The 138,299-nt window shown below is 47.5% G+C and overlaps 15 protein-coding genes and 3 pseudogenes across 30 annotated transcripts in view; 11 read left to right on the top strand and 7 right to left on the bottom strand.

The window, feature by feature from the left end:
* LOC120659390 (probable carboxylesterase 15) overlaps positions 1-789 on the top strand; it is a 1,561-nt gene extending 772 nt beyond the window's left edge. Inside the window, exon 1 of the mRNA XM_039937518.1 lies at positions 1-789. This exon is cut by the window's left edge and continues 772 nt beyond it. Within this exon, the coding sequence (XP_039793452.1) occupies positions 1-496 (496 nt within the window). The 3' untranslated portion in view covers positions 497-789.
* Positions 790-1,785: 996 nt separating this feature from the next.
* Positions 1,786-2,898, bottom strand: LOC120659388 (annotated as a pseudogene).
* A 14,981-nt stretch (positions 2,899-17,879) lies between these two features.
* On the top strand, positions 17,880-19,371 carry LOC120659387 (probable carboxylesterase 15). Its single transcript, XM_039937517.1, has one exon. It carries the CDS (start codon positions 18,024-18,026, stop codon positions 19,050-19,052), a length of 1,029 nt encoding a protein of 342 aa, XP_039793451.1. The 5' UTR covers positions 17,880-18,023; the 3' UTR covers positions 19,053-19,371.
* Positions 19,372-24,525: 5,154 nt separating this feature from the next.
* On the top strand, positions 24,526-26,650 carry LOC120659386. The gene is made up of 3 exons (XM_039937516.1): positions 24,526-25,676; positions 26,096-26,149; positions 26,250-26,650. Exons 1-3 carry the CDS (start codon positions 25,521-25,523, stop codon positions 26,373-26,375), a joined length of 336 nt encoding a protein of 111 aa, XP_039793450.1. The 5' UTR covers positions 24,526-25,520; the 3' UTR covers positions 26,376-26,650.
* Positions 26,651-32,228: 5,578 nt separating this feature from the next.
* On the top strand, positions 32,229-33,940 carry LOC120659385 (3-oxo-5-alpha-steroid 4-dehydrogenase 1-like). The gene is made up of 3 exons (XM_039937515.1): positions 32,229-32,733; positions 32,827-33,478; positions 33,836-33,940. The coding sequence occupies exons 1-2, from the start codon at positions 32,371-32,373 to the stop codon at positions 33,304-33,306; spliced, it is 843 nt and encodes a 280-aa protein (XP_039793449.1). The 5' UTR covers positions 32,229-32,370; the 3' UTR covers positions 33,307-33,478; positions 33,836-33,940.
* A 26,648-nt stretch (positions 33,941-60,588) lies between these two features.
* LOC120659383 (calcium-dependent protein kinase 17-like) lies at positions 60,589-65,452 on the top strand. The gene is made up of 8 exons (XM_039937513.1): positions 60,589-61,486; positions 63,182-63,325; positions 63,426-63,578; positions 63,746-63,861; positions 63,947-64,114; positions 64,416-64,640; positions 64,716-64,837; positions 64,988-65,452. The coding sequence occupies exons 1-7, from the start codon at positions 60,709-60,711 to the stop codon at positions 64,833-64,835; spliced, it is 1,704 nt and encodes a 567-aa protein (XP_039793447.1). The 5' UTR covers positions 60,589-60,708; the 3' UTR covers positions 64,836-64,837; positions 64,988-65,452.
* Positions 65,453-68,022: 2,570 nt separating this feature from the next.
* On the top strand, positions 68,023-72,357 carry LOC120659384 (outer envelope protein 61-like). The gene is made up of 9 exons (XM_039937514.1): positions 68,023-68,253; positions 68,801-69,031; positions 69,674-69,730; positions 69,821-69,949; positions 70,491-70,568; positions 70,676-70,746; positions 70,849-71,539; positions 71,665-71,808; positions 71,924-72,357. The coding sequence occupies exons 1-9, from the start codon at positions 68,170-68,172 to the stop codon at positions 72,068-72,070; spliced, it is 1,632 nt and encodes a 543-aa protein (XP_039793448.1). The 5' UTR covers positions 68,023-68,169; the 3' UTR covers positions 72,071-72,357.
* A 1,506-nt stretch (positions 72,358-73,863) lies between these two features.
* On the top strand, positions 73,864-77,410 carry LOC120659382 (E3 ubiquitin-protein ligase RHF2A-like). The gene is made up of 9 exons (XM_039937512.1): positions 73,864-74,145; positions 74,300-74,499; positions 74,618-74,664; positions 74,993-75,055; positions 75,143-75,242; positions 75,361-75,704; positions 75,809-75,916; positions 76,017-76,347; positions 77,029-77,410. The coding sequence occupies exons 2-8, from the start codon at positions 74,389-74,391 to the stop codon at positions 76,291-76,293; spliced, it is 1,050 nt and encodes a 349-aa protein (XP_039793446.1). The 5' UTR covers positions 73,864-74,145; positions 74,300-74,388; the 3' UTR covers positions 76,294-76,347; positions 77,029-77,410.
* A 1,556-nt stretch (positions 77,411-78,966) lies between these two features.
* On the top strand, positions 78,967-80,890 carry LOC120659381 (trimethyltridecatetraene synthase-like). The gene has a single exon (XM_039937510.1). It carries the CDS (start codon positions 79,177-79,179, stop codon positions 80,731-80,733), a length of 1,557 nt encoding a protein of 518 aa, XP_039793444.1. The 5' UTR covers positions 78,967-79,176; the 3' UTR covers positions 80,734-80,890.
* A 2,099-nt stretch (positions 80,891-82,989) lies between these two features.
* LOC120662279 lies at positions 82,990-100,717 on the bottom strand (annotated as a pseudogene).
* On the bottom strand, positions 94,756-98,391 carry LOC120659380. Its single transcript, XM_039937509.1, has 2 exons — positions 98,303-98,391; positions 94,756-98,193 (listed from the first exon to the last, which is right to left on the bottom strand). The coding sequence occupies exon 2, from the start codon at positions 96,143-96,145 to the stop codon at positions 94,829-94,831; it is 1,317 nt and encodes a 438-aa protein (XP_039793443.1). The 5' UTR covers positions 96,146-98,193; positions 98,303-98,391; the 3' UTR covers positions 94,756-94,828.
* Positions 100,718-104,407: 3,690 nt separating the features above from the next.
* LOC120659378 (putative F-box/FBD/LRR-repeat protein At3g49030) lies at positions 104,408-107,930 on the bottom strand. 9 transcript variants are annotated; one of them, XM_039937500.1, is made up of 4 exons: positions 107,026-107,889; positions 106,849-106,937; positions 106,053-106,232; positions 104,411-104,912 (listed from the first exon to the last, which is right to left on the bottom strand). In XM_039937500.1, exons 1-4 carry the CDS (start codon positions 107,288-107,290, stop codon positions 104,595-104,597), a joined length of 852 nt encoding a protein of 283 aa, XP_039793434.1. In that variant the 5' UTR covers positions 107,291-107,889; the 3' UTR covers positions 104,411-104,594. The 9 variants fall into 9 exon arrangements, with proteins under 9 accessions (XP_039793436.1, XP_039793437.1, XP_039793434.1 ...); XM_039937506.1 differs by lacking the exon at positions 104,411-104,912 and adding an exon at positions 105,123-105,440 and having other exon boundaries at positions 106,053-106,155; positions 107,026-107,930; XM_039937502.1 differs by having other exon boundaries at positions 104,408-105,440; positions 106,849-107,929.
* Positions 107,931-109,024: 1,094 nt separating this feature from the next.
* On the bottom strand, positions 109,025-111,068 carry LOC120658685 (ABC transporter C family member 3-like). Its single transcript, XM_039936926.1, has 2 exons — positions 111,018-111,068; positions 109,025-110,171 (listed from the first exon to the last, which is right to left on the bottom strand). The coding sequence occupies exon 2, from the start codon at positions 110,153-110,155 to the stop codon at positions 109,340-109,342; it is 816 nt and encodes a 271-aa protein (XP_039792860.1). The 5' UTR covers positions 110,156-110,171; positions 111,018-111,068; the 3' UTR covers positions 109,025-109,339.
* A 2,651-nt stretch (positions 111,069-113,719) lies between these two features.
* On the top strand, positions 113,720-116,367 carry LOC120659377. Its single transcript, XM_039937499.1, has 2 exons — positions 113,720-115,594; positions 116,041-116,367. Exon 1 carries the CDS (start codon positions 113,784-113,786, stop codon positions 115,581-115,583), a length of 1,800 nt encoding a protein of 599 aa, XP_039793433.1. The 5' UTR covers positions 113,720-113,783; the 3' UTR covers positions 115,584-115,594; positions 116,041-116,367.
* A 3,764-nt stretch (positions 116,368-120,131) lies between these two features.
* Positions 120,132-120,644, top strand: LOC120662278 (cell number regulator 13-like). The gene has a single exon (XM_039941461.1). The coding sequence runs from the start codon at positions 120,132-120,134 to the stop codon at positions 120,642-120,644; it is 513 nt and encodes a 170-aa protein (XP_039797395.1).
* Positions 120,645-123,733: 3,089 nt separating this feature from the next.
* LOC120659376 lies at positions 123,734-126,687 on the top strand (annotated as a pseudogene).
* A 474-nt stretch (positions 126,688-127,161) lies between these two features.
* On the bottom strand, positions 127,162-130,464 carry LOC120659374 (CST complex subunit TEN1-like). Of its 8 annotated transcripts, none has more exons than XM_039937495.1 (5): positions 130,190-130,464; positions 128,470-128,530; positions 127,796-127,935; positions 127,568-127,721; positions 127,162-127,486 (listed from the first exon to the last, which is right to left on the bottom strand). In XM_039937495.1, exons 3-5 carry the CDS (start codon positions 127,897-127,899, stop codon positions 127,361-127,363), a joined length of 384 nt encoding a protein of 127 aa, XP_039793429.1. In that variant the 5' UTR covers positions 127,900-127,935; positions 128,470-128,530; positions 130,190-130,464; the 3' UTR covers positions 127,162-127,360. The 8 variants fall into 8 exon arrangements, with proteins under 8 accessions (XP_039793429.1, XP_039793431.1, XP_039793425.1 ...); XM_039937497.1 differs by having other exon boundaries at positions 128,470-128,527; XM_039937491.1 differs by having other exon boundaries at positions 127,796-127,912; positions 130,190-130,463.
* Positions 129,142-130,182, bottom strand: LOC120659373. Its single transcript, XM_039937490.1, has one exon. The coding sequence runs from the start codon at positions 129,897-129,899 to the stop codon at positions 129,306-129,308; it is 594 nt and encodes a 197-aa protein (XP_039793424.1). The 5' UTR covers positions 129,900-130,182; the 3' UTR covers positions 129,142-129,305.
* Positions 130,465-138,299: the final 7,835 nt, after the last annotated feature.

Raw genomic sequence — 138,299 nt, 5'->3', positions numbered from 1 at the left:
CAGCATCGCGCACCACGTGGCCGTGCGCGTCGGGTCGGGGAGCCTCGCCACCGGCGCGGTGCGCGTCGCCGGGTGCGCCCTGCTCTACCCGTACTTCGGCGGCGAGCGGAGGACGACGTCGGAGGCGGCCTGCCCGGCCGACAAAATCCTGACGCTGCCCGTGTCCGACCAGATGTGGCGCCTCGCGCTGCCGGCGGGGGCGAGCAGGGACCACCCGCTGGCAAACCCGTTCGGGCCGAACAGCCCCGCGCTGGACTCCGTCGCCCTCCCGCCGGTGCTCGTCGCGGCCGGCGACCGCGACATGCTGGTCGACCGGATCAGGGAGTACGCGGCGCGGCTGAACGCCACGGGGAACAAGCGCGCCGAGCTCGCCGTGTTCCCGGGGCAGGGCCACGGGTTCTTCACCTTGGAGCCCGACGGCGAAGCCGCCGGCGAACTGCTCCGCGTCGTGCTGCGGCGGTTTGTACACGGCGGCACGGCGGCGCCCGCCAGTTGACCGAGCTCACGGCCGCCATGGGGACCACTCTGGAGTCTGGACGCGTCCCGTGAGGTAGGCCGTGACGCGTAAGGTTCTTGTCGCTTTCATGCGTCGCCTGATTGCTTCACTGCATTGTCTTTGTCTGGAATTGAACACGAAATAAAGCTACTGTGGTACCTGTAGGCTTGGTTGATAAAATTTCTGCTGTTACTGTTCAAGTTTGGTTGCTTTTGTTTGGTTTGGATGAATTTTCCGCCAATCCGCCTAGATTTTGATATTCGCCAGAAATGAGTTTTTTACCTTATGTTTTCTGCGGCTGTGTTTAGTTATAAAATTTATCTCTCCAAACTTCACCGTTCACCTATCGTATCAAATCTTTTATCTCATGTATGGAGCATTAAATATAAGTAAATAAAAAACTAATTATATAGTTTTGATGCTCACGACGAGACGAATCTTTTGAGGCTAGTTAGATCATGGTATGACAACAATTACCACAAACAAACGAAAAGTGCTACAGTGTGTCTGATGTGACCATTTTTACCACCATTATTTTACGGATCTAAACACTAACCCTGCAAGTTGTAGCTCCTGACATCCAAAATTGTCGCTGAAGAAGCCATGGCGAAGGCGGGTACAGAGCAGCCTGTATGCAGTTTGCTGACCTGGCTGTTCCATCACAGCGTAAAGTACTAATCATTATGGACAGAGCAACTCTTTGGGTAGCCCAAGCCTGATCATTGGCCGCATCGCATCAGGTCAAAGACATCGGATTAAGCAACTAACCAAACGTAACATGGACGATCCATTCATATACTTCAAGGTGTTCAACTAATGTGGAGCATGTGGGAGTCTGGGCTGTCTAACAGATGAAATGGGAGGCAATGGCAAAACTGCATCGGCTATCAGGATTCAGGACTCAAAACAATCTGTATGTAATGCCATCGGTTTTCCCATGCATGGAGTCTCTGGAAAGTGCTGACGAAGAATGACTGAACCTGCTTGGGATTTGGACTGTCACTTGTCTGTAGAAATTGGAATACCGGATCCGGTGTCAGGTAGTTCACGGTTGAGGCCCTGTTTGGTTTCAAAAAAAATTATACAGTATCCGTCACATCGAATTTTCAAATACATACATAGAGCATTAAATATAGTTGAAAAAAATAAATAATTATACAATCTAACTGATTTGCACGAGCTGAATCTTTTAAGACTAATTAGTCCATTTGTTAAATAACAACAAAATATGCTATAGTATTAAAATCCAAACTTTTTCACCAACTAAACACACCCTCAACTTGTCATGGACCAGCAACATCAAAAATTTCATATTTTATTCAATCCAAATCAACACATCCAAATCATCTTGACCCTCTGGTAATCTAAACAATAGAGTACACACACCCTCTCGCTACCAGACATACGGCACAAGAGCTTTGACCCTCGCCGGGAACTCCTCGAACTTGGACGCGTACCACTTCCTGGTGGCGGAGCTCCGGCCGGCGAGGTAGGCCGCCGAGCCGACGGCCACGACGAGCGCGAACACCGTCTGCGAGATCATGGCGAACCCGAAGAAGGCGACGATCTCGAAGAGGTAGTGCGGGCAGGCGACGAGCTCGAAAAGGCCGCCCCGAGGGATCTTGTATCCCTTGTCCCCGCCGCCGGCTCGCAGCCTCGAGAGAAGGAGGTGGTGGTAGAAGTTGCCGGCGGCGCCGACGGCGAAGACGAGCACGCCGGGGTAGAGCAGGTCGACGGCGGGCTCCGGGAGGCCGCGGCTGAGGTGCTGGACGTAGATCATGGCGACGCCGCTGAACAGGTAGCAGGAGGAGATGAGCAGCGCCGTGCCGAGCGGCATGCTCCCGCTGTACCGGTGCACGAAGAGCACCTCGAGCACCCGTTTGAGGAAGTGGGCGGCGACGGCGGCGCAGAGGAGCCCCGCGCGCACGCCCCGACGGCGCCCGGCACGGCGAAGGACGCGAGCGCGGCGGCGAGCGCCGGGGCGTAGAGCACGAGCATCCCGGCGCGGCTCGGAAGCAGGAGCCGCGCGCCGGCGCCGGTGCCGGTGCGGACGAACTTGGAGTAGGCCAGGTTCCCGCCGCGGAACTCGGCGAGTGCCAGGACGGCCAGCGCGGCGGCGCACGCCGCGGTCAGGGCAGCCACGAGCGGCGACGGCGCGTACAGGAACGGCGGCCACATCTCCGCCCGCCGCGCTCCCTCCAAGCTAAGCTGCGTACCGGTTTGCGACGAGGCGGCGGCGCTCGGGGATGGACCAGACACCAGAGGCGTGTGCTCGAGGAAGGCGGAGAGGCTGGAGCGGCGGGCGGCGACCGGCGAGCCAGGTGAGGCGGGGGATCAGAGTAGAGCTGGGACTTGGGCCGTGACATTTTTGGGCGGGCCGCGGCAAGATGGTTTGGCCACATACAAAGGACGGCACGGCACGAAATATTTTCGGACGTGCCGATATGACAATTACACGAGGGCGTGCCGTGTCTAAAATTTCAGCACGACGGGCTATATGGCATGAACCGCATTTTGGGCCGGCACGGCACGAAAACAGCCCATCGGCCATTACGTAGTCCCTTGTTCTATTATGACAGTTAATCTTCCTTTCTAATTAACAATAATCATGAAAGAAAATATTATTTATTCAAAAAAATCATGTAATTTTCATACCATGAATAGTTTATGTGCTTTCTAATTATAATAATAATATTTCTATATCGATGCATATAAATCCAATTGCCGGCGTGCCATGAAACTTATTTGAGCTTTATAATAGATTTATCCTGACAGAACGACATGGCACATTGTGCCGATGGTGCCTAGAAATCTAAATCCGACACGATACGAGGCACGAGAAGTCCGGGCCGGCACGGCGAAGTCCCATCTCTAGATCAGAGTCAGGAGACCCACGAGGCGGATTATTTTATAGTTTTCCGGCCACAAGCTGACGAGCTGCTGAGTCAGAGGGGTCGGCGTTGTTCGATCTCTACGGTGATTTTTACGCGCATGTTTTCCGAGAATCTAATGATATATTAAATATAGTTTATTTGTAAAACTTTTTCAGAGATGGATATAACTTTTCGAGACGAATCTAATGACGATAATTAATTAATCATTTGCTACAGTATGCTACAGTAATCATTATCTAATCTAATCACGTGGTCAAAGATCTCATTAGATTCGTCTCGCGATTTACAAGGGGTTGTGGAGATGGTTTTGTAATTAGACCTTATTTAATACTGTAAATTAGTGGTCAAAGGACAAAAAAAATATTTAATACTCTAAATTAGTTTATTTAATACTCGCCGCTGACAGCCAGATTTCATGATAAAGATACGATTCATGAGATAAGGACCTGAACATATTTTAAAGTTGTCATTTCGAAATTACCTTGAGTCGCCGCTAATTTGAAGTATTAAATGAAATTTATTTATTAAACCTTTTACACACATAAGTTGTAAATCGCGAGACGTAATTAATCTATGATTAATCCATAATTAGCGAATGGCTACTGCAGCATCACTGTTGCAAATTATGGATTAAGTAGGCTCATTAGATTCGTCTCGTGATTTACAGTCCATTCGTGCAAAAAAATTTATAAATAAATTTTATTTAGTACTCCATACATGTGCTTAAATATTCGACGTGATGTTTCTTTAAAAAAATTTGGATCTACACACACCCATAAGTGGAATGTTGTGGAATCTAGCGTGACGACATAGAGACCCAAGTACGGCCCTATAATCAGGCCCGTGCTGCTCTAAGCCCAAAAGTTCTGGTTCTAGGGTCGTGTTTGGGCTGGGCCTCATGCCTCATGAGCTTCAGGCCTTTTGGCCAACTACACATACTGCTAGAAACTAGAAACTCCATGTTATGACTTGCCAGTTTGCCACAATAATTATAGATGGTCAAATGGGACATCCAGGGTTAAAAAATCGTTGGGAATCGGTCCGATTTGACCGGTCCGGGCCGGTTACGGTTTCGGCCGGTACCCAACCGGCCCAAATTCAAAATTCAAAATTAAATTAAAAAATGAAAAATCCCTAAAAATTTCTAAAAAATACTTCAAGGTGCGACAAATCTAATGGTATCAAATTTTCTCAAAAATTCGTTCATTTAGTATAGTTTGGGAGATTTGAAGTTAAATTAAAAAATAAAAAGAAAAAAAGGGCCGGCCCATTAAGGCCCACCGCATATGGCGACTTTCATAGCATCCACAACTGAGCGCTGGGGGGTCACGCGACCCCAGAACCCTACCCACCCCCATCCCGCGCCCTGTCCGTCGCCCCCAGTTGGCGACCGGCGCCCGCAGCCACCAAGCCACTGGGTGCGCGCGGCTAGCCGGCCGGTAGGTCCGGTAAGCCGGCCCGGTCGCGGATCTGGTGCTCCGCACCGCGCAACCGCCGCGCAGGGCCGGCCAGCCGGCCGGCTCAAGCGGCTAGCCGGGCGTAGGAGCCGGTAAGCTGGTCCGACCGAAAGCAAAGGTATGAACTCTGATTTTTTTTATTAGAATGATTTGTTAGGTGTATGATTTAGAATATTAGATGATTTGTTTTAGGATTTAGGTAAGAGTTAGGTGTATGACTGATATGTTTTAGGTTTTAGGTAAGATTTAGGTGTAGGATTTAGGATTTTATTTATGTGATTGATATGTTTTTGTTGTCTATTTATGCAGATAGACAATGGCAGGCAGAGATAGAGATGTTGTATGGGAACATGGTGAAAATCTTTATCCCGGATGGCGATGCAACTATTGTCGTACGCAGAAAGGAGGAGGTGGTGCGACTAGATTGAAACAACATTTGGTTGTGTGCGGGGCGGAAGTGGTCCATTGCAGGAATGTGCCACCAGATGTGCGTGAGTTCTTTCAGCGTGACATTGAGAGGGCAAAGAAGGCAGCTGCTGACCGGGCTCAAGAGAGGTTGAGACGGAAGAAGTCTGCAGCGCAGGGAAACTATCCCGGTGATGAAGAAGATGAGGAGGCACAGCTGCAGCGTGCCATGGATCTATCGAGAGTGGAAGCAGAGTTCCGACGGGGGGTGGAACAGAGAGGAGGTGCATACGAGCATAGAGGGAGTAGTGGTTCGACGAGGGGGAATGCTATGTAGAGGATGTTTCGAAGGGCAACTTCGCAGAGGGAGAGTCCTGTGGTGGAGGACTATAACTTGGCAGCCGGTGGGAGAAGAGGAATGACGCAACTAAGGATTGATATAGGCTCCTGGACGCAGAAGGGTAGAAATGCAAAGGAAGTTATTGGTAAAGCTTAGTCAAAGTTTTTCCATATTGCAGGAGTACCTGGAAGACAGGCTGACAGTCCATACTTTGTCAGCGCGGTCAGGGAGATACAGAAGTGGGGTAAGTTTGCTTTCATTGGAATGACACCTATAAGCTTACATTCTTGTATCTCATGATTTTCATATGGTTGTAGGTGAAGGTATTGCATCACCCACTGGACGGAATATTGATGGCAAGTATCTTGATTAGAACGAGCAAGACTTGAAGACGAGGTACATAAAGTTTCAGAAAGACTGGCCCTTATTTGGCGTCACGTTGATGTGTGATTCATGGACTGGCCCGACGAGGATGAGTGTTATCAACTTTTTGATATATTGCAATGGGGTCATGTGGTTCCATTGTAGGAATATGGGGTAGCAAAAACAAAAATTTTCTACCGCATAAACCGGGATTACTGCAGTTATAGATCACGGGATTACCACTAGATGCGCGGATGCGGAACTTCTGAAGCGCGTCGGTGTCGTGCAGATGGAAGCCGGCAGTGCAGTTGCGTGAACCTCCTCATAAACGGCTCATCCTTGTGCAGCAAGCGCATCACCTCTACGAAGTCCACACGTACGGGAAGAAGCTTCGCTCTCCGATTGCTAGATCTGCGAAAACGAACTAGAGCTTGATGCGCGGGAGAGATGGCGGCGGCTAGCCAAGGGGGCTAGGGTTGAGGGCGCCCCTCCCCTTCCCCTTGCTTATATAGGCCTGGGGGCGCCCCTTAGGTGGGCCTTAATGGCCCCACCTTGGGCTCCAAGCCCCCACCATGATTCCAATCCTATGGGCCTCTCTAGGCCCATTAGTGCATCAAAGCCCAGTCTAATTTGGATCGCATCCTCATTAGGCTTCTGGCCCTTAAGTGTGTGACCCTATGGGCTCATGCATGAATAGACATGACCCAGTACTCTTACTGGCCAATAATTGATAGCGGTCTCTAGCAAGATGTGTCAACTCCTATGCACGCGCGAATCATATCTGTCGAGCCGTCACAATCTCATACATGTTGTTCCCTTTGCCTCACGATATTTGGTCTAGCTTAAAGCCGACCACTCTTTCTCGATCTTGTGATTCGGAATACTTGGTTAACTCTTAACCCTAGCATGGCCATGCATTTCCTGATCTGAATCACTCGAGGGGCCCAGAGATATCTCTCTCTTGTAGAGAGGGGCAAATCCCATCTTGACCGACTATGTCTCACAGCATGCTTCTTGACAGACCCGAAAGCTACCTTTATGACTACCCTGTTACGGTGCAGCGTTTGATGGCTCCTAAGTAAGTCGGTTCACATCTTGAGTACATACGACAATCTCAGGTCTTAGGACACAGCGTACATATTGTGTAATGAGAAGTCATCATCTCGTGTTGGGTCAGTTCAGTCTCATGTCTCACATGAGCCCACATTATTAGTTTGACATCCCCATGTCCATGACTTGTGAAACGTAGTTAATCAACTAATACATGTGCTAGTCTAATATTCATGTGTGTCCTCACATGAACTCCGACTAGGAACATTTTAGAATATTCATACAAGTATAGAGTTTCACAAATACTTCACATAAGCATTAATCAATACAAGTTGTCATCCATGAATATTCAAGGTACACTTTATTAACCATGAATACAAGGAAATATGATTGCCTCTGGGACATATTTCCAACATCCATAAGTCTATTGATGCGAGTGGAAGAACTCAAGATGCCGCATATTTGCTCAAGGTAGCCCCTAAACATGTTCCATTCACATTGAGTATATTTTGACATGTTACTAAACAATCTGTCTTTGTTTGCAGGAGATTCGAAAGGTGGTGGACGAGATTGGACTGGAGAATGTCGTGCACGTAGTCACCGACAACGGCTCGAACTATAAAAAAGTATGCAAGGGACTAAGAGAGGTGTATGAATACATTGCTTGGATACCTTGTCTAGCACACACCATCAATTTGATGTTGAAGGATATAGCTCGAAGGCCTGAACATGCTATTACGATCAAGCAGTGCAAGCGAATTTCAAATTGGTTACACAATCATGGTCAGTTGAATACAATGATGAGGAACGCAATCGGTGGTGAGTTGGTCAAGTGGAATGCCACTCGATTTGGAACCAACTACATGTTCCTAGAGAGCATCTATCGGAAATGTGATCGTTTTATGCAGTGGATGGCATCTACTGAGTTCCAACACAGCAAATGGGAAGATACCGAAGATGGTAGATTTACTCATGTCAGGTTTTCAAGTATGGAGTGGTGGGATGGATTGAAATATATCATCGACATGGTTCACCCAATATACAAGTTTCTTCGCTTCGCTGATCAGGACAAGAGGCCCAACATGTGCGAAGTCGTGATGGCCTACCAGACTATGAAACGAGAGCTGTAGTCTGTCTTTGGAACAAATATTTTCACACTGAAGGAGTATGTTGAAGTGGTGGACGAGAGGTTGGGTGACGTGTTCATAGACACGTATGTGGGTCCAAGTAAGACTATAGGAGTCATCTATTTTTAAGCTCTATTGACCTTATGCTTATTTGAAGTGATTTATATTTTGTAGCTGCTGTCCTAAATTCGAGGTATGCATATACGATGGATCCAACTCAAGAAATGTTTCGTGGACTCAGATACATTTCAGCGCATGACGGATCTCCAGAGCGCTGTGCAGGCATTGCAGGAGCTTGACCTATTTCGGCAGAAGGTTGGCGAGTTTGGCGGTGAAATGGCAATGAAAATGGTGATGGACCACAGGACATCCCCATGTAAGAAATTATTCCGTACGACATTGTTTTGTGCTCTATTCGAATATATTGCTTACATACTCGGTTGTACATGCAGCGTCCTGGTGGATGATGTTCGAATTAAGCACTCCAAAGCTGCAGTACCTTGCCATGCGGCTTGTTTCACAATGTTGTTCGTCCAGTGGATGCGAGCGGAACTGGAGTACTTTTGCCTTGCTGCATACAAAGGTTCGCAATCGGTTGTCGCACAAGAAATTTAACAAGCTTGTCTATGTCAACTACAACCTTCGTCTCTTGTCTATGTCAACTACAATCTTCGCCTCCGACTTGAGGAGATTTCCGGCCCACCGATGCGTGAAGAAGGTGATTTTATTGACCAGATGTCCCATCTTTCTTTCTATGATGAGAATAATCCGGTGCGGAAATGGATGGAATATGGTAGATCTAACCGGCCTCCAGTTCGGGACGAGGATGATGATGAGGGCGACGTCCCTCTCCCGTCACATATTGTCAGAGATCAAATAAACCTCTCATATCTACGTGAGGCTACGGGGGATGATTCCATCAGTGATTGGGCACGTAAAAATGTGGGTGACACTCACCTAGGGAAGAGGAAGTTCCAGAAGGGACCTACGAAGGGTGACCTAAAGCGTCGAAAAGGCAAAGCAACAGCAAAACCAGTGAGCAGCAACACCGAGACTGATGATGGCGAAGGTGAGCGTAGTCCACCGTATCAGGAGTCCAAGGATAGCAGCTCGGCCGATGATGGTGATGATAGTGACGGTGCTGATGCTGATGCTGGTGGTTATGGTGGTGGTAGTTGTGACATCCCAGATTTTTAAAATACTAAGCAAGAAATATTAAATATGATTTCATGCATAATCAACCAAGAAAAATGGAATTGAATACATTTATGTGTGCATGCATGTGTATGTGTGTATGTATGTGCCCATGTATATGCACTTTGGCAATCAATCACTCACAAACCAATAAAGGTATACATATGAAATTGAATTGGCATGTCACTAACGTCATGAAAAACCAAAGTCTAGTTGAAGTTAAAGTGAGAAAATGAAATTTTGCACATAAAATGACAGGTCAAATGAACCGTAGTATTCGAGGTTTTAAACAATCTTTCAAATTTTAAACAAATATGCTTTGAAAATAATTTCTAAACTATAGCTCAAACGAACTTTTGCCCAAAACCAAAGTTATAGGTTTTCAAAAGACGAACAACTTTTGTGTTCAAAGTTTTTCGAGTTGGCACACAAAAATGGGAGAAAAATTTGAATTTCGAAGCATATAGTACCTTTTCAAACGTACTCAAGTTTTAAATTTTATTTTTCAAACGAAGCCTCAAATGAACTTTTGCCTAAAACAAAAGTTGTAGATCTCGAAATTTTGAGCAAGTTTGGTATTCAAAAGTTTTTCATTTGAGGTCTTGTAGAAGGAGAAAAATTGAGTTTACCAACTGGAGTTTTGAACTTTGCTTTAATTACGAAATTGCCCCACCACCATCTCCCTTCTCTGTTTCACGTTCGCGGCGTTGCCGTCTCGCCGCCGGCACGGCCACGCGCCGCGTCCTCGCCGCTTCCCCGTCCTGGGTTCTCCTGAAGCCTCTCGGCCTCTCCACGCGGCGCCATCTCCCTGCGCGCACGCTGAGGATGGCCGCTCGATGCGCCGAGCCGTGCCGTGCGCCACTTTCTCCGTTCGCATGCGCCCTCGCCCGTTTCCTCCCCTTTGGCCCGTGCAGCAGACGTGCTCGACCCCCTCTCCACCCCTTTCCCTTTCTCTAGAGCCGAGCCGAGTTTTTCCCTGCGCCAGGGAGCTCGCCGTCGCGTCCATGGCGCCGCCGCCCACGGCCTCCACGCCGAGCACCCCTTCCGACCCTCCTCCACCCAAGCTGAGCACAGGAACGTGTTTCCCTAGCCGCCCGGCACCTCCATGGCTGGCCACCGCCGCTCCCCTACTCAGGAACGGCGCCACCGCTGCGCCGTCGCCGCCACCGCCTAGCTCACGTGGAGCCCTCCCCTCCGTCCCATCCCGACCCGAGCAAACCCTCTCAGAAGCTTCACCTCGTTTCCAGGAAGCTCCCCGGCCCACTCACCGCGGCTCACGGTCGCCGGAGCGCCGCCACCGCAGAGCAGAGCTCCCGCCGCCGCCCCCTTCCACGGCGAGCCCGCCTCCGGCCGTCCTGCGCTCAATCGAAACCACCCCGAGGTAGCTCCCGGCCACCTCTAGCTCCTCCACCCCCTAGCCCTCGCCGCCGCCGAGCCTGGTCGCCGGGAAACGGCGGCACCGCCGTCCCTGCGCGCGCCCTTCTCTGTTTCCTCCGGCCAGGGGCATATTTGCAAGATCCCAAAACATTCCAGGGGCCTAGATGCAAGAGTTCGTTTTCCTTTTCTTTTGTTTTCAAAAACAGGAAACTTGTAAATTCCATATAAAATCGTAGAAAAATCATAAAAATGCAAGCTAAAATGTTTTGGAATCCTTAGATCAAAACCTACAACTTTTGTTACATCCACTTTTGCATTTGTCCAATAGTTTTATCTCTATATTAAATATTAGTTTTATCCATATTTGTATGTATCTCAAGTTCTATCCATGATCTTTAGTTTATTTTTGGACAGTGTGCTATACCCTAGATGAATAGCTTACTGTAAAAAGTTGAGGACATTTTCACAACTCTAGATATATGTTTCATTAGATCTTGATTTATGCCTATGTTAAATAGAATTAAATCCACAGGGTTCTATTTTAGTTTTCCTGAGCTGAAACTTTTACAGAAGCCTTACTTTAGTTTCTAGATGCTATAGAAAAATTTTGGGAATTGTTTTTAGTAATGTATAACTAGTCCTTTTGATTTATTCATGAATAAACTTTGTAAACCTAAAGCCCTAGTTTCCTTCATTAGAAAAATCTCATATTTTTATTAGAGCTTGGTTTCCCGTACATGAACATGCCTGTAAAATTTTAGCCATTTAAACTATGCTTGCTGTATAGCTCAATAAATTATGAAAACTTTACCACAAGCTCATCTTAAGGAATCTGATCTACTGGTCAAATTTCATTACCAGCACTTACATTTCCTAGCCCAGAGAATTATTTTTGGGTGGAAATGCTTTTTCTGTACTAATATAAAAGAAAAACAACACACCCAGCTCTTTTATGAGTTAGTATAGATAAAATTTCTACTCTATAAATGACTGCCCAGGAGATGTTAATTAAGAAGTTTCACATCCAAACTCACATCATGTCGGACTACAACTTTATCGTGACGGAAAAATAATAACATCTACATTGTTGAGCAACTCGAAACTGTGCATTCATACATGTGTATTGTCGCATTTCATTTAGGTACGCTAGAAGAACCGCGGGAATGACGTGATAATGGAGCCGAGCCAGAAGACGATGAATGGTGGACACGTCTAGAAGATGGACGGATGGATCCAGACGTGCACGACCGAAGGAAGATACTCGCCAAGCACTTATGCTCTAACTAACACTAACCTAGTGTTAATTCCAGGCAAGCCCCGGAGCATGTCCTATCTATTTTAAATTTATGCAACTTATTATTCCTATCTACTTGCGCATTTAAGTTTAAAGGAGTTGCTTGGAACCTTAGCTGCATGATTCCTAGGTACCTATGCTTGAACACTAGTATGTGTAGGTCGCTAGATGGCTAGGCTAATGGTTCGGTAGAAGTCGAGTGATTTCCTGTCACTCGCGAGAACTATAGGAGTTGAATGTCTACTACATACTGCAACTATAAGGCTCACGGGCGGGGCTGTGGGACTTGTGATGCCCCGTCTGTTTAGTAAAAATGGATAAGGCCGCAGTGTGTGGTAGTGGTGGTTAAGCGTTTGAACGTACTAACCACATGCCGAGAAATATGGTAATCGGTAAGCTTAAGTACCTGATCGGCCCGGCGAGTGGACTTCTCACTCACCCTCTTTGAACGTTGTTCTCATGCGGCCACATGCGGGTGCAAGGAGGCTCATGACCCGGCGCCGTACCGTGGCGTGGATCCTTGTACTCGAAGTGGGTGACCCTGATCCACAACCCGGAAAGAAAGGAGAAAAGTCGTGTGGGTGACTTGGTTCCCATACGTGTGTGTTAGGTCTGCCTGGCCAGGTTAACAAATTCGATTCGAATCATCCGCTTCTCACGGTTTGGGACTGCTTAACCCTTCTACCACATAGAGTAAGAAGTGGAAGATGATGATGATGATGATGAATTTGGCTGGTTGGATGATGAAAGATAATTGTTTTCACCATGTATGCTATTGGATAGATGCTCACCTAGAATGATTAATTGAACTAGAATTTGGAAGCTAAAACCTGAAATTAAGGATCTACTCTTTACTGATTTTCGGCAAAACAAACCCCTCAAGCCAAAAGCCTTGCATGTCTAGATAAAGGGTTAAGTATACCCTTAGTCGGGTAAGCCTTGCTGAGTATTAGTATACTCAGCCTTCCTTGTGGCTTTGTTTTTCAGGTGGTACATTTGAGGATGGATGACGTCATGTACGGGCTTCATCATGACGTCTTGTTTCGTCGCTAGACTATCGTGTATTTTTCTGCTGCACTTGAAATCTGTTGTCTTTTATGAATTCAAAACTTGGTTTGTAATAATAAATCAATTTCATACTCTGTGCTGTAAAATTTGTGGAATGTTGCACGCTCTGAACTGCTTTGTCGATCCTGTTTCAAGTGGTTTAATCGGGATTTTACCCGACAGCACTGCCGGATTACTCTGTTTTAAGTGCGTGTTAATCGTGATTGTCGTTTTGATGATGGTTAGCGCACTTAAGCCGGATTAATTTAGGCGGGGCTGCCACAGTAGTAGTAGTAGTAGTTGTGGTGGTGGTGGTGGTTGTGGTAGTGGTGGTGCTTGTGGTGTTAGTTTCACAGGTATACATTGCACCTACATATGCACATATGTTTCTGACTATGACTACTAATTATGCTATATGGTTGATTGCAGGGGAGACTCAGTTCACACATGCAACTCAGGACACCGACCATGGAGCACCGCAATCGCAGAGGAGAACGGTTGGACCGACGGACTATGATACTCCACAGTACTCTTCTTCCTCCTACAGCGATTCCTCTCAGTCTTTTCACTACCCCATATCTGACATCAGCATGCAGCCACCGACGAGATGGGTGTACGAATGGGAAGACCCCCATTTTTATACTATGTTAGTTCAGGAATGGGAGACAACATTGGCGTGGACGGGCCAAACTTGGCAACACTACAAGGTTGAACTGCTTAGAGTGTGAGGTATCGCTGCGATGTCCACCGCCGACTACCAAACCGCATCCCAAATGGGGGTCTTCTCATTCCTACGTTGAACTTTTGTTGATGTGTATAAGTGTATGCACGCTTATGACTCGGTATTTGTATGCACGCTTATTACTATTGTATTTGTATGCATGATTATAAATTGTTGCTTTGGTGTTGTCTTTTACATTAATATGTGCATAGCTCTTGCCAAAATTTCTTTTTATTTCGCACCGGGGAACCACTTTTAAACCATCGAAATTTTTGGTTAAAACACCGGTTATCGGTTAGACCGGACCGGCAAACTGGTCAAACCAGCCGGTAAACCGGTCGGAACCGGTTGAACGGGGGCTTTTGAATTTGGTTTTGAATTCCACCGGTTTCAACCGGTTTCTGGTCAAACTGGTCAGGTAAACCGCTACCGGAGGGCGGCGGTTTGACCGGACCGGTCGGGAAAAAAAACCTTGGGGACATCACGGCAAGACCCGACCCCAACCCTATTTGTCACAGCACGATCCGAACCTAACCCTATCAGGCATGATTGGTTATCGTGCCATGCCGGCACTGCGTGCTTGGCCGCGGACCCAAAGACGGCACGACTAAGGATTATTCGTGTTGTGCCAACCCGACTAGCCCACGAGCACGCCAGCCCAGCGAGCCCATCGAGCACGTCAGAGTGTTGCGGCGTCGCTGCGTCTCGCTGGCCGACCCTATTGGCGCCGCCACGGCTCGCCACACGCGCGTTCTGCCGCCGCTCGCCGACCATCCCCGCCTGCACACGTGCGCTGCCACCACTCGCCAGCAGCCCCATGCGCGTGCCGCCGCCACTCACGCGCGCCGCTCGCTTGGCCGGAAGGGGCGGCGTGGAGAGAGAGAGAGAGAGAGAGAGAGAGAGAGAGAGAGAGAGAGAGAGGAAGCATGGAAGGAAGGGAGCAGATAAGACTGGGAGAGGAGGAGCGTGGGAGTAGAACGGTGGAAGGGAGAGAACTCAGTGAGAGAGAGAGATGATCAGATGGGATAGGAATTTTAGGGTTGGGTAGGGAAGTATGGACCATTAATGGGTCAAATTGTGCTAGGAACAAAATTAGTTGTGCCTGATCGGGTCAGATCTATTAGTCGTGTCAGGTCAGGATCGGCACTATGGGTCGGAGTCCAAGCCCAGGCACGACCCTATGCATTGAATCAGGTTGGCACTGACCCTATTGGTTATGAGTTGAGCTGAGTTAGGATAGAGTTTTTTCATGTTGTGCGTAGTGCAGTCTATTTGACCCAATCCATTTGGCCATCTACAACGAAAGCAAACAAACATCAGTCCACAACAGTATCTTGTGCTTCTGCATTAATAAGCATAAGAGATGAGCACAAACCTCCTAGGTCACTCCACATAGGGCACAAGAGCTCTGATTCTGGCCGAGAACTCCTCGCCTCGAACCTCGACACGTACACTCCTTGGTGGGTGGTGGTCAGCTCTGGTCGGTGAGGCAGGCCGCCATGCCGGCTGCCAGAGCGAAGGAGACCACTATGTGCGGGATCATGGAGAGCTCGAAGAACACGATGATCTCGTAGAGGTATGTAGTAGTGCGGGCACAGGCAACGAGCTCGAAGAGGCCGCCCCGGAGGATCTTGTACCCCGGGTCGCCGCTGTTGGGATAAAGGCACTAAAAATGCACAATTTAATCCCTCATATTGTGATGACCATTAAGGAAAACACCTACCAATAGATATACAGCGGAAGAATAAGAATCACATGCACAAGAGACACAACGATTTACGTGGGAAAACATCCTCAGGAGCAAAAACCCACGGGACCAATCGGTCCACTCTAAGCTTCCACTATAATCAACAAATAGTTACAATGAGTCTTCTTTAGGACCTCTAATGGATTACACCAGCAACAACACATTCACCATGATACACTTGGCATCAACAATAACAACAACCACAACTATATATCAAGAGGTATGACAACTGTCAACAGAGAAGTCACAGGTTCTGTCCCCTTCGGTAATCAGTTCATATCTCACAAACCACAGTTCCCCTGTGCACAAATTTTGGTAAGCAAGTAGATCTACGAGTCCTCTGACTACTGACAAAATTTAAACTCAATCGGACATTGTTTGACCACCCAAACAAATCTTCTACCGAAACTGCTTTGTGCTGAAACTGCAGTCACCCGAACTGACAAAACTCCTATCAAATCTGATGCTTTGCTCATCGAATGCTCAAATCAACTAACCAGATCGAAGTACTCTAAGTGCAGAACGAGCTCACCAAGTTTGGCGCAAATCCAATCACGTTTGAGTCTCCAATCACTGGCTTGAAACAGATCGGTTCACAGCCACCAAATCTAGACAGACCTCCTTTTCCTTCTTCCTCTTTTCTCTCTAGTTGTGTTTTGTGTGTTCTGCTCCTCTACCCACTCAAAGTGACGGCCAGCACCTAGTAAAGATGAGGGTAGGGTTTTCTTACTTGCCACTTCCTCTAAAAGAGCAATCTCAACCATTGATTCAAGCACTAGATCAATGGTGCACAAACACTTGGGTTTGTGGGCTGTCTTCATGAGTTTGCTGGGTTCCAAATCATCTTTCATGTGGAGGGATAGCCCAACAAAACTCACCCTCTCGATATCATGGAGGATCTCAGCCATGCCAACAAGCTGGCAACAAATATTGAGTCTCTCCTTAGTTACCACTTTAGCCAACATATCAATGTGCGTTATCATTGGATTCGAGATGTATTGAATTCTAAATAAATGCAGCTTGAAAAAATCCACCCAACAGCCGCCTCCGCCACCGGTTCGCAGCCTCGAGAGGAGGTGGTGGTAGTACAAGTAACCGGCGGCGAAGACGAGCACGCCGGGGCAGAGCGTAAGCGTGTCGACCGGGATCTCCGGGAGACCGGGAGACCACGGCTGAGGCGCTGCGCGTAGATTAGCATTGACGATGTAGAACAGGTAACTGGAGGCGGTTTGCAGAACCGTGCCCAGCTACTGTAACAGTGGACGAAAAGCACCTGAGGAAGAACAGGGGAATTGCTTAGCGTGTCTTTTTTATATAAAAAATTCGAGTGTCCCAAATGAAAAATGGAGCATAAGCTGGTGTGTGAACTCTGAACTGAACGTTCGTTCAGAGATGGAAAATTTTGAATAAGGAGAACAATAGTTCAGAGATGGACATCTTGATCGCGGGACTGGAGCAGCTTGGGCCCAGGACGCCGAGGATTGCTTGGACGGACAGATCAGAGTGGCTAGCATCTTACCTGCTCAGTTCCATGATCCATCAGGGCTCTAGCGGCGACTAGCGCTGTAGCTCAGGGGGAGCATGAGCTTCGTCTGCCGCGAGTTGGGGCTCATCTCTGTTTTAACCCTCTGTTAGCATTAGTAGTGCTCCTGCTGAACCTGCTTGAGCGGGCACGGTTAAAATGCTGCACTGTCACGCTTTAAAACTACTGTGTACACTTTATTATTGCAATAAAGATGGGAAAACTCTTCTGTTAAAAAAAAATCTGAGTGTGACCTTTTTTCCCACGGGGTTTAAAACAGGCCCACTCGCAAGAGCTTCCTCTCCAACTTTGCAAGAGCTTCCCCGTTTGGTGGAGCTTCGTTGCGTTTCGAGACGAATCATCCGTTCCATTTCCGATCTTTCACTAGACATACGTTTCACTTGGGATGGGAGAAGATCCGATGCATAGTTCTTTTTTCTTGAAAAAAAAAACTTGGGTATACAGAATCTATATACACGTGCTGGATAAATCTATATACAGATATACGTCTCACTTGAGATAACATGGGCTGGGCCTGTGCTACACGGGCCGTGGCTCCAATAGACGATGGAAATAAAAAAATGTTTTTTATTTTCAAGAACAAAAAAGCATTACCAATACCAAAGGCCCAAGCACGTCTGTCAAGTTCACTTTGACTAAAGTTCCCAAATGCAATTTTAGCACAACAAATAAATCACTCACGCAAGATTGTGGTCTTGTGGACGCAGCTGCACCAGTGCACCACCTATCATTTTCATGGACAATTTTATTTTATTTTTAGATTAAGAATGGACAATTTTATTTATAGCACACAAAGAGAGAAAAGATCAGCTTGACGGCTTCACTCGACTTCAAGCGAAAATCCACAGTTGTTTCAAAAAAAAAGGGGGTGAAAATCCACAGCTCTCCCATCCTATATAAGCTCTCGAGGTTGCTCTCGCCCTCGGTTCTCGACCTCACCGTAGCTCCGTCAACCGTGTTAGCCGACCATGTCGCCGCCGTCGTCAGAGCCGCACGTGGTGGAAGACATCCGCGGCCTGGTGCAGCTGATGAGCGACGGCACGGTGCGCCGCAGCGCCGACCCGGCGTCGTTCCCCCTGGTGGACGCCGACGACGCGGACGGCGACGGCGACGACGGCAGCGGCGTGGAGTGGAAGGACGTGACGTGGTCACGCGAGCACGACCTCAACGCGCGCCTCTACCGACCGCGACACCTCGGCGCGGCGAACGACGCGCGGATCCCCGTCGTCGCCTACTTACACGGCGGCGGCGCGGGCGGCGGGTTCTTCTGCCTGGGCTCGGGGCGCTGCCCGGGGCCCCACGGGTGGTGCCTCCGCCTCGCCGCGGAGCTCCCCGCCGTCGTGCTCTCCTTCGACTACCGCCTCGCTCCCGAGCACCGCCTCCCCGCCGCGCAGGAGGACGGCGCCGAGGCCATGGCCTGGCTCGGCGCGCACGCCGCCCACGACCCCTGGCTCGCCGACGCCGCGGACTTCGCGCGCGTCTTCGTCGCCGGCGCCTCGGCCGGCTCCAACATCGCGCACCATGTCGTGGCCAGGTTCGGCAAGACCGGCCTCGGCCCGCCGGTCCGGATCCGCGGGTCCGTCCTCCTGACGCCGGCCATGGCCGGCGCGGCCCGGACGCGCGCCGAGGCGGCGGCGCCCGACCCGAACGCGGCCCTCACCACCGACATGATCGACCGGTACGCGCGCCTCTTCCTGCCGCCCGGCGCGACGAGGGACCACCCGGCGATCAACCTGTCCGGGCCGGAGGCGCCGACGCTGGGGGCCGTGGCGACGCCTCCCCTGCTCGTGGTCGCGGCGGGGCGCGACGTGCTCCGGGACCGGCACGCGCAGTACGCGCAGCGGATCAAGGGGGAGTGGGGCAAGGAGGTGGAGTACGCGGAGCTCGCCGGGGTCGGGCACGGGTTCTCGGAAGCCGACGACCCGTGGACGCCGCGCGCCGACGAGCTCGTCCGCCTCGTCCGGCGGTTCGTCGTCGCGCACATGGACGCGGAGTAGGTCCGTGCCACGGATGGTGCTAGCTAGCTTTAGTTGTTGCTAGCTGGATCAGTAATGGCGAGCGTACGTGGCACGGCATGGATGGATGGATCTGCTGCTTCTTGGTGAAAGAATTCTGGTGGGTCATCAAGTTCTTGATTAGGACCGGTGGATTGTAGATTGCTTTGTTTGGTTTCTTCTTCATCTTTGCTTTGTTCCAAGTTCTCCCAGAGATTTGAGCTTCGTTTTTTCCTCCTGATGCCCATTATCGATGAAAGCGATCGAACTGGTCGAACTGTTCTCAAGGCTCGGTTCCTTCTTATCGTTTAACTTTTTTCCCCTTCTTTCTCCACGTTTTTCCGAGTAAGAATCATTGTGTCGATAGAGTGGTGAGATCCGATCCAAGGCACTCACCTGATCGTGCTTAGTGGACCTGCAGGACCGACTACAGTGTTGTTGGGGCATCGTTATCATCGCTTCAACATTCCCACAAGGCCACGAGCCTGGCAGCGCAGAAACAAAAGGGCGTGTTCAGTTGGGGGTGGTAAAATTTTGCATGAAAATTTTTAGGTCATTTGACCAGTAATTAGGGATATTAAATGAAGTCAAATTATAAAATCAACTCCACAACTATGATACTGTAGCTAATGAGACCTTTGACCGTATGATTAGGTAATGATTAGACGTGGTTACTATAGCATCACTGTAGCCAATTATGGTGGAACTTGTCTCATTAGATTCATTTCGAAAAGTTACACCTATCCATGAAAAAATTTCGCAAATAAACTTCGTTTAGTACTCCATACATGCATTCGTCTTTTTGTGTAAAATTTTATCTGAACACAGTGAAAGTTTAATCAGCGAGAGGCGCTGTCAAACCATAAAGTTAAAGTCCATGGCACCAAACATGCCTGACAGATACTCCATCCGTTCCAAATTATAAGTCATTCCAAGAATTTTGGAGAATCAACCTATCTCAAAGTTTGACTAAAATTATTGAGAGAAATACAAAGATTTATGAAATCAAATAAATATACTATGAAAATATAGCTAACAAAGAGTGTAATGATACTTAATTGATATCATAAATGTTATTATCTTGTTATATATATTTAGTCAAATTTGAAAAACTTTGACTCTCCAAGATTCTTGGAATGATTTATAATTTGGAATGGAGGGAGTACTAATCTAGCTCGCTTGGAGATCTGAATGATGATAATTGATCTAGTATAGGCACATGCCGCTGCTACTCCCACCATTCTAGGTGTTTTTTTTTGCGACTACCATTCTAGGTGTTAATACAGTTAATTACAGCAGTTTGATTTATGATTAAAAAACACCTTACAATTTGCAATAGTTTGATTAAAAAATACATCTGTGCTAGTTGGAAAACCGGCCCTACCGACGGATAAATCGAAAAGGGTTTAGGGCAAAAAGTATTGGAGTAAAAACAATCTCTTCATCCAAAATAATTTATTTTAATCCACTCACATCTGCCTGTCTATGGGCCAACTGGGAAATATAAGCCCAGGTAGCACTCAGATTTTCAGACCATCCCTTCCGATGGCCTGATCCAAACGGCACGCACGCATCGAGTTTTTTTATTTTTTTATTATTTATTTTTTGATTTTTTAAAAATATATACCGCAAAAACTTTTTTGCAGATCTGGCCTCCTGTCGCTAGTTCAACTGGCGGTAAGGGCATACCGCGCCGGTTCATCCGGCGGAATTTGTTTTGACCTGGCCAGCTCATTTTTAAAAAATCATAACTAAGTTATATGAACTTAGATGGAGATAAATTTTATATAAAAATTGTAGATCTCGTCTTGTAGTTCAAATTTTTTTCATTTGGAGCCATCTTGATGCTCAAATAATCGATAAATGCTCCAGATCTAAAATTTATTTTTGGATCTGAAGCTTGTGACAATTATTTGAGCACCAAGATGGCTTCGAATGAAATAATTTTGAACTACAAAGTTTTAGATCTTGTTGAGTTCTATAATTTCTATATAAAATTTATCTCCATACGAGTTCATATAAATTAATTATGATTTTTTGAAGGTGTGTTGTCTAGTATTCAGACCAAAATTTAAATTTTAAATCTGAAATTTGTGTCGATTATTTGAGCACAAAGATGACACCAAATGAAAAAAATTGAATTACAAAGTTGTAAATCTTGTTGAGATCTACAATTTTCATATAAAGTTTAGCTCCATATGAGTTCATATAAATTAGTTATGATTTTTTGAAAGTAAACTGTTCAAGTCAAAAAAACATTTCGCCGGATGAACCGGCGATAACATCGCTACAGTAGCCCTATCGTCGGTTCACCCCGGCAGTATGCCCTTACCGCCAGTTGAACTGGCGACAGGAGGTCAGATCTGTAAAAAAAATTTGCGGTATATATTTTTGAAAAATCGAAAAATAAATAATAATAATAATAAATAAACTCCGCACGTATCACACCCAGGGTTAAAAAAACCGCTGGGAACCGGACCGGTTACCGCGGTTACCGGTCTAACCGGCCCGGACCGGTTCCGGTTCCGGTTCCGGCCGGTTCAAACCGAGCCCAAATTCAAATTTTAAATTTGAATTCTAAAAAATGGAAAAATCCCCAAAAAATCTTAAAAATACTTCAAGTTGTGACGAATTTAATGATGTCAAATTTTTTCAAATATTCATTCATTTAGTATACTCTGCGAGCATTTGAAATTAAACAAAAAAAACGTGCATACAAAAGTATACAAATACAATGTAAAAGTAGTACAAAAAAGAGTTGGAGGGTTCATTTAGAATAAAACATGTTATACAAACATTCATTTAGTATACTTTGCGGATATTTGAATTTAAACAAAAAAAGAAAAAAAATTGAATTTAACGGGTTACCAGTCAAACCGACCGGTAACCGGTCAAACCGACCGGTAACCGGTCAAACCGGACCGGTAAACCGGTCTAACCGGCCGGTTAGCCGTTCGAAACCGGTATAACTGCGGGTTTTGAATTCAAATTTGAGTTTGACCGGTTTTTACCGGTAACCGGTCAAACCGGACCGGTTAGCCGGAACCGGGCGCCGGCGGTTCGGTCCGGTCGGTCGGATAAAAAAACCCTGATCACACCACATCGGCGAGCCCCAGGGGCGCGATTGCTTCTCGTTGGGGGAGAGCCTGGCCGGTACCTGCGACCCAGGCTCCCGCTGCCCAGGCTCGAAGCATGTAACACCACGCTGATTGGATCACTCATTTAACTAGTCTAGCTGCTGGCGGATGCTGATTGGCTACCTATCTTTGCACGCGCACAAGCTTTTTCACCTCGCACCATGCAGAACGCGCCTGCAACAATGATCGAGAAACGCCGATCCCATGAGCCAGGCTGACAGGCGCGTTTTGCATCTACCGAGCCAGACCCAGCTATCGGCGCAGGCAACCAATAAGAGCAAGTATTATAAAAGGCTAGAAGGAGGCTAAATCTTACGTGGATGAGAGAGAGTAGAAAAGAGAGAAGAAAACGAGTGCTTCACACACTGCCGGCTGAAACGGGCGAATTGCTCTCTGTTCGTGGGTCCAGATGGAGGGAAAAGCTGGCTCCCAGCTTGCCGCGAGCGCAGAGCTACGCCATGCAGCCGACCGACCGGCTGGGTTATAAAATTTGCTCTAAGGCGCTGTTCCCACCCCATAAACCCCGTAAATACAAAAAAAACCATCACATCGAATATTTTGACACATACATGGAGTACTAAATGAAGTCTATTTACAAAACTTTTTGCATAGATGAGTTGTAAATCGCGAGACGAATTTAATGAGCCTACTTAATTCATGATTTACAATAGTGATGCTACAGTAACCATCCGCTAATTATTGATTAATCATGAATTAATTAGCATCATTAGATTCGTCTCGCGATTTACAACCCATCTATGCAAAAACTTTTATAAATAGACTTCATTTAATACTTCAAATTAGTAAAATTCTAAAAAAAAATTTTGCGCCGGAAGTAAACAGACCAAGTGGATTTTGCATCGGGTGAGCCGGAACATGGCAAAAACAGCTACTCAATCACGCCCCCAAAACAGCTACTCAATCACGCCCCCAAACAGGCAAACACCTTCCTCCGTCCTCCACATCTCTTTCTTTTACCGGAATTCGTAATCATCACTCGAGTGAAATCTGTTTTTTTTCCCCCCTATCAGTCGATTTTTTCTGTTGAAGGCCGGCCCATGAGGCGATACGACCCATCATCATCGGTCGATTTTATATTGCACGGCCCTTGGTGCAGCACTGCAGGAGCGTCCGCCAGCAGCTGTTGAGCAGACCGAGCACGAGTTATTTGGGCCAGTCAACGCACATGGGCCTATGGCTGGTGGACTAACGAAGATTTTTAGAAGCAGTAAAACTAGATTGACATTTTGTGCGGTGCAACATTTTGAGCACGAGTATTTTTAGGAGCAGTAAAAAATACATAATATTTCTAAGATGAGATTTCTAACGAAAATTATTTTGTCCTATATGTTACTTACAGAATGTGGAAGTTCGTTAACAACAACAAATTTAAACTTTCTTTCAAAAAATAAATTTATCAGTCCAAATTCTGCAAGTAACATATGACACAAAATATTTTTATAAATTAATAAATCTCATATTATAGATATTAGTTAATTTTAATCAATTTTTAGATAATAGTTTTATGCCATAAAAATCCAGACAATCATAAAAAGTAGCCTAATTTGGTGAAATTTAGTTTTACGATCATAAATGCTACATATTATTTTTTTGCAACACCTCCATCATTGGTATAACCGTAAAAAGTTTTATAAATTTTGGAGTTGATTTGAAGGTCGTTTTAGTCAAGAATGGAGGGGTGAAAACCACATGTTACTGTTCATGTGAGTTAACTGACAAACTTTGACGGTAGGATCATAGAAGAGATATAAGTTAAGAGTAGGGCTAAATAAGGGAGATTCAACTTTTGAGGGCCATGGAAGGGAGTGCTATTATTTCTAGGGCTATAGAGGGAATTTCCTTTTTTTACTTCAATGACCATCTCCTCACCCCTACCCTGCTGTGCTCTCCCTCCTCATCTCCTACGGCACACGGATCCATCCCCTCTCACCACCGCAGAATGACCGTCCCCTGCTGGGATGGGGACAACCTCGATGCGGGAGGTGCATCGGCATTTCCTTAACCAATTTCAGGTTTGGGTGAGAGAGAGAGACCGGCCTAAATCCGGATGCTAGTCACAGTTGCTACGCTGAATTTAATTTAATTTCCTTGTGTTTGTTTTCAATCTACTTTTTGAGATCCGTGTACGAGTATGGATTAGCAAGGAAATAGATCGTGGCAATATTTTCTGTTTCTACTGAATTTGATTTCATCTCTACTTATGTTTGTTTCCTTGCTACTTTTTGTGATACCACTACGAGTATCCATCAGACCATCGCGGTATCCTTTTTGAGCCGACGTGGCAGTCTCTATGCTACACCACACGCCAGCAAATCCACTTGTTGCCCATCGTTGCCGGCACGGATATCTTGCTATCCACGGCGCAGCCGCGCACGCGCAGGCAGGCCACCCTGCCGCTCCTCCCGTTCACCGTCGCAACCGCTCTAACGGTCGGGCGCCATTCCCCAGGCAAACCCCAGGGCACCGTGCTCTCCAATGGACCCCTGCACCGCCCCGGCGGCGTCCTCCACCACGTGGCGCCGCTCGCTGGACGGGGCCGGGGTGCCGGAGGGCCGAGGAGCTCGAGGAGGCGGTGTGGCGGCTGCGGGCGGAGAAGGACGCCGCGGAGCGCGCGGCGGCGGCGCTGCGGGCGGAGCTGGACGCGGAGCGCGGGGCCGCGGGGACCGCGGCGAGCGAGACGATGCTGATGATCACGCGGCTGCAGCTGGAGAAGGCCGCGGCCATGATGGAGGCGCGCGAGTTCCGGGACCTCGCCGAGGGCCGAAACCAATGTATATAGCTTTCATTACTTGCTTGATTGAGAGAACCTTCAAAAAAGAGGGAAAGAAAGAAGAGCGGAAACTCCGTAGCCTGAACTATCCAACTGGACTCCGGCTATGCGGCCGGGCGCGCCAGCGAGCTGCAGGACCGCCTCGCCGCGGTCTCCGCGCTCGCCGCGTCCTACGCCGCCCTGCTCCGCGCCCACGGCGTCGACCCCGAGGACGCGGAGGACGGCGGGAGCTACGAGGATGAGGACGACGATCATTCCGTCGAATACCTCGAGGCGGATGCGGACGCGGACGGCGACGGCGACGGGGAGAGACACGGTGGAGAGGCGGAGGCGACGGGACTGGCCGCCGAGGAGCCGCAGCCGCCGACGCCGCCGACGGCCTAGGAGGAGTCCGAGTACACCGCGGACGTGCAGTGCGTGCCGTGCGCGGCCACGACGCAAGCCGTGGCCCCGCCGGCGCCGCGGGAGGCGAGCGTTGTCCGTGTCGCCGAGGACCCCAGTCTCTGCGGGAGGGTAGCGGTGCTGGAGGCGGAGAGCGCGGCGATGCGGAGGGAGGTGGCGGCGCTGCGGGCGGAGCGCGCACAGGTGGTGCTGGCGCGGGAGTTGGCGCGGCGGCTGTGCCGGCAGGCGGCGGCCGACGAGAGGGCCGCCGTCGTGGCGCCGGAGAGGCCGCACTTCTCGGCGCTCGCCATTTGCAGAGTACGATCTCCTACTGTTCTGAGATAAGTTGGTGTTTGCCATGCGGGATACTGTCATGGTTACTACAGTAGTAAGCATGTAAAAATATGCTAAATTTGCCAAAAAAAAAAGAGAAAATGCTAATGATGCAGATTATTAGTTTGCATGAGAGAATTTAGAGCCTTGAATCTGAAAGAAGTTGAAATCTGGAGTGCAAGAAAGGTAAAGTAATTCTGATCAATCCTGCAGCCCTCTCCAGCAGTGAAGTGTAAAGTGTTTGGGCTGTGAGCTATTCTTCTGCAGAATTTAGCATAGCATCAATCCGGACCACCACTAGTTTGTTTAGTGATTTCATCTCTCTAATGACTCTGATGATCTCAGTTGATCACACCATTGGGTAATAACTTGATACTGATGATGAACTCATCTAATTTCTGCAGTGGCTTTTCTCTGCAATCATTTGGGGAAAAAACACATTCTGCATCTGCAGCCAGGTAATGCTCCTCCATACGCTGGTGTCTAGCTTGGGGTTGCTGCCTGAATGCCCCTGATCAGGAACCGACAATACTGAACCGGCGCTTCTCACTTTTCCAGCTCCTCGTCCGGCTCGTCGGCGTCGTAGCTCGTCCGCCAGATTCTACTCCTGCAGAGATCCAAAGGCGATCGTCCGATCCAAATCAGCCGGTCTCCACCGCGCAACCAAATGCCTGTGAAGTGTGAACGGAGAGAACAGACTGGGCGAGAAGCCGTGGAGTTCCCCGTTGTGATGAACTGATGGCGCTTGCAAGTTTTGGCTAAAGTATCCGGTCAGAAGTTTCATACAAAAGCAAGTGTTCAGTTCTTATAGGAATCCCAGTGTTCCAAACAAGGCTTTTAATTTCAAGGAAATTCAATGAATGCCATCCAAATATATAGCCGTCCCTTGTATGCCATTAATAATTGAGTCATTCTTTCATCGTTATTGGATTTGATATCTTATATGCCATTCCGTTAAATTGTGCCGTTATCTTGATGAATAGCGTTGTGGACCCGTGCGTAAGTGAAAGGAATGAATAAAAACTTCTGTTTCCCCTCCCCTTAATCCCTTACTATCCATGCCGTCGCCTCCCCAGAGTGCGCCGGCGCGCCGCACCCACCACAATCTACTCAGCGGAGGCGAGCGGGACGGCGGGCAGCCTGTGGGGGACAAGGTGCAACCGGGGGGGCACGTGACGTGAATAAGACTGGACGAAAAACTCGTGGCTCGTAGTTCGCTTGGCTCGGCTCGTTACAATTTTCTAACAAGGTGAGCCGAAGGTTTAGCTCGTTTGTTATAGCAAGCAGCTCGAGCTGCTCGTGAGCCAGCTCGCAAGCTCAACGAGCCAGCACAACTGTAGGCCACCGTTAGACAGCCCAGCAATCCAGATGGCCCAATAGGCCTACCCTAGGCAGCAACCCTTTAACCCCTGGAACCTAACCGCCGCCACGAGACTCCCCTGGACCTGCTCCGTGCTCACGCATGCCATTGCCATCCCCACTACCACCAAATGCAAGCAAATCCAGGCTCAGGATGATTACTCTTGAATCCAGCGAGGATTAGCTCCAGAATCTGACGAAGCAGGCCAGCGGACAAGCAGATCCTAGCGGAGGATGTCGTCCAGCGACGTCTCAGCTGGATCTTGTGATGCGGCGGTGGTGGCGTCCTCTACGGAGAAATCATAAAGATCTGACAAGGCAGGCGAGCCGGTGCTTGTCGACGTCGGCGTGAGGTACTGAGGAGGAGTGAGAGCAGGGTTAACAATTTCTGCGAAATTTCGCCGAAATTTCGGAAATTTTTTCGTTTCCGCTAGTTACCGGGATTCGAAATTTCGGTATTTTTCGGTATATTTCGTTTTCAAATTCAAAATTCAACAAATTTCGACCGAAATTCAACAAAATTCGCCGAAATTTACCGAAATTTCGGAACAGAATTCCGTTTCCGCTAAACACCGGGATTTGACCGGAAAACGAAATGGTTAACCCTGGTGAGGAGCGCGACGACGACACTCGACGGCTAGCCGCTGCCCATTGTCCTGCGTCTATTCCTCCCCAATCTTCGCTGCAATACGCAACTCACGAGCCGCTCGAGCTTTTGAACGAGCCGAGCCGAGCTACATTTTCAGCTCGTTTTGTTAACAAGCCGAGCTGGGCTCGTTAACTTAACAAGCCAGAGCGAGCCTGAGCCGATCCGAGCCGGCTCGATATCCACCCCTAATCGCATGAGGCTAGAGATGGCAATGGGTACCCGATACCCGAGTACCCGACGGGTTTTACCCGATACAATCGCGGATATGGGATGATTTCTCTACCCGTGGGTACGTTAATGGGTAAAATTTTATACCCGACGGGTAGACGGGTACGAGTACGGGTATACCCATAGACCCGTGGGTAATTTTTACCCGCATCGCACCCGCATTATCCATACTAGGTCATATTCAATTAAACCTACATAAATATATATTTACACGAAATAATACTAAGATTTGTTGTTAGTATATTATTTTTATTGTCTTTCTTTTACTTAATTATATTTGAGGTAATTTGTGATTTTATTATGTCATATACTCAATAATTAGTGCTTTAAAGAGAGTGTTATATCGGGTGCGGGTTACCCGATGAGTTTTTTTTACCCGCGCGGGTACGGGTATGGGTAGAATTTCATACCCGTGAGCGGGTATGGGTATTTTCGTGGGTACAAATAATTTTCGCGGGTACGGGTATGGAATAGAACTACCCGACGGGTTTTTACCCATTGCCATCCCTACATGAGGCACACGTAGTCAGCGGCGAGGGTGGCAAGCTGGACGACTGGGGGTGGTGATATCATCATATTACGTGCAACAGTGGCGGGTGGGGCCCGGCACACAGCACCCTGCACCTGAGCCTGGAGGCACGACTGTTCGCGAGCAAGTAGTTGACGCACTCTGCGAGCCCCTTTGCATTGGCAGGACGGCTCCAAAATAGGCTCTAGCTCCAGCTTCACGTGGAACTATGACAAATAGGATGCGCCGATGCGGGGAGGCAGCTCCACCGAAGGAGCCTCTAAAAACCCGCTCTCTAAAGTTCAGCGATAGAGGAGCCCCAAAACGTGGCTCCACACAACTCCTGTTCGTTGATCTTGTTCTCATGAGGGGCAGCAAGACGCGGATGGAGACCACACCACAGCCGCAGGGAGGAGGACGCGCGCATCGCCGCTGGGGGAGGAGGCGGCGCGTGCCGCCTCCGCTTTGATGAGGAGGCGCTCGTGGAAGGAGGCGTGGATGGTGGGTAGGAGGATAAGGAGAGTGAATGAAAGAAAGTAAATAGAAATAAAAAAATGGGAGGAAAAAATTACTAAAGGTATATTGGCATTTTAACCTCTTCAATTTATTTATAAAATAGCGTGAAATTATTTTGCTAAACATTTTACTAAATAGTTTCAGCTTTATAAAGAAACCACTTCATCATGGAAGCCAGAGCGGATCTGTGCTCTGCCAAGCAGCCCTGCGAGCAGCCTATCGGTGGGTGCCCGATCTGCCGATCGACTCGAAGGGTAGAACTTTGCTAGTGTGCTAGTGGCACGTGTGGCTCGTCGCGAGGAGCACGGCCATGTGGGCGCCTCCGGATGGTCGACCCAACACTCCGCGACGAGGCCAACAGCTAGGGATGACGCTCTAATGGCGTGCTTCAGAGCAAGTATTATGGGCCACGGAGAGCCGGTGAAAACCAATGCGGAAGAGAGAAAGCAAGAGCGAGAAGATAGCAGATGTTTCGCGAGACGCCGGCACAAGCAGACGGATGCGTGCGGGGAAGCCTCCTATTCGCTGCGGTCCTGCGACGCTCGCTGCCCATTCGCCGCTGGCTCGCGGCAGCTGCAGCAGCAGCATTAAAAGCACGCCAGGGTGGCTTATTTTCGCCGAGTGCCTGCGCCTCCATTGCCTTTGCTCTCAGCCGTTCGTGAGAGACGAGCAGACATTGAAGTAGCGCTTCCTTTTGTTTACTAATCGCAATAAATTTTACTGCAAGGATGGCTGCAGCTTGTAATCATTGGTGGTAAGTTTAAACTTCTGTTTGTTAGGGCTGCAACTTAAAGTTTAAACTAAAATTTTGAGTAATTTTTTAGAACCGTACCGAGGCACCATCGGTCGGGACTCGGGAGGTAAGCTAAAAAGAAAAAATTTACTCCTCCCACGTGTGTAGTCTAGAGCCCATCATACATAGAAGGGGTCAAAAATTAGAATTCAGTGGCAGCTAGGGGATGCTCAAATTTTCAGTAACATATAGGAAGATGAGTATAATTTTTTATGGTATATACGGAATTATATATGTCTTTAATTTCTAGCAGCACGTGTATGTGCAGACCAATTAGTGTACGCAGCTCTTCTAAATACAAGAGTTACCTGACGAATGCATTCTGCACGTTATGTGTTGTTGCAAATGTTTGCTTAACACTATACGATATTCGTTGGATGAATTTGACTTGCGCATGCTGGAAAATAGGCCCATGAAGAGGTTCATTTCAGAAATCCCAAAGCAAGAGTGTATGGTATTCTTTTGTCTCACATTGCTAGTTTAAGTTGCTGCAAGTCAATTCAAATAGAAGAGCTCTTCCTTGTGTTTGAACACACAACGAATTGAAGGGGAAGACTGAGACTGGTTTACACAACGCACACGCGGGTGTATTCGCGTATGCTTTTGCGAGAGGAACCACGTGACTTGTGACTTATGACTTGCGACACAGCCAAGCCAAGTTGGTGTAAATCATTTGCCATTTGCGTATTAATCTATTGACAACAATCATAAGACGCGATTAGTATGCAATCAGTGCTATAATCTCAAGTCAAATGAGCTGTATTAACCGAATTAATTGGGTGATTACTACTGCCATCAAGTGGTGCTTTTATAGCGAAACGGTCAGTTGTAAGCTGCTCTCTCGCCTATAAGAAGATCTGGAGACATCCAGAAAGCAAACACAAGAACAACCTTCAGATCCTCTTCTTTTTTTTTCCTGCTGGTAAGCTGTGCTGTGGTTCTGAGCTGCTAGTTCTCGCCGTCTCTTCTCCTTGGCGTGCATTGAGGAGAAGGGTGAAAGGTGTATCTCCGAACAGTTGCCGTCGTGAAGCCTGTATGAGGGACGGCAATAAGATTTCTGGACAGCGCAATTGCTCGACCACTTGAGACCGATCAACTACGTTCTGCACTGTTACGATCTGCACTGCATCGTCTCTTCACGAGAACGGAGCATTGATCGGTAAGAATAATTGAATTTAACATGAGTATGTTTCAGCTCATTTTACTCTATCAATTTTCAGTTTTGTTTGAGATAGCAGTAGCGTTGTTATGTCTATTTTGTCTCAAATTAAAATTTGGTACCTTTAAACACATATTTCCAACAACGCATGCATGAGGAATCTAACTTACACGATAATGCGGAGAAACTCGCTCTCATTGACGTGTGGGTCAACTGCTCTAAGATTCACACATCAGTAGCACGAGTCACGGGAGGCTCGTCCACTAGGGGGCTGGCTATTTACTAGGGGCGAGGTCGCTACGGTCGATATTCCGACATCTCATTTTTTTTCCATTTTTAGTAATTTTTTATCATTTTTTGAGAGAAATTTTTTTTTGAAGAGATAGATAATTTTTCAAGTGAAAATTTGGTGAGGTAGAAAAAAATTTCAAGAAAAATGTTGGTGAAATAAAAAAGTTTTACGAGAAAAAATTTAACAGAGAGAAATTTATGAAAATAAACTAAAAAATTGAAGAAAAAAATTGTACATCCAAAAATAAAAAAAACTCGGGTACATTTTTTATCTAAAATTTTTTGTATGAAAAGAAGGAAAAAGAGAAAAAGTGAAAAAAAAACTTACCGACTGCCCACCGGCGGCGGCGCCGCCCCCGACCCGTCGCACCGCCTCCCCAGCCGGAGCTTGCGGATCCCATCGCCTCCGGCCCGCCGAGCCGCCCCTCCCCGCCTCGCCTCCGCTCCCCTCCGCCGCCGCCGCGCCACGCCCCAGCTGCCGGCGCACCGCGCCTTTCCTCCTCGTAGCCGGCGCGCTGCGCTGCTCGGCTGCCGTGGAGCGAGAGGAAGGGTGGGGGGATGGGGAGGGGGAGAGGAAGAAAAAGAAAAAGGGAACGGGATTGGGAGAGGAAGTTACGGGCGTGGCGTGGTGGTCCGTGGAGCACGAGGAAGGAGTGGGGGGTGGGGTCGAGCGTGTGAATCGACTGTGAGATCCAGAAGTTACGGGCGACTGCAATTTCATCATTGGGGTCCACTAGACCACTACATAACATCTCGTTATTGATGACGTACTTATCATTATAAAAATAAGAACACCTTACTTATTATACTGAGCATGAAACGTGAACCCAAACAGCTTTTGTTCCGTAAAGACTAAAGAGCATACCTTCGTTGTCCCAGCATTTGCATGACTGCGGTCCGCACGCGAAACGCCCTCCGGTGGTTGCGACTTCGCCACGTCTCGCCCCGCGCAGCTACCTGCGGATGTGGTGTGGCCGTGGGCCGTGGCTCTCCTCTTCTCCGACGAGCGGCGGCTGCACGGACACGTCCGCACAGTAGGTTACCTCGTTCCAATGCAGCATGCGAAACGCAGGGCTCTAAACGCGCCCGTCCTCACACGCTTCGCGCCGTCCCCGTGGCGAGCAGCAACGCCGCTCACGCTGTCGAGCCACCGATCGCAAGGTTCAGGCCGGAGAGATGTGGCCGTCGACGTGGCTCCCGTTCCTGTACCCGCCGCCGGCGTCGGTGTACGTGGCGGCGATGTCGGCGGTGTCGCTCCTGTCGATGGCCAACGCGGGCCTCGCCGAGCTCCGCGGCAACCACATGGCCTACTCCAAGTTCTGGCACGTCGTGGCCGCGGGCGCCGGGGGCGGCAAGCAGCGGCAGCGGGGCGGTGGCGGCGGTGCGCTCCTGAAGAGCCGAGACGGGATGCTGGTCGCCTACGCCCCCGCGCTCGCCGCCGCCGCGGCGTCCTTCGCCGTGCCCGGCGCCGTCGAAGGCGCGCGCGCGCAGATCCTCAGCGCCGCGCTCGCCGTCCACTTCCTCAAACGCGTTCTCGAGGTAACAATCAACAGAGCCTACCCTGGTTTTCAAAAAAATGTATAACCGTAGGTAGATGACTGAACATTGTGTCTGTTCTTGTTCTCTCATCAGGTGCTGTTCGTCCACCGGTACAGCGGGAGCATGCCGCTCGACACGGCGGTGACCATCGGCACCAGCTACCTGCTCAGCACGGTCACCATGATCTACGCGCAGCACCTCAGCCACGGCCTCCCGGACCCTCCCGTCGACCTGCTCTACCCCGGCGTGGTCGTCTTCGCCGTCGGCATCGCCGGCAACTTCTACCACCACTACCTCCTCTCCAGGCTGCGAGCCGACGGCGGAGGCGGCGATAAGGGGTACAAGATACCCAGGGGCGGCCTGTTCGAGCTCGTCACCTGCCCGCACTACCTCTTCGAGATCACGGGGTTCTTCGGGTTCGCCATGATCGGGCAGACGGTGTACGCGCTCGCCGTGGCCACCGGAACGGCGGCCTACCTCGCCGGCCGGAGCTGCGCCACCAGGAGGTGGTACGAGTCCAAATTCGAGGAGTTCCCGGCGAGGATCAAAGCGTTGGTGCCATTTTTGTTGTAGTGAGCTAGGAGACTGCGCTACTATGGTTTCACATGTACCAAGAGATTACAGTGGTCAGCTGATATTCATTTGTTGCAGTCAGTGTAAAGTTTTTACAGCTGACACTCAGACTGACAGAGTCAGTGTAAAGAATGAGAGAAAAACAGGCAAGTTTTCTTTGTCAGACACTCAGGGTGTGTTTAGTTTATTTTGCAAAAACTTGTAAAGATGTAAACATGGCATTTGAAGTATTAAATGAAGTCTATTTGCAAAACTTTTTGCATAGATGGGTTGTAAATCGCGAGATGAATCTAATGATGCTAATTAATCCATATTTAATCAATAATTAGCGGATGGTACTGTAGCATCACTGTTGCAAATCATGGATTAAGTAGGCTCATTAGATTCGTCTCGCGATTTACAATCCATCCATGCAAAAAATTTTGTAAATAGACTTCATTTAGTGCTTCAAATTAGCAAGATTCTGTTTCACTTTAATGCGTTTACGGTTTTTTTGCGTTTACGTGTAAAGATCTAAACAGGGCATCAGACTGACAGAGGCGATGGGAATTGGTCTAGGGTCTTGGCCTCTTGGGGTTTCAATTCAATTCAGCAGATGATGCTAGTATATGCTACTCCCAGTCTCCCACAGTTATTTTCTCTTCTGTTCGCTACAGATATACTATGCCAATCGTTCTTCAACCTGAAATAGTGTTAGCGACTACGGAGTACTTCGTCGTCAGGTTAATGGGTTTCCTCAAATCTGACCGAATTTTGAGATTCAGAAGTCAGGATTGCAAGAAAACTGATGACCTTGGGTGTGTTTAGTTCCCACAAAATTTCCAAATTTTCCATCACATCCATCACATCTCCTATCACATCGAAACATTAAATATAGCAAATAACTCATGCATGGAGTACTAAATGTAATTAAATAAAAAAACTAATTGCATAGTTTTGATGTACGTTGCGAGACGAATCTTTTGAGTCTAGTTAGGTCATGGTAGGACAATATTTACCACAAACAAACGAAAAGTGCTACAGTGTGCTACAGTGACTGATGCGACTTTTTCTCCCCCTTTTCCCCTCATCTAAACACAACCCTTATTGACTGGTCGTCGTGTCAGAGCTTCTAGTAACAATAGTGTGTCATCTTATTAGCACTGTGATTAAAAGATTTTGTCAAGGTGTGCTGAAATCAATTGATTGACAAGGTCTGATTGATGCAGCAAATGGATTTTGGTTTTCAATCTGCCATACTTCAACGTGCTCCGGCGGGAGGATTCTGACGAGGAATCGTACTCCCCCCATCGGGCCCGCCCGTCTTCAACCTGGAGGAACTGATCGAGGCCTCACGCAGAAGGAAGGAGCCCAGGAAGAGGGTGGTGCGCGGCCCAGGGCATAGACTTCCACCCTTCATTCCCCCACAGAGGAGAAGGAGGGAGAGTGAGGCGAAGCTTGATCCACCACCTTCTACTCTACTACTCTGTGATGAGGAGCCCGCGGGTTCATTGATCAGGAGAGCTGCTGGAGACAGTGGGAATGAGCGGGCATTGGCAGAACAGAGACCTGTTCAAACAAGGAGATGGAAGCGGTCAAAAGCTGACAACCAGGACCCGGTGGAGTTGGTAGGGGAGATTGAGGAATTTTTCGGCCAATTATGGGAAATTCCCACTCAGCCACCTCCGAGGTCTAGGGTTTGGGGTTCCCCATCCACTTCCACCCAGCCGCCGCCCGCGACATTAGTTTGGATCCGGAGAGACCTGGTCGAGGGGAGGTGCTTCACAGAGGAGGATTGCTTCCCAGTCGGGGCGGGGGATCAGCTGAAACAACCCATCCATGTCAATCTGAATCAGTGTGCGTGGAAGGGCCGAGGGAAACCTAGACTCCATCAGATTAGAGTGCGTGCGCATATGGCGGATTGGGGGCATGGGAGGGGGAGAGGGAGAGGCTGGGGGCCTCCGAAGTGGACTCCGTTCTCCGACTATCCGCCACCGCAGTACTACTACCAGGAGGGGCCATTTAACAAGAATTTCAGACCCAGGCCCCGACCCCCTGGATCGTTCGGCAACAACAACAACAACAACTTCCTGAGGAATCGCCAACAACAGCAGAACCAGGTACCTCCTACCAACCCAAAATCCTCTGCTGGTTCAGCTGGAAATCGCAAGGTACCTGATGCAAGTAAGAAGAAAGATGATAATACAGGAGCTTCTGCTAGTGGTGTGAAAGCTGGAGGATCAGATCAAGAGGTGCTCTATGCTGATGTTATCTGCTACAACTTGGGGTCCCCGGTCACCACAAAGCAAGTTGTGTGAAACCTAAAATCTGCTTCATCTGCAAGGGAATGGACCATATAGTGGAGGCCTGCCCGGTGAGGAAACAAAATCACTTATGTGCCACCTTTGTTGGAAGTGCTGCTAGTGGTTTGGGCTTTTATCATGTAGAGGTGTCTGATGTCCAAGAACAGCTAATGGTTGATGTGAGCAACTGTGGTAAAGTGTATGTGGATACTGGGGAGATCACCAAGGAGGAGTTGGTTAAGGAATTGGCAACCAGCTTCAACTCTTCTTGGCCATGGCAAGTGAGACAGCTTGATGAGTGGTGCTACCTAGTGAGATTCCCCCCTGATAAAAAAGTGAAGGATCTAGCAGACCTATACTCCATAAATTTGCACAAGGAAGGTGTGTCCATAAAAGTAGTGGTCTGGAATGGTGAGTTGGAACCCTATGCTGATCTGCAAGAACTTTGGATACAGATGAGAGGTATCCCCCCAAAATGGTGCACTTGGAAAGTATTTGACCAGCTTGTATCTAGCTATGGCCTGCTGATTGATGTGGACTGGCAGGGCCTTTTCCAAAGTTTCTATGAAGTGGTCAGGCTGAAAATTAAGTGCAGAGACTTTACCAAAATCCCTAAGCAGAGACTGTTTGGCTTGGATGGCAAATTATACATGATTGCTCTAACTGCTGAGCATCCTGTGGACATGCTTGCTCCCAATGGTGGAGATGGAGGGGATGGAGATAATGGTGATGAGGATCTGGTTGACCCTGACTTGGATGTAGATCTAGATGGAGGGCTTGATGGAGATGAACATGTCCTACCTGACAATAATGGTGGAGCACCAACCCCAGAACAACAACCCCCTGATTCCTCTAAAAAGGCAAATTCTGGGACTGGAGGTAATAGCAAAACTGGGGGGGTGGATCTGGGAAAAAACTGGCAGAGATGTGTAAAGAAATCCCCATGGAAGCTGTGGAGGCAATCAGGAAGGAGGGGATGAATGAACAGCAGATCTTCCAGCTCCTAAGGGAGATGGAAATGGTTAATGAAGAAGGAGAGTTTGTATGGGATGATGGTTCAGATGATCCAGAGCTTGCTGATGCAGATCTGGTGGCTGATACAGATATGTCAGAACTAAATGAGGGAAACATGTATGAACTGCTAGAGGAAAAAGATGAAGAGAGTCTAAGTAGGGTAGGGGCTGAATCTTACAACCTGCCCGATGACATACTGCCAAATTTTGAGAAGATTCAAATTGACAAGTTGCCAACCTTGGGAGGATGCTCAAAAAGTAACAAAGAAGAAGGATCTGGCCTGGAAGGGTCTGGTACTACCCTAGAGGGAACATGACAGAAAGTACCCAAGACCAGGAGGGATAAGAAATGGGGTCCAGTGGTTGCGGAGCGTAGGAGCACAAGACTGAAACAAGACCCAAGAACCTCTAAAGAAAAAAGCTGAAGCTTCCAAGAAGGCAAAGAACTTGGAGCACAACTACATATACAGGAAAGGTAAGAACACCCATCCTAATGGTATCATTCCTGCAATTTCTACTGATTTAGCTAACTCTCTTGACATAGTAGTTGGAACTAATACTTGCTCCACCTGTGAGAGTGGGAATAGCCTTCAGGTTATAGTCATTGAGGGTTTGGAGAGTTTGGAGGGAGATGGAAACAAATTAAAAGGGGTTAAGGGTGAATCTGCAGTTCAAAGGTCTAACCCTGGAGAGGGGGTTAGGGGGAGAGATAATGATGATGCACAGGGCAAGCACCCTGAAAAGATAGTTTCTCCATGAAAGGCATTTTTTGGAACATTAGGGGCTTGGGGATGAAAGGTAGAAAACAGAGAGTAGCTGAGTTGTGTGTGCAGAACAACTTGGACTTCATTGGGATCCAAGAGTCAAAAAAGGAGAGTTTCCATGAGAATTATCTAAGTAGCCTAGCTGGTGGTAGAAACTTCTGTTGGAAGTGGCTACCATCAATAGGGGCTTCTGGTGGCATTTTGATGGGGGTTAATGCTGACCTCCTAGAAGTTCTAAATTGGGAGGTGAAAACTTTTTTTTTGTAAGTTGTACAGTTAAGAATATGATGGATGACAATACTTTTACTATCACAACTGTCTATGGCCCTACCCAGGATGAGAGAAAAGAAGATTTCATTGCTGAATTATCTGAACTAGGGAGTAGAAATGGGCCTGTAATCATAGGTGGAGATTTTAATCTAGTGAGAGGTCTTATGGATAAGAGCAATGGTATTGTGAACTTCAACTGGTGTGATAAGTTTAATAACTGGATTGATAATTGTGGTCTGTTAGAACTGCATCTGCTAGGTAGGAAGTATACTTAGACCAACAATCAAGAGAATTTGATCATGTCCCTGATTGATAGGGTCTTCTGTTCCACTGAAGCTGAGATCCTTTTTCCTTTAGCTGGGTGTAAGGCTCTTCCTAGGAATCCAAGTGATCACACACCGATTCTGTGGGAATCTGGGGGGGGGGGATTTTAACCCCAAAAAGAAATTTCGTTTTGAGAATTGGTGGCTCCAGCATGAAGATTTTAGGGAGCTAGTGGAAAAGATTTCGAACAGTGCTGCCCCTCGGAATAGTGCTATAGATAGATGGCAAAATAAAGTTAGAGCCTTTTGAAAGAAAGTAAAAGGCTGGAGTACTAATGTAGAAGCAGCCAACAGAAAGCTGAAAATGACCTAATTAGAGAATTTGACCACTTGGATAGGTTGACTGAAAGCTGCCCCCCTGCTGAGGGCCAGCTTCTCAGAATGAATGAGATTATGAAATCCTTAAATACCATCTGGGCCCTGGAAGAAACTAAAGCTAGGCAAAGATCCAGGGAGAGAGATATTAAGGAGGGCGATAAAAACACAAGATACTTCCACATGGTAGCTAACCAGAGAAGGAAGAAAACTACCATCCAAGTTTTAGAAGGCCCTGAAGGGGATGTCCATGACCAGGAGGAGATCCACAAGGTGGCCACATCCTTTTACAAAGATCTATTTAAATATGAAGACCGGCCTGATATTAGAATTGGGACTCATTTTTTTCTCTGAGGAAGAAATGGTTTCAGAACTAGAGAATAGTTCCCTAGAAGCACCTTTCACTGAGCTGGAAGTAAAGAAAGCGGTGTTCGAGTGTAATTCGGATGGGGCCCCTGGCCCTGATGGATTATCTTTCAAGTTTTACCAAGCCTTCTGGGAGCTGGTAAAGAATGATCTGATGGATCTCTTTACACAGTTCCATGATGGTTCTTTAGATATCTTTAGACTTAACTTTGCTTCTATTACCCTGGTCCCAAAGGAACCTGGAGCTAGAACCATGAGCAAGTTTAGACCTATCAGTCTGATTAATTGTAGTTATAAAATCTTCACTAAAGTTTTAACAAGTAGGATCAACGGCGTGGCAGATAAATTGATTAGCAATAACCAGAGTGCCTTTATCAAAGGAAGATACATCCTAGAGAGTGTTGTTACTACCCATGAAGTGATCCATAGTATTAAATAGTCTGGCTCTAGTGGGCTGGTGTTGAAACTTGATTACGAAAAAGCCTATGATAAAGTTAACTGGGACTTTCTGATCGAAATCCTCCAAAGAAGAGGCTTTGGTGGAAAGTGGATCACTTGGATAGAGGGGATCCTTCACCATGGCTCTGTTGGGGTTATGGTTAATGGAGTTGAGGGAGAGTTCTTTGAAACTGGTAAGGGGCTGAGACAGGGTGACCCTTTGTCTCCGATCCTGTTCAATTTAGTGGTGGACGTTTTGACCAAAATATTAGCAAAAGCTGCAAATCACAATCTGATAAAAGGTCTGGGGGTCGATTTCCAACAGAATGGTGTGATTTGCTTACAATATGCTGACGACATGATCTTATTCTTAGAGAATGATTTGGTTAAAGCTGAAAACCTTAGAATGGTGCTCACCTGTTTTGAGCTCATGTCAGGGATGAGGATCAACTTCCACAAAAGTTCTATCATTCCCCTGAACTTGGAAGAGAATGAGGCTAATAGCTTTGCTGCTATCTTTGGTTGCCCTGTTGGGGCTTTCCCAATTACATATCTTGGCATTCCTCTCCACTATAATAAACTTAGAAGAGAGGATTTACAACCCCTAGTTGATAAGATCCTCAAGAGAATAGCTGGCTGGAGAGGTAAGATGCTTTCTCATGCAGGCAGAATGGTCCTGATAAGAACATGCCTCTCCAATATCCCTATTTATTTGCTGTCTTTTTTTTTTCAAATTCCCTAGCTGGGCTATAGATTTGATAAACACCCATTTAGCCAACTGCATGTGGAATGACTACGAGGGGCATGGGAAAATTCACTTGGCCAACTGGCATCTAGTGAGCATGAAGAAAGAGTATGGGGGGCTTGGTATCCCCAATGCTAGAGATCCTAATCTTGCCTTGTTGGGGTCGTGGGTTAAAAGATTTGTCAAAGAAGAAGGAAAAATCTGGCAGAAAATTGTGCACAATAAGTACCTGCGTAATGTTCCTAATATTTTCTGCTCATCAAGTACTCAAGCCTCTACATTTTGGAAGGGAGTCCTCTGGGCTGCAAAAGCCTTGAAATTTGGGTACAAATGGCATGTAGGGAACGGGAAAAAAGGTTAGGTTTTGGGAGGATAATTGGTTTGGCAATGCTCCTCTAACAGTACAGTTCTGGGATCTATTTTGCATCTGTGACCAAAAAGGGGTGACCCTCTCTGAGGTATGGGATGGCTCAGGAGTTAGACTAACCTTTAGGAGAACCTTCACTGAAGAGATGATTACTAGATGGTTCGAGTTAATTGGTATTGTTGAAGGAGTTTGTTTGTCCGAGGAGGGGGACTCCCTAGTGTGGCAATATGAAAGTAATGGTATTACTCGGCGCAATCTCTGTATGCGGTTATTAATTTTAGAGGAGTTCAACCTGTTTTTGTTCCTGCTGTGTGGAACATTAAGGTACCTCCAAAAATCCAAGTCTTTCTCTGGTTACTTTCAAATAATAAGCTGATGACTGTTGATAACCTAGCAAAACGAGGGGTGGATAAACTGAAAAACTGCAGGTTTTGTGATGAGATTGAGACTATTAATCACCTCTTCTTCCAGTGTGGTGGCCAAAAAAATTTGGGCTTATTTTGAACAGTTCATTAGCATTCATGCAGGCTCTTATACTGATATGGCTACTAAGTGGTTGAATTCCAAAAAAATTTGCACGGCCAACAACCTCTCTGCAGGGGTGTGCTGGGGGTTATGGCTGGCTCAAAATAATATGGTTTTTCGTGATCAGCAGTGGCAGGATATAAAACAAGTGTTGAAGATAATATGGAGCTGTACAAGGATGTGGGAGCCGATCTTCCGGGAGCCGGACCACCTGAAGGTCTCAACAGATGCATGGTGCGCTTTTCTGGAGGGGGTCCTCGCGGCCCCTTTGGAGATTGGCCATACCTAAAGAAAATGAAGACCGGCGCATTCAAGCTGGAATGATGCCTACCTTTTGCTGAAGTTTCATTCTTTTGCTCGGGTTAAGATGTAATAAGTATTCTCTAAGCTCTTTGTACTGCGCTGCTTGGCTCTGCCTATCTTCTGTGGGATAGTAGGTTCTCCTAGCAGCTGCGTGTGTCGCTGAACTGAGCTAAAAACCGCTGTAACTGGTGCCTTGTTTTCGTAATGAAAATGGGGCAGGGCAATTCTTCTGCCTGTCTTTCTAAAAAATACTTCAACACTGTCCACTTCGACAATGTCAGCGATTCTGCAATCTGCACTGATTGTGCCAACGCCTCTTGACTATGTGAAGAGAAACAGAATTGCAGATTAGCTAGACTTTTACTTACATTCAGGAGGAAGGTTGATGAAAGTGTAGTTAAACTGTTATCATAGAGTTTTGAAAAAAAAATCAGTACGAGTTTCTTTTACAGTATGATTATTGGCCGGTCAAGGATGAAATTCTACGCCACTTTGGACACTGAGAGCGACAAGTTTACTTGAGAGCCATATTTTATTAGAGGAGCAAGTAGATACCAAATGTTTTCAGATGTATTATACATGAAGGTGGTTAACCTACTCTAATGTCTTCAAGAGAAATTAATACAGGCCCTGTTTATTCCCACCCCGTAAACGCAAAAACGCAAAATTTTGCGTAGGAATCTTGCTAATTTGAAGTACTAAATGAAGTCTATTTACAAAATTTTTTGTATAGATGGGTTGTAAATCGCGAGACGAATCTAATGAGCCTACTTAATCTATGATTTGCAACAGTGATGCTACAGTAACCATCTGCTAATTATTGATTAATCATAGATTAATTAGCATCATTAGATTCGTCTCGCGATTTACAACACATCTGTGCAAAAAATTTGTAAATAAACTTCATTTAGTACTTTAAAATAGCAAGATTCCGTCGCAAAAATTTTTTGCGTTTACACGCCAGGTACCTAAACATGGCCACAGTCAAGAAGCGAACCTTCTGGGATCAGTAAAATATAGTCTTTGAGATTGTCAATCACGCAATGAAAAAATAACTATATTTTCCCTTCAGAATAAATCCACTGGATTCTCTGAGGAAGGATATCTAGCAAGGATTAGAAACGAATAATGTACTTCACTAACAGTTTGCTTGAAACGCCACTGCGTTACAAAAAGAAATCATCATTTACATCGCTGCATTTGCTGACTAAAGTGGCGAATGCAGATTAGCATTACAATGCGAGAATGGTAATCTCCCCAACAGTTTCTATTTTGAAATAGCCAAAAAACTTCTAGCCTTGTGCCCGCCGGGGTAAGACCTCCCCAAAGGTATTGTGATTAAGGTAGAAGACAACCTCTCAGCCTTAGACCTGTGCTTTAAAATGGAGCTAGCGAGATGATTTTTTTTTAACGTGTAGATAAACTGCACCACCTCTGTCCAACAAATCCGCCCCGGTGGGAATCGAACTCTGGCCAGCAGGGTGCCAAGCGCAAAGCTAGACTAACTGGGCTAGCGTTCGCTGGTTTTTTTTAGATTAAGGTTGATCATTTGTGGAAAATACATTGTTGGAAATGTGTTAAAGCTGTTGGGAAAGACAAAGATATATTTCAAAACTGTCAACCACTCGAAAAAGATGCTAAAGGCTACTAAAATTGCTGGTCACTGGTAGATAAACTGTCAGGAAAGATTATTTGAACCCTTGTAGCGCAGGGTATATATGACAGTTCAGATTACTTAGATGAGATATAAATTGATGGACCATATCATGTCGGATGTGAAGACATGTTTGACCATTGGAACAAATAACAAATGTCAAATGCAAAATGCTGGGACAAGTCAAATTGACCTTATGACCGTCAGGTGAAAGATTTGTCCTAATTATACGATGCAGACAGGTTGAATTCTCACTTGCGCTGTCGTCACAAAACTTATTTCAATGAAGTCACTGCTTGATGGATCATCATAACAGTAATATTTGAAAGGAAATTAAAGATCGTATATATCACAATAATCTGCAACAGCAATTCTGATAGCTTGAGACAGATGGGGAAAAACATTTGGAAACAGTAATATTCTTTGTTGTACTGAATAAATAAATAAATAAAATGAATCAAAGAACAAGTTACACGTCAGGTAGCAGCTGCTGCGCGTGCTGGATTTGCGTGAACAGTCTGCGTTCGCATGTTTCTGAATCGACTAGATCGAGCAAGGCGGTCATGAGCTGATGAGCTCCTGTATGGCCTGCATGGTGGCAAGCGAGAAGAGCAAGCTGCCCGGGGAGAGAAGGAAGCCGGCGCCCGGCGAAAGCAGCCCCGCCGACGTACGGTCATCGAGCGGCGGCGGCGCCTGCTGCCCGAGCGTGAGCACCAGAGTGTCACCAGCAGCTGTCCTTTCCTCCTCCTGCGACGACGACGACGACGGCGCCGGTTCTGCTGCCGGAAGCAGCAGCACGGGCTCCTGATCGCCGGTCGCCCTTTGCTGGCCGGTGAGCCTCTGCACGAGGGCCTTGAACTCGTCCGGCCGCGCGTGGACGACCCTGGGCGTGTGCTCGTACACGATGACGGGCCCCGCCGGGGCCCTGACAGCGTCGCCGTCGCCGCCGCTGGCGCGGGGTCTCTTGGAGGGCAGGGCCGCCGGCAGGCTCAGCGGCTGCGGCCTCGGGCCGACGACCCCTGATCGCTTCATCACCTTCGCCGCCGCCGACATGGCGCTGATGGTGCCGCGTGCTTGCTGATCAAGAGAGAGATCGACCGAAGGAAGCCTGCTACACCTCGCGATCGAGCTCCGTAATGGCGATGGGTCGTCGTCGATCGAGGATTCTGCTGCGGGAGAACCTTCCGAGGCGACAGGTTGTATATATAGCATCTACGAGCTAGAAAGGGACGCGCCGGCGCCGGCAGCGGCAATGACCGAACCGTCAAGAAATGTACGCAGCGTTGAATACCCTTTGGCTTCTGCAGCATGCGTGGGCGCCGGAAGAGTCAGAGGCGGATAGGATAAAAATACTCTAGTAGAATACATGATCGATCGAAGGCGTACGCTGAACGGCTGGAGGAAAAGCTAGCTAGGGCAGCAGCCAGCAGCCTGCTTGTAGATCAAACGTTTGGTGTGATGGCAGCACCGCGGCAGCAGTAGTTTACTCGTGTTTGGGTGCCACTGCTGACGAGGGTGCATGCACATGCCCGCTCTTCACCTGCTGGCCGTCGTTCAACTTGTTGCAAACAAAACAGGATTGCTATTTGAAATCGGTAGTTTACAATTACAACCTCTCTCTCACACACACACACTTCTTTTTTAACGACCGGGCTAATATTTCATTAAGAGGAAAACAATACGGCCAATACAAACCTTAATAGGTAGAGGCTATTAAGGCGAAAACAAATACATCAAGGAAAAACGGAGAAGGCATAGGCAATCCCGCGAACCTAGACACAACCGCAACTGGAACCTGCAACAGGATATTACAACGTTAAGGGTGCAAGGATCGACAACACGACAAGGTTGGCAAAGCATCCACCCGGCCCACCAAAGCGGCAAAGCATCCGCCAGAAACGAGCACCAAGACGACGGCGGTGGCCAAGCATCCACCAGAATAGGGCGGCAAAGCATCCGCCAGAACATGACCAATGCAACCTAGACGAATTTGACGATGCAAGCCAAGGCAGGCGCAGAAGCAGAGACTCTCCAGAGAGAGCCAGTGACCACCACCAGCAGACGACCACCGCAAGCCGAGCTTCCGAAATGACGCCTCCGGGAGGGAGCGACGCCAAAGACGCTGACGTCGTCCGACCAAAAAGGTCAAGACTTTCGCCCGGAAAGCTCAACGAAGGAGAGGGAAGAGGTAGGAAGGATGACGCCTTCAAGAATGTGAACGGCGCCCGCAGGCGTCGTCATCATTGGTCCGCGAGGAGACCAAAGGCTTTCGCCTCCACCTCAGACCTTCTCCAGAGCCGAGGGCCGAACAACGCCACCACAACACAGGAGAGCCCACCCCGCGGCCACCAGGAGCGGCACACAGGAAGGCACATGCGAGGCAACTGCCGGTCCAGGGGCGGGCCAGCTCGCCAGCGCCGCCGGGGGGCCGGAGACCCGCGCCGCCACCGCCACAGTGGCCGCAGCAAACGCGCGGCGCCAGCGCAAGCCCAACAGGAGCCGCGACGAGCCGAGCTACCACGCTGCCACCACCACCGCCAGGGCGCGTGAACCACCGCCGCGCACGCCCCCACCAGGGAGCGCCGGCCGACGAGGAGCCCCAGCGAGTGGAGGGCCGGCCCTGGCTAAAACCACCGCGGGAGGCCAGATCCGGCCAAGGGAAGCCCCGATCCGGCAAGGGAGTCGCCGAATCTGGACCTGTGCGGCCGGCGACCGGCGGTGGGGCAAAGGGTCAAGATTCACGAGTTTGGGGGAAAGGGAAGGAAGGAAGGGGGGAGGGGGCAAACCAAGCCGACTTCGGCTTAGCTGCCGGCCGCCGCTGCCCGGCCGGCCGGTCGCTGGCGGCGGCAGCGGCCACCTACGGCGGCCGATGGGAGGTGGTGGGTGGGGGCGTGGCGTCGCCCCCCGAGTCGCTTGGGAGGGATGACGCGGGGGGTGGCTTCTACCCTCTCACACACACTTCATTCCGGATCTTTCTTGCTTCCACACCTGCACTTTGCGATTCCTCATCCTGGTGGAGAGACGCAGCCTAGCTATCCTATTTGTCTCGAGCCAACACCGGCGGAAAGGGCTCCGCTGACTTTGGTTCCTCTACATTTGAGTCACTGATATATGGAGTTGGGACCACATGTCGGTGCCGGGGCTAAAGTTAGGGAAGACTCATCCAACTCTTGCTTGGAGGAGATCGGGTATGGACTACGTACAAACTCTCTCATAATAGTCTTATCTTCCAAGATAGAAGAAAAGCTGAACATGGCTGTACTCTCGGGCTCCCAGCTGTGGAGGTGAATTTATGACCTGAGTCGAAAGGTGGATAAATAGATTTTATTGCATATACAAATATATAGATATATTGTATATCTAGCTGCATAGCAAATCAGTGAATCACTAGAAAATTCAAAACGGCTGTAATTTGAAATGGAGGAAGAATATTTGAACAGAAATCAACCGTGGGAATGGGACACGTGCTTTATTATAGCCACGCCGTGCTCATTTCGACATGCACGCGCGTGTGGTTCATTCAAGAATGAAATGGCTCGCCCATCAAAAAAAAAGAAAAGAGAATGAAATGGCTCGCTCACGCGCGGCTGCGACGAACGACGGATAGTTAAACTACACGCGTGTGCGTTTCCCACGTAGCTTTACGTATCGGATGATGCACGGAAGCTAAGCAGCTGCAGGGGGTTATTAGTGGGGCCGGGTTGCAAAATTGCAACGCAGCCGGCCGGCCGGGGCAGGTCAAACAATGCAGATGCACGTACGCGTTGAACAAGGCCAGGCCGGCACTGGTTGGATCGTGGTTACGTTTTTGTTATGATAATTAAGCACAGGTGGGCACGTAAAAGCGTCGCTTAAACAAATGTAATCTTGGTAAGCTAGGTGACAATATAATAGATGTACCTGCATCTAGCATTCTAGCTGCACAGAAGTAAGCAAGGTCATCTTGAATAATGTGAAGGCATGTACTAGGTTATTTCCACGAAGAGGCAAGCAAAAATAAAAGTTGTTTGTGTGACATGGACAGGCATCATTGTGATACAACATCTAGTGGCGGCTTAATAAACAACTCTTGCAAGGGGTTGTTATTACTTGTAGTTGCCCCCTTTTTGTTTATATAGGGCATACTGTGATTAAACGTGTTTTGAAGTGGAACTTTAGCCATTCCTTTGTTTTAGAATATGCTATCGATTATTATAAATAATCTTGTGTACAATATTGAAATACGGGGTATGAAATTTGAACCTATTTACACCATTTATGGAAATTAGACGTGCATGTAATTTAATTGAACACTTGTTAAAACTTCTTTTGTTTCACACTACCCGTTAAACTTCCTATTATTTCCAAAATACTTATTGTTTTACGATTTCAAGATAACTAGGCGTATAGCCCGCGCATTTGCGCGGCTAGAATTGAAAATTCAAAAATTTGCATGTCATTGTTTTCTTACTTAAAGCTTATACTTTTTTTACCATACATCACCATGTTCATTATTGTAAATTATGTTTTATTGTTGGTTAAAATAATTAAAATATGATCTACCTATAAGAACAATTTGATTTGTTGAGCTTTAATAATGTTATGCATATAATTATTCTTATTTTTGTTTTATTTTGATTGATTGTTGTTAGCTTTAATTTTTATTAATAGTATATATATTTATTTTTTATAATGGCATTGGTGGGTGATTTTTAATTAGACATAGGAGTATTTTAGGCTAATTTTATCATAATGTCAGTGGTGGGTAATTTTTATTTTTATATTTTTCTCCGATTAACGTGGAAATTTCTAGGCCTTGAGAGCGAACATGGAGGCTCCGTTTGTTGGCCAAATAATAAGATAATAGATTTTGGCCCCATGTATTTAAATATTGCCGCTAATTAATAAGCACAGTTTATAATGTTTTTTAGAAACCAGGTTTCCCCGCTTTATTTCGCTGAAACAAAGCACCGAGTGTCGCAAATTCTGTTACAGCAAGTTCAAGTTCAGCGTATTCTAAGCGCGCCCGCTATCAAGCAAAACATTATAGCTAGGCTGTTCCGTGCTTAGCCTCTCAACAGGGCAGTTCGGAAGCTGAACAATAGGTTGTTCAGTTGGTGTCCTGACAGCTTCTGAAGCCTTCCCAGCTGATGGCCCCAAACTTGACGAGACCAGCTCCCTGGATCTCGGAGGCCCATCTTGCAGACGTAGTGGTTGGCGCAGTTTGAGCTCCAGCGCCTCCAAGACACTCGCCAAATCCACCAGATACGCCTCCTTGCATAGTAGTTACCAGTTCCTCAATGTCCCGAGCAGCTTGTACAGTAATACCTTCTCGCTTCGCCATGCCTTTCCCTGAAAACAAAGATCATTGCGTAACTTCCAAATAGACCACATTAATGCGGCACAAGTCATGTTCATAATAGCATGTCTGTTATTACTCAGCCACCATCTAGCCACCGATTCATAGTCAGCACCAAGATTAACATCAAAAATTTCAGAGAGATGGCGCCACATAACAGAGGCAACACAGCAACCGAAAAAAAGATGATGAACAGATTCATTTTCATTACAGAAGAGGCAAGTAATATCCTCAACATGTCTTCTTTTGGCTAAATTCGTTCTAGTTAAAGTTTTGTTGTTAGAAAGCAACCAAAGGAAGATGTGAATCCTTGTTGGCACACAAAGCTTCCAAACAGCCGGCGTATGTGCTGGTAGAATACCCCTGAAACTAATAGTTCTATACATACTTTGCACAGAAAACTTTCCACTGCCATCAAAAGCCCAAAAGATAGAATCACAATCCTCAGTAAAGGTGATTGATTCCGCAATAGAAACTAAATCCAACCAGGACAGCATAAGTCTGTTAGAGACCCTTCTCCTAAAGGAGATTTTCAGCTCATTACCATCCCAGACCTCAGCAATGCTAACATTTTTTTCATTTGCAATAACATAGAGTTCCCAGAATTGAGTGGCAAGACTACAATCGCCCAGCCAATGATCTTTCTAGAATCTAATGGATTTACCATCCCCAACCTTCCACCTGGCCCCTAGCCTAGCAGCCTTACTAGCCCAGAGGACTCCTTTCAAAAAAGGAGAGACACCTACTTCAGGACAACAGAAAATATTTGGTTTAGCAATATTATATTTGTGGTCAATGATTTTTTTTTTCCAAATAACATGATCACTAAGGTGATATCTATTAATCCAGGATGCTAATAAACAAAGATTAATGTTTCTCAAATCTGGAATATCCCTGTGGCGGAACCACCCAAACTAACTGGGCCCGGGTGCACTGATCTTTGTTGCTAAGCAACTCTGACCCAAATTGGCACTCACCGGTAGTTCCTCGAGTGAAGCCTCGATAAAAGCCACGCTATTCCAGGATCAGCAGACAACACTCACACGAAGGTGAGCCCAGAGATTACAACACAGAACATTTCATACATCTCAGAGTGATTGCAGCGGAAAGAAAATTTATTACAAACCATGTTCAGATTAGTAAAGTACTACAGAGTTCCATCTACTCAAATTATTCAAGTCTCATTGTTCAGCGGAAGTATTAAAAGATAACTAGTGAAATACGTGACGCATCGATAAAGCCCGTACGAAAGCGTCACTCAGCGGGAGGGTGGTCAGCACTGGCTGAAGGGCCATCCCACTCAACAGACCAGCCCGGAGGCAAGGTACACGGCCAAGTAAGACTTGCAAACAGATCTTCAAAGTTAGTACCTGAAAAACAGTGCCACAAGCAAGGCTGAGTATACTAATACTCAGCAAGACTGACCCGTCACCGGATATAACATAGTCCGATAACTAAACATGCAAGGCTTTTTGGTTGGTGGGGTTTGTTTTGCCAAAAACGCCACTAAATGTTGATCCTTATTTTCAGATTTTATTTAGCCATCTTCCAGTTGGATTAACCATTCTAAGTTTGCATCTAACTCTACACAAACATGGTAGAGTAACCATTTAATCAACCAGCAGTATTATCATCATCATGTTCCACTTGTTACTCTATGTGACCGAAATCATTAAGCAGTCTCATGCCGTGAGAGGCGGACGATTCTGAATCGAATTTCAACCTGGCCAGGGGAACCTAGACCACACGTATGGGAACCAAGTCACCCACACAACATTTCCCCTTTCTTTCCAGTCCGTGGATCCGGAACACCCTCCCCGACTACAGAGCCCGACGTCTCTGCACCCGTACGTCCGGACAAAAAAATAAAACCTACTTCTACCAAGAGGGTGCGAGATCGTTCCACTCGCTGGTCCAATCAGGTACTTCAGCTTACCGATTACCATATTTCTCGGCATGTGGCTAGTACTTTCAAACGCTTAACGAAATGAGCCACACACCGCGACCTTAGCCATTTTGCCTACACCAGCGGGGTATCACAACTACACAACCCCGCCCGTTGTCCTTATATTTCAGCAGGAATTAAAGTAAGTCAACTCCTATAATCTCGCGAAAGGCAGGAACCCTCTCGACTTTTACCGTACCTAGTTAGCGGGGCAACTAGTCGAGAAAAAGATCCGGATAACAAACATAGGTACCTAGGGATCATGCACCTAAGATTTTCGATCAACTCCTAGAAAACGTAAATGCGCAATAAAAATTATTACAACATATACAAATAGTAAGATGAATATAATGTGTAAAATAATGGGATTATGCACCGGGGCTTGCCTTCTTGGGCACTGTTCAAAAGTAGCCTTTTGCTCTTCCGAACATTGGTTCGGGTCTTGATTCAAGTCAGTACAACTAAGGGAGACACTCTCCGGAGTGGTAGTATTCGCGGGCACCAACTCGTAATCACCGTCGAGTAGATTTACCGTTTCTATATGCATGCAGAAATGATATTGTTACAACATGATATAACATATTTCTTTCCTTCACTATAAAGTTGTAGTCCAGAATAGCACGTGTTTGTTGTGGTGGTCTTAGTTAACTTTATTTTCTGGGCAATCGTTTATAGAGTAGTTCTTAATTTCACTTTACTTCATAAAAGAGCTGTGTGTTTTGATTTTCATTCTTATCATTAGAACATAGCAGACTTTCACTATTTCATAGCAACCCATTTACTCATGAGCTAGTGATGAAAAACTAAAGTAACTCAGATCCCAAACTTTAACATCTATGGTATAAAATTCAGCATCTAACCATAAAGCAATTAACCATAGCAAAGCATGTAAGTAGATTACTCTAGTTGCTTCACCTTTTTGCACAAAAAGATTGACATGGGTTATGGTGCTACAAATTTTATGGGAGCATCTACCAAGTATCTACTCAGTACTGTAATTTTTCCAGATTTTATTCACTTATACAGCTGAGGTAATAAAAAGAACAAAAACAACAAGCCATTAACTAAGATTAATTCTCTAGAGAGTTATGCTAGGGATATGATTCTCAAATTTTTACCAGAGCCTATTCATGAGCTAAACATACTCCAGAAAAATTATCGAGCTTTATAACCACCAGATAATTTAGTTATGCATTTAACTTAACATGATTTAGCATAAATTTCTCAAGGTGCATTTAACTAGTACTGCATATGAAATTTTTATTACAGATAGAACTTACTCTAAACAAGATCGTGTCCAAAAATCAAGATCAGTTATGGTGTAGATTACTCATAACAAAAATAGTAAATCTAGCCCTAAGATGCTAAGCATGATTATTCACCAAAGCAAAACTCAGTAACTGCACCTCAAAATTTTTATACAGGAATACAGAGCTAAAAAGAGACTTCAGAAATAAATATAGATTTTTCTGAGCATAAGAACTATATATGGAGAATTAAGTTGATTAAACAAGCATAAAACATGGTATATAGTAAATGAATTCTAATAAATCTGAAATTTATGGATTCACAAGATTTCAGTTACACATGTATGCAGTAAAAATTCCAGAGCAATTTCATGTGCATATTTTCCAGTATTAAATCGAGAAAGCTAGCAACAGATTAGAGAATCTTGATTGTTCTAACATGATAACTGTTTTAGTTGGGTGTCATCTTTTTACTGTGATCTTAATATTCCATTAGTGATAACATGTCCAAAAATCAAGGTCATTTGCTGAGTAGAACTTCCTGAACATGCATAAGGTGATTTTCTTATTCTTTTTCTCAGATTAAAATAAATGCAAAATATGAACATGTTAATGTAACAAAAGTTGTAGTTCTTGTTTCAAGGATTCCATAACATTTTAGTTTGCAGTTTTCTGATTTTTATACGATTTTCTAGGAATTTTTAAAGTTTGCTGTTTTGAGTTCATTTGTAACTTTTCATTTGGACCCCTGGAACTTTTGTTTCTTCTCCAGGGAGGTCCCTGGCGGAAGTTCAGAACAGGGGAGGGTATGGGCGCGGCGTTTCCCGACGAGGGGTTGGCCGGCGGCGAGGGGTTTGTGGGGGAAAAGAGAGAGGAGACCGAGGCGCACCTTAGGGTGTCCGTGGCTCGTCGGGGGAGGGTCTGAGGAGGCGGGTCCGCGGTGAGGGGCGGCCGGCGGTGGGTCTGATCGCCGGTGGTGGCGCTCCGGCGGTGTTGGGGTGGGGCGGTCTGGCTGGGAAGCTTCAGTAGGATGTGAGGAAGGTCGTGGTGCACTTGATTTTGGCAATGTGGAAGCGGAGGGGGGAGTTCCACGGAGCAGCAGTGCTCGGCGGCGAGGTTGGTCGCGCCGGCGGTGGTCCAGCGAGGGGAGGGGCTAAAGGCTGGGTCTGGGAGGCTCGTGCGGAGGCAAGGAAGGTTGTTGGGGGTTCAGTTTAGGGGAAAAGGGGCCGAATTGGTGGTTTCCCGAGTGGCCGGCGAGCGGCGGCGCAAGAGATGGCCGGCGGCCTTGCTGGGCACGCGCGAGGGACTGGGCTCTGCCCTTTATAGGCCCGGAAGGAGGGGGAGGTCGTGCTAGGGGCGAGCTGTCTGGGGAAGGGTCGCCCGGGGGAGCTCAGTCGTGGGCACGGCAGCGGCCGGTCATGGTAGTCGCCGTGGCGAGCAGAGGATGCGGCGGGGCGCGTGTCGAGCTCAGGTAGCGCCAAGAGAGCTGGTTTGGGGCAAACCCAGGGGCGCGGGAGCGGTTTTGGGGCTGGGGCGCGACGCGTGGGCGGCCAGGTGGCCGGCGCCGGCGTACGGGCGTCGCCGTGGGCACGGTGCAGGGAAGCTGGAGGTAGGAGAAACGGTCAGGGGCAGTGTCGTAAATAATCCGAAGTTCCAAAATCAGTTCTGTAATTTCCATTTTTCTCCCTCATCTTGGCCTCAAATGAAAAAGTGTTGAATACCACTTTTGCTCAGTTTTTCGAGATCTACAACTTTCGTGTTATGCACTTTTTCATTAGAGCAATGGTTTGAGAGTTATTTAATTAATTCAAAAACTGCCATTTAAGGTACTCATCATTTCATGTGAATTTTGTCACTTTTACTCCTAGGCTTCAACTAGGTTTTTGTTGAACATGACATGGTGAATATGCCTATTCATTTTCATAGGCTTCCTTGCATTGGTTTGAAGTTATTTTAACTTCCTTAACACTAGAAATAGAACTCCTATTTATTTGATTTGTTTAAATCTTGAATTTGCCAAAAAGTCTTTTAATTTAAACTATGTGTCACAAAAATATAAATGTGTCTTTTACTACATTGTTATGACAAGTTTAGCTTGAAAGTTTTGAGAATATTAAAGTAACAAGTTTTCTATCCACACATACTCCTATACAAGGATCCATTAGTGTTTTGTATAAATCTTTGTTATCATGAGCCAAAGGAATGTTTAACCTTTTGTTCGAATTTTTATTTTGTTTAAACTAGTAGCTCTTCATAAATCAAATAATGGTTCCATTGATCTTTGCATTTGAGGGCTTTCCAGTTTGGGTTTGATTTGCATAGCAAGTTTATAGCTCATTATGAAAAGTGTATTTTATTGCCTTATTTACCACACATGTCAAGTCAAGTTAAAAAGACTATCAATTATTATTTTTCAAGCACATTGCACTCAAACACATGCATACATACATCTACACACAAGTTCGCAAAAACTAGACATAGGGTTCTTATTTAAGTTTTCTTAGCTCATTTGTGTGTGAAATTATGTTAATTGACTAGCTTTGGTTAAACTGACACCAGAGGTGTCACAATCCCAGCCCCCAAAACCCTTTTTCTGAGCTAAGCTTTGCCAATTAGATAAGTGGTACTTACTTTTATTTTCAGCATCATTCCAGAGAAAGTTTGCCATTTGAGAATTAATGTTCTCAATGGCCAATTTAGGGAATTTGATCACTGAGAGAAGGTAGATAGGAAAACTTGCTAGACATGATTTCAATAAGGTGAGCTTCCCTGCAGGAGATAGAAGTTTCCCCCTCCAACCCGCAATCCTTTTAATCAGCTTGTCTACAACAGGCTGGATATCTTCTCTTTTCAGATTGGTGTAGTGAAGGGGAACCCCTAGGTATTTGATAGGAAAATTTCCAAGATTGCAGCAAAACAGTCTAACAAAATTATTATCTTCCTCTTCAGAGGTTCCTAACGTCAGCAGATCACTCTTGTTATAATTAACTTTCATACCCGAAAGATTTTCAAAACAGGCTAGTAGCCATTTAAAATGGGCAGCCTTAGTGATATCATTCTTAAGGAACAAGAGTGTGTCATCTGTATATTGCAGGCTGACCACCCCACCCTCAAAGGCCTCTGTAAGTAAACCTTCAATAAGGCCTAGATTTGCTGCCTTAATCAGCATTTTAGTAAAAACATCCACCACTAGGTTGAAAAGAAGGGGGGAGAGAGGGTCTCCTTGTCTGAGACCTTTTCCCACCTGAAAGTAGTTACTATTTTCATCATTCAACCTTACACACACAGACCCTCCTCTAGTTATTTTTCTTATCCAGTTGGTCCACCTTAAACCAAAACCTCTAGAGATGAGGACTTCTTCAAGGAAGTCTCAATTAACCTTATCATAGGCTTTTTCATAATCAAGTTTAAGAATTAGGCTAGCCTCTTTCCTCTTGACCACCTCGTGAATAATTTCATGGGCTGCTACAACACTCTCAAGGATGTATCTACCTTTTATAAAGGCAGTTTGGTTTGAGGAGATCAGCCTATCACAGATCTTAATCAGCCTATTGTTGAGAGCTTTACTTATAATTTTGAAACTACAATTAATCAGCGCAATAGGTCTAAATTTCTTTAACTCTGTGGCTTCAGCTTCTTTTGGGATAAGGGTCAGCATAACATAATTGAGTCTGGCAATGTTAACATTGTCATTCTCAAAGCCTTTCATCACATTCATGAAGTCAGACTTAATAGTCTCCCAGAATCTTTGGTAAAAAATAAAGGAAAAACCATCAGGGCCCGGGGCACCATCAGAATAAGAGCTAAAGACTGCCTCTTTAATTTCTTGTTCTGAAAAAGGCTCTTCCAGGATATTATTTTCCTCTAGAGTCAGTTTTTCTCCTGTGTCCCGAAAATGGTCACTTAAATGTATATCTAATTTTTCTTCAAAGCCAAACAAGTCTTTATAAAAGTCAGCGGCCAAATTTAACAACTCCTTATTATTATTAACCTCACCATTTGGCCCCTTAAGAGAGGAAATGGTTTTTTCCTTTTCCTTTGATTGGCCACTGTCTGGAAATAAGCTGTATTACGGTCACCTTCTAGGATGTTTTTGTCTCTTGATCTCTGCTTTGCCTTAGATTCCTCTATATTCCAAATAGTCTCTAACTCTTGCTGAATTTCATTCATCCTAAATTTTTCAGAATCATTGAGTTGATTATTTTCAGAGAACACATCTAGGATGTCGAATTCTTCAAGCAGATCACTTTTCTTCTTTTTTATTTCAGCATTAATGTTCCAGGCCCAACCCTTGATTTTTCTTCTCAGTAATCTTAGTTTGAATTGCCACACATCAATAGGATTAGAATAAGAGCAGGGAGTTTCCCAGGCTTTCTTAACAATGTCGGGGGAATCTTCCCTCTATAACCACCATTTTTCAAAGAGAAAAAGGAAAGGTCTGGGTTCAGTTTGTACACCAAATTCCACTAAGATGGGAACATGATCACTCCCCAACCTGGAAAGGCTTTTGATGTTTAATCTTGGAAAGTGAGCTTCCAAATCAGTTGAGGCAAAAACTCTATCCAGCACAGCCATGGTAGGATGGTCTTGATTGTTAGTCCATGTAAAGGACCTATTTGGGAGTTTAAGTTCCACCTGCCCCCAGGTATTGATCCAATTATTAAAAGCATCTACCCAATGAAAAATAATATTTTCATTATTTTTGACAGCTATATTTATTATGAGATTAAAATCTCCACCTACTAAAGTAGGGCCATCCCAATCATCTACCACGGTATGCAGTTCATCAATGAACTCTTGCTTATTGTGTTCGTAAGCTGAACCATAAACCACAATAAGTCTCCAGCAGAAATTATCTGCAGAGTTCCTAATGGAAACACTGACCGAAAAATTATTAAGCTTCCAGCTCAAAACTTCTATTCTACTAGTTCTAAAACCAACTAAGATTCCTCATGCAGTACCTTCATCTGGAAGATAATTCCAGCTAAAGTCATGACTCATAGCAGCAAAAAAGGATTCATGAAAACTAGATTTCTTAGTTTCTTGAATGCCAACAAAATCCAGCTTGTTTGTATCAATAAAATCTTTTAGACATTCCAACCTGCCTGATTTGTTCAGGCCTCTAATGTTCCAAAAGGCGCCTAACATTATTAAACTGTGTACAATTATTATCAACTGACCTAGTCCCCCTTTGGACCACCTGAGACCAAGTCTCTTTTCCAGAATTAAGGGCATGCTGAATAATTTCAGACCCTTTGTTTTCTGGCAGATTGCTACTGTCAACAGGAGTCACATTTTCAATATCAAGGTGAACAGGTAAAGTTATTTCAGGATGATCAGAAATAAAACTAGTAGATTTAGAAGTGTCATCACATTTTATGGAATCTATATTTGCAGAAATTTGTTTGGTATCATTACCAAGATTGATTCCAACATTATGAGAAATTTGAGCAAGGTAATCAGAGTCAAAGACATTAAAGGAGGTACCTATATTTTTCTTCGTCCCATCCAGATTTTTAAGACTCTTTAAATTAGTGGCCTTTTGAAGAATTGTCCTGCTATCATTAGCACCTCTTCTAGGTCTCTCACAGGCTAACTGGGGACCCTATTTTGTTTTTTTCTTGTCAGCAGGAGCCACCTTTCCTTCATTGTTACCCTCTTCCAGTGTGTCAACACACTTTTCCAGGTCATCATAGAGGTTTCTCTTAATAGAGTTACATTGAAATACCTTTTTTGTCAGCTCCATGTCTTCACTGATATCAATATCAGGTTCACTATCCCCATCAACCAGCTCCATATCTCTCAAGAGATCAGAGGTCACTCTAGTATCTAGTCCTTCTCTAGCAAGTTGTCTGAATTTCTCGCAGCCTCTCATTTCTTCTGACTCTTCCATTTCATGACACTGAACTAGGTGCTTATCAGTACTCTCTTTGTTAGTTTTCTGGTCCAGTGGGAAATTCATTTTATCTAACATCTGTTGTAGTTGTATCAGGTCTTGGTGTGGGACTGGGTTACAAGCCACAGTTCTTGCTTTCATATTACCATTGTTTTGCCTATGCGCAGGCATATTAGGAGTGCTTCCTGTCTGATCACTATGATTTTCCTTGTCAGTATCCATATGTCCATGACCATCTAGATCCCCATCCAAATCATCAGCCTCATCATCATTGTCATCAGGATCATCATCTTTTTTTGGCTGCGTGGATTGGGTCTGTTGATCACCCTCTACTTTCATTGATAGAACAAACAAACTTTTCTTCATCTCAAACAGTCTTTCAAACAGAATCTTAGTGGGGTCCCTGCAGGCAATTTTAATCCTAACCACTTCATAGAATGATTTGAAAATGGAGGGCCAGTCAACAGCAAGAAGGATTCCAAAGCTGGAAGCAATTTGGGCAATGACTTTCCACACACACCATTTGGGAGGTATTCCTCTTAGTTGGACCCAAACTTTAGATAATTCTGCAAAAGGAACAGTGTCCCCAACCCATTCAAGGACCTCAACTTGCACACCTTGTCTTCTCAGATTGAAAGATGGGTAGTTCTTTATATCAGCCACTTTCTTATGAGGAGGGAATCTCACCAGAAACTTGCCCTCTTCCAATTCCCTAATTTGCCAAGGCCAATCCTTACAATAGATTTCAGCTAATTTCTTCTCAAGCTCCAGCACAGAAATTTGTCCAATAATGACATTAACCACACCGCAATTTGTCAAGTTCAACCACTGGCTATGACCTTCTTCAGAAACCTCTACATGGTAGAAATCTAAACCATTGCTAGCACTACCATAAAAAGAGGCTACAGGATGTTGTTGATTCCAAATAGGGCAGGCATCCATATGGTGACCCGGGATAGCACAGATAAAGCAAACTCTTGGTTTCTCACAAATTCCAACAAAGTGACCAGGTTCTCCACAAGTGAAGCAAGTCAGGGATCTGTACCTTGGGTCAATTGCTGGTGGCCGTACCTCCTCAGACTCTTTCTGTTGGTAGCGCTGTTGTTGCTTTTGAGGGTGGGATTGAGGCTGAGGAGGCCGAGCTGGAGGAGCCCCCTGCTGTGATCACGGCCTCTGTGGAGGACCATTAGCAGGTCTCCCACCATGAGCTTGACCAGGCGGGCGCCCTCCTTGAGGTGGGGGTTGGCGACCCTGGGGCAGGGGCTGATCCCGGCGTTGAGGCCGCTGGGGAGGGAAGGGACGCTGGGGGCGCTCAGGCTGCCAGATCTATCGCCCGCCTTCCCCCATCGTGGATCTTCGAAGCACTTCTGCGCACGTCGCCTGCCGTCCTCCCCTACCCCAGAGGTCTCTGGCAAAGCTGATCTGAGTAGGTTTACCTTCGATTCGATCGGATTTCTTCACGGGATAGTTGTCAGCCAGGGTGAAAGCGCGATCTCTAACCAAATCCCGTCGGACCCAGGCAAGGAAACCCTCACCAACAGGAGCCCGACCGCGAGGTGGCGCGGCGGGGATGGCCCATAGATGACCGAAGAAGGACTCGATTTCTTCTCCAGGATCAATTCGATTTTCCCCACTGCAGGATCCTCTTCCTCCTCGCGCCATCGCGTGCCAAGTGTCGGGTGGTTGGTAGGTGGAGCCGCGGAGGACGCCCCGTCCTCGTCAGACGGACGCGTACTCTTCGAAACCGCCTCCCTCTCCACCCTCCACGGCGGAGCCGGCGAGGGGATCGGTGGGTCACGCGGCGCCACCACCAGCGTCGCCCGAGTCGCTCTCACCTCCCTCGGATCCTTGGATTTCAGCATATCAGTCGCTAAGGATGGATCCGGATGGCTGAACATCCGAATTATTCGTATTCGTATCCGCTTAAAATGTAAATATGGATATCTGTATTCGTATTCGATTTTAATATAGATGTCATATGGATGCATTCGAATCCGACTTTGAGAACTTTTCTCTATCTGATTCCATATTCGTATTCAAGGAATATCCGATCACATCCGTATCTGTCCGTATCCGCAAAGAAAAAGTGACTAGTGAGACAATCTTAAACTTATTTTTATACGTAATTACTTAATGTTGTACACTATTTAAATTATTTAGAAAACTAGATAACTAATAATATATTTATTAAAATTAGTAATGATATAAAAATTAACTTTAACTATTTAATATATTTATTTCATGATTAAAATTATTTTATACGAGTCAAATTAATTATTTATTTAATGATAAAATCTTTTTTATATATCTTAATTATTAAGTATTTAAATATTTATTTATTTTACCTTTAAAATTAGTATTATATATTTAATATAAAATCTATATATAGATAATTATATTCTTTTTTTATTAGCTATCTTCTAATTCTTTACTCCCCACTTGTATAATGATTTTGATCTACTATAAAATTATTGACAAAATAAACTTATACTCGTGATAGCTCTATGTTTTAAATCGAGAAGGTATCCGGATTCGAATCCGGATTCGAACTATCCATTTTGTATTCGTATCCGATGGGATCCGCATTCGCATTCGTATCCAGATTAAAATGTGGTAAAAGATGACATTCGGATTCGATTTCATCCGTATCCGATCCGAATCCATCCATATCAGTCGCTGCGGTGCTACTAACACTAAGCAACCAGTTTAGAATGTTTGTACTTCCAAAATCATAAATGAACACCTCAAAGAAGATTAACTAGGGGCATGATTGCCCTTTTATATTGTCCTCTTTAATTCTTGTGCCTCCGGCTAAAACATCTAGTACATATATTCATTTGTCCTGTGAAAAGAAAAGGAGCATGTGGAACCGTTGGAGGTACCGTGGCCTATTGTGTAAAGAGCTAGCGCAAGTTTAACTGTTCGAATCCTTGCATAAGTGTAGCTCAAGAGATGATTGGGCTTATTGTATGGTGTGCTTTCATTTTCACCCTCTTTGTTACTCCAACTTTTATTGTTCTACAAAGATCCATCTATAGTTCGATTTTGGAGAAAAAAAGTAGGTATGTATATCATATTTCAACCTAAAATTTTTTTGCAGCCACTCTTCTCTATTAATACAAGAACGACAAAACTCTTGCCGGTTCCTTTTCAAAAATATTTTTTTTTTGCAGCCGTAATGAATCCTATATACGTCTCGTAAAAAGAAAGAGGGAAGAATACACACACGCGCCACTATATACCAGGGAGTCAGGGACACAGTGGTCTTATCAACATGGATATTCCTCGTCCTACGTGGACCCCTGCACAAAACATAAGTCGTTATCCAATCCGACCCATCATCTCACGTGCAGGCCGATCTGAGCCGTTGGATCTGGCGCGCATCGCCCACTCCCCGCACCCGCCAGTGTCCCCCACTGACAACAGGCCCCACTTGATCACCTTGGTCACCCCGACGGGCCCCACCACCTCCCGGCCCTCTCCGCCGGGCGCCGGCCATTCCCTCCCCAAAATCCTCCCTCCATCCAACCAATCCCCCACCGTGCTCGCCGCCCAAATGCCGCCGCGGGCCGCCTAGGGTTCCGGCGGCCGCCGCCCCCCTCGCCGGTGCGATGGGGAATACCTGCGTCGGCCCCAGCGCCTCCTCGGACCGCCACAGCTTCTTCAACTCCGTCTCCCTCGCCGTGCTCTGGCGCCCCGACGCCGCCCGCGCCGAGCCCTCCCCGGCCTCCGAGCCCACCCCCTCCACTCCTCCCCCAACCTCCTCCAGAGCCCCCGACCCGGTCATCATCTCCGAATCCGAGCACTCGCCCCACAACCCGAACGGCAAGCCCAGGCCCAAGCCCAAGGTGAAGCGCGTGCAGAGCGCCGGCCTCCTCGTCGGGTCCGTCCTAAGGAGGGACTCCGAGCGGCTCAAGGACATCTACACCCTGGGCAAGAAGCTCGGGCAGGGGCAGTTCGGCACCACCTACCAGTGCGTCGAGAAGGCGACGGGGAAGCAGTTCGCGTGCAAGTCCATCGCCAAGCGGAAGCTCATCACCGACGAGGACGTCGAGGACGTGCGCCGCGAGATACAGATCATGCACCACCTCGCCGGCCACCCCAACGTCGTCTCCATCGTGGGGGCCTACGAGGACGCGGTCGCCGTGCACCTCGTCATGGAGCTCTGCGCGGGAGGGGAGCTGTTCGACAGGATCATACAGCGGGGGCACTACTCTGAGAAAGCCGCCGCGCAGCTGGCGCGGGTGATCATTGGGGTTGTCGAAGCTTGCCATTCCCTCGGGGTGATGCACAGAGACTTAAAGCCGGAGAATTTCTTGTTTGTGAACCAAAAGGAGGACGCGCCGTTAAAGGCTATCGATTTCGGCCTTTCCATCTTCTTCAAACCAGGTACAGCCTCGATTCCGGTGTTGTGTCGTGCTTGACTGCAGTTTGTGCTACTGTTGTTGCGCCCCCAAGAAAAATCCTAGACAATGCCTAGTTTGACTGCAGTTTGCTGTGGCGGTGGACTAGTAGTGCAATGTGTGCACGCACAGCTTTGAGTTGACACTATTTATTTCACATGTTTGTGAGTATGGTACTACAAAGGATTATTTTAAACAGTACGATTGGAGGCATGTTTTCATGCCTTGTACTAGTAGAAATAATCGAAGTTCAGAGCACGAAATACTAGTAGAAATAATCGAAGTTCAGAGCACGAAAACTTGGTGACAGTTGTACTGTAGCAGGGTACATATGCATCTTCTGGTATTCAATAAATCTGGGAGGGAAACTTGTGAGGGATAAGAGAAAAATGAGCTCCGTCCCTATACCAATGTAAAATTGCCAATCAATTTCCTGCACTTTCAAGTAACAAAAGAGAGAAACAAAAAATAGAAAAGAAAGACACACAGAGATGTGCATTGGGGTCATTTAGAAGTAGTTTGTACATTGCAATCAAACTCCTCAATGGACAACTCTGTATATTCAGTTGATTGTTTTCTTAGCTTAGAAATATTGTCTCCAGGTTTAGATCAAGTCTGCATTCAATTTCTTGATAAATGTCTGAATATTATCTATTAATTTGCATAAAATTTTTGTGAATTTATTTCGCTCAGGATCATGAGAGCAAACTGCAAAATGGCAATTACATTTTAATGCTTATTATCGACACACACTATAGCATCCATGTTAAGAATCGATTGTATACTGATAGGATTACATTTGAAGATCTTAAATACTGTTTGAAAATGGGGTATAAAACTATGAGAAGTGATGTTGCCAAGACCTGGTCCATGTGTCCCTCAATATTAACCTTCGGATGAGCATGCTCAAACCAAACTTTCTAAGGATGGAGCCTTATATTATATAGGTGGGCAATACTGATTTGAAACCATAGTTTTCAATCTGCAAGCTAAAAAATGATAAGGTCTGGATTTTATGTTTTGTTGTTATTTAAGACATTAAGGCCTGTTTGTAACAGAACCTAACTAGGAATTAATTTATGCACATGCTCATTCATGTTAGTTTGAAGAGATTTAGCACAGCTGCAACCACGCATATTCTCAAATCCATTCTTAGAGCAGCTTGAGTGCTGTTAAACGAGCTGCGGGCTGCACAAACTAAACAGTGCACATTTGAGCAATCTGATAGTGGTTTCAGTCTTTCAGAGCTGAAAATAAAAACTTCATACTTGGTTCGAACGCAACTCAGTAAAACAATAATTTCTGATGGCGTTGATCTGTTTTAGAAAGGTGCCAGGAAAGAGGAAGAGGAGAATGGGAGAGTTCTCTTTCTTCTGTTTATTTTAGTTTCCTTTGGGCTCACAAAATGAACCAGCTTTGGAGGTATCACTTAAGTCCATGTTTCTGATTTTTCTCCCCAAAGTTGAACACACATTAGTGATGCTCTTAGGGGAGCTGTATGTTCTATCTTACCGAGAAGGATGGTGTTGAACTTCATACAAGAAGAAAACATGTGAATTATCAACATGAGCATATGACCGCCAATCCTCTTTTTTTTTTCATTTATAACACCATTGTACAGTCATATGTATGCCACTATCTATTTCTCGTGCAGCCTGTGTTGACTTGGAACTGCTTACAGGTGAAAAAATTTCGGATGTCGTTGGAAGTCCTTACTATGTTGCTCCTGAGGTTCTGATGAAAGACTATGGCTGCAAGGTGGATGTGTGGAGCGCAGGTGTAATAATTTATATCTTGTTGAGTGGGGTTCCTCCATTTTGGGATGGTGAGGATGCATTTACTTCTTCGCTGTACTTTTTACCTCACCTCTTGCTTCTGACAGTTCTGCACCGTTCTATGTTCTTTGATTTGTCTGCCCTTTGCAGAAACTGAACAAGGAATATTTGATCAAGTTCTAAAAGGCGAACTTGATTTTTCATCCGATCCCTGGCCCAGTATTTCAGAGAGTGCAAAGGATTTGGTTAGGAAGATGCTAGACCGTGATCCCAGGAAGAGATTGACTGCACATGAAGCTCTTCGTAAGTGCATAGGACTTTTGAAATACAAATACCAACTATAGAAAAAAATGCTGCTGATCATCTAACTCCACGAATATACCACTTTATTATAGAACATTCTGTTGACCATCTAATTTTGTTGTCATAACTCATAAGTCTTCCCAAATGACCCATCTTTATTTTGGCAGGTCATCCCTGGGTTTGTGTTGATGGAGTTGCTCCGGACAAACCTCTGGATCCTGCTGTCTTAACCAGATTGAAACAGTTTTCTGCGATGAATAAACTAAAGAAGATGGCCCTTAGGGTGAGTACTGGAAGGTTGCTTATTTTTGTAGAGAGGATATTATTGTGTTCAGTATCGATATTCTCATTGAACTGGGTGTCTGCAGGTCATTGCTGAGAATTTGTCCGAAGATGAAATTGCAGGATTGAGAGAAATGTTCAAAATGCTGGACACTGACAATAGTGGGCAGATCACATTGGAGGAACTAAAAAGTGGCTTAAAGAGAGTTGGTGCTAACTTAAAGGACTCGGAAATTGTAACACTAATGAAAGCGGTAATTATTCTAACATATTTTTGCCCTTCTGTTTCCATATCTTTTCAAAGGTTCCTGTGCCCAATGAGCTCAAGAAAACTCTTTCTTGAATTTGAGTTCCTGAAATATCAAACTGATGTAGGTGCATTAATAGCATCCTTTTTAGTTATTAAATCTGTTTTTTTATCTGAACTTATTGATCTAAGATTGTGAGAATGACCTTTTATATTCTTGCAAAGGAATTTGTTGCTAGGAGAATTAACAGTGCACATGTAAGTTTTGGGCGTTGCTTGAATGAAGATATATGCTGTACAACTTTCAGGCAGATATCGATAACAGTGGTTCCATTGATTACGGAGAGTTCCTTGCTGCAACTTTACATCTGAACAAAGTTGAACGAGAAGATAATCTCTTCGCAGCGTTCTCATACTTTGATAAAGATGGCAGTGGTTACATTACTCATGATGAGATACAAAAGGCATGTGAGGAGTTTGGTATACGAGATACACACCTAGAAGATATCATCCGCGACATTGATCAAGACAATGTAAGTGGATGTGCATCTGATTATGACTCTGCTGATAAAGGACAAGAGTTCGGTCTCACTTACTTATCTCTTCAGGATGGCCGGATCGACTACAATGAATTTGTAATGATGATGCAGAAGGGAAATAACCCACTAGGGAAAAAGGGTCACGCCCAGATGAGCTTTGGTCTTAGGGAAGCATTGAAGCTTGGCTAAAGGTAACTGATGTTTTTTCTTTTCATTTCTTTCCTTAGCAATCCACATAACCTACTGCTTATTCCCATTTCCATGGATGATGTTCCATGGCATGCTAGCACTCCACATAACCTACAGCATATGCTTACTGTTTGGTTGTTTTTTTTTTCCAGGCATGCTCGATCCTCAGTGTAAAGTGCCATTGAGCATTATATGCCAACTATAGCTGAGAAAATGAGGCTCGGGACCTTGGTACTCCGGTACCGAAGGTGGAGTGACATGGTCGGGTCTGTCAACCGAGCATGCTGCATGCAGGAAAATAGTGGCAGATTTTTTCAGAGTTCATCTTAAATACTGAAACGTCCTTGATCCTCCACCATGTACAGACTTTTTCCAGGAGGGACAGGAATAGCGGATGTGTTTTCCATGACCTTTCTTTGCCTGTTCTGAAGCCCAGCTTCTGGATGCTCCACATGGCGCGTGAATGTTGTACAGCGTAGCATGTTGCATGATCGGACAATGTGTGTGGAAGTGTGTTCTATCTGTGCAGTCCTTGTTATATATGCTGTAAGAATAGGCTGTACGCCTGTACTGTGAGAAATCTACATCAATTAAATGATTTTTTAGTGTACATTTCATCGCACCTGTACCAACTTGCCGGGTAAGTGCAGCCTAGTACCGTGAAGAATGGCTTATGCTTATGAGACAGAATGTCACTAGCCATTAACTTGCACGTGATGATTCCTGGAGTTCAAAGGAACATTTTGTGATCATGGTAATGCATCCATTACACTCGAAATTGTTTTAAAAGTTTTATTCAGAGAGGTTGCCGTTGATGCTGCAAAAAATCCTTTTCACCAATCCACTTTGTCCCAGAACCCTATAGTGTTTTTTTTAACAGAACTGTTCAATTCCTATCATCCTATGCTTCAGCTTCACCATCAGAACTGTACCAACTTGCTCTTTTAGGACGGGAGAAGATCGGACGGCCCAGCAAGAACAAAAGAGAAACGACGACCCAGCGCGTGGTCCCACACGCCCAGCCGACTAGGCGGACCGACGACCCAGTCCACTACATCATACAAGGCCCATTGACGATAGTATTGTCTCTTCTTTTTCCCTCTATAGATGTTGTTTGCTGCAAATGCAGGTGGGTGGTGGGACCTCGGTTTTTATATTGGGGTGGGGAGCCTGCCAGGCGGTAGGGGCCTCCATGCGATAAAATAGAAATTTTAATTACATTTAGGCCCCTACCGCCCGGCAGGGGGGCGGCAGGGGGCCGGCCGGCCCGCAGAAAAGTGCCGTCAATACACAGAACATGAAGAGGGTAAATGAAGGCCCTCACACATACACCAATGCAGAAGAAAGCTCGCAGCAAAATGCTTGGCCCCTCTGACAAGCTCGGTACACTGTATGTATCATAAGCACTTCCAGGATTTCTATGCACAATTGCTTCAAGCATATGAGGTAGGTTGTCATATGAAGCCTCATAAGTGCCGAACCGCATCTCAAACATTTTTTGTTTAGCCCGCCAAGCCTTTGCATAGCTGATCACATACTGCAAATTCTGTTTAATATCCCTAATTATCAATGCAGGCTCGTAATCCATTTTGTCAAGAATCATCCCATACATCTTTTTGGCCACGAAAGTAGATGTGATATTACGGTGATGTCCCACAACACCTGTCAATCTATAAGTATGTGGTGTAACAATTGAACATTCCCAGTGTGTTTTGAACTTCCCCTTGTAGGCATGCACTCGCCATGTACAGTCTCTATATGCACACATCACCTCGTATTCTTTGCTGCTAGACTTCAACACTCTGAATTCCTTCCTCAGAGATATAGCCCAGACCTTCACAACATCCTTCACATCTTCAATGGTACGATACTTTACCCCTTGTATGACCTCATTCACTCTGTATTCAAACTCCGGACATCTAATATCTTGTACCACTGGATTCTCAAAACCCTCTTCACGCCATTCACCTACCACTGGGAAGCGCTCATCGTCTTCATCGTCCGATGAGTCCCCACATTACTCTATTATTTGTGCATTCTGGTCTTCTTTCTCCATGTCCTCCACAATTCCAGGTATCCGCTCGCCTTCATCTACTAAATCTTGTGGTTCTGATTCTGTAGCTTGTACGTTCTCTTATTCTTTATCCTCTTCCAACTCTTCATTCCAGTCATATGTTGTGTGTGTTGATCCTTCACCTAAATCACCGACCTTCTGGTGAATCTGAATTACCATTGCGAGAGGCCACCCTCTTTGAAGAGCTGCGTGCATGTAATGTTTCCATTCTTCCGTACTACTTATAAGCGTCAACTCCCAGAAATCTCCATTTGTTTCCCAGGAAGTCACGGTATGAACCGTAAGCAAATGAGTCTTTGGATTCACATTGAACTTCCCGTGAAGCCATTTGCGTATGGAACCAAAACTCCTCTCTAGGGGTTTATCTAGACTGCACTGTCTTCGTTCCAATGCTGATAGATTTACTCCATATGAATCACGAATAATTCTATAGAAATCACCGTAATGAACTTGAAACGTCACATTGCTCGACATATCTGGCCATCCAAAGACTTAATTTTAATTAAACCAGTTTCTAAAACCATGGTACGACTTCAATTATAACTCCTAATCCGAACCCTAAGCGGTTACAATTATAAAAAAACACTAATTATAGAATTAAAAATACAAAAAATTTAGAATGATAAAGTTGAGAAATATTGGTTACCTGCGGTTCGAATCCAAAATCCGGCAGTGTTTCGCTGTTGCAACTCCCTCCCTCACCCCACGTTTCTCTTTTTTCCCTCTATGGATGTTGTTTGCTGCAAATGCAGGTGGGGGACATCGGCTTTTATATTGGGTGGGGAGCCTGCCGCCCCCCTGCCAGGCGGTAGGAGCTTATATGTAATTAAAATTTTCCCGGCAGGGGGCCGGCCGCCCCGCAGATGGGCGGCAGGCCCCCCTGCCGGGCGGTAGGGGTACAAACCTGTAAATTGTGAAAGCAAAAATATATTTCTATAAAAAACGATTTTGAAAAATATAAAAATATAAAAAACGCCTCGTTCTGCCGTCCGACCCCGAGCCCAACCCGGCCCGGCTCGCCTTTTTGGGCGGGCCTTCGGAATCGGAGGCTTCAACTCCGTTTCGTATTCCTCCTCCCTTGCCGATAATAAATACGGAATTAAAATACCCAACCAGTCCACTATCCCCGAAAGCACACGACGCGAGAGGAGAGAGAGAAAAAAAAGAGGCGCAGAAGACAGGAGAGAGGCAGCGGGCGAACTCCCAGCTAAATCCCCAAATCCACGAGCTCCCGCCCCGATCTCGATCTCGCCGGCCGCGATGATGGATCCGGAGATGCTGCGGCTGGCGCAGGAGCAGATGCGCCGCATGTCGCCGGACGACCTCGCCAGGATGCAGCAGCAGGTCGGTCCCATCTCCCGCGCCCCGATCCCGCCCCGCGTGTTCCTAGCTCCTCCGAGTCGATTCGCCGGACCGGGCGAGCCCGAGTGTTTTGTCGGTTTTGTCTAGGTAGCTGTAGATCGGGGGAAAGTAGCGTTCAGTTGGGTTGGATTTTTTCTGTTTTTGGGTTTGCTGCACGTTGTGTCAGAGAATGAATGTGTCGTGCGGCTGGCGTCAGCGGGGCGTGGCTCGAAGTCAGGATTTGCATGCACGTTGAATCGGAGTCAATCGGGGAGTGTGGCTTGAGTCCTTGAGTTGGGTTTAAATCGGTTTCGCATGCTTGATTGGCGACGCCAACGGAATGTTCCCATCCTGTGTTGCCACAAGCATCCGCGTGCTGCTGCCTAAACTAAGTGCAATAGGACTGCCTGTCTGCTTTTATAGTTTGAGGCGCGCCTGACATGTTTTCCCCTTCTGCTGCTTTACTTAATGTCGTCTGTTATGTCCTGAGGGAGTGTTTGTGGATGGCATGAGATTGACCATGTCCTTGTTGCGACTTCGATAACTGCAGCTGATGTCCAACCCAGACCTCATAAGGATGGCGTCTGAGAGTATGAAGAACATGAAAGCTGAGGATTTAAGGCGAGCGGCGCAGCAGATGAATCAAGCAAGACCAGAGGACATGCGTGATATGACTGAGAAACTCGCCAACACTACGCCCGAGGAGTTTGCTGCTATGAAGGCTCAAGCAGACGCGCAAATGTCGTATGCTATATCTGGTGCCAAGATGTTAAAGAAGCAGGTTAGTGACAAAAATTGTGCGTCCCATCTTTTGCTTACTGTTCTTTGTTCATTATGATTAGCAAGCTAAACTGTTGCAATGAAGCTCCATGGTGCATTATCACATTTGTGTAGAATATGCTAGTACTTCTGTCTGTTCTCTCGGTCAATTGCATAAAAGTGCACACAATATTGAATGAACTACAGGAGGATGCAATTTGTTGTGCCATGAGTCAGACTTGGTCCTAATAGTCTATTTCTAGCTGGAGGGACATGTTTTAAACGGTTTGTTTGTTCAGTCATTTAAGTCTTGGAGGATGTGTTTTTTCCTGCATTTAGAATTTAGAATTTAGGGATGAACATCATGAAATTTTCGCTTTAACACAAAGGATAGGATTCACATATAGACATTTTCCTTATATCTAATCTGGATGCATTTATTATTTTTATGCTGACCAGTCTTTGTGCTTAATATGAATCTATCATTGCTTTTTTTTTGGCCGACTTCTGGTATTTTTACACCTAGTTTATTTCTTGTCTTATCGCTGATAGTGAGCTTGCATCAAACAATTAACATAGTTAATTTGATATGGTGGCTTCCATGTTTCTATATATGTAGCCAATTTCCATTGTATATGAACCTTTTGATTTTTCTTGACTTCAGGGAAATGAACTTCATAACCGGGGACAGTATGCGGATGCTGCTAGCAAATACAAACTGGTGAGTTTTGAACATCAAGCTTCCATTTAAAAAATGTTGACATGCTTTACAGAAAGGCCTGACTGTTAAACTTGTTCTTTTCTTGATCAGGCCAAGGATAATTTAAAAAACATACCATCGTCTGCGGCGCATACTCTGCAGTTGCAATGTACCCTTAATCTAATGGCTTGTTATTTGAAGACGGGGCAATTTGATGAATGCGTAAGCGAAGGTTCAGAGGTAAGGTCGTAATATTTTACTACCTGTTTTCATTTGAATGGATTCTAGGATCCGATACCCCCTTTTTATTAGGCTATGAGCACAAGATAGTTTTCCATTCCTTAATGAAACCTGTTTCAATCAAAAGTCAAAACCTACTGTTTCATGACTAAAAAAATGCTGTGCATTGTATAATGGTGTTTAGATCATTTGAAGTCCATGACCATTACAAGTTTACTGCTTTAGCAGACTATAAGGTAAATTTTGTGAATTCTGTAAAAGAAAAGGGGCCTTTTCCTAAGATTGCTAACCAAAGGCAAAATAATAGTACTTCCATATTTTTGAACTGGTATAGTATGTGTGATTAAACATTATAACACTCCATATCTCACTGCATGTAATAGTAGAGTTATTCCATACCTTTGGCTATTTATGAGCTGTTGGAGCAGAAATTTGTAATTCTCTTTGCTTTTACACAAATTATGTTGTCTTGAATACCCCAAAACATTGCAGTTCTTTTATTACTTGACATGCTGACTCATCTATATCAAATGGATTACAGGTTCTAACTTATGATTCAAGCAATGTCAAAGCATATTATCGGAGGGGTCAAGCGTATAGAGAACTTGGAAAGTTGGAGGTAAGCTTTGCTCTATTTGTGGGCATGTATTTTTATTCACTGCAAATCCATCATACGATTCCACCATTGCTATGCGCTGCATGACATAATCATGAAAATACTTTCAGGCCGCTGTTTCCGACTTGAGTAAAGCCCATGAAATTTCCCCTGAGGATGAAACTATTGCTGAGGTTCTCAGGTATTGTTTCTTGTTCTATCACAGCTTGTATCTTATTCCTGATGTAGACAAATGTGTTTAACAACTTAAGTTGACACCACTGTGTTATATTTCATAATGCAGAGATACTGAAGAAAAACTTGTACGGGAAGGGGGAGGAGTGAACATGCGAAAAGGTGTTGTTATTGAAGAAGTTGTAGAAGATGATACTTCATCACAGCCATCAAGCAGTCAAAGTTCTCCTGGGTATACTGTTTCACAACCACCTGAAAGCCATCAAGCAGTCAGGCCATCCCAAAATTATGTTTCCAAGAGCGATACTGAAGGCCTATCAGAGTTAGGAGTTGAAGGAATGTCACCTGAACTTGTCAAAACTGCCACTGATATGATTGGCACAATGAAACCAGAAGAACTTCAGAAAATGTTTGAAGTTGCTTCTTCCATGAATGGCACTAGCTCCATTGGTCCCAATATGGGATCCAATATGCCAGCAGTGTCTCCTGATATGCTTAAGATGGCATCTGATATGATTGGGAAGATGTCTCCTGATGATCTACAGAATATGATGAATCTTGCTTCTCAGATGGGTGGGCCTGGTGGTGCCCCCAGGAGCTCAGAGAATAACTTCCAACCTTCATCGAGAGCCACAACAAGTAATTCACCCCTTGGATCATCTTCTCAAACTATTTTGGAGAGCCCTGATGATCTGTCAAACGATCAAAGGATGGGGCAGTCATCTTCTAGTCTTCCACCTTCTACAGCTGATATGCAGGAAAACATGAGAAACTCTATGAAAGACCCTGCAATGCGGCAGGTAAGAAATCCTTGGCCTGAGGACACTATGTTTCGAATGATGATGCCAGGAAAATTCATGCTTTGACTCTTAACATCTCTTGGGCCTTTTTTCGTATCTAACATATACTGTGCTTTTTTTAACAGATGATGGCAAACATGATGAAGAACATGAGCCCTGAGATGATGGCGAATATGAGCGAGCAATTTGGAATGAAGTTATCAAAGGAGGATGCTGCAAAAGCTCAACAAGCCATGTCCTCATTATCCCCCGAGGATTTGGATAGAATGGTATGAAATCAATTTTCGTTATCTTCAGCTGCCTTGTAATGGTCTTAGTTTACTAAATGGCAGGCTTGAATCTTACTGCTTCGATCATTAACCATGTGCTTGTCTTTGCATTCAGATGAGATGGATGGAGCGAGCACAGAGAGGGGTAGAAGTCGCGAAGAAGACAAAGAACTGGCTTTTAGGCCGGCGAGGCTTGATCCTTGCTATTGTCATGCTGATCCTGGCATTCATCCTCCACCAGCTTGGGTTTATCGGCACATGATAGCGTGACCTTGCAGTCTGCTTGTGGCAAATAATTTGTTGGATAGTGATGGAGTTTCTCCTTGCTCACAACTGTTTTGAGCACCCGGGAAATTCCGAATACGATAATTCTTTGAGTCTGTATCTGTTTTAGAAGTGTAACTGTGTAACTTTGTTTATAAGCAATAACATTCATCTTATATCTTCAAGCAATCAAGGAATAGAAAGAAGTCCAGCCAATATTATTGTTGTGATAACCAGCTGACATGTAATACTGTATACTTGTGGTATCTCAGTTTGAAGATTTGCAAAGTGTTAACTGTTAAGCATATCAAACGGAACATTACTCTAAGTGCTAAATAGTCGCTCACCTATCATTGATAATCTATTATTTAGCTCTTTATTCAAGCTGAATGGCCATTTAAACATGTTGAACATATACTAGATACCTAACTGACTATACGGTTGTTTGCTCTTTATTCGAGCTAAATGGTCATTTAAACATGTTTTTAAAATGACTATTTAAACATGTTAAATGGAGATATTAAATTGCCCACACGGGTGATTAAACAGATGCGGCTTGCTACCGCGTAGCATTTACATGAATGGCTGATATGACGAACAGTGATCAAAATTGAAGTAGAATTTTTAAACAGCTGTGAGATACTGATACATACAAAATTCAGGTGTGTTACAGATTTGTAAACACATATGCAAACAGCTACATTAATATAGCATTTTTATTCTTTTAAAGTGTTTGGTTATTAATAACCAAACAAACATAACTCTTTTCACTTTACGTGTCTTAAAAAATAGCATCGATTAAGCGAAAACTGCAAACCAAGCGAAAACTGCAAACCAGAAACGAGATGTATTTAGAAACAGATATAGTAAAGGTTTGGAGAATCGTTAGTGCAAAAAAAAGTGAAAATAAAAATATGTACCCCATGTTATTCTTTTTTTTAAACACATACCCCATGTTATTCTTGATGACAAAGGCGGCTGAGTAAACAAGCACCATTTGTAATAAAAGAATTTGCGGGTGAAAAAAACAGAACAAAACCATATGATTTTTTGGGTAAAAAAATTTGGCGCGCAAAAAGAAATACACATCTAGGGCTATTGACCCATTACTGTCCGTGAATTCGAAACATCTTATTTTTCAGTACTAGTCACCTTACTCAACATTTTTTTTGCGGGTACGTTTAATTAACATTTAACAGGACGGCAAGGCAATTACATTACATGGATCACGTATTTGCTACGCGTCGTGTGCATTTGTTTGCCCTGCTGCTGTAACACGAGGTTTTCTCTTCGGTTCAACACAAGAAAAACGTTTCTTCGCAACACAAAGCGGCCATGATGCTAATCCCTATTGTGTCTTGGTTCACACACATTGTTCCTCCCATCCCATAGTGCTAGCATCCTTTGAAAAAAAACTTATCCCATACGAATAAATAATGACGTGGTGTTTCCACTCCCAATCCTCAACCGAACTTGGTAATCACATTGGCGTTGCTAATTAATCTCCATGCTCCCACGCTCCCACGAGGTCACGTCACGTGCTCCACGGACCAGTCCGTAGAAAATCACCTCTCCTCTGATCCGTTCAGCGGGCTTGACCACCGCCGGCTCCGGCACGGCTGACCGCGTCACCCTCCCCTTCCCCTCCTGCCACGAAGACTATAATAACACTATATCGGGCCCACCATGTCAGCGACACGGAGCAGGTACCGGCGGCGGGCCCACCAGCACCGTCGGACAAGCGGGAAGATACGCGGGGCCCACCCGTCATCGGCGGGAGGGGTGGCGACACGGAGTCGCCGAGGGGGGAGGGGGCGAGCACGGGGCCGACCGTTTCGTCGCCTCTTCCCCCCAGTGGACTGTGGACGTGTGCCGCGGTGGTCGTCGCCGGCCGCAAGAGGAGAGCGATTCCACGCGGACTAGGTCTATTAATCGTCTCTGCTAGTAGTAGTAGTATCGTTTGGGGGCGATTGCTAGGTTGTTGGAGCAGGGTTGGGGTCGCTCGGTTCGCTTGGTCTCTCACTGACTCTCGCTCTCCGCCGATTTTCTCCCGTACGGCCTTGGCCGGAAAAGGTGCGGTTCCGCGGCAGTATGATGTGAATTTGTGACATTTGATCGGTGTTTCTAGGTTGTGTTGAGCGATTTGGTTCTTTTGGTTAGTTTGGTTGTATTTTTTTGTTGGAATTTCTGCATAAAAATGATTATCTTTTTGCTGTTCGTGCTGCAGGAATTGTTTGCGGAGGCGGCGGCGTTGATCCGGACAGCTTCGATCGGAGGGGGGTGGAGGGAGGAGGGGTGGAGGCGAAGGCGGCGCGGATGGAGGAGCTCTCGTCGGCGGTGGCGTTCGTGGAGGGCGGCGTCCAGGACGCCTGCGACGACGCCTGCAGTATCTGCCTCGAGGCCTTCTCCGACAGCGACCCCTCCGCGGTACGGCTTCCTGCGGCCCTGCAACCGTGCTCAAGGAGAGATGGATCTTTTGGGTTTGGGTTGTGCCTTGCTCGGCCTCTTTAACACGGTTGCTCTTTCTTGCTTCTGCTTGGCGCAGGTGACCAGCTGCAAGCACGAGTTCCACCTCCAGTGCATCCTTGAATGGTGAGCAGCTGCTCTGCAACTGCTTCCTGCAGTTCTTCAGGCTCTTTAGATACCTGTGTTGCGAGGATCGGGAGTGGTAGTGACAGTTTAGGACTGCACAGTTCTTCAATTGTTTTGCTGGGTGCTCAGCTCGTAATTTCGATGAGTGCTAAATGCACTGCTGATCTGAATCTCTGCTCGTGCACTCTGAATGTGATTTGGAGGAATTGCAATCTCTGCTCTGAAACGTTTGGTTGTCAGTTACCAGCATTAGTGTATTACATGCTTATTGTAATTGCTTTATTATCCTATAAAGTGATACTGAAGTGCATTCTGATTGATCTTATAGGTGCCAGAGAAGTTCCCAGTGTCCCATGTGTTGGCAGGCAATCAGCATGAAGGACCCTATGAGGTAGTAATTCTGCTATACCAACGCACCGACTGAACTTCATCTTTTCATTTACACCTTGGTCTCACTTGGATTTCTTGTCTACTGCAGCCAAGAGCTCCTTGAGGCTGTTGCGGAAGAGCGGAATGTGCAAGAAAATCCTGGGCGCACAACTACTATTTTTCGCCATCCACTGCTCGGAGATTTTGAGGTGCAGCATATCTGATATCCATATTTGGGAGCGTGCTTCCAGTAACAGCACACCTGGTTGTATGTAGGGTTGTAGGCTCAATTCCTTCACAGAATACTTATGTCATTGTTTCTTCCAGGTACCCGCCGATGCGGACGATGCAGAAATTGAAGAACGTATCATACAGCACTTGGCAGCTGCTGCTGCAATACATAGGTCACACCGCCATGCCAGAAGAGAAGGTCGTCGCAGCAGATCAGCAGCGCATGGCCACCCACAAACTCTATTCTTTTCAACTGCTGAGACCACTTCTGGTGGGTCTATGTCATCAAATTCACGGCAAGAAGGGGTTCATGAACATGCTCCTGCTGTAATTTCTGCTCGCCCATTTCCTACCGTGGATTCTACAGAAGAAACAGCTGCAGGCACATCGGTGCCTGACACTAACTTGGCTAATAATGGTCCTGTTGTATCAAATAATAGGTATTTCCTGCAGAAAAGGGGGGCTACATGGCTACAATTCAAATAATATATGATTATTTTCATTCACATGGGGCTAACACTTGCTACATAATGATCTGGATCAGAGTTTCTAGGGACCAATCTTCACCTGTCGGCCAAGATGAAGCTGGACCATCTGACGTGCAGTCATTCTCAGACTCACTAAAATCACACCTGCAATCAGTTTCAACAAAGTATACTTCTAGTTCTACAGTTTTATTGCTTCTAATATCAGACACCTTTGGAAGTTTAAAGCATTATTAACTTACATGTCCACCATCTTTGCCATACCAGGTACAAGGATTCTATAACGAATAGTACACGCGGGTGGAAGGAAAGGTGGTTCACGCAGAAGAACACTATATCGAATCTTGGTTCAGAGGTGAGGAGGGAGGTCAATGCTGGAATCGCTGCTGTATCTCGCATGATGGAGCGACTGGAAATACGGGATGGAACAGGACCGTCTACTTCGGCAACCAATGTTCATCCTGCTTTAGATACAAATAATCAAGGAGCTTCGCCCCCAAAAGTCACGACTGTTGGAAATGATGCCTCGTCTTCAGCAACTTGAATGTCACAAATCAGATGTTCAGTGAGTTTACACTGCATGTGGTTATGAAGTGTGGTACGTGCTATGTTTCTACTCCAGAGGACGTAATTCACAGTCTGTCACATTGTATGATCAGTTGTCATTTTTCTCATTAGTCGGTGAAGCAGATGTTACATGCCAAGTTGTTGTTCAATAAATATTTGTAGACTAAACTATGCTTTTACTGTACAAATGAAATCATTGTTAGTTAATTTGGGTATGCATGATTGAGAGACCATGACAATGTTTTAGTCCTATCATTCAGGAATCATAATTTATGTAAGGAAAGTAGTTTAGTACATTAGTGTCCATGATATACTGGGAAAACAATTGGTCTAGTACTTCCCTCTTAGTTATCAAGTATGCATGCCAAAGCAGCATGCCATCACTAGGGAGATGTACCGTCATACATAGTAAAGTGTTTCAAAAAAGAACAATTACGCACCTCAAACAGATAAGTTGATGTCTTGATTCATTAATAACAAGTGCTGTGTATTTAATTTCTGAAAAGTTTGCTCATACCACTTAGATATCAAGGAAATATGAGATAAATGTTAACTATTGGTTCACAGAAGGTTGATTAGGACAAATTTCTTTCTTTCTAGGTTATGATCTCACATTAAGACGTAGAAGCTCAGTCTTCCCGTTCTCGGCCACTGTGTGGTTTTTTCATTTTGTTTGCGCAAAGCTTGAAAGCAAGTGATATATTTTTTTCAGGTCTAGGACGAGAATGTCGGTTGCGAATAACATCTCCTTCAGAAGTGCTGGTACTTCAGTTCTCCGTATATTCTGCATCAATATGAAGGATATACAATGCTTGGGGTTCCTTCTGAACACTCGCATGCAACATCTGCAATATTTGCATGGATGCAATGAACTGGTTTGAATAATCTATGTACAGATGGTCATGGAAGTGTAAAAGTGCAATACCATATATACCTCTGGTCTTGTTTCTTTCTGTAGAATTCTAAGCCAAGTGCATGTTGTATTATTTATCCTCTTAATAGAATCCTAGAATGAACATGAACAGGGCAGTACTGATTGTTATTGGTGAGACTTTGCATCCATCCCACTTTTGAATGTATCAGCATAACCCCCACCGTTTTTTCTACTTATTAATACAAAGATGCGCAGTTCTCCTGCGAGTTTAAGAAAAAAAATATATCAGCATGCGTCCTGTTCAATTTATATGTTTGCTTGGCTTACGCAGTTAACACTTTACATGAATGCCAAGCATGTCAGACCCAGACAAAGTTAAATTCTCTGATTAAACTGGCCTCTCCTTCCAGAATTACTACAAGCTGATCAGCTGAACAACCACTTTTTAACCTTGTGGTTCATCACATCACTCACTGTCATCATATTCGTACAATTTTGTTTGTGCTCGAATTGGGTAGTCTGTTCCGTTCCAACAGCAGTAACTGTCAGTTCAAGACTCACATTTTTCTTCACGATCTGCCAAACCTGAACTGTTGCATAGCTTCAGCATGTTTCATGATCGACCAATGTGACCTTCAAATAATACTAACAATAGGAATAATGATAATTAAATCTAATTACAGAAAGAAAAATATCTTTACATGCACACAGGAAACACCTTCTTGTACTGTTGAACACTGCATGCTCCAAGTCCCCAAAGCAAAGGCTTCCATTTCCGACAATGGAGCTCACACCAGCAAATATGTAAGGACAAATTTGTTTCTTTCTAGATTGCGGACTCACTTTAAGATACAGAAGCTCATGGTCCTCCCTTCTCTGGACTCTCTTGTGGTCTTCTGCATTTTTTCCCCACAAAACTTCAAATTATTTTTTCAGGTCCTGGATGTCTGTTGCGTTCAGAAATATCAGTCCAGTAGGTCCCTTTCTTCAGTTCTCAACCAAGCATTCGCGTCGATACTAATATGGAGACACAGTCTTTTCAGACTTACGCATGCAACTTGTGCAATACATGCATAATGCCAAGGGCATGTTATCTTTGTTCAGTGTGAACTTTTGAGACCATTTTATTAATCAAAGAAAGATGTTTAAAATATGTTTCCATCTCATGGCTAGGAATCCTCCGAAGTCCAAATAGAGCAGTACGATTGTTGCTGGTGAAGCTTCGCATTCATCCCGTTTTTGGAAGTATCGGCATGTACTATTCCGTCCTTACGTTTGCTTGGCATCTTCCCAGTACAAGAGGACACAGCGAACAGTTTACACGAATGGCAAGTATCTCAGACTAGGCAAAGTCATAAGTCCTCTAACTAAACTGGCTTCTTCTTCCAGATTACCACTAGGCTACCAGCTGATTAGCTGAATATTCACTGAATTTTCGACTGTCATCATGTTTGTACATTTTTGTTTGTGTTTAGATTGGTAGTCTTTTCCATTCAAACACCAGTCACTGTCAGTTCAGGACTGAATTTTCCTTCACAATCAGCCACACCTAAACTGTTTGTTGCACTGCATCAGTAAGCGCCTCATTTGGCATGGCTTCAGCTTCTCCTACAACGGCATGTGAAGCAGCTTCTATGGTGAAGCTGAAGCCGTTTTGGAAAATGTTTGGATATGAAGGTGAAGCCAGTCGTGGTGGAGGTGAAGTCGGTCGAAACCACTTTTTGCAGCTCCATCCCACCAGTGGAAGCTGAAATGAGCTTTATGGACGGCTTCACGCCTGAAGCCAGTTCAAAAATGCTCAGTCCCTATGTTTCATGATTGGTGAATGTGCAGTCTGATGTTTGCCTCAAATAATAAATATATTAATCTAATTAGCAAAATAGCATTTCTCTTTATATTGGTATCGAAACACCTTCTCTTTTCTACACCACTCTCCAAGTCCCAAGGCAACGGTTTCCATTTCCACCCAAGGAGCTCACACCAACAATGTCCATGGCCGTGGCATTGGCGGCCATCTTAGCCGTATTCATCCTCAGGTACGTGCTCGCTACGAGTGGCAAGAAGAAGGCTCTGAACCTTCCACCTGGCCCGCGGGGTTGGCCGGTGATCGGCAGCCTCGCCGCGCTGGCGGGCGCGCTCCCGCCGCACCGCGCGCTGGCCGCGCTCGCGGCGCGCCACGGCCCGCTCATGCACCTCCGTCTCGGCTCCTACGACGTCGCGGTCGCCTCGTCGGCGGACGCCGCCCGGCTCGTCCTCAAGACCCACGACCTCGCGTTCGCCGACCGCCCGTCCACGGCTGCCGGCGAGGTCGCCTCCTACGGCTACCTCGGCATCCTGCACACCCCGTACGGCGCCTACTGGCGCATGGCGCGCAAGCTCTGCGCCACCGAGCTCTTCTCGGCACGTCGCGTCGACTCGTTCGAGGGCGTCCGCGCGCAGGAGATGCGCACGCTGGTGCGCGGGCTGTTCCGGTGCGCCGGCCGCGCCGTCGCCGTCAGGGAGCACGTCGCGGGCGCCACGCTGCGGAACATCCTCCGCATGGCCGTGGGAGAGAAGTGGTCGGGCTGCTACGGCAGCGCCGACGGCGAGGCTTTCCGGCGCACGCTGGACGAGGCGTTCGCAGTGACCGGCGCGGTGAGCAACGTCGGCGAGTGGATCCCGTGGCTGGGCTGGCTCGACTTGCAGGGCTGCATCCGGCGGATGAAGCGGCTGAGCGAGATGTACGACCGGTTCTACGAGCAGATCCTCGATGAACACGAGGAGCGGCGGCGGCGAGCCGGAGCCGGCGAGTTTGTGGCGAGTGACCTGGTCGACGTGCTGTTGCAGCTCGCCGAGAAAGGCAGGTCGGAGACGTCGGAGGCCAAGCTCACGCGCGATGGCGTGAAGGCCTTCATCCAGGACATCATCGCCGCCGGCACGGAGAGCTCGGCGGTGACGATGGAGTGGGCCATGTCGGAGCTTCTCCGCCACCCGGAGGCCATGGCCGCCGCCACCGGCGAGCTGGACCGCGTGGTCGGCCGCGGGCGCTGGGTCACCGAGCGCGACCTGCCGGACCTCCCCTACATCGACGCCGTCGTGAAGGAAACGCTGCGGCTGCACCCCGTGGGCCCGCTCCTGGTCCCGCACCTCGCCCGCGAGGACACGGTGGTCGCCGGCTACGACGTGCCCGCCGGCGCGCGCGTGCTGGTGAACGTGTGGGCCATCGCGCGCGACCCGGCGTCGTGGCCCGACGCGCCCGACGCGTTCCGGCCGGAGCGGTTCCTGGGCGGCGCCGGCGTGGACGTCCGCGGGGCGCACTTCGAGCTGCTGCCGTTCGGGGCCGGGCGGCGGATCTGCCCGGCGTACGACCTCGCGATGAAGCTGGTGGCCGCCGGCGTGGCGAGAATGGTGCAGGGGTTCGCGTGGCGGCTGCCGGGCGGGGTGGCGCCGGAGGACGTGAGCATGGAGGAGCACGTCGGGCTGTCCACGAAGCGGAAGGTGCCGTTCGTCGCCGTCGCCGAGCCCCGGCTGCCGGCGCACCTCTACGACGACGCCACCGATTGATCGGGCTCGCGTTTACAAGAAGAAGCATAGATTGGCGCACGTTTTCATCAAATGAAAACATTGGTTGATGCATTGTTCCAATATTTAATAAAGGATCTCTGTTTACAGCGCTCAAAATTTTCTGGTGGTTCAATGAAAATCCAAGGATCCAATGCCATAGCCTTCTTCTTTCTCTGTCAACCACGGATTTTGTCAAAATCTTCCAGGATTTTTGTCAGCTGCCGCTGCTGTCTGTTGCTGATCCGACGGTCCTTCGCCATCCGCGGCCGGCGGTGTCCCTACCACCATGGCCCCAACCGCCTGCAGCCACACCACACCAGGCTTCGTCAACCCCGTGACGACGTTTCTCTAAGCCATGGGACAGAGAAATCACTCCCGAGGAAAACGTTCATGTCTGTCGCACATGCTAATCACGCACTAGTCTTCTTTCAAAAAAAAAAAAAACAAAAGAAATCACTCCCATTTGGTTCCGTTGAGCTAATCGCACTAAAAAAGAATCTTGCATGCATGGAATAAACGATGTTTATTTGTAAAATATTTTCACAGATGGGTACAACTTTGCATGACGAATCTAATGACGATAATTAATTCATGATTGACTACAGTAATGCTACAGTAACCATCCTCTAATCGTGCGGTCAAAGACCTCATTAGATTTGTCTCGCAATGTAGCGCAGGGATTATGGAGTTAGTTTTATAAACTGCTTTTATTTAATATCCTTAAGTAACGGTCAAAGTTAGCGCTACTCCCTAGCGCTAGAAAACCAATCAGGTGTTATATTTTGATCCAAATTCATTGCATAAGAAAAAGCCGACTTCCGATGGAGCGAAGCGGAGGCCCATCGCCGGGAGGCTTGGGCCGGTTCATACACCCTTTAGGGTTTGCTCCTCGCTGTATTATTCCTCTTGTAAACTGCCTCTAGGCGTTGTAAACACACACCGATATAGTGAAGATTTGCTGGCTGGCGCCCGTGGTTTTTTTCCCTTCCGCATTGGAGGGGTTTTCCATATTAAATCCTCGTGTCTCTTGTGGTTGATTTTGTTGTTCTTCGTTGTTTGTTCGCCGTCGATTCTAACAACAGGGCCGCAGAAAGTCTGATCCTTTGACATATAGCGAAGATATCTGCTCACACGGACACAATGCAATTTCAGCTTTTTGCTGACTGAAGAATTGCCGGGCTGTAAAAAGCAGGGAACTAGTAACTGCCAAACTTTGATTCTTTGAAGAGACGGGAACATGATTTGAAATTATGCACGTCTGAAGCTTCTCTGTTTCATGCATGTAAATATTTGCGCATATGATTGTTGGATATTTAGACCGACTCCAACAGAGACGGAAAATGCATTTTTGCCTCTCCAAACTGTACTTTTCACGCGAGGCATCCACTCCAACAGCGAAGGCATACCCGAGAGACAGTTTGCATTCGAAGAGAGAGGTGATGCAAAATTGCAATCCCTCTCCTCGAAGGCATATGAGCCCGCGGGGCCAGGTGAGCCCTCGCGGCCGGCGGGGCCAGGCGAGCCCGCAGCGAGGAGCGGTTGGCGCTGCCAGGCGTGTCCGCGGGTCGAGGTCCGGCGGCAGCGGGAGCTCCTTCCCCTTCTCTCCCTCCTCTCCGGCGGATTCCGGGCGCGGCCAAGCGAGGTGGGCGGAGCTGCTACCTCTCCTCCCTCGCCGACCTCCTCTGCCTCTCCATATCCGGTCCATGGCCGGATTCACGGCGGCCAGATCCGCCTCTTCCCATCTCCGGCGGCGTGCCCTCCGCCGGCGCTCCTCCACCCCCTCCATCGCCGGCGCCCTCCCTACGCGGCTCCATCCCTCCCCGGCGGGCGAGCTCCACGCGCAGGCAGCGCCGCCTTGGGCGGGCGAGCTCCACGCATGAGCAGCCTTAGGCGAGCTCCGCGCCACCGCGACCTTGGGCCTTGGGCCTTGGGCAGGCGAGTTCCGCGCTGCCGCGGCCTTGGGCAGGCGAGCCTCGGGCGGCCTCCAATTTGCGTCATCTGTTGGAGACTACCAAAAATGTGTGGGCAATGCATCTACTGTGGAGGATGCAAATGAAGGATTGCATGTCCCATTTTGGCTTCTTTAATTTTGTTGGAGTCAGTCTTATTGTTTGTCACGAACATTTTACTTGAGATTGTCCTCTTGATGATCATCAGGTGGAAGACATGCACAAACTTCAGAAGCAAGCTGGTACTCAGCTCAGTTCATCCTCTCTTTTATTAATCACAAGTACTTCCTCCTACGTGCCCTAGCCCCTAGGGATTGGCAGCAGCAGGCACCCAGAGCACGTAGTTGAGCGGCATCAAGTGGCAGCTCTCCTCCGGTCCTCCCCGCGCATCGCGTTCAGCATCCGGAAGTAGCCAGTGTCCCAGCTCGTCGTGTCGGCGTGGCACATCGCGACTGCGGTCACGCCCGCGCGGCCGCCGTCAGCTCGACGCGGAGAGCCTCCACGGCGGCCGGCCGGTGGCAGTAGTGGACTGTGGACCATGTACGGGTAGGCCATCAGGTGGCACGGCACCACGCCGGCTGCGCCGCTGCCGATGCGCGTGAGCCCGTTTGGTGCCACGTACCTGGCGCCGGCGGCGGCGGCGGCCTCCTCCTCCCCGTGGACGACGGTGACGACGGCACGCGGCTCGCCGGTCCCCCAGCGCGCGGGCGGCGAAGGCGGCCAAGGCTTGCTGCGACGTGGCGCAGGTGTGCGGCTCCGGGGACTCCTCCTCGCAAGTCCGGAGCGTGGCGGTGACCTGGTCCGCCTTCCTCGACCCACGCGGGATCCTGAACATCCTTAGGATGGTGTCGAGCTGCTAGGAGCTGAAGGGGACGGCGGCGGCGGCCGCCCGGGAGACGAACCTCCGGGGAGCCGGAAAGCCGTGGCCGACGAGCCTGGTGCCTTCGGGCAGGATCGCCCTCGGAAACAAGCTCTCACTATGTCAGAATCCCTAATTGCAGACGCGGATAGAAGTATATTGGAGACGAAATTCTTTTTCGTCTGCAAATTTGTGTCACTGATGTGGTGTCATTGGAGATGCGAATTTACGTGTCTGCAATAATAATCATTGGAGACGCGGTTTTACACGTCTGCAATAACAATATTGGAGACGCGGCTTTGTCTAGACGCGTCTCTGGTCATGCTTATTGGAGACGCGTTTTTATCAATAAGCGTCTCCTTTATAGGGATATCCCAGACGGGGTTATGTGAACTGCGTCTCCTTTAAATAAAAATGGAGACACCAGTATTACTCAGACGCATTTATGTTTAGACGTGTCTGTGATTTTTTTTGTTGCTCACAGGTTTAGCAGCTAGGTCATTGGCAGAACATGCATTAGAACAGAAACACAAGTTCATCATCTTGCATAGTACACCACATAATTGGCAGAACATGCATTGGCACAGATACACATCATCATCATCATCATACATAGTACAAGAACAACACATCATGTTCATCATCATCATCTTGTACAAGATCAAACTTAATACATACACAAGAACATCAGAATCTGGTTTCATATCCTGCAGGACCTTGGTTCATCTTTCATAGTACAATTGACATTCTTTGTTCAAATATAATTAAGACCTGGATTGTCGCAATGAAACTCTGTTGATCACCTGGGACATTATGAAGGAGGCAATCCTTTCTCGAATCACCATTACATCTTGGTCGATGGGATTTGTCATCACTTCAAAATCCTGTGTATTTTAGTAAAATATTTTTAGAACAAGACACAAATAAAGCAGAAGGATAAAGTTGATTCAGAAACTAAACGCATAACAAAAAATCATTGAGAAAAGTTGATTTGTACCAAAGAACTATCCAATCCTAGTATTTCCATTGCTTCTAGCATGTGATATGTGTGTAGAAACCACAGGTATTACCAGCAGATTGCTGGTGGCACTGGCAACAATTAGACAGAAATACAAATATTAATTTATTGGAGAATGAACAGGTCAATGCACAAAAATCACCAAACACTTAATCCCTTATATACGTTTGGTCTTAACATGCACTTACCGGGAACTTGGAGACATGTGTCAAGCTCTTACTTCCCTTCCCCCTGACTGGGTATGAATTAAATGCCCTACAAGCATGTAAATTGAAAATTGTTTATGCTCAGTTATTCATCACTGTTCAAAGTTTACTTATAAAATATGGTGATGGTTAGGAACAAAGTACTCACTCATCAATTACTTCTTTCAACAAGGTATGATCACGTGCCTTGGACTTGAGAGAATCGAAGCGCAAAACCTTGCTCCATTTTGGAATAATTACCACTAAAATTCAGTGGCCACCGGGGTTATGTGGAAACATAATTATCTCCTTCTTAGCATAATGATTGAGGGCCCTTCCCAAATAATCCACCACATAAGATTTGTCAGATGTTATGTTTGACAGGGACATTAGCTCAGGATCAAGAAAGCCCACAGGCATGGCCTTTGACTTAGTTTCTTGAAGCAGAGATCTAAGAAATTAAAACCAATGTCAAGCAAACATACGGAATGAAGCTAGTAAAACTATACATTACCCTAACTAGTGCTATATGCTGGTGTCAAAGATAGTAGAGGAATTGGAACTTACAATGTGAAACAGCGCAAAAGTGACACATCCAATGCATCAAGTTTGAAGAGGTCATATAAATCATCGAATCCAACAAGGAAAAATTCTATGTCACGATCACGCCAAAAATGCTGACGCCTGTACTTGACCACAATGCCATTTTTCTTATTTCCATGACAACCTTTCATATAGTAACTGTGGAGTTCAACTGTGAAAGGTCCAGCGACAAGTAGTTCTGCCTCTGTTAGAATAGCTTGTCCATAAGTGAATTTGGGGTGTGCTTTGGTCCATACATTTGATGGCTATTTCTTGTATTCATTGGCAGCAGTAGAAGCCGCCTTCTTCTTCTCACCAGCAGAGGCCTTCTTCTTCTCACCAGCAGATGCCTTCCCAGTAGCAGTACCAGCAGAAGCCTTCTTCTTCCCAGCAGCAGCAGCAGTTTTCTTCTTCTCAGACGCAGCAGAAGCATTCTCAGCAGCAGCATTCTTGTCAACAGCAGCAGCAGCAACCGCCTTCTTGTCAGGCTCAGCAGCAGCAGCCTTCTTGTCAGCAGCAGCCGCCGCCGCCTTAGGCTGGCTGCTTTTGGATGGCTTCTCAGCAGCATCAGCCGCCGCCTTAGGCTGGCTGCTTTTGGATGGCTTCTCAGCAGCAGCAGCACTCTTGGTACCAGATGCACTCCTAGCAATGTCCTTGCTTGGATGCTTTGAAGAAATTAAGGATGTACTCTTGGCAGCAGATGCATCCATTGTTTGTTGTACCACACTTTGAGAAGAACCATCTAATGATTTAGGGTTCACAATAATATGACGCCTGTTCCACTGTATCTTTTGCAAAAGAGCCTGTCCAAGAGTTAAGGTCTCATCATTTGGAGGAGGTTTAAGCACATGATCATCAAAGTTCATGTGTACATACTCAACCTTCACCACTACATGCTCATCGAGAATTGGGACTGTGTGTAGTTCTGTTTGTTTTGGATAAACCAGACCCCTTGTAACCTCAATTTGATAACCTCAGATTAGGAGCGCACAAGGTGTGGGGTCAGTCAGAACATCTATAGAATCAAGATCTAAATCTCGGCCCCTCATCGACAAATCCATATCGTCATGTTGATCCTCTCTATTCTCTACATCCTCCCTCATCAAATTCATATCCTCATGATGATCTTCTTTGTTATTTCCATCCACATTTATAGGCTCTGAAGCAGACGCACAACTGCTCCTCCTTCCAGGTGCAGGGCTTGGGTTCCTGGAAATTGGCTGTATCTGTAATCCCTGTGCAGCAAGCATTGACATTATATCCTCTGTCACTTTAGCCCTAAGTTCAGCCTTTATTTTCTCCACATCCACCGAGGCTGTCCTTTTCCTCTTCCTGTACATAGACGAAAATTGTGGCCATGCGTGCTTCCAGCCCTTGTAGCTGGACACACCACGCACCCGCCCTGGCTGTTCAGGGCCCAAACAAGAAGTTAGAACATCTTGCTCCCTAACCCAACTTATGCCTGAAGAATCTGCATGCTGTTGCTTTTCTATGATCTATTCAGCCACTCTCTTGGTTGACTCTTGGCTCCACCTAATCCGAGCAATACCTTCTGAAATCTCGAGAGTACTCCTAGCTCGCAGCCAATACCTGGGCCGCCCGTTCGGGTACTCATCCCATGGATTAGGGATCCCTAGAGCAGCTAATTTTCTGTCCTCTTCCTCCCATTTTGCTAGTTTTCCTTCATAGCCTGATGAGCCCATGTGGTGGTTGTGCATGTTCTTTTCCTGAAGAACCTTTCCTTTTGTACTTTCTTCTTGGGCTTCTTCAGATTGTTTCAACTTTACAAAATCTGCCCAGTCTTCCTGTTCGATGTAGGGGTGCTGCTCAAACGGTTCCAGTCCTTTTGCGATATAATTGCACACAATGTTGCTCTTATGGGTTCTCCAACTCTTGGCTGTCCTCTTCATGACTTGCTTAAACCCTGCAGTCTTCATCTATGCCGAGAACTCCAAGAAGGGTGTGACATACTGATCAAATAATCTCCACTTATCCGCTTTGGTGAGGCTATTGAATTTGGGCATGACCAATGAGAGCCTTTGTCTAGCGATCAGACCAGCAAGCTTCCGCAACCTCAATATATGTCTTCTCTCTGTGGGTAAGCCCACTTCATCAATTTCCGTGACTACCATCTTGTCCACTGGCCACTTTGTTGATGTCCTTGCCTTTCTAACTCGACATGTAGCTCCAGGCTGCTGCTATTCACCATCAGTTCCATCAAGCTCCTCCTCAATAGATCCATTAATTACCTGTTCATAATCCGATCCCGCTTCATTACCAGGTTTAGCCACCACAGTCTCAGCTTCATGTTCCCAACATGATTCAGAACTCACCTAACAATCATGGGATGATAAGAGATTAGCATAAATAAAGTACTAATTCGGCCAATAATATCATAGCAAACTAACACTAACCATATTTTGATGAAGTGAAGCACGCGGTGCTTGAAGTATTCCAAGCCTAGTCCTTCTCATGTGCTGCCTTTTGCATATGTTAAACAATTATGCCAGCCTTGAACATCGAAACAGGAAAGGTAACTAACATGGCTCCTATGCAAGCCATCCTATGATCACTAACCTAACTGAAACATCCAAACAGGAAAGCTAACTAACATGGCTCCTATGCAAAGCCATGAAATTGCTCCTAAATTTGCTCGAGGATTGCTCCTATGCAAACAGGAAAGCTAACTAACATGATCACTAACCTAACTGAAACATCCAAACATGGCTCCTATGATCACTAACCTAACTGAACTACCAAACTAAATTTGCTCAAGGATGGTACCAGTTCACGGGGTTAGGGTCAAGCAAATCAGTTTGACAGAAATTGAAGTTACAATTTGCCCCCCTCCAATTAACCCTAGACTAACAAAGAGAGAAGGAATGGTGCCACCGACCTATAGGAGCACGTTGATGAAGTAGTTGGTGGCCGGCTGCTCTATGCCGCCGCCATGGACACCTCCACGTGAGCTGCACTCCGCGTGGTGGCCTACGCCCGCGAGCGGTCCTGCGGCGGCGACGCGGCGCTCATCTCGATCTTGGACGCCTGCGCCTCCATGTGGAGATAGAGCGGAGGCGAGGGGCGAGGGCAGCGCTTCCTGGTAGGCCTGCCTGCGGCTGCCTGCTCGATGGCGGGTGCAGTAGGGAGGAGAGGATCGCCGGCGGCTATCACAGCAGGGAGGAGATGGCTGGACGGTTGGGTGCAAGAGGAGCGGCGGGCGGGATGGGAGGGGAGGAGCGGCGCTGTCGGGATGGGAGGGGAGGAGCGGCGTGTCGGGATGGGAGGGGAACTCTAGCTCTTTTGGGCCTCGCCGGCCCATGAAAATAGCAAAAAAAAGGAAAAAAGGGTCCCTCTGAAGGGACTCGAACTCGCCACCACAGACTTAAGACCGCACGGCCAAACCATTGAAGTATGCTAGAATTTCAGTTCAGTATGCATGTATAATTTTAGATGAAAATATTGGAAAGCTGTTGCGCCATAGAAAAAAATTTTGGTCTGGTCCGTGATTCGAACCCGAGACCTACCAGTTCCGGCCGACGCACCTAAACCATTGCGCTACTTGAATGATTTCGTTTGATAACTATGTAGAACATTATTTGTACAAACACTAAGATTATTTGATAAATGTCTCCCTCGCCAGGTCCGCCCCTTCCCCTTCTCCATCTACATAAAGATCGAAACGCCGGTGACCCCCACCCCTTCTCCATCTTCCTCGCCCCTTCCCCTTCACCGGCGACCCCCCCACCCCTTCCCCTTCGCCGGCAACGACGGCGATGGCGTCCCTGCACCAGATCTATGCGCGACTGCAGACGCGGGGTGGGGACGGCCGCTTCGTCTCCATGGGCGGCGCACCGTGGCGTCCAAACGCCCGTCGCGCTCCCTCCTCGTCCCCAACAGGCGGCGGTGGCGGCGCTACTCCACCACTGCGCTACAGCGCCCGCCTCGCCGCTCGTCCCTGCTCCCCAACAAGCGGCGGCGCCGGCGCCAAGAAGACAGAGGTGGGGATGGCGCCCCTCCTCCTCGCCAAGAAGAAGGCCGGCAGCCCTTCCCCATCCTCCACGAGCGGCATTTCCGGCGCCAAGCGGCCCAAGAAGAAGGCCGGCGGCGCTTCCCCTCCTCCAAGTGGCTCAAGAAGAAGGCCGTTGGCTCTTCCGCCTCCTCCACAGCCGGCAGCGAGGAACTGCTCCCGTACCCGCCGGGCTTCGATGTTGTGGCCCTACAAGTGGCAGTGGCGGCGGCGCTCAAGAAGAAGGCAGAAGCTGGAGGCAACTAACTCCCCTACAAGCCGTGCTTCACCATCATCGACCTACCTGCAACCCCTGAGCAGGACCAGGTGGAGACGAAGCCCGACGTGAGCTCTCTGATGCTGACCTCTCTGCCTTCAACCTCTTTGAACAAGAAGGAGAGGACCAGGAAGGAGGTAAATCCTTACTGTCTTGACTCTGTAGTGAATTAGTAGTACAAAATTAGTTCTTTGACCTCTGTCTTAACTCAGAATCAGTGGCATGTATGGTTTTGGTAGCATAAAGATAGCCAAATGTGGCTCGAATATGTGATTTCCTTTTAGCTAAACCTGCTGAATCATTCCCTGTTGCTAAACCATGTCATTAGGGTCTATATTGTAGGCAAATATGGCTGAACATGTTTGTATATGTTACTGGTTGCTGCATGGTGCTTGCTGAATGGTGAAAACATGCTATTATCATGTCCTTTTGTCTATCTAAATGTTCATTTGATATGTTATAATATGTGTTATAGTGTCCAGCACCTAATTGACATGAAAGTTTATGTGTTCATAACCTCTGTCTTAACTCTGAGCACTTGGATTTAGAGTCACTGAATTTATTTGTGGAAATCTGCTTTGTTCATATGTTTATGCTCAGTTTCTATGAATGCAAGTCTCTGAAATTTATGAATGCTTTGTTCATATGTTCATGCCTAGATGCCTTGCTGAAATTTTCATGCTTAAGTTGATTTACTCAGGGAAATTCTTCAAATCTTTAAGTTGCTTTTTTGTAATCTTGCAGGTACCAATTAACAGGATGAGTTTCTGGGAGTTGCACAACAGTCTGGCAACATAACAACAGAGGGAGGATGAACTTGAAAAAGAGCTTGCCAAAGAACAGGCCAAGCGGAAGGCACTGAAGCGTGCACTTGAGCTTGCAGCCAACAACAGGGCACAACCAAGAATTTAGAGCTGGATGTGAAGCTGATGGTCGAAGCTTGAAGCTTTTGGTTTGGGGGGGAGTTGACAGGGCACACACATTTTTGTCCATGGTTGTGTGCCCACTAAGAAACTATGTGTAATGTAGATATATGTGTAATGTGGTCAATGAACTATGTATCTGTGTGGATCCTATGGATCTATGATCAGTGATCTGAACCTATGGCTGTGTGCCCTCTATCTGAATGTTAACATATGTTCTGTGATCTTTGAGATCTGTTATATATGTGTTGTAACATCCTAATTTAAATTTCAACATTTAATAATAAATTTAATTGGCTTTGTTTAATTTTCTAAGGTTTATTGTGTTTAGACTTGCATTTAATCTAATTTTGATCCTCAAGTAATTAAAATTTATCATAGGGTTAAAATGTTTGTGCATTCATGCTGGAGCATCTCTTTTATTTGTTTGAGTGCTAGTGTTGAATTCAAATTTGAATTTGAATTCAATTAGGTTTGAGTAGTGTTTGAAATAGGAAATAGAAAATAGAAAAAGAAAACCCATACCAAAACCCAGCATCCCAGGCGAGTCCCAAAACTCCGGCCCAGTCTACCTCCCAGTCAGCCCGCGTCTCCTTTCACCCCGCGCGGCCCACACCACGGCCCAGCTTCTCTCCGCGTTCGGCCCAGTCCCGCGCACGCCCGCTCGTGCCGCTCGCCTGCGCTCCCCCCCGTTCGCTGACAGGCGCGGCCCACCCGTCAGCTGCTGCAACCGCTAGCCCCGCGTCGCCCGTTTCCCCGTGACCCGCTCCCTCCGCCGCTGACCAGCGGGGCCCGCTTGTCGGCCCCGTCTTCTCCACCGCGATCCACGCCGAGCCTCTGCTCCACCCGCTCGCCTCGCTCCTCTGCGCCGTGGACCAGACCGCACCACCCTATCTCGTAAGCCCCGTGGCCCGCACGTCAGCCAGCGCACACCCCAGACCTTCTAGAAGCTCCACCCCCGAGCCTGGATCACACCGAGCAGTTGGCGTGATCCGCTCCGCCCATGCCCGAAATCACCGGCGAGATCGCCGGGGATCCCCTTCCCGCTGCTCCACGCCGCAATCCCCGCCCTGCTCCATTTAAACTAGCACGTGACGCCCCGTGCGACGCACCTTCCCTCCTTAGCTGCCCAGAGCCAGGCTCCGCCGCCACGCCACCACCGCACCGCGCAGAACCTCTGCGCCGCCGTGGTCCCGCACGCCCAGGCCACCTCCGCCACCAAGAGTCGCCGCAGGAGCTCCTCCTTGGCGCCAGGATCCTCCTCGAGCCCTCCTTCCTTGACTTCGACCCTAGCACGCACGGGATTTCCCCGGAGCGCCGCCGCAGGTAATCGGTCCGCCGCCCGATTTCTCACTACCGGCGACCCCTGAGTGTCCCCTGACCCCTTGTCCTGCATCCCAGACTCGCCACACGTCGACCCGTGAAGTCCAAGAGTTGGGAGGGTCTCTGCAGCGCCACCTCCACGAGCTCCGGTTGAGCGCCACCACTGCACCGCCGCGCGACCTCGACGCCAGCCCTGCAACGCCGTGTCCCCAGCCAATTCAGTGCTCGGTGAGTATCCCTACGACCTCCCCGCCCTGTTGCGCTAGACCCTGTAACCCGTAGCCTCACACCGAGGCCGGGACGCCTCACGCCGGCGAGCGCCGCCGCGTAGACCCGCCACCAGTGCCGCACACGCCGCCCCGAGCCTCCCCGCCCAGCGCACGAGGCCCAGGTGGATTACGCATGCCGCGTACTCCATCCCAGGCCAAAGCCCGCTCGATTTGACCCCTGGATGGCCAAGTTTGGCCAAGTCCGGTGAGCCCCCACCGCGGGAGCACGTCGCCGGCGAGTCCCGCCGCCGCCCCGCGCGCCCAAACTCCCAGAGCCCTCCGATCTGATCCCAGCGGTCACGATTAGATCATGGCCCGATCCGATCTGAGCCGCCAGATCGCAATCCAATGGCCCTGATTCAAGGATACTGTTTCAGCCGGCTGTTTTGCTAAAGAGACCCTGGGTTTCTTTTAAATGAACCCGCGGTCCTAGTCAGTGTAGAAATGTTTCAATCCAGGCCCTGTTTTATTCACTTTAGCCCTTGAGTTCCTTTAAAATCTAACCCATAGTCCAGCCCCTGTAGTTTTGCACGTTAGACCCTAGAACTAAGGTTTAATTACGTTTAGGTCCCCGGTTTTTGCAGAAAACCCCTGGAAACCTAGTTTTTCTTGTAGAAAAGCCCCTGAACCTTGTTTTAGCTCTAGATTTCACGTTCTAGCTCCGTTTTAGGCGTTCTTTATGTCCACGCGATCGTTGTAACGCGTAGAATAGTTCTAGCTTAGTTTTTATTGCTATTTTTATGTATTGTTGTACTATTTCTTAGTGTTTGCCTTTATTTGCATGTATGTGTATGTGCTGAACTTGTTTTGGCGTTGCGATCGTGAGCAGACATTGAGCTACCGGAGGAGCCCCAGTACCAGTACCAGGAGCCATCTTCTGAGCAGATTGAGTAGCAGGAACAGTTTGAGGAAGGCAAGTATAACATGAACAACACCTATCACCTTTAATTACATTTTCATACTGCATTTTAATACTGTATGCCTATAAGGACTTTCCTAGCCACTTTATATCCTTTATATATATCCTTTGGGTTGCATTTTGGTTAGTTGTGCTAGGTGCGCGCTATAACACACTTGGTCCTTTTTAATTAATTTGATTAATGGTATATGCAACTTAATTCTGGGAGTGGCCCGTTTGAGTGGCTCACGTCTCGTTTAAAATTGGTTTTTCTAGAAACTTGGTTTAGGGGGTTCGCACTGTTTTATGTGCTAGCTACTCTCCATAAGGACCGTACGTCATTAGAGCGACAACCTGGGACAACCGCGCAACCACAAGACTGGAATGGGACGGTCTTGGCTTACTAATTAGGTCATTTTGGTTCAGGAGTAACTTACCGACGGGGTAGGAGGGGTGGTGAGCTTCAATGGTCCCTGCGCTACGAGGCTTGGTCTGCGTACCCCCTCGAGGTGGGCCCCATCGTTGCGGAGCCTGATTCCTTAGCAGTTACACCTTACCAACGTGATCCTTTGTAACGGCCTCGTAGTGAGTTTGCTAGTCATCTCACCTAAGGAAGTGTGATGAACAACTAGCGTAGCTCACGACTTGTGGGTAAAGATGTGCAACCTCTGCAGAGTGTAAAACTGGTATACTAGCCGTGCTCACGGTCATGAGCGGCCCAGATCCTCCTTTTGATTAGTGGGGTTATCTTCCTTTGGTTAGGAGGGTTTCCCCGGGTGGCTTGGTTTGGTATGGTTCTCAGTAGTATCATGATTAATTTTGATTAATTACTATGTAACTGGGTTTATGGTAATTCATCAACTTGTGGTAAATAGCTTTAATAAAATTTTGCCAAGATTAAAAGCTAATGCAGTTGAGTCAGCCAACCTTAGAGCCTCATAGTTTGTGTTATACTTGTTGAGTACAAGTTGTGTACTCACTCTTGCCTACTCTACTCTTTTTCCTCTTGGGGATACTCTACTGCTGCTCAGTTCCTGCCGACGCGAGGGAGTTCACCCAGAGCTACCAGGATTACGAGGACTTCTAGGCGTTCGTCTCCCAGTCGACGTCCCTGTGGCGCCCAGCTTCGTCGATAGTTTACGTATATGTTTTTACGCTTCCGCATACTCTGTATCAGACATTTTGTCATTAATGTAATAAATAACTTTCGTACTCGCTTTATTATGTCTTTTTACGTGATATGTGCTGTGATATACTGTTCATTCTGTTGTATATACGTGTGACTTGATTCTGGCACGTATATGATTGCTCGGTTTATATCCTTTTATAAACCGGGTGTTACATGTGTTATATGTGATTATGTGATCAATATATTGGACATGAACTTCCAGGAAATTCTGCTGAAAATTCTGTGATCTCTGTGATTCTGTGATCAATATGTTGGAAAAATTCTGCTGAAAATTCTGTGATCTCTGAAAATTATGTGATCACTTTCAGGAAATGGGAACCAGGACATTCTTTTTTTCCAATGCATCATGAACAATATATTGGATGACCATGATTCATAAAATGAAAAATATGTTGAATTAGAGGAAATAGAATTTAAATACCAAAGAGAACAAACAAATTAGAAAATCTTTCGAAAAAAAGGTGGCTTCTACAAAATTTATATTACACCATCTTATTACAAATCTCACATATTCTACAGAGAATTTATATTACACCATCTTATTACACCAATTTATTACACAAATCTCACATATTCTACAAATCTCACATATTGTACAAATCTCACATTTAACTACCTCATCTTTTCTTGGCTTGTCGTTTTCCTCCTTTTTTCCGAGCTTTTGCCACAGTGACCCCTTCTTTATGGTCGGATCGTAAGTAGGGGGTTTTCTCACTTTCTTGAATTACGGGAATAATGCAGGGACCAAAGGGTGGGATTTCGTCACATGGATTCAAATCCTCCTCAATCACCACATTTTCAACTCCGACAACTCGTCTTTTTCCTGGGAGAACCACGTGTCTTCTCTCATCCATCGTGTCAGTCACATAGAAGACTTGAGAGACTTGATCAGCAAGCACAAATAGCTCTTCCTTGTACCCAACTTGTTTAAGATCTACTGTGGTGAACCCATACATGTCTTTCGTGACACTCTTTCTGCCCTGAACCCAACGACATTTGAAAATTGGCACCTTAAAATCCGGATAGGTCAGCTCCCATATCTCCTCTATTTGTCCATAGTACGAAGTTTTATGCAAATTGTTGTCTAGAGCTTCTATACGAACACTAGAACTTTGGTATGTGCTTTTATTATCTTGTGCAATGGTGTAGAAGGTGTAGCCATTTATATCATATCCTTGATAAGTGGTGATGGTGAACACTGGACCACATGCCAAGTTTCTAAGCGCATCATCTATCCTAGAGTCTGACATTTGGATCCGGTCTCTAAACCAAATGTTGAATCCACTCATATGCGTCTTAGCTAGCCAAGTTTCGCTTCTCCCGGGATTCAATTCACGCAAGTGCTCCTTATGCTCATCGATGTAAGGAGATACTTCAACTGTGTGTTGCAACACAAGAAAATGTGCTTGTCGGTAAGAATTCATGTCCGGAGTGAATGTCTTCTCCCCAAGAATCCCTATGCCAGCTAACCTTCCCTCATGGTGAGACTTTGATATGCCGATTGGATTACTAGGATCAATGTAATCAAGACACCAATCAACTACCTCCTCAGTAGAGTAGCCCTGAACCATACTTCCCTCAGGATGAACTCGACTCTTGGTATACTTGTTAAGAGTGCTCATGAATCTCTCATAAGGATACATGTGATGCAGGAACATCGGCCCAAGGTACCTTATCTCCCACACTAGGTGAACCATGAGATGTACAAAGACATCAAAGAATGATGGTGGGAAATACGCCTCAAGAAGACAAATTGTGTGAAAGAAGTTCTTCTCAAGATCATCCAATGTCGTCTCATCAATAACCTTCTGAGAGATTGCGTTAAAGAAAAAGCACAAGCTCATGATAGCCCTTCTTACTTTTTCCGGCAATATGTTCCTGATAGCAACCGCAAGCATGGTGGTGAGCATGACATCACAATCATGAGCTTTCATCGGCAGAAATTTCTGTTCCTTGGCATGGACAAGTTTCCTGATATTAGATGAATATCCAGAAGGAACTTTCACACTACGTAAGAAGTCGCATAATTCCTTCTTCTCTTCCCTGGTTAGATTCACAGCAGATGCCGGTAGACGTGTACTACTGGTGGCATCAAGACAAAATTCAGGTCTAATGTCCTATTCTTCTAGATCAGCTCGTCCTTTTACATGATCCTTCGTTTTGTACTTATCATTCATGAGTGTTCCGAGTAGACTTCCACATACATTTTTTTTCACATGCATGTCATCTATACTATGACGGACAGCTAAATCTACCCAGTAAGGCAGCTCCCACAAGATTGACTTCTTCTTCCACATGATCTTTGGATCAACTGCTTCTTTGTCGCGCTTTCTCTTTCCAAGGGTAGTAGTGCTTTTCTTGCCATGGGCATTTGGGAGATCCTTGACCTGACTGTAGACATAAGCAGCACTGAAATGCCTCGGAGCTTTGGCTAACTCTCTCGTGCCATCAAATTGGCGTTTCATATGTCTGTATGCATGTGAATCAGGAAGGAAGCGTCGATGACAGATGTACACCTGTTTCTTTGAGTTGTTGAGCCAAAGAGTCTCAGTGTCATCTAAACAGTGGGGACAATCCTTTTTGCCTTTGCACTGCCCTGGCACAGAACGGCCTCCTAGTATATCAGTGATGGTGGTGAAGAGAAGGCCACGTACTGTGAAGGGTGCTCTTTTGTACGCGTCGTAGACCTGAACACCTTCTGACCATAGTGTTTTCAGATTATCCACCAATGGCCTCAGATACACGTCAATATCAATGCCTGGCTTATGCGGATCTGAGATGATCATTGACATCATCATGTATTTCCTCTTGTTAGAAAGCCAAGGCGGAAGATGTAGATCGACACCAACATTGGTCAGACACTGTGTGAGCTACTCATCTGACCGAATGGATTCATCCCATCTGTGCTTAATCCAAATCGAAGATTCCTTGGATCATCAGCAAATGAACCATATTTGTGATTAACGATGTGCCACTGTGTGGAATCTGCTGGGTGTCGTATGTAATAATCCTGCTTCCGGCCCTCCATGTGCCAACGCAAAAGCTGTGCGTCCTTTCTTGATGCAAACAAACGCCTCAAGTGAGGAATCAAAGGGAAATACCAGGCCACCTTTTGAGGAGCTCCATGCCTCCTTACCTCATCACCACCATCATTTTTTTTGCTTATATCGAGACGTTTGACACTTTGGGCATTCAGTGTCGTTAGCATGGTCTCCACGAAATAGAATGCAATCGTTCTTACAAGCATGTATCTTCTCGACCTCCAATCCCAAAGGGCAAATGTTTTGCTTGTCCTCATAGGTTGTCTTAGGTATCTCATTCCCTTCTGGCAACATGTCCCTTAGTAGGTCCAACAAAGCCTTGAAACCCCGAGCCGTCATATGGTGGGTTGCCTTCAATTGGAGAAGTTTGAGTGATGCGAACAGTTTCGTGTACTTCTCTTTGCAGCCCGGATAGAGTGGTGTCTTCATGTCTGTCACCAACTTTTTCAGTTTCTCAAACTCCAAATATGCCCATCGTACCCCATGGCATCACGCACCATCTCCTCCAATTGATCAGCCACATGGACATAGTTGTCACCGATTTGTATTAGGTCATCGTCACTAAGATCATTCCCAACATCCTGATTGTCAGAGTGTACTTCCTCCTCATCTTGACAAGCATAAAATTTTCCAGATTGTTCGTTACAAGTGGTTTCTTGATGCATACGGTCGGCCTCAAGGTCTCGAACATTACAACCTTCTTCTCCATGCATATTCCAACAAATGTAGTCCTCCATGAAACCTCGAATGATCAAATGGGCATGGACATGAACTGAACTTGAGAACTGTATGTCATTCTCAAAGTCAACACATGAACAACTTATGGCGGACTTGCCCTGCTTCAATTGATCTGTCTCTGCTGCATCTATGAATGACTTCAAATCAGTCAAGTACTCACCACACGTGTGGTTTTTAAGGTACATCCACGTCCGGTCTGCCATCTACATATTCGAGCATGATAAAATTAAAATTTATTCATGAAGCTGTGCATAATAAATAAAGCAATACAAGTATCAATAATAGAGTTATGCATGAATTTCAAAATCTCACCTTGGGGGCTAGCTATGCAGCTAGTGACAAAGCCGTGGGGATGTGCGGCGCAAGGTGATGCTAACAAGTTAATGGCTCCAGAAGACTACAACAATAAAATAAAAAAATATTATTCAACAAATTGAATATATTCAATATATATAATTACATGTACATATTAAGTACATAATATAAATTATTTGAACTATTTGTGCATGAATGAACAATTAAAAAAGTCACCTTTTTGGCCGGGAAGGAGAGACCAGCACGGCGAGATGCAGAGGACGGCCATCGTCCCCTAATTGGACGACGCCGCAGACGACGAGATGTAGAGGGGGCTGCCTGATGATGTGTGGCAACGACGACGACCGAGCGCGCATGGCGAGCTGCTGCCTGGCCGCCCGCAACGACGACGACAGTGATGCGCGGCGGCGGGCAGGCAGTGATGCGCGGGAGAGTCCAATGGTGGTGGGAGGCCCCCGGCGGCGGTGGCGCGCGCGGCCGGTGGCCGCCGGGGAGTACGCGTACGCGCGGGGCCGGGGCTAGCTACCTAGGCGCGATCGATGGAGCACGACGAGGCATGGCGTGGGTATACGGTGCTCAGCGGGTATGTCACCGGCCGGCCAGCTGGTCGTCCGCCGTGTCGCGCCAGGCCGGCCAGACCATCGCCGGCTCCCAAAAAGCAGAGCGGAGCACAACGGGAAGAGAGCGAGTGAAGACAGGGCTTCTCAAAACGCGTCTGTATATGTAGCCTTTTGCAGACGCCTTTTTCTTAAAACACGTCTAGAATTAACGTGTCTCGGATAAGTATTAGAGTATATTTGGAGACGCGTAAAGCAGACGCGTTTTGTTGAGCCGCGTCTCTAATACATCGCAGACACGTTTTCTGATGACGCGTCTGGGATAAGTCATCATTGGGGACGCATTTTATTTTTCCAAAGCCTGAAAGACCTTATTGGAGACGCGTTTCAAACCGAAACGTCTGGAAATATGTTTTGGAAACGCATTCTAATATTTGTGTCTCGAAACATAGTGTCTTCTTTGATCGTTTCTTACACCGCAGGAAGAGCATCCCGGGCTCGACATGGATGCCACGTGCCGGCTCCCCCGCACCCGCCGAGACAGGAGGGTCCCACTTCACCTCCGGCTTGATGACGACGGAGCTCCGGCGGGGAGAAGGTGGCCTCAGGTACCACTTCACCTGGTACGCCTCCGGCTCGAAGGCGGAGCTCCCGTGGGAGTCAGGACCATCGAGTGGTTCGCTCCAGCCCCACTTCGCCGGATGCGCCTCTGGCTCGAAGGAGCTCTTGTGCGCAGAAGACGGGGATGGCAATCTGCTCTCCTCTACCGCCGCCGCCGGCGCACCGACGAAAAGGGAGACAAGAAGCAGTAGGGCACCACGAGCCATGGCTTCTGATCCTAGATTCTTGTGGTTTACTTGAGAGGTGAGAAGGGAGACATTTGGTGAGGATGAGAAAAGCTGATGATGTAGTGGCCATAACAGTATGTTCTGCTCATGGTTATTGTAAAATGAGGACTACACCAATTCAGCGAGAACTTTTTTTTTTCAGTTTTTCTTCGAAACTGAAACCAAAGTTAATCTTTTACCGTAAATTCAGCACAAAAGTAACTTTTTGTGCACATTTTCAGCACAAAACTAACTCGCCAACACCTAACCACCACCCACACATATATTAACACAAATGTTCATCAGTTACCACAAATTCAGTTCAGAAGTACCTTTTTGGCCACCGATTCCTGGTTTCTGTCTGATCTTTGATCCGCGACGGCGAAGCAACAAATTTGAGTGCCGTGAAGGTCCGCACACCATAAACGGCTCACAAGTCACAACCATGTTCTATCTGTATTCTGTCTATTCGGGAACTGATCAGAGGAGTAGGGGCCGGGCAGCGTGCATTTTCGCTGGCAGGTATGCAAATGCAGATTCCTGAGCATTGGTCCCTCGCAGGCAAAGCAGCGAGCACCTGGTGCACAGCCGCCGGCGACATGCCATGCCTAGCGATTTAGCGAACGAGCGGAGACGATGGCATGCCGCGCGTCGGCGTGTCCAGTGCACGCAGCACGTCGAAGCAGGACGGGGACATCGACGACGCGTCTATGTCCCCGTGGTGGGTGGCGGCGCGCACCCCGCGGGTCTCGCGCATGAGCTAATCCTCCACGTCCGGGCCCGCCGGTGGAGAGCGGGGCCCTCCCCGGAAAAACCAGGTCGGCGTGGTCGATGACGTCGTGTTGCGCCCGGCGAGCAGGGAGCTGGTGGCCAGTGACCACGGCCCCCGGAGGCTCTCGTCGCTCGCGGTCGGTGCGAAGCGAGACAGAACACGGGAAGTCTTCTCAGAGTGGCAGACCAGCGCGGCGGTGCTCCCGACCCCGTCGGCGCCACGGCGTACCTTGCGCCGGCGGCCTCCTCCTCCCCGTGGACGACGGTGACGACGGCACGGCACGCAGCTGCGGCGGCGTCGTGGCGACGGCCAGGGCCGGACGGTAAATCAAATGCCTAGCGGGGGGTGGACGGCAATTGAAATACCGTCCGCCCTTGGGTCCCTGCCAGCCGTGAGATGGAGCTCGTGCGGTCCAGATCATGCGAGGGAGCTAGCGACTCTGTCGTCTTCACCCGTCGCCTGGCACAGGGGCAGCGCGCCGGACCTGGACGGCGCGGGGGCGGTGCTCAGCCTCGGTGGTGAATGACCGTCGACCAACAACGCCGGAGGCCTCACCGCTTCATCATTTTTTAAACTCTGGGCAAGCAAGGAGGTGGCCAGCCGGTCGGCTCCAGCAGACCGGACCATGCGAACACAGCACGGCTCGACGCGTGCTGCGTGCACTGGACACGCTGAAGCGCGGTATGCGCCACCTCCACGACGCCATCGCAGAGTCCATCCGGCTGTTCTCGGCGTTGGCCGTGCCTGCGTGTACCGTGACGCCGCGTGCCCCAGGTGCGCTCACCCCCGGAACACGTGCGTACCCCCTTCGTCTTCGCCACGCTCTCGCCTCTATGGCGGCAGCGCGACCTTGGCCGTATGGCTTCTCTTGAAGAGTGAAGCGGCGAGACCTCGACGTCGTCGACCGGCGGGCATTCGCCACTGAGGCTGAGCACTACCGCCGCCGCGGGCCGGCCAGCCTCCAGCGTGGCGCCGCGCGCTGCCAGACGCCCAGACGACTGGCGACGGCGATGAGTCCCAAGCTGGGTGGCCGGCCGTCGAAGCCTCACATGATCTGGACCACACGTGCTCCATCCAACGGGTGGCACGGACCTCGGGGGCGGACGGTGTTTGAAATACCGTCCACGGTCCACCCCCTGTCGTCCGTCCCTGGCCATCGCCGTGACGCCGCCTCCGCTGCGTGCGGTGCCACGACGGAGCGCCGCCGCGCAGGCCTGCCAGTCCGGGACGACTTTCCAAGTCCTGCTTCGCTCCACCGCGACCGCGAGCGACGAGAGCCTCCGGGGAAGCAGTGGGCACTGGTCACCAGCTAGCTATTGTGGCGGCCGCGGCAGCCGGCAGCCATGCATATGGGCGTCGTCCTCCCAAAGCTCTTCGCCCTGCTGCAATTGGACGAGGGAGGAGGCAGCGGATTCATCAAGGGAGCACGATGAAGACAAGTCAACCACGTTCCTCAGAGACGAGCTCCCGCTGACGCCTGACGCACACGACTCCTCGGAGGTCGCGGCGGGAGTGGCAAGGATTTGTCGAAGACAAATGAGTACTCAAGGAAGCTCTAGGAGACTGGGACCTGTCCAACGACATCGATCGAGGACAGCGTCGACAGGTTCGTCCGCCTCTTGGTCACGGAACGCAAGTCGCCGCCGCATGGGTTCGGGAGATACGCCGACCAGATGGTGGATTTCACGGCGAGGTCCGTGCTCCGCCACAGGCTCGCCAGGCAGATCGACAGGTTCAGGTCGTGGCTGGAGGAAGTGGTGGCTTCAGCGTTCAGCCCCGGCGGCGACTTGGGCGTCTGGCGGCGGCGTACACCCCCCGCGGCTCTCGCGCACGAGCTAATCCTCCACGTCGGGGCCGGTGGAGAGCGGGGGCCTCCTAGAAGAACCAGGTCGGCGTCGCCGACGACGTCGTGTCGCGCCCGGCGAGCAGGGAGCCGGTGACCAGTGACCACGCCCCCGGGCTCTCGTCGCTCGCGGTCGCGGCGAAGCGAGACGGGACACGGCCACACAGGAGTTTGTCCCAGATCGGCAGTCCGGCGCAGCGGCATTCCGGGGAGCCACGACGCGCAACGGCTGCGGCGATGGGCGGACGGTGAACCAAATGCCGACCGGGGGTGGACGGTATTTCAAATACCGTCCACCCTGGGTCCCTGCCGTCCATTGGATCGAGCACGTGCGGTCCAGATCATGCGAGGTTTGCACAAGCGGGGACGGTCGTCATCCCAGTTGCCTCTCTTGCCTGCCATTGCCAGCGCGCGGGAGCTGCGGTGGCGCCACACCGGAGGCCCGACGGCGCGGCGGCGGTGCTCAGCCTCGGTGGCGAATGTCCGCCGATCGACGACGCCGGAGGCCTCGCCGCTTCATCGTTCTGGAGAAGCGTGTCCCATTAGCTCTGGGCAAAGCGTCCGTGGCCCTGGGCAGCGGGGAAGGAGATGGCCAGCCGGTGGCCGGCTTCGGCGGACCGGAGATGCGCGCGGTCGCCAGTGAACCACGTCGCCGCCTTCGCCGGCACCCGGACCCGGCTGCCTCCTGCTCCAAGCCTGCAACGCAGGGTCACGGTGGTCGGTGGGCGATGGATAGGGAGCGTGATAGGCTGAGTGTTTCAAACGCTCGCTCGTAGTTGAGACTTCAGAGTTCAGATAGGCTATGAATTGCAGCGTCAGACACTCCTATTTTCACTAGAAAGTAGAAACTAAGTAAAAAAAATGCAATGTTCAGCCTTACATTGGGGCCGATGATGGATCTTTCTGTGGATGTCCACTCCACACTTGTTGCGATTACATCAGGCCAGGACACACAGAACCTTCAGATTTGAGGTTTACATATCATGGACAACACCAATCATTTTATAGCAAGTGAAAATGGATGGTGAAATACCATGTGCTCACCCTAAGTTTTCGTTTTCCTTTCACTCTCCACAGTTCGGTTAAACGGCACCTGCAAATGTGTGCAAGCATCTGCATATCAAAAGTATTTGAGGTAAGGCACTATTAGTTTTCCCCCCCTCAAAACGTAACTTTGCGTTGATTTCATTACTGTGAATAACGCAGTGTTAGTTGTGTCATTCAAGAAGAAATTAAGCAATTTTCATCACAAAGTGCTGTCAAAATTGATATACTATAGTGGATCATGGATGATACAGTGGCGCACATGACAATCAGACACAAATTGATCTGAAGCAGATAGCTTGGCCGAAACTCCCAATTCCATGGGTCATCTTAAATTAAATGTTGATGGAGGTTTCATTCAGCAAACAGGCAAGGAACACGGAAACCTCTGCTGCTCAGTGGTGATGTGATCATACAGAGCAGCGCTTGGTGCTTGTTTATCTCTGTACAGTTTGTCTTCCGTGAGCCGCTCAAGAATCAGCAGGCCTTGAGAAATGAGCTCCTTGGCTCCTCTAGATTCATAGGAGTAGCGGTAAATACTTTCATAAAAATAAGAAGTTAAAGTTAAGCTTTGGAAACCGTGTCACTGTCCAAAAATAACTTTCTTTCGAGTACGGAGGGAGTATGTCACTACTGCAAAAACAATTACAGCAGCACTCCTTTTTTTCAAAAGTGGACCAAAATATCACCCATTCCTATACAAGGAGCAGATGTAATGTAGTAGGTGACCCGCCCCTATATCAATTAATTCCACTATCGGAAGGAATAGATCTGCAATGGAGAGTGGACTGAGATGCAGTGGCAGGTATTACAACTTGGTTGACGCGCAAGCAAGACATACAGTTCAGGTATTGCAATTTGGAAGCAGATTGCTCAAGAACATAGCTCTGAATCTGAACACTGTATCAAGGAAACTGAACTGAGCACATCATGAAGATGTGTAATTAAATTCAAAGGCAAGATGGATTAGCAAACAGAGATACATGAGAGACCATTCGAACAAAGATGGTCCCTTCCACTCTTCTGCATACCAACACTAAGATCTTAGGCACTTCCAGCTCGTGAAAAGAATGCTTGCTTACACCTTCATGAGTAAGAACCAGACATAAAGCAATGGAAAACATAGAATGATGGATCTTAACAATTTTATAAGCGATAACATTTTGATGTCCTCAAGCATTCCGAGTACATGACATGCAGGAAAGTAAAAAAAAGTCTAGTGCTTTAAGTAACTTGAAGTAGCGCCCTAGTCTTCATATGCATACAACACCTTAACCATGTTCTGGTACACATAAAAGTCCATGCATATTTCTGGCCTGGAGAAGGTTCGCAACATCTTGCACAACTCCTTAGTCGCGCTTTCAGCAACTGAAACATTGAAAGCTACTGCTATTCTTTTTAGGCCTGTTGCCCAAGTGAATAGTCGCTTCAAAAAAACAAGTTCATGATCTGACCCTCTGAACTCTCGGATTTCCATTTCACGGGGACAATTCAACTTGAGCTCCTCAGTTTTCCAGTTTGATGGCTGATCACAAATGCAGCCCTGTGGGCATTCAGCTTGTGCCTGAAACCAGAAGCAAATTAACTCATTTAAGATTAACTGATATTGCAGGATGACACAAAAAGAGAGGATAGCCTGAATACTTAGAGCCTTAGAGGTATTCAAAAAAGACATCAACATTAGGTACAGGATTCTGCCAGGAAATGAGGAAGCTAACTGATTGCAGAAACATCACTATTTTGTGCTAAGAGAAAGTGGTACAATGAACATATATGAATATCAATAAGGGGAAATGTTAGATGCTGAGAGTACTTGAACAAACTTCATAGAAGCAAGTTAACTGGGTCCTAAATTGGCGATCTCGATAACCCGCCTTTTATGTTTTACTAGCTTTAAGTACACATAATTTTAGCAAAAAAAGCCCCAGCATCTTCATGAGCACAGTGCAGCCCCACATCTACACTGCGGAACAAAGAAGCTGAGCTAGAGTTAGGCTATCACGCCACTGGGCTTCTGCTGAACATGCCTCTCCTTGATCTGGTCCTTGTTATAATCGCTGACACTATTTCTCCCCAATTTGCTCCATCAAAGCTGTAGCATAAGAGGCGAATGGCCCCTAATTAGTTTGTGCACATGTTCACAGATTATTGATTTTGCATCAGATATTTCCTTGGTTATTAAAATTCCACAGATTCTTGAGCATTGTGCTATCCATACACCATATTCAGTAAGATGTTGAATCGACCTTAGGGCTTCGGTTACTAATTCAAAGTATGGAGCCTTTTAGAAATTTAGGTTATCAATTGGAAGTATGTAACCTTTTAGATATTACATGTCCAGGGATTACTAGCTATTATCTGCTCGGTGTTATATCAAGATGGAGCCTCCCATGCAACAACTGAGTCAACTTGCTGTCAGAGCCATACTTTTGAAAAAGGCTGACAACAATTCAAAAATAGAATTTATTTGTAACCCAGAAAGTACATTCCAATCTCAAAACGATACAACAAAGTGTTGTCGTTAGGAATTTTTAGGAGATACTGGCCATATTTAGCACAGAACAAACAATTTTGGAACTAAAAAAAATTAATGCAACCAACGGTTAGGGCCACTAGCAGATGACACCTTGGTGAATGGAAACACGTGTAGCTTTTGGTTACTTCCCTGGTAACTTAAGTTTAGACAGATAAAGGATAGCCATACCTTCAAGATGAAACGATTAGATAAGTCCATTATCAGCCGTTTTATACCAGGACACATCCTGAGAATATGGAATGAGCAGGCCCCAAAGGAATGTCCTTCCACACTAAGAATCAGGTGCAAAGATGTGACATCAGGGAGTATTGTCATGTCTTCCATCAAGTATTGGTAGTTATTTATCTCCTGTGTACCAGTATAACATCAGATAAAAAAGATAGTGTTCTATATGACAGCTGGGAAGAAGCTAAAACATCTAATTGGTCAATGGTGCCAGCACGAGGAAAATGGTTGTTATTAAGCTAACAAGCTCACTTGAAAATTTATATAATAATAAAACCTGACACTGCACCTAGAAAGAACTATACTTGTAATTCTGTACAAAATGTTCTGGATCTCATATCTCATTGAATTTAGGAAAAATAATGAAACATTGAATATGGTCAGCAATGTTGCAGAGACTAAAGCAAAACAAAACAATTGAGAATTTTTCATGGCTACTCCGAGATGGCAGCATAATCCAGAGAAATGTATATCCCCAGATGCTGTATTGGATGAGCAGTACAACTTAGTTGATTAGGACACTTGTTTCAATGTCACAGCGAAGCTATTAATTTTCAAAATAAAGAATTTAGTTTGCCTTAGTTACTTAACTAATAGCAGTGACTCAATTTCATCTGCCATGCCACATAGACACAGGACAGTTGGATGGATAATCCTGTCCAATTCTGAAATATGTGCCATCTAAGTCAAACAAAATGCGCACAATGACAATTCGAAACAAGAGCTGGAGTGAACTCACCTGTGGATGGCACAGTCCGAGAGTAAGAGATTCGATGACCTTAACACGCGACATGAGCATTAGACACGCAGGGTTTAGTATAAAGCCCTCTGCTCCATACACAAGAAAAATAGTGGTGAGAGATTTGAGACTCTCCATCTTGCCAATCCGCACGGAGCTTGGATCATAAGCACCCACCCAGTTGAGTGATTCCAGCTGAGGAACCAAGATATTTACGACCGGTTGTCAGGTCTGATAACACAAGAAGCACCTCACCACGCTTAACTCTTGGAGCACCGGTGCCACGACGGTTAGCTGCCACAAACCACGCAGCTGCACAAGCTCCACCAGCTTGAGAGAGCCGGAATTGATGGTGAGATTGTCCAGCCCATAGGAGTCGTGTACTGTGAGCTTCTGCAGGCACGGGCACCGCAGCGAAGAGACAGTGCTGCCGAGCTCGCATGGTCCGTGGAACCGGATACCGCTCAGGGTGAGGTCGGTGAGCCGGGCGAAGACCCCGGCGGCTGGCATGGAGAGGCCGAGGAACCCTAGGTCGAGCGAGATGGAGGTGGCTTTGTCGAAGCAGGGCAGGTCAAGGGTGCCTCTCTCCTCGGACTCTCCTCCGGCGCGACCCATGTCGACGAGGGCAAGCTCTCCAGTGAGGCGGCGCGCGGCGGCGGGGAGCCAGTTCGCTATGGATTCGGCCGGGGCGCCCCGCAGCCAACAGACGAGGAGGTAGCGGAGGGACACCGCGGAGGCGGAGAGGGCACCGCGGAGGCCGTGGGGCTCCGGATCGGAGAAGCGGAGCTCCGGGAGGAGCCCCCAGACGCTGCGCCAGCGGCGGGAGAGGACGCTAGTCCGGACTACCTCGGGAGTGCGGAGGCGGAGGCGGATGAGGACGAGGACGTCGTCGGGGAGCGCGCTGAGGCGGTCCTCCCCGGCGAGGGAGGGCTTCGCGCACTTGGCGGCGGCCTCCTCGCCGCTCGGCTCCATGGAAATGGGGCAGGGCAGGGCGCCGCCGCCGCCGCCGCCGTCGGGGTGCTTGACTGCGTGAGGGTGATCAGCGGATGTGTGGGGAGGAAATGAGTAAAAAGAAGACAAGGCTCGGTGGGTCCCACGTGACAGAGATACGGATGTGTTGTTTTTTTGAACCAGGAGAGCTGTCCGCTATGCGCTGTTTAGGATGTGTTTAGTTGGCGAAAAAAATTATATTTTGATATATTTCGTTGTTATTTAATAAATAATATTTAATTATAGACTAATTAAGTTTAAAAGATTCAGCTCGCACTAATCAGTTAGACTGTGTTTAAAATTCGCGAACTAAACACAGCCATTAAAAATAAGAGCCTTTTTACCATGTTTGGAAATACTTTGCAATATTTTCCAATGCCTCTCAATACCTCTGCAAAAATGTTTTTTTTGTTGATTTATTGTTTTTTTGTTGATTTATTGTTCAAAGGGCATTGTTGTCATTGCGCATACTCAAATAAAAAAGGGCATCATCGGATCGGCTCCTGGACGCTCGCCCCTGCGCCGAGACGGCGCTCGCCCTCCGCCCCTCCCTTGACCCTCGCCCTGCGCCGACCTGCGACCTGTGACGGCGCTCGCCCCGCCGCCGACGGAGTTCTATCGCCTGCGCCCTCCCCGGACGCTCACACCGCGCCGCCCTGTGATGGGCGCTCGCCCCGCCGCCGACGCCGTGCCCTCCCTGGACGCTCGCTCCGCGCCGCCCTATGACGGGCGCTCGCCCCGCCGCCGACGCCGTGCCCTCCCTGGACGCTCGCTCCGCGCCGCCCTGTGACGGGCGCTGACCCCGCCGCCGACGGCGTGCCATCGCCTCGCCCCGTCCGCGCTCCCGGCGTCCTCGTCCAGCACACGTGCCTAGCTCCCTCCAGGTTTCTTCGGCCAAAGAACAAAAGAGTTAGCATTGTACAACCTCGAGCACAGGTGCTCGCAAAAAAAGGGAGAGAGACCGGCCGGCCAACAAAGAAAAGAGAAGCCACTACGCCAAAAGCACCGCCAAGTGCTTGGCGCCTGCCACCATCCAGCAACTCGCTTGGTCCTTAATCCTTGAGATCATCATCGGGCACGTCGTTTCCTTGTGCTTGAAAATTCTTGCATTGCGTTCTAGCCAAATCTCCCAAAGCACCAGCATGATGAGGCTGCATAAATCTTTTGCGTTGTTTGATTGATGAGATTGTGTCCGGCAGACTATGAATAATACCCTGCAACTGCCTAAATGTGGCCAGCGCAGATAATACTTTGCCTGTTTCTAGTGGGATGCCAAACAGTATCCAAGTTCCAAAAGGGACCATGGCAACAAATGCAGGAGCACCAAAAAAGACAGATATAAGAATTGATGAGATGTAGACATATTTCTTTACCCAGTTCATCTCAACCTTTCTCAACTCTTTTATCTTGGACAAGAAAATCAATTCCCAACCCAGAAGCTTGAGAATGCGCATGTTCTGTAATATCTCAGACATAGTACTCATTCTAGCATCCTTGGCATTCATAGTTTTCTCTTGGAAATTTTGCTCGATCCTCCCCAAAGGTTAGCCAACATTGTCAAAATAGTAGCAGCAAGGGCAGCAAGTGCTGCCAGGCCAAGAGTGGAGTATAAGATAACCATTGCAAGAGTAATTTGCACAGGGAGCAGCCAAAGCTCGTGCATAGACCAATTGAAATTTCCAACGCACTCAGCATCAAGGTTCACAACATTGATCAGCTCTCCACTTGAGCTACCTTGCCTGTACTGACTGGAGAGGGCAAGACCCTTTTGGTAAATAATAGCAATAAGAGCAGAATGCACACGCACGCCTAGTTGTTGCGATCTGAAGAGCAAGTGCCTTGACGAGAGACCTTCCATGAGCTGCGCAACAACAAATGCCAACACCAAAAGGTATCCTCTTTTAGTAGACCGTGGACTTTCATTTAGGTAGCTAACAAAGTCCTCAATCAGATAGGGACCAACATATGAAGTGATAGTACGGAGCAGGGCATAAACTGCAGTGACAATGATTAGCTTCCATGTTGTGAGCACAAGAGCTTTGACTAGCTTAACTGTTGTAACATCACTGCACTGCTCAGTAGCAGAAATCGAGTCAATATTTGATTTAAACTTAGGTACGATCCCGTGAACACTGTCTCTGTCATCCAATAATGGCACATCATCAAGGTCTAGTGTTTTCCTCTTCCCAAGATCAAGTAAAGGACCCATCCAAGAAAAAGTGATTTTACTAAACAATCCAGCATCTGTGAAAAGGGATCTACTGCTCACTGCCTCAGGTAAGGGTGAAGAACTATGGTCCAAAAGTGGTTCCTCCATCTTATTGTGATAGCTTCTGATGAGTTGAAACGATAAAAAAAAGTAGAACTTAGGCCCTGTTTAGATCCCAACTTTTTTCAGAAGTCCCTATCACATCAAAAAGAATCTTACTATTTTATAGTATTAAATAAAATCTATTTATAAATATTTTTTGACAGCTGAGTGCTTTTTCGTGAGACGAATCTAATGAGCATAATTAATTCATAATTTGATACAGTGATGCTACAGTAACCATTCGCTAATCATGAATTAAGATACCTCATTAGATTCGTCTCGCAGTTTAGCCCCAGGGTTCTGCAGTTAGTTTTATAATTAACATTTATTTAATACTTCTAAATACTAAAAAGTCCCTGGGACTTTTTTAAAGTCCCTATTCCAAAACACCCCCTTAATTGTATATCACTGTAACCCATAATAAAAAAAAGTGTTAGCTCAACTGATTGGCAGTATTAGTCCCGAAAGCTAAGGTTTACTCAAATTGTACGAGTTGCTGCTACAGCACGGACAATTTATTATTATGATGCAGAACGACAGCCTGCAGCAGCATGTCTGAACCTTGCAGCGCCGCCCCTCCTCCTGAACTGAATTTACCAACGACTTGCCGCTTTTTAAGCTAAAAGCACAAAGGGTATGCGTTGCAGCAGGAAACCCAGGACTTGCATTCACTTATCACTACGACCACGAGCCCAGGAGCAGACCAAACATCCAATCCGATTTTTTCCTTTTCTTTTGTAGAAGATTATCGAGGTTAGTAAGCATAGTAGATGCATATACTTGTCATTGGGTCAGATCAGAACACAGATCGCTTACACTCGGTGCTCGATTTCGCACAGCAGGAGGGGAGAAGAAGGGGCGGGAATACCTGGTTGGTGCTCGTCGCCGGCGAAGTACCAGACGAGAAGAACTTCAAAAGCTATGATACGCGGATATTTCGCAAAACTCGCGTATCGGTATCGGATAACCATACTCCACAGATACTCCCGGATACGTATCCCGTAAGTATCGGACTATTTAGGTATTTTTAAATAATAAAAATAAATCGGATACTCATGAGATACATGTCCGATACCTTCAAACTCTAATAACACCACTCAATCACTTCATATAAAAATTTTCCGTTCAGCTGTGCCACCCTCTCATCCCCACTCGCGCAGCCGCAGGCCCGCAGCAGCCTCGCACGGCTCCCTTGCTATCACCGCCGCTCGGCCACCCGCCCACGCCTCCTCCTGCTCCTTCCCCGCTGCTCATCGCTCCCTTGCCGTCACCGCCGCCCAGCCACCCGCGCCGTGCCTCCTCCTGCTCTTTCCCCATCGCTCGTCGCTCCCTTGCCGTCACCTCCGCCCGCCCACCCACCCGTCCGTGCCTCCTACTGCTCCAGCGGCTGCGCGGCCTGTCCAGATAGAGGCCCGCACATCTGTTAAAGCACTATTTAGGGTGGTGCTGCGCTGCTGGAGCTCGCCGCTGGCGGGCCACCACGGCCGCCGGAGCGCGCCTCTGGACGGCCCGCGCGGCCGCTAGAGAGGGAGAGGATGAGCCGCGGCCTCCGGAGAGGGAGAGGAGGAGCCGCGGCCGCCGGAGTTGGCCGCTACACAGAGAAAGAGAGAGAGTGCCGGAGGTTAGGGAAGAAGACGACCGACATTCATTCGTGGAACAGACGAACAGGTAAGATAAGGTTGGTTCTTTTTTACTTTGCCCTCTTCCCTTTTCTAATAATTATAGAACATATGAATATACGAGTTTATGACGCATTATAGTCCTTGGAACTTCTATTTTCTCATATTCTAGTTCCTGAAACTTTTATTTATTTTTATTTTTTATATATATTGGCGTATCTCCGTATCCTTGTTTTTGGAAAAATAGCATATCGAAGTATCCCCGTATCGCGTACCGGTATCCGTATCCGTGTATCTGGGCAACATACTTCAAAAGACCCGGTGTACAGCGGCGGCGCTCGCCAATCGTCGCCAGGAAAGAAAGGCCGCGAGAGGGCCGGCGAAGCTTATCGCGTCCGTCCGTTTACTCCTATACTATTACTACTCGGCATCAAGATTGTGCTACAAGGCAGGTAGGTAGAATCGCAGGCCGGTTAGAGATTTAATGACGGTTGGATGAAATAAATAAATAATTAGCCAAGATAAATCATGCGGTCAGTGCCGCGCTACAAATGCGTCTGCTGTCGACTACGGCCCAATTACTGTCTCGGCCCAGTTTGGAGGTTATCTCAAAAAAAAAAAAACCTAAGCCGATCCATGATGTCACATCCAAAAGCTGTAAAGATTTCCATAACTATTTAAGGGACAGGATATAAATTATCACCTGGATTATCTTCACGCACAAGAGAGAAGACATGTTCTCGCTAGAGAGCATTTTTTATTGCAAAACACACTACATACATTCACACACCTACATTTATCTCTGTGAATACACACATGCAACCATACTTCTATGAACATCTTGATAAGGCTCGTCTATCACGGCCTAGATAGCCTTCTCAGCGCACCTTGAGAATGAAATACAAAAATGAAACTAGCACAGTAAAAGTTGTTTCATTTATCCACTGTGGCAGTTTTGAAAAATAATCAAATGAAATTGACCACTGAGAGTAGCCTAAGCACATCATGCCACATATCTCCTTTGTTTTAATGCACATTTTGCCACTTACATAGTTAGATTTTTTTTTGAACGAACCGCACAAGATAATGCGAGTTTCAATGATGTGGTAGAGAAAATACAAGTCTAGGTCATAGCCAAAAAAACAAAATAAAAACTGAAAAAAAACAAGACCCGTCCGGTTGGATTGGGTCATTAACATGAGAACTCGAAACTACCTCGAGAGACCCTGACCGGTTGGATTAGAACGCAGACAAGACCACTCCACTAGACAACACTGGCCGAACTAAGCCAAGCCAGTGCGATAAGCAACCTTTTCCCGCATGTGAAGTCGCCGCCAAGGCACGATCCAACGCTGACAGGAAAAATAAGAGAAACAGACAGCCCTACACCGAGCAGGCCACCGCCATGCAAGACCCGACGTCATAATGCCGATGCAACGGAACCCACCGTCCGACGGAGTTAGATATGTGCATGTGCTTTTCTGTCGTTTGAACTTAAACTAGTGAAGATACAAGTCCTCCACGTATTCTAAACAAAAATCTAGTAACAAGAATTTTTATATTAATAGGTATTCTTTTAAAATAGTTTTATATTTACAGCCAAGAGCCCAAGACGTGATGCAACAAGAACACAATTTTAAAAATTCTAGTAAACAAGAGAACTGTGGTAGGAGCACAAAGATATTGACAGTTTGAAACTATTTATCCATCGCAAAATAAAGCTACATGAAAAGGGATTAATTTTAAGTATTGTGACCCTCCTACCATTATATCTCATACTCCTTGGAACCGTATTTCAGCTAACCTTTCTTTTGTTTATTGAAGACCATTTATCTTTATTTTTGTGGCTGAATCAAACACCAAATCTTTAAACTAACCGTAATCGTAACTAACCTAGGGCCCACCCGACCTCTGTCAATCCAATCCTCTGCCCAACGGATGCCAGCTTGCAGCGAGATCACCACGCCGCCTACGCTCGTGCTCCCTCGAGCTCGCCTTGCCGCGTCGGAGGAGAGATGCCGGAGGACGAGGTGGAGCTCGTGTCGTGGACGGCGGCGGCGCAGCCGGCGGTCCAGATGCCGTGCGGGGCGTGCAGGTCGCTCCGGCGCCGGTGCGTGCCGGGCTGCGTCTTCGCGCCCTACTTCCCGGCGGAGGGCGACGGGCCGTCCCGGTTCACGGCCGTGCACCGGGTCTTCGGCGCCAGCAACGCCGCCAGGATGCTCGAGGACGTGGAGCGCCCCGGGGAGCGGCGCCGCGCGGCGGAGACGCTCGTCGAGGAGGCCCGGGCGCGCGTGCGGGACCCCGCCCTCGGCTGCCTCTCCTACGTCGCCGTGCTCCAGATGCTCAACGAGAAGGCCCGGGAGCAGGTCGACGCCGTGCGCGCGGAGATCGCCGCGGAGTTCGGCCCCGAGGCCGCGTCCGAGCCGGTCGACCTCGCGGCTGCGGGGCCGGAGGTGAAGCTGGAGGCCATGGCGCAGGCTGAGCGCGCGCTGGCGCAAGCGAGGGAGAAGGACGCCAAGATGCTGGTCGCGCGGCGCGCCGTCGACCTCAAGTGGCGGAAGCTGCGCCAAGCGGAGAGGCGCGCCGCCGGGGAGAGGCTCCGCCTCCCGGGCGGCCGCTGGCTGGACACGAACAACCAGATGGCCGAGACAGAGAACACGGCCGCCGCCGCGGCCGTGACGGAGCTGGACTCCCCGGAAGGGAACGGGCACCCGCAGCAGTCGGCGCCCGCCGCGGCCGCAAACCAGCACCGCCACCTCGCCGCGCAACAGGCCTGGGCGGAGCCGGGCATCCCGGAGGGGTACGGCCACGGGCAGCTGCACGAGCTGATGGCGGAAACGCAGCAGACGACTGCCGGGGCGGAGGCATTGACGTCGGAGCAGGCCCCGGCCGCCGCGCTGCAGCACCATGATTCCGCAGCGACCCGGCTCGATGGGACGGGGATCAGCTTCCTGGACAGGCACCAGGTGGCTGCCGCGGGGGAGCTTTCTAAGAAGCTGGACACCATGATACGGCGATTCGCCGCGGCGCAGCAGTACGACGACCCTGCGGCGGCGCGCTACCCGTGGATGGGTCCCGACGTCTCGCCGCGGCTCCGGCAGCCGCCTCAGCCCCAGGACACGATGCCGCTGGTGGCGGAGGCGCGCGACCAGGACTTGATGCTGCTGCTGGCGCAGCAGATCGCCGAGGCGGAGCAGGACGCGATGATGCAGCTGCTGGCCGCGGGCGCGCCTCAGCGCGATATCCTCGCCGCCGCGGCGAAGGTTGCCAGGGAGCAGGACATCATGGCGCAGGTCGCCACTGCAGAGCTTTCCAGAGAGCAGGAAATGATCGTGCGGCAGGCCAGGCAGCCAGAGATGACGATGTTGCTGCAGGCCGCCGCGGCGCATCAGGACCCCATGGCGCGGTACTCCAAGACAGAGCTCGACATCTCGCTGGGGCAAGGCCACCCGTACAGGCACCAGCCGACGGTGCAGCAGCTGGCAGACGTGGAGCGAGTAGCCAGGGAGCCGAACACGACGACGATGCAGCAGGTCGCGGCGTACATGAACGGTGAGCACGTGAGCGACTCCGGCGTGACGGCGGCATTCCAGCTGCCGGGATCGGCTGAGGCCGCGCCATTCCGCGTCCAGCAGCAACCGCCGCCGCAGGGGCAGACGCCGAGCGCGCTTGGGCTCGAAGTGGATTCATCTCTGCCGCCGCTGCCGCCGTCGTTGGGCGGGCCGCACCCGCACGGCCAGGTGTCGCAGCAGCAGGGTACGGATGGTGGCGACGAGGACCAGTCTTCTGATTTGTCAGTGTACTTGTTCGACTGATCCTTGTTCAGGTATTGTTTGTTTCTTTTCACCCACATTTTACACTTCTTGATTTCGGCCCTGTGTTTGATTGTCTTGCAACATTCTTGCTTTCAATTGTCAAAATGATGCTTACTACCAATCTGGTGCTTCAAAGAAATGTTCAGTTATACTGTGAATTTTTCGCTCATGATAGTATTAAGTTGGGCTTCATAAAATGATTACCCAGGTGATGATAGAAGTGTTAAAGGACATAGTTGGCATGCTAGCTCTACTGCAGTTTCATGGGAATCAGCCTGGCCTCTTGGATTCATATAACTTTCAGAGTGACAAGCTAGCCTAACATTTCTGACTCATTCCTTCCTAGCAGATAATGCAAGTTTTAAGAATTAGTTCTTGCAATTAACTTCTGGACCTGAATTGTTTGAGCTGTCGAGTACAGGTTAAATTTGATTACGAGCTTTTCTATTTCCTGCAGGTGAGGTGAGAAAGCAGAGGCAGTTGTTATGGGCAAGGCAGACAGGCTTCAGCGGGTAGCATACGGTCCAGACTCCAGAGAGGAGATGAGGCCTTGTCCGAACCAAAAGATGCAGGATTTGCAGACAATAGTTAAAACAGAGTTGTGATTTCCTATTTTAGGTTTAACAACACACAGTACTTGTTCAGAACTTCTGATGGCTCTAGGCCATGATGTCAACTCTTTTACGTTGCCTGAATTTTGTGGACTGTTACATACTGTGGTCCAGTTCATCCAGGTGCTTACAAAGAGATGTTTTGCTGATGAAATCGAGATGGTTATATGGAATCCCACAGTTTGCTGGTTACAGCTTTTTATGTTTTTTGTTTTTAGATCTGAATATGGTCTCGGTTGGCTTGCTATGTATGCTGTGCTGGCCGGTCAGGTAGTATATATGGGGGGTTTTACTGAAAGGTGCCGGAACTCGGGGTGTCAGTTTAAAGCATGGCGGCCTCAGATCAGATGCTGAATATCGAAGTCACATTTGTGCACTCCAAACCGGTGTGGTGGGTACGGCAAGTTGGCAACAATGAGATCCTGTTGAGTTTGGCAGTGAAAAGTGCAACTAGTGACTGCCAATTCTAGGCCTTAGTTCTTCGCTTTTTTCTTATTAACTCCTATTATATGGTTTCCAAAAAAAGAAGAAGAAAAGAAACTCCTATAGTATTGACATGTTTTCAGTTACTTTACCTGACTATGTTCATGCATTTGATGTATTTACTGAGCTGCACAAGTTGAATGAAAAATGTGAGAATACAATTATTCAGAAAATTGATAGGGGTGAGTAAATCACAAGAAGAATTAAATCTGGCTGCGAGTCTCTGCTTGTGTCATATTTGGGAGTTCTTCTTTGGCATCAAAATCCAAGAAATACTGCAGACCGAAACACCATTTTTACATGCAGAATGAACGAAGAGGCAGGACGATTATATCGTCACAGAGTGTACTTTTGAGTTTGTTTTCTGAACGAACGAGCACGAACTGTGCGCATTTCTATTAATAAAGAGGGAGAAACAAACGAGAGGCTACGGAAGGCTCCTTAAGAAAACAAAAAAGTGAAAAAACAGCGGTAAAAAAACTGTATAAAAGGTGGCCAGCGGCTCGCTACTAGAGTCCAATGAGGCTCGCCAGGTGTCAAACTCCCGCAATTCCCCACACCCACGTCTCCTCCTTGATTTTGCTTAGGAGCACTATTGTCGAAGTTTTTCGTCGGTTAAAAGTTCTTACATTTCTCTCCGTCCAGTTCTACCAGTTGACCAGCATGAGAAGGGATTTAAGTGTCCTTGGTGATGTTGAAAAATTAAGCAATTGCATGATTAAATCTCGAAATAAATAAATCATGAACATAATTAGATCTAGCATATCATACTAGTAGCAATGCACAATAGGATCATTAACTCTGAGAATATGATTAAGAACTGGATGAAAAAGACAGCTTACATACTGAGCCTTGGCTTTTGAGAAGACGAATTGAGTTGACCGGACGAAGACAGTCCTGTTGACAGAGTGCAGCAGCCGGTGTCGCAGATGACGGTTTGTTGCAGTGCCTGACTTGGACGAAGGACGAGCCGTGATGAAGATCTCTAAGCAGTCGCGCCGGGCGCTTCCCAAAAACCTTATTCGCCTTCTCCCGGTGCAGGATCTCGAGGACGGAGGTTCTGGAGACCTGCTCTCCCGATCGTCGGTGCACGCCGGTGCTCGGGATGGTGCAGACTACGAAGGCGGCGCACCAGCGAGAAGGAGGCAAAACTCTAACTCGAGTTGAGCACAAGTCACCAAAAAATAAAATAGCAAATGGAAGTCACGGCCTCGCTGCGGGGAGGGGGAGCCGGATTTCGTGTATTTCGCCACGCCATGCCACGCCTGGCCCGGCGAGGCGAGCGAGCGCGCATGTGAGCTCTCTTTCTCTTTCACACACATAGTTTGGAGATGTGAGTATAGTCTCACTATTTAAGTTAGCTATTCTCACCTTTCACAAGTAAGGTGGGACTATAGGTTGCACCACAACCTTCCTCATGCACACACATATGAGCCTTTAAGATTTATTAAAAATTTTTGAATTTGTCAATAGGCCTAGCCCAAAATTCTAACAGGTGGCACGCCCTGAAAGCTCCCCCATCATGTGCCACCACTCGTTGTTGACCGAGTGCGTGATGTCCCGCTGGCTTGGGAGCAACCGGTGGTAAGGACGTCTCCAGCAGTCGATTATTTGGCCGGCTATTTGATTTTTATAATTGATGAACAGTTGCTGCATAGTGGCTGCTAGCGCTTTGTTCGTGCTAGCTCGCACACTCATCGATGCTGCTCGCTCTCACGCGCACCCTTCCCAAGCGCCTGGTTCCCTCCTCTCTCCTCCAAATCGCCGGCCCAAATTATCATACCGCTGGAGACGGCCCTAATAATGGACCCACCCTGCAATCAGGCTCCACAGCCGTCTTGTAAAACAGCATGTAAACCAGCACGTGAGGCAACGATTCATTTTTTTTTATTTCTTTTATTTTCTAGAAATTGATTTGTGGAGATGGGTCCTACAATGATTTTCTAGGGCGAGTGGCCGCCACCCATCCCTACAAAAGAAAGGGGAGAGGGAGTTGGGCCGGGCAAAAGCAGAAAAAGAGAAAAAAAAAGCTATTTGAATTTAGATCACATTCATTTGAATTCAAAATGAATGTGAATTTAACTAAACTCAAACAAATAAAACAATGCATTGCAACATGGATGCTCAAAATCTATGTGACCTTATATTTATTTTTATGGTTAAATGAATTATTTATAATTCAAGATAAATGCTCTAAAGGTAAAATAAAATAAATAAAACCTTATCAGGCCTAAGGTAAATCTAATAAATTCATTTGGGTTCCTAATTTGAAATTAGGGTGTTACATGATAGCTGGTAGGTTTAGTGATCCTTTGGTTTACACTGAATTGATCAATCTTGTACCTTGTTATAGTCAATATTATCAGGTGATTCGTTTAACTTGATTTTACTATCTCAAACTATCTTGATTAGGTCCGATCTTTGAATGGTGCAGTTAAGTTAATCTTGCCGGTTCAGTTTGATCTGCTATAGCTTGAGTTATCAATCGACTGTCTTAGCCGACTATAGTCATGAGCCAAGAATAAATCTTTTTATAATTACATTCATCGGCAAGTTTTGTTTAATTTATCGCTCTGCTGGTTAGCGCTGTCTCGGTAGGTACAATCTGACTAATGATGATATTAAATTAAGTTTAATGATCTAGATGTGTTTCTTTATAATCAGATTTATTTTTCCGTTCAAGCTATCACACATGAATTGGCTTTATAGCCTATGACCTCGTCTGCGGGACGGCTTGGCCGATATCATTTTTTATAGAACTATTCGGAACACTAGCCGATAGGTCCATGTTAATTATTGATTAAATTTCTCTCACTCATCAATTGCAGGCTAAATTAACTGGCACGCCACGAACATTAAAGATACGATCTTCACTAGAGATAAACAGAACTCTCTAGGGGCGAAGACAGGGGGGCGGACAAGGGCCTGGCCCCCCTGTCCCCAAATCTACATTAGAAATTTAAATTTTGATTAAATTTTTATATAAATTTATATGGTTGGCCCCCCTAACAATGGAAAAATTAACTTCCTGGCTCCGCCCCTGGAACTCTCATACCTTAGCGTGTTGTGCTCCGCCAGATTCATGGCCCTGAATTTTACGGCAACAATCTCCTGACTACGGCAACAACCTCCCTTTGGACAAGGACTTCTCCCTATTTTTTATTCAATTGTGTAAGTCATGACTTAGTTCCATGACTGAATCTCCTAACCACTTTTGACTTCCGATCTTCCCAAATAAAACCAAAAGAGATTTGTGGCATTATGACTTAGAAATTAGGGACAAGGACTTAGAAATTTCCTCTCCATTGCCTGGCCGGCCGGGATCACTTGCTGCATCTTGAGCGCGCAGCTCACGGGACACGGGTGTAGTCGATAGATATTTGTTGCCCAAGTGCACAAGCAAAAAGGAAAAATACTTCTAGCCTTCTAGGCTTCCAGCGACCAGCAGCGCGCAATGGCATGGAGCAAGGTGGATCCCGTCACCAACGTGACGCAGCTCGCCGGCGTGGACGCGCTCAGCCTCATCGCCATGATCGCCGAGCGGGCGAAGAAGGTCCGACGGAACAAGCGCGAGTGCGGCGAGCTGGCCACCGATGCGGACGCGATCCAGGGCGTCCTGCGGCAGGTGCAGTTGAAGCAGCACCCGGCGGTCGACGACCTGGTCCAGAAGCTCGAGGCGGTGCTCAGGGAAGCCTGCTTGCTCGTTGCCGCCTGCGAGGCCAGAAGCTACTTCCGCAGGTTCTTCCGCGCCGACAAATTGGCCGAGCAGTTCCAGTGCATCAGGCAGCGCATCCAGTTCTATGTCGACCTCTTCCCCATCATCGGCCATATCGACACCACCCAGCGCCTCATCAGGATCATCAGAAGGGTAGAGGAGCAGGAGCCTCAAGCGCAGGTCGGTCTCGCGTCTCCATCCATCATGCCAACATTATTTGATCTATTTATCGGTAGATTTACTATACCTTAGTTTGCTTAATTATATTTACAATCATTCATTTATCTCACATTCGCATGTGAATGATCAAGGTCGGAACTTTCCATATTCTAAAAAAAATCATTTATCTCACAATGCAGAATAATATGCCACGTAGTTCCTCCAGTGGTACAGTCAGAGCGCGTCGGTTAGTCCACCGACCATACTTATTAATTTGTGTCTTCTACCAACTGTTTACATCCTCTCATTTTACTATGGATTTATTTGGTTCCGGAGGCTAAATTTTAGATTATGTCACTTCAAAAAAGAATCTTGATATTTATTAGTATTAAATAATATTTGATTATAAAACTAACTGCAGAACCCTGGGGCTAAATTGCGAGACGAATCTAATGAGGTATATTAATCCATAATTAGTGACTGGTTACTGTAGCATCACTATAGCAAATCATGGATTAATTAGGCTCATTAGATTCGTCTCACAAATTAGCACTTATCTATCAAAAAGGATTTATAAATAAATTTTATTTGATACTCCTAAATGGTAAGATCCCTTTTGATGTGACAGGGGCTAAAAAAAAGCTGATGGAAACAAACAGGGGCCATATTTGTTCATGGCAACAGAATTCTGTTTTGATAGTATGTCCTATTTCATCTGGGTACAATGATCAAGAAGAATGATCTAGCTTGTTTATCATCTCATCAACTATGACTCCGCCGTTTTTGATGTTATCATGCGAATACACCAATCTTTTTTTTTAATAGAGAAGATGCTCTTCACGGGAATCAAAGGACCATCCATATATTCCCAAAATGTTAACACAAATAGGACTATCAAATGAGAATGATTCAGTTTTGAAAATAGAACTAGCAAAAGAGAATATGGAAGTGATTCAATTTTGAAAATAGGACTAGCAAAAGAGAATATGGAAGTACTATTTATCTATTGAAGATATCAAGTGTAACTATCTCACACTCTAGTCAAATTTTTTGAATGAAAATAAGAAGAGGTTGCATCGATGCTATTTGGATGACCATTCACACTTTTTTTTTCCATGAAACCAGCACTTCCTTCTTAGCGCGCAGTGTGCTAACGGACAAATATAGTGAAGCAGGCATGGAGATTACCAGATTAAGCTCTTGTGATTACACTAGGAGGCCACGGTGGTTTATACCAACCAACACATTCATGCATGCTTAATATTAGTAGTATTGTAGTAAGCAAATAATTATACAGAAACATGAAATGATTAAGCAAGTCTACAATATATATTTAGTCGAGCACATGTTCCTATGGACTAAATTAGTCTGGATATCGCTTCCTCATACAGTACATCGCAGATTCAGGGTCACATTAGATTTGTCCTAAGGAAGATTTGTTCAATTTTAACCAAATTGATAGAAAAATATAACATCTATACTATCACATATATGCATTATCAAAATATATATCATGATGGATTCAATGGAATAAATTTTATATTGTAAATGTTATATTTTTTCATAAATTTGGTCAAAGTTGGACAAATTTGACTTTGAACAAAGCTAATATGATATGTAAATAAAAACAGAGGGAGTACATCAGTTCATCAGGAGAGTTCTATATTTATTAATGGAGAATTTTCCCTCAAGTATCATGGAAGTCCAAATAATCTTCTAAACAATTTCTTGGTTCCATTTACCCTTTCAACTATATCATTTGGTCCAATTTACCACTTAATAAGATTTATCTTTTTTATTTTCCATGCACAAGAGAAGTCTTATGTTGAAATTTTGTAGGATGATAGCGAACATCATAACATAATTAGAAAAAATGTTTCAAGAATGTTTCATATTTATTTTGATAGGGTATGATATTTAATAATAAATTAACCATTATAGTACAAAATTGTAGGAAAAATAATGATGAAAATTCGTAATTATTTGTTTTGACATAAGATATGATGTCCAATACAATCCTACAAATATCCAAATTAAGATTCCACTTGTGCATGGAGAAATAGAAAAAAGATAAATTGTATTAGGATGTAAATTGGATCAAATAACATAGTTTAGGATTGAACCAAGAAATAGTTAGGGGGTTATTCGAACTCCGGTATTGGGCCACACGCCACTTGCTTGCTACTGCTGCTACTCGCAACGCATTATTAAAAAAAGAAAACAAAGCAAAAAAGAAAAGGCGAGGTCAAAGTGCAGTGCTAAAAAGCGCAAGCAAAAGGCCCACCTCGCTTGGTTGGCGGAAAGCCGGGACGCGACGCGACGCGACGCAACGCAAGCCCTGCGCAGCTGCTCTGCTGCACACAGCACACGCAAAGGGAAAGGCCATGACCAAGCAACCAGCAGATGATTAGTTTTCTCAAACCAAATGATTAGCAAAATGGAACAGAGAGGAGGAAAACGTGTAGCTCGCTCCCACGCCACGAGGCGCGCAGTGCGCGGGTGCGGTACGCGCTTGTCCGCAGCGAGCGCCGCACCCCGACAACCCCGGCCCCCCAGCCCCACCTGCCAGCCTGTGCCACGGGCCCCTCCTTCGCTTATAGCCCAGCCCCACCCAGGGTTTTATTTCCCAACCGGAAACCGGTTACCGCCGCCCTCCGGTACCGGTTTACCGGACCGGTTAGGCCGGTAACCGGTGGAAACTGGTTGAATTCAAATCCAAATTCAAATAAATTCAAATTTTCCCGTGCAACCGGTTCCGACCGGTTTACCGGCCGGTTTTACCGGTTTACCGATCGGTTTGACCGGTTTGAAATTCAAAAGCTCCCGTGCAACCGGTTTACCGGCCGGTTTGACCGGTTCGATCGGTGGGCCTTCATGGGCCGGCCCATTTTTTTTTTCTTTTTTGATTTAACTTTAAATTCCCACAAACTATACTAAATGAATGAATTTTTGAGAAAATTTGACACCATTAAATTCATCACACCTTGAAGTATTTTTAGGAATTTTTTGGGAATTTTTCATTTTTTAAATTCAAATTTAAAATTTGAATTTTGGCCGGTTGGGTACCGGCCGGAACCGGAACCGGACCGGACTGGTTTGACCCCGGACCGGTTCCCACCGGTTAGGTTAACCCTGGCCCCATCTCCTCCTCAGCCTTCGTCCTCACTCCCCCCCTTCTCTCTCTCTCCACCCACCGACGCTACTGCAGCAGGAAGCAACCCCGGCGCCGCTCCAAATCCACAACTAAACCATCGCCACCATGGGCCTCCGCGCCCTACCGCTGCTGCTCCTCCTCCTCTCGCTCGCCGGGGCGGCATTGGCGGCGGAGCAGCCGCAGCCGCATTGCCGCCCCCATCGGCCGCGGGCGCGCCGGGGGTGAGCTCCAACTCGGTGCTGGTGGCGCTGCTGGACTCGCGCTACACGGAGCTGGCGGAGCTGGTGGAGAAGGCGCTCCTGCTGCAGGCGCTCGAGGACGCCGTCGGCCGGGGCAGCGTCAGCATCCTCGCCCCGCGCAACGAGGCGCTCGACCGGGACCTCGACCCCGAGTTCCGCCGCTTCCTGCTCGAGCCCCGCAACCTGCGGGCGCTCCAGTCCCTGCTCCTCTTCCACGTCCTCCCCGCCCGCGTCCACCTCCCCCCCCCCCCCCCCTCCTCCGCCGCCTCCCTCTCCCACCAGACGCTCGCCGGCGAGCCGCTCGAGCTCGCCGCCGCGGCCGTCACGCGCCCCGACACGGTGGTCCGCCCCGACGGCGTCATCCACGGCATCGAGCGCTCCTCGTCCCGCGCTCCGTCCAGGAGGCCTTCAACCGCCGCCGCAGCCTGGCGGCCATCTCCGCGGTCCTCCCGACCGGCGCGCCCGAGGTCGACCCCCGCACGCACCGCCTCAAGAAGCCCGCCCCGCTCGGCGCGCCCCCCGCCCTCCCCGTCTGGGACGCCATGGCCCCCGGCCCCTCCCTCGCGCCGGCGCCCGCCCCCGGGCCCGGGTCCGGGTCCGGGAAGCACCACTTCGACGGGCACAGCCAGGTCAAGGACTTCATCCAGACCCTCGTCCTGTACGGCGGCTACAACGAGCTCGCCGACATCCTCGTGAACCTCACCTCCCTCGCCATCGAGATGGGGCGGCTCGTCTCCGAGGGGTACGTGCTCAGTGCTCACGGTGCTGGCGCCCAACGACGAGGCCATGGCGCGGCTCACCACGGACCAGCTCTCCGAGCCGGGGTCGCCGGAGGACATCCTCTACTACCACATGATCCCCGAGTACCAGACGGAGGAGAGCATGTACAACGCGGTGCGCCGGTTCGGCAAGGTGCGGTACGACACGCTGCGGCTGCCGCACAAGGTCACCGCGCGCGAGGCCGACGGGTCCGTCAAGTTCGGCGCCGGCGAGGGCAGCGCCTACCTCTTCGACCCGGACATCTACACCGACGGCAGGATCTCCGTGCAGGGCATCGACGCCGTGCTGCTCCCGCCGGCGGAGGACGGCGGGAAGTCGCCCGCCGCCGCCGCCGCCGCCGCGCCCGCCAGGAGGGCGCCCGCCGTCACCGGCGCCACCGCCAAGCCCAAGCTCCGGCGAGGTCAGTGCACAAATCAACCCGCATTTTCATCTACAGCTGCCGAATTTGGGCCCCCAGACACGCATCAGATCCCCACCAGCATCTGGGCCACTACTAAATTAAACTAAATTAAAAATCATTAGCAAGCAAGCACCCCAACCACTAGCACCAGCGCCGCAGTTAATTTAATTAAAGATTAACCACGCTTGTTATTCTGGCTCCGCTGTGCCACGCTGGGCAGAGGACGAGGAGTGGCGGGGCCACATGTAGGGGACACGGGGGCACGCCATTCCGTTGGGTGAGAGGACGTGGGCGCGGGGTGCCGTGGAGCAAATTTTTGTTACGGGGTCAAAGATGGGCCTTGTTTGGTTTTTTTCTACAATGGACTAGCACGTATTTTGATTATTAATTATAGTGTCAAACAAAGTCAGTTTACAAAATCAACTTCAAAACTCCGCGTTAGGAACCCTGAAGAATCTAATGAGGCCTTTGATCGTGCGATTAGAGAATAGTTACTGTAACATTACTGTAGCAAATTATTGATTAATTATTGTTATTAGATTTGTCACAAAAAATTATACCTATCTTTAAAAATTTTTATAAATAGATTTCATTTAGACTACTATGCATACAAAATTCTTTTATCGGAAAACGTGGTAAGAAATATAACCAAACAAGGCCATGGAAACCGCGGGGCGTGGAGCTGCGACTTGAGAGCTGTTGCCTGTTGGCGACGTTGATGGCGCAGTGGGCGGTGAGCTGGCCCCCACGACGCCAGTGTGACGGCCGGACGAGCTGTGAACCCGGCACGGCTACCGAGGCAGCCATAGAGATCACCCTCGTGACTCTTCCGGGGGACGACGACGAGGACGGGGGGCCGGACCGGGCTGGGGTTGTATCGAATTGCAGATTTGGGCCATAAACGAGTTCCCCCTTGGGCATTTGCCAGCAGCTTATTTATTGGCCACGGAAATCAAACTTTTTGTTTCGAAACGAAAAAGTTTCTTCCACAGAAAAGAGGAATCAAACTTTCTTCCACTTGCTCTAGTCACCATCTCCCTCGCTACCAGCATATCCTTGCTACCAGCATGTTCTTGTTTCTAACCATCTTTTTCTCTGCGATTTTCAGGCAAGTTGCTGGAAGGGGCTTGCCAGTTCATGGGCGTCTTCGTCCGGCGGTCGCGGTTCGCGAGCTGCCAATAGTTGTATCCGGCATCACGGACGGTCGGATGGGCGTGCACATCGTTGTATCCGGCATCTGCCTGCCTCGTCAAGGATGGACGGACGGAGAAATTTTGGCCTGTCAGTTTCTAGGAGGCAGCAGTGTCACGAGCAGTGAGGAGGGACAAGCAGATGCTGGAGGACGGAGGACGGGATGCGTCTGCTCGGGAAGAGTAGAAATGGGTGGGATACTGGGATGCGAAACTGTTTATACTGGAGAGCGACACGATGTATAGCATTAGAGAGCCCTTTTTCTTTCCTTCTGATTTTTTTTTCATTTTTAATTATGTTAATTATATTTGTTTTTTTTATAAAACAGGAATTCTAGGAAGAAAATTAGTCCATGGGTCACTGTTTTTTCTTCTCTGCTGTGAACGCTTCGGCGTTGCATTTTTGGTTTGAGTCTATCCGTGAAATATACATGATCCGACTTCGCAAAAGGAATCCGCAGAGATTGATTTTGCTACCATGGGAAACATGAATCAAACGAGAGTGAGAAAATGCTCAAGCTCCAGATAAGGCCATCGCTATCACACACACACACACACGCACACGCACGCACGCACACGCGCGCGCGCGCGCACACACACACACACACACACACACACACACACTCGTGCCAAGGTAGAACAGTATACGTAACTCTAACTCATTCTTCAGTCATTGTGCATCTGAATGAACAAATGGGAAGACGCCGATGTGGCCAGTATGCAGGGCATCAGAAACACTGCATGGGTAATGGGAGGAAACACTGCATGGGTAATGCATTACCGAGCAGATATGTGAGGTTTCTGAATATCAGATATGGACACATGCCAAGGCAGCCCTTAGGCAGCATGAGAAAGGCCAAACCACAAACAGCCAGAAACAGATATGTGAGGTTTCTGAAATAATATGCAGAGCCTGAGTTAATCAACAGTTATCATCAAATTCTTTTGATGGTTCGGTTCTGTTCTCATGTACAAATACAGATCCATTTTGGCCAAACAAAGGAATCGAACTGCAATGAACATGTGCCTGGTTCCACGGCAACAGCTCATGCTCTTCTGGTTCTGGAGTTGCATAGCTCGGCTTCGTGTTGCCGTCGGATGAGCAGAGACTGCTGGTAAAGGTTCATGTCGAGGCCATCAACGTTCCTTCCTATGCGCGCTTGTAGAATCGCCTGCAGAGAATTAGTATAGCCTTTTTATTTGTGCTATCAAACAGGGTGATCGAGGCTTGACAAAGAAGCAGAGCTATGTACCTCATTATCTGCATGGATCAGCAGTTCACCAATGAACTGGTATGCCGAATACGTGCGGAAACTGATGTCCCTCAGATTTTGGGTGTCAACCTTCAAGCTCACACTGCCATCTTGAATGACAGCAGCTGCAGAGTCCACATCATATGACTGAAGACTGAAGAAGAGCAAGAGGTTCAATACAGCTGACGCATATGTTGTCCATAAGTAAAAGGATGCTTCGACACATACATTCCTGTGACTCGAAGAGATGCACCTTGCTTGAACATCTCTGAGGATGGTTCTAGTTCCCGCAGAGTAACAGGCACCCCTGGTTTTAGACCAGCAGATGCCATCTAGCCCCAAGAACTGATAAAACACAAAGCCGAGTCCTGAGTGATTTTATCAGGCATATCATATGAAGGTGTCCACATGTGATTCATATTGTACGGTTGAAGAAACAAGGAAAAAGCATACAGAAAAAAACTAATATAGGTGACTAGGTAAGACGTACTTGTTAATACAAGTATTGCCCAACACAGTATTGACTTGCCAGGAATCAACAGACTTGGTTACACATTTTACTTCAAAAATCAGTTCTACCACTCAGCATGTTCCATTTATTTAGATGCATAAAGACAGAGGAAGGAATTATATTTTACTGTTCTACCAAGGATTATAATTTCACATCATGATGTCACAGTATTATGGAACTGAACAAGAAAACGGGACACATAGACTTTGAAGTAACAGAATAGCATGGCATCCTAGTAAAGTTAAGGCAGACTGGAATTGCTAAAATCTCATTAATTGAGGTAACTTTTACGAAGAAAATAATTGTTTTAGATTAGTATGACTTGGACCCTTGCAACATTCCAAGACTATTATAATAAACTTATTTAGATAAAAAGAAGTAAACAACACACCTCAGGTCTCTATTTCCAGGAGAAATGCCTCTCCTATAGATCTTGACACCAAAACAGACTACTGGTGCAAAAAAAAAAAGAAGATTTCGTCAGAGTATCAGACCCATGAGTCAACAACACATTAGGTCCATAGCAACCTCAGTTCTACAACTGGAACCAGAACAACTAAGCTGTGATGAAATCAGACAGAACAAAGAAAAAGTAAACAAGCAGCCACTAGTAAATTATGAAAGCATTAGTAGAAGCCACAAATTAGCCTGTGAAGCATCTGAATAAGATTAAACTGACTGGGATCTGATTTGGTACATTTAAAAACCAAAGATCAAGAGACAGAGGAAGCAATTTATGAAATGGAAGGAAGATATCAAGCGCCGCAAAACCCACAAATGCTGTCTAAAAAAATCATGTCAAATCCACACTAATCACTACAAAAAAAAATAGCATTGTGTACATTTATGACAGTAGCTTTGCTTAAATCCCCTTCCTTCCCAAACAAGGATGCTGAAATGCCAAATTCATTCATTAGAAGATGAACGGTGTAGTGAAGAGAAGAGCTTGAGGAACAACCCCAGCCAAAGGTGTGTCATTTTACAAGCCTCTAGGTCGCAACCTTAAATGAAGATGGGAATAACCCCTGTGATCTGTACAACGGAAGCTGGGGCAGGCACAATAAAAATGAAACCAGAAAAACTTCGGACACTCATACAGTATACAACATGTCAGCATCATGCTATGACAATCTACCTAGCGCTTAACTTACTAGTTACTCTACATTCTGCTAAAAGGTAAATCCTGTCTCTCACAAAATGGTTGGCAACATCAAACAGCCAGTAGAACTATTGCCTACAAGCAAGATGAGACTTAATGAAACCCACAACCTTTGCAGCAATCGCCTCCGCATCAACTGTTGGATCAGTTGTATCCACGACAATCCTCGGCACATCCGCAATTTCATAATCCGTGCAACCTTGGTACCCTTCCACAAGCCTTTCCAGCTCCACCCACGTCTTGGGCTTGTGCCATCCATCACCGCCACCACAGTTGGCAACTGCCACCCCACGCTTCTCCAGCCTCCGGCGCCACTCTTCCCTATCACTAGGGTGGCATTCCACGACAACCACAAGCGCACCGGGTATGCGTGTCAGGGCATCAAGGTGAACACGCCGCGACAATGGGGAGTCGATGACAACAGATAGGCCGAGCTGGACCTGCTTCTCGGCCACGCGCCACAGCACAGCGTAGGAGAGCTCGTTGAGCACGCCGGAGGCAGCCACGGCCTCGAGGGCCAGCGTGCAGTCCCTGACGTCGTCCTTGTCCAGGAGTGGGCAGCGGAGTGCGGCGGCGATGGCCCGCGCCGCCGTGGACTTGCCGGACCCCGGGTGGCCTTTCATCCCCACCACCACCGGCGGCGCAGATTGCTCGTCGGCCATCGGCGCCACTCCCCGCCTCCCTAAGCAACCCTAGAGCATTTCTTGCCTCCCTGGCGCAACTAATGGCGACACCTTATAAATAGTATGTGACTCTACCGAGCAATCTAGCGAGGCCCGAGAGCAACAGTTCGATCTTATCCCTGATTTAGCAGGAAGAGTACAAGAATCTATAGTGGCATCAACCCATGGTCCAGAAGCATCCAGGAATCGGACAAAAGAAAGGGGCCAAAATAAAAGCATAAAGATAGGAAAAGACGAGATTAAGTGAGGGGGTGGTGTGGTGGCAGTACCTTCTGTGACAGTAACTTCCACGGCGGGTTGCCGGCCGGGCGACGGCGACGGCGAGGGAATCCGAGGTCGGGTGGGTACCCAAATTGAGAGTCCTAGTGGGGCTGAAAGGGCACCACCCAAAAACGTTGGTCTCCAACGGGAGATCCAAAATGCGTCCAGGCGGGGAGCTCAAGGCAGCGGTGCGCGGTGGCGGGACAGAGCTGCAGATGAGCAGGGGAGGGGAGGGGCCGATGCGGCGGCCGCCGGCGGGGGTGGAGCTCGGGCGGGGGACGCGCGGCGGCGGGGCAGAGCTGCGAAGGAGCAGGGGGGTGGCTGGCGGTGGAGGAGAAAGGGTAAAACTAGACCGACTAATTGGTCTGGTGGTGGTGGAAGTGGGCGGTTTTTTCTTTTTTATATTTAAAAAAATTAAAATTTTAAAAATATATGTTATTTTTGGAAAATTTCAAAAATATATCCCGGTCGCCCTATGGGGGCGACAGGGCTCAAATGCAAATTTTTTTTTCAAATTTGCAACGAAGTCCCTGGAGTAAAATAAAGGGGGCTGTCGCCCTCCCCTCGGGCGACCGCTGGGCCCAGCCCACGGGCGCGGCAGGGGGGCCTGTCGCCCCCCCCCCGGGCGACCGGGGTAAGCCCCTATATAAGGTCTAACCCTCTCCTTCCCTGCTTATTTGAGCCCGAAAATTCCACCAAAAATCCAGAAAAAAAGAGAGGAGTGAGAAGAAGAGGAGTGAGAAGAAGAAAAGCGGCGAAGCCCTGTCGGATTCAGCACTTGTGATCTGCAGGTTAGTACATTTAGTTTATATATTGTTATATTTAAGTACTACGTATTTAAGTATGAGTAATTTAAGTAGGGGTGAGTAATTTAATTTAATTAGTGGTATAGTAGAAGCATCGGCGAGAATTACTCGTGGAAGGCATTCGGTGTCATGATCCACAATTGTATTTCATTATTTGTAATATGTAGTAATGAAATATTGCAGGTATGTAATGAACTATTATTGTACCTATGTGTCCAATTTGTATGAAATATATATTTACCTATGTGTTCTCATATATTTTTGAATGCAGTTATGGAGATGGACTCCTTGCTAGACCCAGTTATCGACTCGAGCCACAGGTCTTACTTTGCAGCTGTTGAGCACCGAGCCCTAGAGGTGCTACGTCCTCGTCCACCCGGAGAGGCGATCTCTATACACCACGATTGGTGTGACCGGTATGTAATGAAATATTATTATTTATCACTTATGTATTCGTCGGTATTCCTTTGTTTCGACAATTTTGTTTTTTTGCAGGTTACGTGACGCCGGTCTACTGACTCTGAGCCGTCTTGTCGAGGTTGGGCCTATTCAGCTCGACCGATCCCTCCTGACGGCGCTCGTTGACAGATGGAGGCCGGAGACACACACGTTCCACCTCCCGTGTGGGGAGATGACTCCTACGCTGCAGGACGTGGCCTACCTCCTCGCCCTCCCTATCGTCGGGGAGGCTGTAGGTCCGCGTGTGGTGGCGGCCTCGTGGAAGGATGACCTGGAGGCCCGTTTTGTCCTGGTTGACTGCGTGGAAGAAGCAGGTCCGATCAACCCGCACCCGCGAGCAGCAGGTCCTTCGAAGACCTGGTTCCTACAGTTTACAGTACGTATTCATTCCATATTTAAATTTAATTGTTACAATTCACATGTTCCATTGTCAGTTGAAACCATTAATCTTAATTGTTTATGCAGCCTGCCCTGTTGGCTGCGGATGCCGACGAGTACAGTGTGACCAGATCGCTGGAGGCGTACCTACTTTGGTTGTTTGGTTACATCATGTTCAACAACACTCATGGCAACTCGGTCGATAGGATTCTCCTTCCGTGTGCACGGGAGATTGCGGATGGGGACGAGGACGTACCGCCCTACAGCTGGGGTGAGGCGGTACTTGCAGCCACTTACCGTGGACTCTGCGACGGCTGCATGAAGACACATGGGAACGCTATCCTGGCAGGGTGCCCACTACTGCTACAGCTTTGGTCGTACGAGAGGCTAGCCCTTGGTCGGCCCAGGGTCAGCCACGAGCCTTACCACGGGGCCATGTACGGCGACGAGGAGGACGAGAGGGCCACTATGGGAACTATCTGGATCTGGCGTCAGGTACGTTCACAACAAATCTAATTTTGTTATTCATTGTTACATGATGCATTAACACACTTTTAATTTTACTTATTCGGAATGCAGAGGTCCTGGGCCCATGCGCAGGTTAGACGCGCATATCCTGAGTTTGTTTCGGAGCTCGACATGCTGATGCCCGAGGACGTTGTCTGGGAGCCTTACAGCCCAGAGGCTGTGGCTACCCGTGCACCAGCAGGCCTGTCTTCGCACTGCTCCGCGAATGCGAGCCTGTGGCTTACTACCGCCGTCCTGGTTTATGACATCGCGGTTGAGGCATATTACCCCTGGAGAGTCAGGAGACAGTTTGGGCAGCGCCAGGAGTTTCCGGTGCCCACCGCGTTGGAGCTTGTCAGTCGCCAGGACCACAGGTAATTATGAATGAACTTGGCTCATACATTCGTGTCGAATCTAACGATTCTTCGTGGTCCACTTTTGTAGGTTGTCAAGGAGTGGCTTGCCGTGCTCTGATGATTGGCTCACCAAGATGCAGCCGTGGGTGGACCAATGGGAACAGGCAGACGAGCACTTGGTCCATCCAACAGGACCACACACAGACAGCTCCTTTAGGGCTTACCTCACCTGGTACTTATCCCGGACTCGGGCTCGTCTGGTTTATGTTGACACTCACCCGCAGCCACACCAGGCGAGGACTCAGGATGGCTACGCTCGGCACCACGTGGAGGCACTAGCTGGCGCGGTGAGTCTCTTGATCATATTTGCATATATATATATAGATATTCATATTCGTAAGATAATTCATGCATTCCTAACTGTACCTTTACTGAATGGATACAGTTTCGCCTTTGCAACATGATGGAGACAGACTGCTCGACTTACCTGACGAGGGTACGTGCCGGATCCCCAATGACCCAGTTTGAGCAGACAGAGGCATGGTCGAGGCAGCGTGATAAGTTGCGTCAGGTAGTGCACAACTTGGGAAGCCGTGTGCAGTACGAAAACAGCCACGGGTCGTCCCAGGCCTCGTCTTCGTTCCCGTGTCCGTCGACCGTGCACGGGCCGACATCGCAGTTCTTCCCAAGTGCAGGTAACGTACATATCTCTTCAAATTAGATCAAGTGTTCCTACATATTTACTAATATCACATACAAGATACGATCCAGCTACGGCGTTTGACATAATGGAATGTTTAGAGGGACAGCACCATTTGGCGGACCGTATCCAGGGATGGTACCGGGGCCACAGATACCGGTCTACACAGGTTAGTTTATGTTTCGTATTTCAGTTTCTACATGTCATTACGAAATATACGAGCGTACGCTAACATCCACATTTTTTGCGTAGGATTCTACCCCGATGCGGGCGCCGGACCTTCTTCTTCCTCCTTTCGACCATATAACGAGACCTTCACCTTAGACGACTTCGACAGCTTGTCTCCAGAAGAGCCTGCCGTGCAAGGTGACCCCAATGTCTTGGGGTATTCACAGCTAGGAGGAGCACCACTTGGGATCTCTCAGCAGCAGACACCGCAGCCCCTTGCGCGTCCTGAGCGACAGGTGAGGTCTCCGGATGTTCTCACCTACTCCGAGGGCCATGTCCGTGCCCAGCAGAGGGCTAAGAGGGTCTGACGGCCTAGGGGTGGTTAGATATATTTGATGTTTGTATCTCTGATGTTTATTTGTAATGAGATAGCTGCGGACCGCTTATTTGTATCCGATGTTTATGATTGTGCTAGTTTACTTGTCATTTGTTTCTATAGGTACTATTGATGTGAATTTGTTATGTTTGTGGGTTCCATAATGCTCGTGAAATAAGGGAAGTTCTTGCGATTTTTTCCGTGCTTTAATGAAGGACAAGTTAGGTGCGGTAGGAGTTAGCGGCCGAGATCCTGCCGACGATGATGACGACTACACGCTCGAATAGCTCAAAATAGGAACCATAATGTATCTAGCTGCGAGTACGAGATCCCAAATGTCGCATTCTTTGCCCAGACATACGTGACCCAATAACAGTGCCCTTCCACCATTTCAAAAAGATGTGACAACACGGCAAGCACTCCAGTTTTTTTCCTGAATTTTTAGGCTCAAATGACAAAGGGAATGGCGGCTAGGTTATAAAAGGACCCTGTCGCCCCCCAACGGGCGACAGGCCTCCCCTTTTTTTTTACTCCTGAGACTTCGTTGCAAATTTGAAAAAAAAAATTACATTTGAGTCCTGTCGCCCCCCATAGGGCGACCGGGGTATATTTTTGAAATTTTCCAAAACGGACATATATTTTTGAAATTTTAATTTTTTTTAAATGTAAAAAAGAAAAAACCGCTGGAAGTGGGCCCGTGGGCTAGTTGGCCGGCTTAGCCCAAGCCCAATAGATTGTTTGGCAGCACATTAGGCAATAGGCCCAAACCTCCAAAGTGGGCCTGGCTTTGCTTTTATCTCTCTGCCGCGTGTTGCCAATTGGCAATATGTATAAATATATATCGCTGAACCAAACCGCCTCCTCCGGAGGCCTATGCTACTGTTATGGTGTGGGGTCCGCGGCGTGCGTTAGTCGTCATGACGCTTGGCTGTCGAGCTGTCGCATTGCCTCAACATTGTGCGGAGCGGCGGTATGGGCCGCCTCTGCTTCATGGGCTGCCACTCCGTTCCCCGTGTTTACTCATTAGTTCGGTCTTCTTTGGTTGCTCTGGGACAGCGTCGTACGTCATGACGGCCAGCGCTCCTTGATGTTGTCACCCTCATCTTCCACCCGTTCGTCACTTGCTCTGCTTGCGCTGCTGACTGAACTCTGAAGTTTCTCGGTCGTGTCGCCAAGTACACGCTTCCTCTCCTTCTTTAGTAAGCACATGTGCCTCTCTTTTTTTCATTCCTGGTTGTGTTTGGTTTAGTGGTGAAAAAAATTTAATGAAACTTTTCGCAGCTTTAACCACTAATTATATGTATTAAATAAAGTTTAATTACAAAATCATCTCCAGATTAGTGGCAGTGTAGCAATTACTGTACCTAATGAGGCCTATGATCGTACGATTAGAGGATGATTAGAGTATGATTACTGTAGCAGTACTGTTCCTGATTATGGATTAATTATGCTCATTAGATTCGGCGCGCAAATTTGCACTTATTTGTGAAAAGGTTTTACAAATAGACTTCGTTTAATACGTCATGCATGAAAGATTCCTACGCGAAAAATATCGCGGTTTTCAAACCAAACAAAACTCTAAGATCTGCTGACTTCTTTCCTGCGATTTGCCTTGCTTCGTCCCCTCATCTCCTTCCTTGGTACGTGTCATTCATTGCTGCTTCGTCCCAAGGGGCCAGTTTAGTTTCCAAAAATTTTCGTGCGCTACAGTAAAATCGAACGTTTGATATAATATTAAGTATTAAATATTAATAACTGTCAAAACCCATTCCATAACCCCCAGGTAAAATTGCGAGACGAATCTAATAAATCTAATTATACAATGATTAGACAATGTTGTGCTACAGTAAACAATCTCTAATGATGGATTAATTAGGCATAATAGATTTGTCTCGCGATTTCCCGTCCATCTGCATAATTAGTTTTATAATTAATTTATATTTAATATTTCTAATTAGTGTGGTAAAAGTTCTTCCTCTTCCAGTTGGTAGATTTGCTTCTTCTTCTTGCTTCTTGTTTTTCCCTTCATTCAGCGCTGCTGCATTATTTACCTTTATTTGGATCTTTCTTTCCAAATCTTTGCTCATGGTAAATGATCATTTTGAGATGATTGCACATGACATTGATAAATATATATGGGTGCTGGAATCATTGAAAAAGATGTAGTTCTATTAATTATGATCCTAAATTTACAGCTTAAGAACATAATGCAACTCATGATGTTATTCTGTTGTTTTATGCGGAAGATTTTTAGTCAGAGACATAAGTGTTTCTGGTGGGTGTCGAAAGTTGAACTGCGGACGGTCCGATATTAGGGGGCGGACAGTCTGCTAGCTCGATCATTCGAACTTCACTGAAGAAGGTACGGATGTCTGAACGTCTTTACAGGCCGACGGTCTGCCTAGGTGGTACAGACAGTACGCCCCTCCTTAAAATTTTTTAGTTAGAGACACAAGTGTTTCTGGTGGGCGTAGAAAGTTGAACTGCGGACGGTCCGACCTTCGGGGTCGGACAGTCCGCTAGCTCCAACGTCCGAACTTCACTGCAGATGGTTTGGATGTCCGACATCGTTACATGCGAATGGTCCGGCCAGGTGGTGCGAATGGTCCGCTGGCCACTGACGAACGGTTTAGTCAGAGAATTTTTCTTCTCTGAGTGTTTGGGGTATTCTTTTCCATAACATGTTTTAATAAATTTGTTCGAACGTACTTTTAAATTACTTTACCAAATACACTCAACACAGTTCAAATTTGATACTTCAACGAAAAATATTTTATTATTTCATGCAGTATTTGTTCAAATTCAATTTGTATCAATTTAAAATTTATAATGGAAAAAATTAAAATTAACTAAAAGATTCCAAAATTAATCAAAATTTGATATGAAACAATCTATGATATATATTACCTATACAAAAAATTAATGGCTACACTATTTCTGAAAACACAAATCATCAACCCCTTCTCTACAGGCGCGGCGTTAGCGCGCCAACCATCCTAGTTGCTTATGTTCTGATCTGAATCGCAAGGCATCTTATAGCATCGCATCGCTCTCCTCCTGATTGTTGCGTTGCAAGAGCAGGAAAAAACTAGTATAAAGCCTTGTAGTCATTGTGTTGGTCTAGGTTCAACTAAAGGGAGGTGTGTTGGGCCGTTTCTCCAGATGTTTGCAAAGAGAGAGAAAGAGAAACCACTACCACACTTCAAACCGGAATGTGATTCGGTCGGCGCAGGGCGGCAGCGGCGGCGGCTTTGGTGAGCACGGGTGGCGGTGGTGGCGGCTGGAGCTGCCGCGGGTCGATGGCTGCGGCGGCGGCCGGTGCGGGGCGCGGGGTGCCGGCTGCTGCCGGCGCCGTGGAGACGGCGTAGGCTGTGGCTGGGCCACCGGTCTCTGCCTTTCTCGGCCATGTTGGCCGGGCGATGGTGGGGCTGGGGGTGTGCGGTGTGCAGGCTACGGATTCTGCTGTGTGAGTATGGTGCTCCCCTTTCCTTTCCTCAACGGTGATGCTGGTCCGTCGCCACCTTGGTGGTGGAGCTGGGGGGCTGGCTGGTGCTTGCTGGTGGCGCCAAGGTGGTGCTTTCGGACTGTGCCAGGCTTCTTTCGGTACAGGCGGTGCGGAATCGGCGGGGAGCAAGCTACTGCCTTGACCATGTGGTTGCAGCAGGCATGGTGCTGGGTCTGGCGAAAGCCTTCACTGACGTGTTGTCGGTGGGCATGGTGGCGGCGCCTTTTGGGCGTCGTTTCCTTGCTGGGGCACCATGGTGAGGCATCTTGTTCTCTGCAGCGCGGGGCTTCAGGGTGAAAACCCTGTCCATCTATGGACGTGCGACGGCGGCGCCTTGGCATCGTGCCCTCGTTGGAGGCGCCACATCTAGACACCCAGGACGGCTTGTGGTAGTGGTGGTGGCGGTTTGGTTGGTGGTTTCGCCTGTGTGCTGCAGGATGTGCACACGGTCCGTGTTGGCAGGAAGGTGCAGAGGGCCCATGGGTGCTGGAGGACTTGAGTTGGTGGGCAAGGTGCAGTGGGAGCTCGGTGACGGCTGGGCGAAGGTGGTGCTCTTCTTGCGGCTTCAGATATCTGAGTCTTTGGCAGAGGTGTGAGGCGGTGGGAGAGGCGAGGCCCCGACGCAGAGTGGCCAGGATCAGTGGTGGTCATTGGTGCTGCAACGGGAGTGTTTTGCTGACGCACCACTGGAGCAGAGGGATCGACGGTCGTGTTTGTGCGGCTTGAGGGTGATAGTCCCATGGTGGAGGAGTTCGGGTAGCCGCTCGGGCTTGCAGCGAGCTGCGGCTCTTGGCGTGGCATGGCGGTGGCGACGCCGCCGCAGTTCGCGGCGGTTTCTTTCGCTTCCTCTCCCAGTTTGTGGT

The sequence above is a fragment of the Panicum virgatum genome, chromosome 2N (genome assembly GCF_016808335.1).
Source record: "Panicum virgatum strain AP13 chromosome 2N, P.virgatum_v5, whole genome shotgun sequence".
NCBI classification, from domain to species: Eukaryota; Viridiplantae; Streptophyta; class Magnoliopsida; order Poales; family Poaceae; genus Panicum; species Panicum virgatum.
This window is presented reverse-complemented; position numbering and strand designations above follow the sequence as displayed.

What these genes read in the sequence shown, in the direction of transcription:
- LOC120659387 (XM_039937517.1), top strand. Translation starts at nt 18,024, where the DNA reads ATGTCGCCGCCGTCGTCAGAGCCGCACGTGGTGGAAGACATCCGCGGC.
- LOC120659386 (XM_039937516.1), top strand. Translation starts at nt 25,521, where the DNA reads ATGCGGAGGGAGGTGGCGGCGCTGCGGGCGGAGCGCGCACAGGTGGTG. An exon ending in CGGCGCTCGCCATTTGCAGA is followed by an intron (nt 25,677 to 26,095) that starts GTACGATCTCCT and finishes TAATTTCTGCAG; the next exon opens with TGGCTTTTCTCTGCAATCAT. An exon ending in CATTCTGCATCTGCAGCCAG is followed by an intron (nt 26,150 to 26,249) that starts GTAATGCTCCTC and finishes TCACTTTTCCAG; the next exon opens with CTCCTCGTCCGGCTCGTCGG.
- LOC120659385 (XM_039937515.1), top strand. Translation starts at nt 32,371, where the DNA reads ATGTGGCCGTCGACGTGGCTCCCGTTCCTGTACCCGCCGCCGGCGTCG. An exon ending in TCCTCAAACGCGTTCTCGAG is followed by an intron (nt 32,734 to 32,826) that starts GTAACAATCAAC and finishes TTCTCTCATCAG; the next exon opens with GTGCTGTTCGTCCACCGGTA.
- LOC120659383 (XM_039937513.1), top strand. Translation starts at nt 60,709, where the DNA reads ATGGGGAATACCTGCGTCGGCCCCAGCGCCTCCTCGGACCGCCACAGC. An exon ending in TTCCATCTTCTTCAAACCAG is followed by an intron (nt 61,487 to 63,181) that starts GTACAGCCTCGA and finishes AACTGCTTACAG; the next exon opens with GTGAAAAAATTTCGGATGTC. An exon ending in GACTGCACATGAAGCTCTTC is followed by an intron (nt 63,579 to 63,745) that starts GTAAGTGCATAG and finishes TTATTTTGGCAG; the next exon opens with GTCATCCCTGGGTTTGTGTT.
- LOC120659384 (XM_039937514.1), top strand. Translation starts at nt 68,170, where the DNA reads ATGATGGATCCGGAGATGCTGCGGCTGGCGCAGGAGCAGATGCGCCGC. An exon ending in CTGCTAGCAAATACAAACTG is followed by an intron (nt 69,731 to 69,820) that starts GTGAGTTTTGAA and finishes TTTCTTGATCAG; the next exon opens with GCCAAGGATAATTTAAAAAA. An exon ending in CCGAGGATTTGGATAGAATG is followed by an intron (nt 71,809 to 71,923) that starts GTATGAAATCAA and finishes CTTTGCATTCAG; the next exon opens with ATGAGATGGATGGAGCGAGC.
- LOC120659382 (XM_039937512.1), top strand. Translation starts at nt 74,389, where the DNA reads ATGGAGGAGCTCTCGTCGGCGGTGGCGTTCGTGGAGGGCGGCGTCCAG. An exon ending in AGCATGAAGGACCCTATGAG is followed by an intron (nt 75,056 to 75,142) that starts GTAGTAATTCTG and finishes TGTCTACTGCAG; the next exon opens with CCAAGAGCTCCTTGAGGCTG. An exon ending in CCTGTTGTATCAAATAATAG is followed by an intron (nt 75,705 to 75,808) that starts GTATTTCCTGCA and finishes GATCTGGATCAG; the next exon opens with AGTTTCTAGGGACCAATCTT.
- LOC120659381 (XM_039937510.1), top strand. Translation starts at nt 79,177, where the DNA reads ATGTCCATGGCCGTGGCATTGGCGGCCATCTTAGCCGTATTCATCCTC.
- LOC120659380 (XM_039937509.1), bottom strand. Translation starts at nt 96,145, where the DNA reads ATGAAAGCTCATGATTGTGATGTCATGCTCACCACCATGCTTGCGGTT.
- LOC120659378 (XM_039937500.1), bottom strand. Translation starts at nt 107,290, where the DNA reads ATGCGAGCTCGGCAGCACTGTCTCTTCGCTGCGGTGCCCGTGCCTGCA. An exon ending in AGCTGGAATCACTCAACTGG is followed by an intron (nt 106,938 to 107,025) that starts GTGGGTGCTTAT and finishes TGTATGGAGCAG; the next exon opens with AGGGCTTTATACTAAACCCT. An exon ending in CTAATCGTTTCATCTTGAAG is followed by an intron (nt 104,913 to 106,052) that starts GTATGGCTATCC and finishes TTCTGGTTTCAG; the next exon opens with GCACAAGCTGAATGCCCACA.
- LOC120658685 (XM_039936926.1), bottom strand. Translation starts at nt 110,155, where the DNA reads ATGGAGGAACCACTTTTGGACCATAGTTCTTCACCCTTACCTGAGGCA.
- LOC120659377 (XM_039937499.1), top strand. Translation starts at nt 113,784, where the DNA reads ATGCCGGAGGACGAGGTGGAGCTCGTGTCGTGGACGGCGGCGGCGCAG.
- LOC120662278 (XM_039941461.1), top strand. Translation starts at nt 120,132, where the DNA reads ATGGCATGGAGCAAGGTGGATCCCGTCACCAACGTGACGCAGCTCGCC.
- LOC120659374 (XM_039937495.1), bottom strand. Translation starts at nt 127,899, where the DNA reads ATGGCATCTGCTGGTCTAAAACCAGGGGTGCCTGTTACTCTGCGGGAA. An exon ending in TCTCTTCGAGTCACAGGAAT is followed by an intron (nt 127,722 to 127,795) that starts GTATGTGTCGAA and finishes GCTCTTCTTCAG; the next exon opens with TCTTCAGTCATATGATGTGG. An exon ending in TGATCCATGCAGATAATGAG is followed by an intron (nt 127,487 to 127,567) that starts GTACATAGCTCT and finishes AATTCTCTGCAG; the next exon opens with GCGATTCTACAAGCGCGCAT.
- LOC120659373 (XM_039937490.1), bottom strand. Translation starts at nt 129,899, where the DNA reads ATGGCCGACGAGCAATCTGCGCCGCCGGTGGTGGTGGGGATGAAAGGC.